The 138,722-nt window shown below is 47.8% G+C and overlaps 8 protein-coding genes, 1 long non-coding RNA gene and 2 other non-coding genes across 26 annotated transcripts in view; 4 read left to right on the top strand and 7 right to left on the bottom strand.

The window, feature by feature from the left end:
- Positions 1-20,544, top strand: part of map7d3 (MAP7 domain containing 3) — a 39,206-nt gene extending 18,662 nt beyond the window's left edge. For 3 of the 12 annotated variants that reach the window (XM_088925836.1, XM_088925833.1, XM_088925838.1), the window contains 15 exons: positions 444-548; positions 1,351-1,446; positions 2,347-2,442; positions 4,167-4,292; positions 6,177-6,316; positions 8,104-8,249; positions 8,594-8,829; positions 11,148-11,283; positions 11,742-11,922; positions 12,289-12,393; positions 13,879-13,932; positions 14,385-14,451; positions 14,955-15,183; positions 15,479-15,768; positions 16,376-20,544. In XM_088925836.1, coding sequence (XP_088781962.1) covers positions 444-548; positions 1,351-1,446; positions 2,347-2,442; positions 4,167-4,292; positions 6,177-6,316; positions 8,104-8,249; positions 8,594-8,829; positions 11,148-11,283; positions 11,742-11,922; positions 12,289-12,393; positions 13,879-13,932; positions 14,385-14,451; positions 14,955-15,183; positions 15,479-15,768; positions 16,376-16,383 — 2,015 coding nt within the window. In that variant the 3' untranslated portion in view covers positions 16,384-20,544. The remainder of the gene's footprint in view (positions 1-443; positions 549-1,350; positions 1,447-2,346; positions 2,443-4,166; positions 4,293-6,176; positions 6,317-8,103; positions 8,250-8,593; positions 8,830-11,147; positions 11,284-11,741; positions 11,923-12,288; positions 12,394-13,878; positions 13,933-14,384; positions 14,452-14,954; positions 15,184-15,478; positions 15,769-16,375) is intronic. The other 9 variants (XM_088925837.1, XM_088925835.1, XM_088925842.1 and 6 more) reach the window with 7 other exon arrangements.
- A 169-nt stretch (positions 20,545-20,713) lies between these two features.
- Positions 20,714-41,221, bottom strand: LOC148828792 (four and a half LIM domains protein 1-like). Of its 3 annotated transcripts, XM_088925846.1 has the most exons (7): positions 41,109-41,221; positions 34,526-34,612; positions 24,216-24,397; positions 23,570-23,744; positions 22,747-22,916; positions 22,374-22,560; positions 20,714-22,038 (listed from the first exon to the last, which is right to left on the bottom strand). In XM_088925846.1, the coding sequence occupies exons 3-7, from the start codon at positions 24,369-24,371 to the stop codon at positions 21,884-21,886; spliced, it is 843 nt and encodes a 280-aa protein (XP_088781972.1). In that variant the 5' UTR covers positions 24,372-24,397; positions 34,526-34,612; positions 41,109-41,221; the 3' UTR covers positions 20,714-21,883. The 3 variants fall into 3 exon arrangements, with proteins under 3 accessions (XP_088781972.1, XP_088781973.1, XP_088781971.1); XM_088925847.1 differs by lacking the exon at positions 34,526-34,612 and having other exon boundaries at positions 41,109-41,188; XM_088925845.1 differs by lacking the exons at positions 34,526-34,612; positions 41,109-41,221 and adding an exon at positions 29,485-29,689.
- Positions 41,222-44,990: 3,769 nt separating this feature from the next.
- On the bottom strand, positions 44,991-65,269 carry LOC148828791 (sodium/hydrogen exchanger 6-like). The gene is made up of 16 exons (XM_088925832.1): positions 64,914-65,269; positions 63,201-63,400; positions 60,947-61,024; positions 60,443-60,519; positions 59,972-60,084; positions 59,327-59,432; positions 56,187-56,323; positions 54,387-54,515; positions 53,806-53,894; positions 53,329-53,442; positions 52,919-53,030; positions 52,404-52,557; positions 51,924-51,954; positions 51,602-51,687; positions 50,510-50,615; positions 44,991-49,031 (listed from the first exon to the last, which is right to left on the bottom strand). Exons 1-16 carry the CDS (start codon positions 65,191-65,193, stop codon positions 48,768-48,770), a joined length of 2,076 nt encoding a protein of 691 aa, XP_088781958.1. The 5' UTR covers positions 65,194-65,269; the 3' UTR covers positions 44,991-48,767.
- Positions 65,270-66,335: 1,066 nt separating this feature from the next.
- Positions 66,336-68,995, top strand: mmgt1 (membrane magnesium transporter 1). Its single transcript, XM_088925775.1, has 4 exons — positions 66,336-66,498; positions 67,339-67,391; positions 67,509-67,612; positions 68,126-68,995. Exons 1-4 carry the CDS (start codon positions 66,336-66,338, stop codon positions 68,283-68,285), a joined length of 480 nt encoding a protein of 159 aa, XP_088781901.1. The 3' UTR covers positions 68,286-68,995.
- Positions 68,996-71,296: 2,301 nt separating this feature from the next.
- Positions 71,297-98,192, bottom strand: ints6l (integrator complex subunit 6 like). 2 transcript variants are annotated; one of them, XM_088925856.1, is made up of 18 exons: positions 97,907-98,192; positions 97,699-97,776; positions 87,763-87,912; positions 87,326-87,415; positions 86,815-86,998; positions 85,292-85,420; positions 84,976-85,139; positions 83,198-83,350; positions 82,549-82,681; positions 82,085-82,179; positions 81,643-81,753; positions 81,036-81,251; positions 80,395-80,521; positions 79,858-80,000; positions 79,077-79,302; positions 77,922-78,287; positions 77,145-77,238; positions 71,297-76,555 (listed from the first exon to the last, which is right to left on the bottom strand). In XM_088925856.1, the coding sequence occupies exons 1-18, from the start codon at positions 98,015-98,017 to the stop codon at positions 76,456-76,458; spliced, it is 2,670 nt and encodes an 889-aa protein (XP_088781982.1). In that variant the 5' UTR covers positions 98,018-98,192; the 3' UTR covers positions 71,297-76,455. The 2 variants fall into 2 exon arrangements, with proteins under 2 accessions (XP_088781982.1, XP_088781983.1); XM_088925857.1 differs by having other exon boundaries at positions 81,036-81,206.
- Positions 98,193-98,447: 255 nt separating this feature from the next.
- Positions 98,448-101,528, top strand: LOC148828788 (uncharacterized). Of its 2 annotated transcripts, none has more exons than XR_016091712.1 (3): positions 98,448-98,497; positions 100,343-100,458; positions 101,011-101,528. It is a non-coding gene; the product is annotated as an uncharacterized LOC148828788 (long non-coding RNA). The 2 variants fall into 2 exon arrangements; XR_016091711.1 differs by lacking the exon at positions 98,448-98,497 and adding an exon at positions 99,257-99,385.
- Positions 101,529-105,180: 3,652 nt separating this feature from the next.
- Positions 105,181-112,382, top strand: mospd1 (motile sperm domain containing 1). Its single transcript, XM_088925450.1, has 6 exons — positions 105,181-105,309; positions 107,915-108,180; positions 108,601-108,676; positions 109,687-109,916; positions 110,638-110,799; positions 112,033-112,382. The coding sequence occupies exons 2-6, from the start codon at positions 108,027-108,029 to the stop codon at positions 112,062-112,064; spliced, it is 654 nt and encodes a 217-aa protein (XP_088781576.1). The 5' UTR covers positions 105,181-105,309; positions 107,915-108,026; the 3' UTR covers positions 112,065-112,382.
- An 868-nt stretch (positions 112,383-113,250) lies between these two features.
- Positions 113,251-117,696, bottom strand: LOC148828786 (protein FAM124B-like). Its single transcript, XM_088924634.1, has 4 exons — positions 117,671-117,696; positions 116,121-116,215; positions 114,205-114,929; positions 113,251-113,856 (listed from the first exon to the last, which is right to left on the bottom strand). Exons 1-4 carry the CDS (start codon positions 117,694-117,696, stop codon positions 113,251-113,253), a joined length of 1,452 nt encoding a protein of 483 aa, XP_088780760.1.
- An 830-nt stretch (positions 117,697-118,526) lies between these two features.
- pabir2 (PABIR family member 2) lies at positions 118,527-131,348 on the bottom strand. The gene is made up of 10 exons (XM_088925766.1): positions 130,451-131,348; positions 127,712-127,790; positions 127,021-127,077; positions 126,356-126,399; positions 125,805-125,859; positions 124,677-124,769; positions 124,057-124,145; positions 123,233-123,297; positions 122,570-122,663; positions 118,527-121,584 (listed from the first exon to the last, which is right to left on the bottom strand). Exons 1-10 carry the CDS (start codon positions 130,573-130,575, stop codon positions 121,449-121,451), a joined length of 837 nt encoding a protein of 278 aa, XP_088781892.1. The 5' UTR covers positions 130,576-131,348; the 3' UTR covers positions 118,527-121,448.
- On the bottom strand, positions 125,074-125,229 carry LOC148828785 (small nucleolar RNA U109). The gene has a single exon (XR_016091725.1). It is a non-coding gene; the product is annotated as a small nucleolar RNA U109 (small nucleolar RNA).
- Positions 128,430-128,588, bottom strand: LOC148828784 (small nucleolar RNA U109). The gene has a single exon (XR_016091726.1). It is a non-coding gene; the product is annotated as a small nucleolar RNA U109 (small nucleolar RNA).
- Positions 131,349-138,722: the final 7,374 nt, after the last annotated feature.

Below are 138,722 nucleotides of genomic sequence, written 5' to 3'. Positions count from 1 at the left end.
CTTGGAGCAAAAGAAAAACATAAGATAAAGAACAATTCACAATGCGATTGAACGGCTTCACTTTTTTTCTTTTTACCAACCACACAACAGAAACAAAACAAACACACACCCAGGCCAATTGGTAAGACCAGCCCACCACCCCACCTAATCGTTGGTCACCCCACAGAACTCAGGTTGGCTAAAGTTATTGCACTGCTCTTCCCATATTCCTGTCTGCATTACAGACGTCTGGCGAAGAGCAGTAGTGAAGTTCATGTGGGATTCTGGGTAATACTGCCCTACCCTACCTCAGGGTAATACTGGCGCATCGTGACGAGATGGCTGTTAACGAGCCGCAGGGCCTCAGGACATGCTCTCTGTGTGGAATAGCAGAGACCTCTTGCTCCTCTGCTCCCTGCCTTTTAACAGGCCCTTACAGCCCTTTCTCTCTCTCTCGCCTCCAGCTGACAAACGCTCTACATCCACAACGAACCTGAAACAGGCCGATTGTGTAATCAGCAAACGCCTTTCTTCATCCTCCGCCACCCTCATGAATTCACCCGAGAAAAGTAAGTAAACTCCGGGAATCGGGGCAGCTCTGCACTGTGTCAGCCCCCCTCCCAGACCATTTCATTCCACTGTCCTTTAACCCCTTACCCTTGTTAACGTCTAGGGGTGTGCAGAGCTTTAGGCTCCGGCGCCCTCTGGCGAGGGGGCAGCCTTCCGGCCGAGAGGCGCTCTGGACAGATGGGTGAACGCAGCCCCTGGGCTGATAGCCAGCCTGCGTGCCACGCGAGCCACATGCAAGCGCTGAATCCTTCCCCCCTGCGCGTCGTTATCAGCAACAATCACAAGCCCATTCATTAAAATGAGCGTTACTAATGAATAATAACTTTCTGCTCTTTTTGTTTTGGGGAAAACCCAGCTCTAAAATATTTAATCAGCACAGAAATGGCTCTTATTTAAAGGTGGATTTCCCTTCTGAAGTACAATACTCTCTTGGTTTTGGGATTTGTTTTGTGTTGTGTAATAGTTATTTTGAACAGGTGAACTGATGATCACGCCTTTTAATTTTTCTCCTTCCCTCTTTTTTGCCTTTGGACTTTCTGCACCTTTTTTCCTTTGCCAGGGATAAAAGCCTATCGTCAAACTTTTTTCTCCTGTTGTGAATCAGGTTTCTTCATTGAGGACAACCTAGTTTACATTTTAAAATAACAATTCTATGGTCTCTTTCTTTGTTTTGAAATCGAGAGTAATAAAGGATGCAAATTTGCAAGTATTTTTCTAAATATTATTGCTCTTTTTAAGATCCATTTTGTTCCTTGGCCGTCCCTTCGCTGTTTCAGGATGTAATTATGTTCTGTTCCCCAGGTGCTAAAAGGAGGAGCTCCTCTCTTAATCGATTGCCTAATAAGGCCCCCCAACCTGCTAAGGAACCCCAAAAGCAGTCCGTGGAGCAGCAGACAGGTGCAGGAAACCCTTCGTGCAGAGTGTGTTGTCTCAGTGGTACAGGGCTGGCATGAAGATGCTCAGAGTCTCCCCTCTGCTTTCCCCAGCAGATTGCATCCTGAGCTCTTCAGCTCTCCGATTTCTAGAACAGTGCACATCTTAACCTCGCTTCCCCAAACCAGTGCTTGTGACAGTCGTGTGGTTGTCTTGGTGTGCCTACATTTGTGTATTCTTATTTTTTGTGAACCTGGCACCCAAGCAATTTCGTGTCAGCCCTGTATATTCTGAGGCCAATATATAACACCCCTATGTACCCCTATTACAAGTGCTCTTTTTGTGCCTCTTTAATTAGTAGTTTCCAGGTACTCAGTTTCCCTTTCTGTTTCTTGTCGTGTCTAGGTTAGTTATATAGTTGAAACTCATCTGTCAGTAGCCGGAGTCATCACAATTTTTCTTCTGCTTGTGTACTGGGCTGTATTTTAGTGGAATGAGGTACAGTACAGAAGTATTATGATTAGTCAGCCAAATTACTAAATTTCTGTCCGATTCGGACTCTACACAGAATCTCTCTCTTCCTTCAGAATTTGTGAACTGGGAGTTGAAAAAAGCCGAGAATGGATGACTAGAATATCATTATATTAGTTGTCCCAGCTTGTGTACACACACACTCCCAGTTCTAGGACTGTCACGCTTCATGTTTGTTTGCAAAATATTTTGGACAACAAAAAACAGCCTCCAAGACAAATTGAGAACTTTGATTGAAAAGTTTGTGCTGTCTGTCGGATCTCTCGGGCTTAGGGAGGTAGGTCACCTCATGTTGAAACGAGCAGCCCGTGATTCTGTCGGGTGATTGCAGTGGTGCAGTATCCTACCCCTAATGAGACATGTCTGTAATGCGTTGCCGTTGATTGTTTGTAGGCTCTGCTGCGAAGAAGAGGAGCTCCTCTCTCACTAGAGTGGGGAATAGATCGCAGGCGTCCCCCAGGCTAGAGAAAGGGACAAAGGAGGAGCAAGGTGGCTAGATATTCTTCAATCACGCTTGCTAGGCTGAGCCACACTAGTGGCAAATAACACCTGCACTGGTTGCTTACCTGTTGCCCCCGAGACTGAATCCAGGAATAACTGGCTTATGTGCTAAAAGCATTAAGGCTCTGCAGAAGTGCTGAGGCTAACAGCACGTGCGGCATTTAACCCACAGTGATATTAACTGGCTTGAGACTCCTGTGTGCGTCTGGCTTTGCTTGTCTTGAACGAAACCTGACTGATCTTTCCCATTCTCCCATCTGTGGGCCATCTTCATTACTCACAACATCTGTTTTTTTTTATTTTCTGGATTCACCCTGTTTCTTCGCAGTTTTTTTCTGCCCTTCTAACACAAGCATATTCGAAGAAGAGTGCGCAAATGTTGTTTTTTTTGTCACTTTTTAACAGCTTCTACTATAGAAGGTCCTTGCTTCCTGCTCAGACCAAAGTCTTGTCGCCTGACTTATTTTTCTTTCTCAGCTGTTTGGCTCTTGTGGAATGCCTTTGGAAAATGAGATTTGATACTTCCTTGGTAACTGGATTGCGCAGCCTAAGAGTCACAAAACAATGTAAAAGACTGCTTAATGCGTGTCTCCTGTATTTTGATTTTCTCTTTTAAAGGGGGATGCTTTTCCTTCAATGGGTGTGACACGTTTTCAAGTTATTCTTGTATAAATCCTCCGGTGTTTGAATATGCTGAAAATTGAATTGAGGCTTGTAGTATCTTCTAAAGGAAAGCATCTGGTCTCGCATTGTTACTTTATTTCTTATACTCATTTCATTCAGCTCTGCAATCCTATTCCAACCCATTACAGTGTTTAACTAACTGTATCTAACTGAATCTTTTTAGAAATGGGTAAGGTTACAGATGTGAGCTGTTTCTACTTTTGTGGTCTGAAACATAAAAACACATTTGCCTCATCAGGTGTGCGTAACATTGTTATTCCAGTGTTTCTGCTAAGGGAGCATCTATATACTGTATCCCTTCGGTTCAGCACAGAGAAAAAGGATAGCAGTTGAGAGCAGGGTTTGTTTTATTTGTATTTTCCTTTTCACTTCCCCCGTTGTAACCGAAGTTACAATATTTTTTTGTGAGTCTGGAGTCCCGCAAAGTCCAACGAGCTTTTGGTTTTCATTGCAGGTTTTACTCACAAGCTGGGGGCAGGCTGCCCAAAAGTAGGCTTTTCTGATGTAAAAATGAAACATGCTGATTACAGCAAAAGCAAAATCCTCGATCAAGATTTGCGATGCAATGATCAGCTCAAATATCAGATGTGGGCGTTGGTTTGGCCTTAATAGATTAACAAAGTCTGTGTGAGATCTCCTACAGTCACCTAAGATGACTTGTATCTTAGTTGTGAAACTCACTGACTCAAAACCTGCAATAAAAATGAGCGAGACTTTGCTGTCCCTCTGTTGGGAGCGTTTACCCTGCTTTTGTTTTCTCATTTCGTCTCGCACCTCATTTCTTTTGCGTTTTTTGTGCTTTTGAGTTACTCCCCATTTGTTTATTGGAATGGCTCACTAATGCACCGTCGCCTAACAAGCTCTCGACGATGAAACCGCCCAGATTTGACTTTTTACGTTGATGCCCTTCTTGTTTGGTTTTTTCCATTTCTCCTGCTTGTTGAATTCACCTGGACTCCTCTGTTTTTCACCCCCCTTGTTTGTTTGTCTGTGTGTCTGTCTGTGTGTCTCGGGCTGCTTCGGTGTAGCACGCCGTACCCTGGCCGGCCCCCTGGACAGCGGGGTCATCAGCCGCCTGCTCACGCCCACGCAAGCCTCCTTAGCTAGGAGCAAGAGCACCGCTGCCTTGTCAGCTGACGGAGCAGACCCGCCAGGTAACGGGGCCACGCGCAGAGAGCACAGCCGGCGGGGACCCCCGGCAGCGCTTGTGTCGTTGTGTGTGGTGACGGCGTGGCGTTGCGTCTGCTGTGGCAGCAGCACACACACATACATACACACACACACACACACACACACGCAGCCGCCCTGCCTCGGCCTCTTGGTTTTGCATTGTCAGGGTATCTTCATTTGCTGGGTGGCAGCTCGTGCTTTGCAAAGGGAAGCTGGTCAGGATTTTTCTTCCTGATGGTACTCGGGGGTTCCTGATGCTGAGGGGTTTCGTCTCGCGAAGTGTCGCCACTTTCGTTTGCTGGAAAAGGATGGCTGTTAAGATCAAATATAGAGAATTCAGTTTTTAGCAAGGACGCTACGAAAATCCCAGGTGAATGTGAACTGCAGACACGGTCTCTAAATCTTCGATTTTCAGAGGAGTAATGGAAAATGAAGGACGCGGTGTAAGTCTGTATACAGAGTTTTAGACGAACAGTGGTTTCAGGGTCACGTTAATTTGCTTACACCCCCACACGCAGGAGCTGTGAATTAAGATGAGAAATCGTCCCTCGTTCATTGAGAAGGGGGGGAGTTGCTATTCATTTCCTTGTACTTCTAAAGCAAAGGGTAACTGGGTGAAAATTCATCTGAACTCACTTATTTGGGAAAAAAAGCAACTCTGCCTCCCCTATTCTACACTGGCCCTGTATAAAGTGTATGTAAATTTGTTTACATTTAATGTCTGATTTTTGCCATAATACACTGAATAGCTATTTGTCCTTGGCTATTGTATTCGACTACCGATTCCAGTATTTGTCAAGGATAGGAGTGAAGTACGGACAGAGACGAGCTATTTAAAAAAGTGATAGCTGCTCGAGTGGTATTCTGGCCATGGCCATTTAAGATGCATTCTCTTGTACCGTATTATTTGTCCTGCCTGTTTTTCTGTAGGTGCAGTACAGTACTCTGTGCCCAGCCCTCACAAGGCATTTTGAATTTTTCCTTGATTTTGTATACATATTCTATGCCTTGTTTCTTGAGCATGTTAATCTAGCGACTGGGCAAAGACTTAGGAAAGGACTGTTTTTTGTGTTTTGCTCCTGTATCCGAGTAACCTGTCCAAATTAATTAGCGTTTCATATTCCTGGTGAGGAGCAGATGAGGCCAGGACTCCAGGCCCTAGTGGATTAATGACTAAATCCCTAAATCATGTGTAGCAACTCCTCCACACACACACACAAAGGTAAAGACGATCCCTTTGTCGTGATAGGTCTTGATTAAACAATACATAATCATTGTAGCATGTGTTTGTTTGTGATCTTATTAACCTTACGGTTACATGTGCAGCAAGAGGTTAAGCCCACCAAGACAATTATCCCGGAAGAGTTTTCCGATTCACAGTGTTACATTTAACTATCCGGAGATATATTTCTGGGATGAAGCCTGGAAGGCTCGTTGGGGTTCTGACACACAGTGATGTTTTTTCATTGCTGTACTGGAGGCTCTGACGGTGCTGTATTCAGCAGCGTTTCGCAGTGCAGTTCAGGCGAAGCCCCTGGTGTGCACCCTGTCGCTGTCTGTGCCTGCTGCTGCTTGCACACTCCTCGTGTTTGTACTGTACGCTGGCAGTGCTGTGTCGTGTGGCTCTGGGACGCTGTGTGAGCTTCGGGGACACCCCGCCTGCTGCTGCTGTCCCCCAGCAGCTGTCTCGGCCATCGTTGGACAGGTGTCTGTGCAGCATATAAGGGATCCAGTATGCATATAATCTTGTTTTCTGTTTTTGCCCATCCCTTCCCTTTCTCTCTCTCTCTCCCTCTCTCTGCTTTGCTGTCCCACTTGGTGCTTCCCTGTTTCCGCTGGCCGTGCTCCAATGCCCCTAACTTTATCAGAGTCTCACCTCTGTCCTCGTTCAGCCTCGGCCAGCCCCCTGCACCCTCCCCGAGGGCCCCTGCGGAGCCGCAGCATCGACCGGCAAAAGGGTGGCCCCCCCTCCTCCGCCTCTTCGGAAGGCGGCGCGGACAGCGCCCAGGTGAGTCCGGAGAGGCACGCGAGGGCCTGGAGACTGGTGCCGCACAGGCCAGCTTGTGTCATCGTTCTCAGGTCTGAGGAGAGGAGAAAGGAGATTGATGCATTGTGATACGCTAGGAACACCTTTGCTAATGAAATTATTGATGCTGTGTTAATACTCGTTGTTGTTATTGAAGTAACAGTTTATACTTGGTACAAACCCCCTAAGCTTTTTTTGCAAGAGGGTCTGGGGCTGTCCGTGCTGACTTGCTGTCTCAGAGACATTCTTTAGAGCTAGCTTGAACGGTGGATTTTAAGGGGGTGATGAAATTTAATGTTGCACCCAGTGCGCCACACTAAAGGCTGTGCAACTTCAGTGTCTCCCATCACACGTCCTGTGGTTCAGGCTTCGGGATCCCTTTCAGGCACGCTGTCGACTGGTGTGATTTGCTGGGGTGTCTGGTGGTAATGTGCACATATCCTACAGGAAACTTCACAAAACAGAGACAAGGGGACGTGAAACCATTGAGAATATAGTAGGCATAAAAAATTATATATGTGACATACTGTAAAAGTACAAAAAGTAATAACAGAAGTCTTACTGTTTGCCTGTCTTGATGTTCCTTTAGTATTGTGTTGAACATATCTGCCATTTCTTTCATTTTTATATTGTCACATCTTAGATTGATGCGCAAATCAGTTAACCAGGACGGCATTAAAACTAAGTATTTCAGGAAAAATGCTTTTGTTTTATTCACTGCTCATGGGGTGGGGGGGGGAGTATTGAAGTGGCACCATCATTGTTGTGACTAATTTGACTCTCAAAACAGCCTTGTCCTTTATCCTTGATGATAATCTCGACACTGCACACAGCGCAGCCAGTCAGCATGGCCTTGCACGCTGGGATAGATACCCTGGCATCGGAAACGAGGAAGCCAGGCGCTCCAGTGGGGCTATCAAAGTGCCCTGTGTTTCCAGGCGGGTTTCATGAGGAAACATGCACCAGCAGAACTCTGGTGTCCTTCCTCTGCAGAGATAATGGAGTCCTTTGTTGGCATTTGACACAGAAGTTCACAATAGGTGACACTGCAGACAGATTGCACTATGCAAAACTGGCTGCACCCAGATTTCGTGAGAAGCCATGGTTTTGCTTGAGTGGACCTGATTCCAGGAGCCTGTTGCGGTGTCAGGCAGAGGGAGCCTTTCACTCTCGAGCAATCTGGGACGAGATCAAGTCCTATTTTAAAAGGCTAGCTTGCCACATGGCTTAAGAATCATTTCTGTCTGAAGTTGCCGCACGGCTGAGGCTGAGGCGCAGGTCTTCTCACACCCTGTAATTTTCCTTTGAAGTTTCAACAGAGTTCTGCCTCTTGTTACAAGTCATTGCTACCCTGACTGTGTGATGAGATGCTTCTCAAGTCACAAAGGCACATAAGAAGCTTCAAGAAATAAAATGAAGTTTAGCATATGTACCTTATCCTGAGGAAATTCTTGCACTGCTTTGTTCACAGGATCTCTCCAGCCTATGTGTAACTTTTTTTTTTTAATTCCCTCCATGGCACTTCAGGACTTTAGAGTCTTAAGTAATGCTTTTATTTGTCAGCAACCAGCTCGGTAAACTACAAAGTCATGAAGGGACTTTTGTTCACACAGGCAGGCTGTTCTAATGTCCGCTGATGATGGTGATGATAATGCAATCTCTTTGTTTTTCTGTTAATTGGATTGGGTTCCCTGAGCAACTTTATTTTTGCTGGGTGCTTTAGATGCTAAATTATTTCAATCTCTCTTTGTCTCTCGTGTGACACTCAGAAATCGGAGAAGGAGAAGCGACCTCCTTCTCCTGCGGGGAAGCGGCCAGCCTCCCCCTCCAGTGTCCCAGGACGCCGCCGCTCCCCCTCTCCTGCCCCGGCACCCAACAGCACGGCCAAGAGACCCACTTCGCCAGCCACCGCCAAGTAAGGCCCAGGGGTAGACTGGAAAACTCCGCAGCGTCTTTTCTGCGGCCTGCCGTGTCTTTGTGTGTGTGAAGGAACAGGCATGAAGGTGCAAGTCTGTGCCCTGTGGTCAGTGAGCCTTTCTGAGCAGGCCCCAGGGCAGGTCAAATGAAAGTCCCAGAGATGACCTCTGACCCCCGGGACACGACAATCGCCAGTAGTGTACCTGTCTGTGATGAGGCATCGATTTGAGAAAACGGAGAGTAATCCAGTCTGTGACTGGAGGACGGGACTTTTTTGTTGAAGACGGGAAAGAAAAGCAATGTCCCATCTTTGCTTTCGTCTTTCTCCTGTCGCTCTTGCAGGCAGAGTCCACGAAACCGCCCCTCTTCTCCCGGCGGAGGTAAACAGCGCCCCCCGTCTCCTCAGCCCTCCGCCACCAAACCGCCCCCCATCCAGCGCCCGGCTCTCACCCCAACCGGGCCTCCCACCCTCCGCAAGAGGGACTCCAAACCCAAAGAGGGCCCCACAGTGCAGCCGGTCACCCCGCAGTCGCCCGAGGCCCCGGCCAGTGTGGCCTCCAGCACCAAGACCAAAGAGGGTGAGTGTGGTGCAGCGGCCTCCAGGGGGCAGTGTAGGTCAAGAAGCACGACAAGAAGCATGGAGATTTCGTATTTAATAAAGCACCTTTCCAGAAGACACCCTGAAACACCCCACATAACTGGAAACCACAAAGCAGTGGTAAAAAAGGATGTGTAGACAAAAGGGTTTTGAGGCGAGATTGAAAAACATCCAGTTAGTGAGTTGACCTAGTCCTGTCTGGGCTTGGTTCCTACAGTTAGTCAGTGTCCATAGACACTGGGGGACCTCAGCCAGGGTCCGGAGACTGGTCTTGGGGCCAGACAGGACAGCTGTATGAAAGCACCAGAGACTGAGCCTGTTAAGATGTTCGGACAAAAGATCACCAAAGAAAAGGGCAGACAAATCGTCTGGGTCCTTGGAAGCCGTGAGAAGATTTCGAAGCCGGTGCAGATGTTTCAGGAACGTGAACAGAACATGGGTCTCGGGTTCGGACTTGGGGACAGTTCTCGGTGTAGCAGTCCAGGCTGGTGTTGAGAAGTGGCAGAATGGTCCTCTGTCCGTGGCCTAACAAGCTCAGGTTTTCCATTTTAATTTGCCTTTGTATTCTGCAGTTTAGCATGACAGGAAGTAGAGAAACAGTCCCACCTGCTGCCCTTATGCATGTATTGCAGAAACCAACTCGGCTACTGATAGTGTCGAAAGGGAGATATTTCTGAAAAGTTATCAGCTGTGCATTTAAACTGCATTCCGCTATTAGATTCTGTACAGACGATTGGATTTAAAAAAAAAAACAGGTCTGGCTGTGGAGAGGCGTGTGTCCTGAATAGGAATTAGAGCCAGATAGGAGACGCTGATCTTTTTCATCTTTCTACTCACGTACCTCCCTGACTCCCAGCTGACTGCAGATGCTATCTGATGAGACAAAGAACCCTTTATGAATGATAGAGCTGATATTATGAAGGCAGCACCAGTAGCTTTCACATAAAGACAGACTTGAAACAATCCAGCACAATAGATACAATAGCAGTCTAGCTGAAGTGCCTAGGTTTTTAATTTTTCCCTTTTTCATCGGCTCTTGACATTTCAGCAGAGCTGAGCGTATTCACACCCATTTTTGTAATTCACAGCCATGCTCATTTATAGATGGAGATTAAAATGAAATAGAATTCAGTTAAGAGCCTGGTACATTTTGCAATCTATTCAAATTGTTTTACTGCAAGCCCACACTTTTATTTTCTCTCTTTTTCATGCAACATGTGATTCGTAGGAGAAAATGAGTGGAAGTTGATTGCTTTTTCTGTAATACAGCCTTAGTTTAATGCAGCAGGGTACCACCTTGTAGCCTGATCGCATAGAACTTGGAAGCTGGGCCTGGGCAGTTCTGGGATGCAAAACAACCCAGGATGCTTCTGCAAGAGATGTCTGTGGACCTGTAGGCGACGATCTTCCCTCTTGCTTTATTCAAGAAAGTGTTGTCCTTCAGCTGAGATCTTAAACTGTGGTGGGCTTGCTTAGAGCAGCCGCATTAAAGCTTCCCTTAAAATTCAGTTGGTGAAGTAATTTCTCGCTGTTTCACCTGATGTGCTGTCAGATCAGATCTGCTTCCACCCGAATCTTCACTTAGTCCTGGTCTAATGGAGCTTCCTGAGCAAACGAGACCCGCAGTTCAGTGATGGGCAGAGTGGTCCCCCTCCTGTCTGTACCTAGAGATCCCCCGTGATGAATATACAGACGCACGCAAATATTCATGTCTGTTGCAGAGCTTTTGGTTTTGTCACGATTCACACCGTACATGAAGTAGTCATCATCATCTACGGTTGTACAACATTGCAATGCCTAGTTCTTTACAAATATTTTTTGCTCTGCTGTTTCATTTACTGTGTTGTTGTTTTTTTAAGAGTGATGAACTTCTGACCTGAAAGGGAAAGAAACAATTAACTGTTTGCCAAATGTTTTGTATCTGATCAGTGCGAGGGAGGGAGGTGCCCTCTGGTATTTCTGTCCTCACTCACTTTTATCTGATTGAGATTTCAAGAGGGCTTTTAATCCAGAGGTTGTTTTGGCCCAGGAAAAGACACTGAGCTGTGAATGACCTGAGGGTGTGCGTGTCCACAGCACTTACTTGCTCTCTCACATGCATTCTTTTAGTTCCATACATAGAGTAAAAACACTCTTCCTGTTGTGCCTCTTAAAGATAGCACTTTTTAACATTTGTGTGCATAATTGCGGAGAATTTACAGAAATGTACAGAAATCGCCAATTAATAAATGCAGGTCCTTATATTAGTAAGCAAGTAAGATTTAAGATTAATGGCTTTTTTTTTTGGTCTCGGCACAGACTCCAGCACCAAAGCTATAGCAGGGACCACGTCAGCCGAGGAGGCGGCTAAGATCCTGGCGGAAAACCGGCGCCTGGCCCGGGAGCAGAAGGAACGAGAGGAGCAGCAGAGGCTGCAGAGAGAGGAGGAAGAGAGGTCTGGATGCAAAGAGCCTTTTTTTCCCATTTATTTGATCAGTGAATTTGGACGGGTGAAAGCTGACAGATACCATCTATTAATGTCAAGCACTGGACTCGTCATCCTGTGTTTATATGACAGCCCTCCGGAGTGTGCTGTGGGCTGGGCGCACATGTCCTATGGCAGCTGCATGGGTGCAGGCAAAGCCTCCTTGGGTTTTCAGTCCAGGTCTCCAATGATGACATCAGCATATGCTAGTGCCACCCATCTGACTAGTGTTGTAGCTTAGTTGGTATGTGAGTCTAAAATTTAACCTAACTGGTTCTTAAAGAAGCCCAAAGTTTAAACCTCAGCCGTTTGGCTAAGGGAACCTGTTGCAGACCGCTACAACTCTGTAAAGCGAGGACTCTGGAGAGCTAATTGTGAACAGCACACAGGCACCCTGACCGAGCTGCTGCTGCTGCTGTGGTCCACAGGCTCAGGAGAGAGGAGGAGAGGCAGCTGGCGGAGCAGGAGCGGGCGCGGCGCGAGGAAGAGGAGAAGCAGCTGGCGGAGGAGAAGAAGAGGGAGGAGGAGGAGAACGCGCGCTTGGCTGAGGAGGAGAGAGTCAGGCTGGAGCTGGAGGAGCAGGAGAGACAGGCTGAGCTGCAGCAGCAGGTGTGTGGCTGGGCCTCGCCCCTTGTCTTCCTTTCAGTTTCACCTGCCAACACTGTGAACTTGTGCCCGACTGTGAGCTGGTAATGTTCTTTTCTCACACCAGCAGTAAACAGCACAGTTCAAATGGCAAATAGTGCTGGGTCAGTTGTAATTAATCATTCGTTTTATGCTTTTTTGCTATCTTATACCTTAAAGCTGAATTGTTGCTTTTCATTTTCAGTTTTTGAAAGCTGTGTCGTAAAGCAGAGTTAGGTACTGTAGTTCCGGGTCACAGAAAGACTGACCGTGCCGGTGCATGGCCCGGTCAGAGCCGGCTCCAGGCTCGGTGCGTGTCTGATGCTGTGTCCTGTCCGTGTCCGTGTGCAGCGAGAGGAGGCCGAGGCCCGGGCGCAGGAGGAGGCGGAGAAGGCCAGGCAGGAGAGGGAGAGGAAGCTGCAGCAGGACCAGCAGGAGCGCATGGAGCGGAAGAAGGTGGGAGGGGGGCCGCCGCTGCAGACGGGGGGGCAGTCCTGGTCACAGAGGGTCTTTCTTCCAACTCGGTTCTCCACATCAGAAATTCGCTCATTGTGGGCTGAATGGGACCAATTTAACAGGTTCTCCCAGCTCTTCAGGTGCTGCTGCTTTGGCGAAACCTGGAAAATCTGCAGACAGGGCGTCCCTCCAAGTCCAGGATTGCCCAGCTCTGCACTACAGACTTGGCTTAGTCTCTTGAATAGTGTCAGTGAAGTAACGGTCCTCATTGACAGCATAGGTATCCATCTCCTGCTGTGTCGTTTGCTTATTTATTAAGTGTAATAGTATACACAATATTTGAAAGCAATATCTCTCCTAGGGTCTGTTCATATTAAGTCAGTTCAGATTTCTGTACCAGTCTCTGGAGTTCCAGCATCACAAGGCGCTTGTACAGGCGGCTGTTTTAGTCAAACAACTGCAGTATACACACTATGCCCTTTGGAGCACACTCCCATGGGCAGCAGCACTCCCCCAGATCCTGTGATCCCCATTTCTGTCCGTGATGGCTTGTGTGCATCCTCCTGTGGTGTTAGTGCACGTTTTTGCATGAATAAGCTAAACTGAAATTACAAGTCCTCTGTAAGTACTCACATCCTGTAACATCAGTTGATTCACTTGATTAGCTGAATGTGAATGCTAAAGTGCTGAAAGGATAGAGAAATACACGTGCCTGCAGCCGTAAAAGATTTAATGCTTTTCAGCTGAGTTTCTTTTCCTGCGGTCACAGCAGAAGGACGACATTGAATCAAGTGGGTTTCTGCAATTCGGGCAGTGTATTATTAATGAAGGAAAAATGTGGGTAATACTTGAATTGATGCTAAAAAATGCTAAAACTAAGTCCTTCTGAAACATTACACCACATATAATATGCGTACTCCTTTACAGTCATTTGTGCAAGTGACGTTACAAGCATGTGGTTATTCATAACCGTTTGTAACGAGACATTGTCTCAATCGAAAAACTAAGAGCAGAACTCCAGGTAGGGAGGAGTCAGATAATTTTTCTTTATAAAAATTAATAGAAGATGTCATTTAGTGCTTGAGAGCTGACAAGAATGTCTTGCAGATGCAACTAAGTCACATAGGTCCTGGTGTGTTTGTGAATTTTTTTTTGCTGCATGGTTTTTGTTCATGTTGTCTTGAGTTTATGAAAGAGTTATGATGGTGTTTTTTAGCCCCATTCAAGTGAAGCATTACCGAAAAAATCTTCACTCAGTCCCCAAGATATTACATTGTTTTAAAGCCACAGTAGGCATATACAGTATTTCTCTAGCAGTATCCCTGAAAATCAGAAGCAGCAGACTTTTCCCTGCTCCAGTGTGGAGTGGGCCCTCTTCAGGACAGGAGGAACTGCACCTGGTTTGTGTCCCGGAATCAGGAGGTGTCTGTTTCAGCATAGCTTTTCCCTGCAACTTCAGGTAATCTTGTCCTTTACCTTCCTTAGAGGATTGAAGAAATAATGAAGAGGACAAGAAAAACGGACCAAAACGATTCAAAGGTACGTTTCACCGACTCGGCCAGGGCTGGCCTGGTCTCGGCCTTGCCGGTGTGGGAGCTGTCTGTGAAAAGGAAAAACGCTTGGCAGGAGCATTCGTTTCCCAGTTCGTTTTTGGATGTTTGTCATTAATTGGTATACAATTGATTTTTCAGTTTTTGGCCGATGAAAGTGGAATCCCGCGCAAATCAGTCCCAAACGCCAGAGTAGGAAAGGAATAAGTAACTGGGGAGAGGAGTAAATCCGCAGCAGGCTTCCCGTTCCCTTGTGTCAGATCAGCAATTGTGCAGGAAAGTGGCATACTTTAAGAGGGACTCTGGGAGGAGTCTGTGCCTCGCGTCAGTCCTCTTCGCAGATGTGTTCTGCCTCGTTGCTGGTGGGCAGGGGTTTTTGTGCGCGGGTCTGCTGTCTCTGCTGTTGCTCGGCGTGTCTGAAGTGTTGTGTATTTTGTGCAGAGAGATGAGAAGGATGTGCAGGATGAGAACGGACTGGAGATGCTGAGCGCAGAAGATGAAACCAAAGGTAAGGTTTATCTTCCTCTTGTCCTCTTTAGTTTCTCTAAACTGTTGTTCTTCGTCAGATTATAGTTTTCTGGAACAGACACAGGATGAGGGCTGTCAGACTCCATTCCTGGAGGTGCTATCATCTTCTGTTTTTGCTACAACCTGGGTAGCCAATTAAACAATTAACCTAATTAATGTCTTAAGGATTAAGAAAATAGGATTCTCAAGGACACAGTTGATTGACTTAGGTGCTTTACAGTTGATTACCCTAAACAGTCAAATCATTAAAGGTACATTTCCCTATAAAGCACCTGGGAGCCAAGTCAGAAGTATTCAAATTATCCAGTTAATTAAATAAAAGACACTGGATCCTCCTTGAGCTTGAAACCCCTGCTATAGAAACAGTTACAACCCATAGCTTTGTTTAGTGCCCTTTGTTTAAAGCCCTGCCTGCCCCCATGACAACTCAGCGCTCAGCTGTAGAAGAGGCGTGGTGGTTACTGGAGTGCTAACTGGGTGCAGTCTTCCTGCCTGTCTCTGCAGAGGGAGAGAGGAGCGTGTCGGAGGACTGTGCCGAAGGGGACCCAGATCAGTGCCACCAGGCACGTGGACACAGCGAGCTTGCAGAGAGCGTGGCGGGGGATCAGGCAGCCATTACCCCTGGGGAGGAGGAGAAGCTGGAGGGCATGAATGGGAGGGCAGAGGAGGATGACCGGGAGAACAACAATGGGACATGTCCTGAGGGAGTCAGGTGTGCATTGCTCAGCTCCTGCTGTTTATGTAGCTCTGTCAGCTTAGGAATGTGACCTGCCTGGCTGTTCACCTTCAAGAGAAACATCTAGCAGTTCAGCATGCAGGAATGATAAAATGCCTGTGCCCACAAGAAGTAGATTGAGCAGTTAACTGTCACGCCATTCCTTCATCAGCAGTACTGCTGGAGGAGCCCCACAGGATTCGAGCTCAGAACTGAGTGCGCCACCTTGTGGGCATCGTGTGACATTGCAAGGCACCCAAGTTCCTTAATTGAGTGTCTGTGTCTGTTTCAGTTTGGTGCCCGAAGCCCAGCCAGTGGATTCCTCGTTTGTGCACGTCAATGAAGACTCCAAAGTGGGGCTGCTACCCAGTCTCAATGGGAAGTCCAGCTCCTGGAGCTTTGAGGAGCTCATAGATCTGGGAGTCCACTCCAAAACCACACTAATTACTGTAGACGCCATTAATGCTGATGACTGTAACCAAAACCTAATAGATGCTGCAGGCATTCCTGACGGACCTAGAGTGGCATTTGAAGACAAGGCTGCAGTGACCTCATTGAGTAAGCCCATTGAAGCCATTTCAGGTAATCCTAACGTAAAATTTCTAATTCATCATTTAATTTGCGGAAAGATTTTCATGTTTATTTTGTTGAGAACTGGGCGTCCTGTTGGCATGCTCTTAGCAGCAGTGCAGTGGGACGCCTGCAAGTGGGACACCTGCAAGATGCCTTAATGATCCCAGTGGTGTCGGTCATGAAAGCTGTCAGGTTAGAAGACTCAGGCAGTGAAGCTGCTTTGTTGCAAAGCCAAAGATGCTCATTTTAATCTACAGATCACTGTTTTACCAAGATTAACAATTTTCCTTTGCATGTGTCTCTGACACACTTATGGCAGAGGATTATACTGGTGAAATTGATGTAGCATGGATGAAAGTCTTTATTACAATATTGCAGCCTCAATTAGTTCATTATGTTTTTGGTAGATTAAAGGTTTCATTATTAATATATAGGGACAGAGGTTTAAAGCCAAATTAATCTATCCTTTTAGATGTGAAAAGTGTGAAGAAATGGACCTCTCGGTGAATAATTCGTGAATTAATTTTTGCACGAGATGAGCGAGGAAGGCATGATTGTGATGGGTTCCTTGCTGTTGTACTGGAACTAACTGTCCCTTTCCCTCCTGCGCCTGCAGACATGTGAGAGGGGGAGAGGGGGCGCCTGCAGGTCTGTGATTATTGCACTCCCGGAATCCTGTCTTGTACTGCTCCCTGAAGGCCTTCTGGTCCGAGACGAGCTGCTTTGACCGAGAGAGAGAACTGCGACCGCGGCAGGCGAGCCAGAGGGCACACGTGGAAACACTCGAAAGGAATGTGGATTGCTAACTTTGCACCTCAAAGAAAAAAAAAGTTAAAAAAAGCTTCAGGGAAAAAATATTCCTCCATTTTGCTCTGCTTTTTGTCTTAGACAATTAAGTCTCATCTTAACATGAACTGAGTCTTTTTTTTAATTGTGGGGTTGCATGATCATATTTATTTTATCTGGCTTCTGCACATTGACTGTTCTGTTCCCAGGTTTCTCCGTCCAGATTTCTAGAAGGGGGGGGTTGTCTTCTGTGTGGTGTGAGACATCGTAGCCGAGCCCTGAGAAGCTTTAAAAAGCCAGTAGCTCTCAGGCAGGTTAGTCCTGTGCCAGGGGGAGCTCGCTTAGGAGCTTGAGGGTTTCGCCCTTGAGCAATGACGATCTGAGAAGGGGGTTCCCAGCCCTAACCCCCAAATCCCACCTTTTTCTTTTCTTTCTAGCCAAGCTCTTAACTGGACCCTTAACGTTGGCTCTGAAATGTGAAAGATAAACGTGGTCGACCTGCAGCACATTTCGAGAAGGAAACCTGCAGAGGAGTCGACGTTATTCCGATTATTGGACCAGTGTTAAGGGTTCAGTTGTGCAACTGAGAGCTCGGCTGAAATGAAAACCAGCAGGACTGGGGGTGCCCAGGACCAGTGGTGGGAAGCCCTTGTGCCAGGGGACGAAAGCATGTTGCTCACGCGTTGGGAAGATGGGTGTCTTCTGTCTCCCAGTCTCTTTCTGCCTGTCCACGCCCAGACTTTCCCTGGATTATCTTCTCTGGCTGGCTTGAGCAGGTGTAGGGGCAGGCCTTGTCCCTCCCTCTTGCCCCCTCAGGGCGGTAGAGCATATGTAGAGGATTGACATCTATTTCAGACGGTGTCTGCATTGTAACTACGGCTCTGGTAAGCATGTTTGCTAGATCAGTTGTTAATTACAACTGCAAACTCTGATACGGGCTCTGAGTTAATTGTAAGTGATCCAGAAGCTATGGCTGATGGAGGTGTGCTGCTTTGTCCTTCTTGATCTGAACAGACCTGTAGTCCAGCCTGGCATTAGCTCAATGAAACATCTCCTATACTGTGTAAAGGTAGTGGACCTTGGCCATGGCGCTTCACAGCTGTGGGATATAAGGTTTGCTAAGAGGAAACTGCTAAAACTAGAATTCACACGAGAAAATGTTTTATTATAATAAGAACAGTTGCCAATACTTTCCGAAGTCTGAAGGATTCAACCGTTATCAAAACTAGTGCTTGCGTTTGACGAGGTTTTCCAAATAAGATTCTCTTCCCTGGAATATGGTCTGGCTGTTTTGTACCTGTAGGTTTCCTTGTACTGTTTATTGATTGTATATGACTAGTCAAATTTTTGTTTTTAATTTTAATTTAATTGCATTTTGACCAGAATAAACATAGCAGCTGGTAATATCTGCATGAACACCAACCTAAGACAATTAAACAGAACGCGAGGACGATTCAATGTTATTGTTGAGTGTCTTTGCACAGTCGGGTGATTTGTTTGTTTTTTTCTTCCCGAACCTTCAGTGTGGCTGGAGTCCAGGTGGTAGAATAGGGTTGCGATTGTTTTTCTGGGGCTGCGGCTCACACTGATGAGGCTTCATCCTGCTCTCAGGGGGCTTCAGAGTGCGGCTGTTTCAATATTGATGTTGTTACATGAATTTTTTAGTATTATTATTGTAATATTTCTGCACTAATGGGTAGAAGACACTCAGTCCTTACAAGATTACAATTTCAAATTTTACTCAATTTTAAGGAAATATAATTTGGCTTTTCATATTTATATATTACAGTATATTTCTTCATATTGTACGTTTAAATATTTTATGATGTAATCAGTATTAGGCCATAAAGCCATTTTCTTCTTGTGGGAGTGTTAGTTTAAAACATTGTTACTGTACATTTATGTTGCATCTTCAGACGCATACCTTTCTGGGTAGATGTTAAAGCCAGCCTGTTGTTTCTTTTTGTGAAGATTTTGTTCTACGATGTAAACTTCTTTTAGGAATTTCAAGAGAATCATTTTGATTTAAAACAATTGAATCTCTGAATCCGTGTGCGCATAATGATAACAGATCTTTGTAAATGAATTTTATTTGGCATCAGGGATTTTGGCCTCCTTGCTGAGGCCAGACTGCAATTTCTGATCTCATTTTAGGAGAAAATAAAAGTACTTTTTACTCATAACTCCTGTCAGGACGGTGAGAGATTATGCACTTTGGGAGGGTCTGTGAGATGGGTGATTTTGACGTTTGTCATAAATTGTCTGCCTGATGTGGAAAAGGGTGCGAGAGATGTTGGGGGTGTGTCTGCGTTGCTGGTCTCCATCAGTCTTCAGTGCTTCCCTCTTCCTAGAAGTGTTTGAAGATGTGTGGGGTCCTGTCAGGTTGGTAATTCGGTTATTGCATGTACAAGAAACTGCCTGTAGACATACTTTGGCTGCTGGTTACTGTTTGGCAGCCCTGTTTTGAAGAGGCTCATTAAATTCCTCATCACATATACAGTATGTATACACAGTGAGGGAGCGAATTTGGAGTTTATAATTAACACAAGTGTCTTTCTTCTCCGGTGGTTGTGGTTGGGAGTTTTGGCGTTATTTTTAAGGAAAGAAAACCTCGCGCGATTCCTTTATTCACCTTGCGGCCGAGCCACAGTCCTTCTGGGAGCTGCAGCTGATCCATTTAAGCTCCAGGATTCGCTGGTAGCTTTTTTTTTTCCTACTTGAGAACATAGGAAGGGTTTGCTGGCTTATCAGCCTGGCTTGCAAGCTGTGAGGAACGGCAGGACGCTACATGGATAGTCTGTTGGAAGCATGCATTCACAGAAGGGTAAGCGTCTTGAGGATGAGTTCTTCATGTTGCACAGAACACTTTAATTGAAGGGTTACAGACACAAATTACTACCTTGCCTCCGAACTAGTGGCAGTGTTGTGACATCAAGCTGTCTAGTTTCTCATTCCCCTAGTGGGCTACGGTAGAATAAATACTCTCATATCTGTGTGATGCCTTAGCAAGCCAGCTTCTGCTGTTATTTTGATTTTTCTGGTTATACGCCTGTAATACCTTCAAGCTGTCGTTGAAGTGCTTGTACTTAAAACAGATCTGCAGCTGGCAGAGTAACTTTTTTATATTTTTTAGGTAAATTTGTGGATCCTTTTATTCCAGGTCATTGTTGGGAAGTAATTAAAGTGCATTTGAGTAGGTTTTGTGTCCTTTGTGTTTATTGTACATCAGATTGCCTCAGACATTTGTATTTTATATATATATATAAAGAAGCCCTTGGCTCTGTACAGATTTTAGCGTTGTGTGATTGCGTGGCTTCAGTTACTGTAAGGAAGGGAAAGGCAGTGGGGTTTAGACAGCACTAGATGTCACTACAGTACAGGAACTCTGCAGTTAGGAGCATCCACCTTTCTTTGGAGTCCTTGTTCTTGGGAAACAGGATTTAAGATAAGCCAGTTCAAGGAGGCTAATGGTTTGTTTTTTTTCCTTTCCCCCCCCCCCCCACATCTTTTACAACAGCCTTTGTCAACAGATTGCTTTAACACAGATTGTAAAGCTTGGCCTAATCTGCTGTGAATAGTTCTTTTTGTACTTCAGAGTAAGGGTGACAAGACCGTTCTTGTTTTTCCGGTTTCCTCGGTTCTTGAGTGTGTTGCCTATTTGTCAGACTCTGCCTGTGCGGCATGCTGCTTAACTAAGCACACATTTGTCTTACTGGAAAACAGTTTGTTTCACATATGGAGTAACTGTTAATAATCCCAAAATGTTGCAATGTTTTAGAATAGAGCAGTGCCTTAGGTTGAAAATAGGCTGCGTATTTTTGTAAAAACAAAAGCTTATCCTGGCCATGACAATCATTTACTAGTGAATTGGGCTCTGAAGATAACGTTAGTCTGGAGCTGTGCATTTGTGCTTCAATGCCTGTCCACAGCATATTGTAAATACATCTCAAGTGTACTGATATAATATGAACTGTTTAAATAAAGTTTTGCAAAATAAAATTCGGAAATGTGTCCATTGTGCGTCTTCGCTGTTCCAGATAATTTCCCTTTAGGGTTTGACGTCGCTGGTGTTATACGTATGTCAGGACACCCTGGGAGCCGAGATGGAAGACTTGTAACCGTGATCGCAAGAGACATGTCAAAAAAGTCTGCTTTCCAAAAATAGAAGTATTGATCATCCCTGTTATTTATTGTTGGATTACAGAGATGCATTTTCCAACCCACACCTGACATTTCACTGCTGCAGAGCTCTTGTATTTCCATTTTTGTCACTTGATCAGAAATATTGTTAAACATTAACAGGAAATGCATAAAGCCTGTGATAATAATCTTCAGAAAAGCAGTTATAAAAGTATATAGTTCTCACAACTTGGATACTATTATCAAACTCATCTGCAGAGGAAGGATGCTTTTTGCATTCAGAAACGATTGGATATTTTAGCGTACAGTTGGATGCAACATAGCCCTTGCATACATTTGCTTCCAATTAGCATTTGATTTATAATCTACCACACAGGCAATTGCACGGTCATAAATACTGATGAGGAAGACCAGCTGCTTACGTGACACTTGAAGAACGGCTCTCATTTCTGTCCAGATCTCCAAATGTCTATTACATCTGCCCACATCAAGCAAAATGATTTAGTGTCTTTTTGTTACACTAAACACTTTCCTAGATGTTACAAGGTATCTGACGAAGGCAGAGGACAGCCTTGCCAAGCTAGACAAATCCAGTGCTAAACAAAACCAGCAATTTGTTTTGACAATTACCATTAGAGCTTGTGAATACAGTTTTAGTACATACCACGTCTATACAAGTGTTAAGCAAAAGCAGTTTTCTAGTTAGTTAGTCTCAGCAATCATGAAAATGCTTCTTGCAAGGCACGCGTGTGTGACGGCTCGCATATTTTTATAGAAGGACAAGCAAAGACTAAAAAGTTACACACCTCAACTCTTAGAGAAGATTAATAAAGAGTAAAATGAGTATTTTGCATGCTTACAAAAGCAAATCGTAAGATTAGTAGTACATTCTATAGATTAATGTTGATTTGGAGAAAAGGTGATGACTTTAACAGCAGCACAGTGGTTCACCGGCTCAGCCTGTAGCTGGAGTAAAGACTATGTCACAACAGCCTGTAACATTTATAAACTATTGGCTTTTAAAATCTGATGTAACTGATCGTCCAGTAGAAACCTGCTTATATCTGTTGTGTTTTCACAGCGCTCTGTGCTCTCGCCTCTCCAGCTACAGCTCAGCAGTCGGGACCCACTGTGGTACTTGTGTAGAGAAGGTGGCCCTCAGCCCGCGTTCGCCAGCCTCCGGGGAGTGGAGGTGCCCTCACAGTTTCTTGGCGCAGTCGGGGCAGTAGATGTTGTCGCTGTGAATGACGAAGCGCTTGTTGGCCAGCGAGAGGGAGCACTTCTTGCAGTTGAAGCAGTAGTCGTGCCAGGAGTTGCCCTCGTAGGTGACCACGTTGGTCCCTCGGCCGAACCCTGTGGGTGTAATGACTTACAGATTAATTACAACGGAGCATCACTGAGTTACCCTGGCCTTTCCCTTTCCCCTGCTCCTTGGCCTCCCCCTCCCTCCTCTCTCCACTTTTCTCCCCTCTCTCCTCTCCCCTGCTCTTTGGCCTTCCCCTCTCTCCTCTCTCTTCTTTCCACCTTTCTCCCCTCTCTCTTCTTTCCACCTTTCTCACCTCTCCTCTGCTTTACACCTTTCTCCCCTCTCTCCTCTCCCCCCGCTCCCTGGCCTCCTCCTCTCCCCTCTCCCCTGTGTCTCGGCCGGTCCCCTCCCCTCCCCTCCTCCCCCCGTGAACACGGCTCACCAGTGATGGGGTTCTGGCAGCCGGAGCACTTCTTGGCCACGGAGGTCTTGTAGCAGTCCACGCAGTACACCTGGTCCTCGTGGGAGGTGAAGCGCTGGCCGGCCAGGGGCTTCTTGCAGGTCAGACACACGAAGCACTCGGCGTGCCAGGGCTGGTCCTGGTAGCTGATGCCCCCGGTGGTGATGGCCTTCACGCCCACACAGGGACACAGAACACCATAAAACCACAGTGAGGCGCTGTTCTGTTCCAGGAGAGCCGCGGGTCTTTCTGTCGACTCAATTGGTCTAAACTCAATTGGTCTAAATAACAGCTGCGCCCTGGTCTTCAGGCAGTGAGAGCTTCAGGGGAAAATCGTGCAGCCACAGGGCCTTACCTGCTTGCAGTGGACACAGTGCTTGGCGAACTTCTTCTCATGGCAGGGGGAGCAGTAAATGTCGTCTCCCTTGGTCAGGAAGCTCTGCGAGCGGATGGGCTGCTTGCACTGGAAGCAGGTGAAGCAGTCCTCGTGCCAGACGTTGTGCTTGTACTCCACGTTCTGAGAGCCTGCAGAGAGGGTGCAGACCAGCAGGGGTCAGTACAGAGCGCCGCCCAGCGCAGCACCAAGAGGACCTCCCTTCTGTTGTTCCTTTGGCTTCTTCCACAGACAACTAACTGCCTTCAAGAGTCACCCAGGCATTGCTATAAGGATGTTTTTTTTTTAGTTCCAATTAAAATATATACGGCGGTAGACAATTTTGGCCAAAAAGCAGTGCCAGATAAAAGGACAAAGTGATCATCAAATTAATGACAACTGCTGATATACAGTGCAGTCTTAACAGCCTTTCTAACATCAGCAGGCTGCTTTCGTATGCTTAAAAAATAGCTACGCTTTCTGGCTTCCTCGTTTGTTGCATGTAATTATAGGCATCAAGTTGCAAAGGAGCAGGTGAAGGATCATTCCTTGCTGGAAGGTACAGAGAAGAAACTCGACGATTTGGCTGCGGAGCGTCGATCGGGTGTCTTCTTTACCGTTCAGCACGATCCTGTTCCCTTGCAGCCTACGCATGCCGAGGCAGCCAACCCAGCCGAACTTCTGTATGTGAAGTGACCGACTGGCCGGTGCACGACCCGGGGCGGTTCCCAGCATGCAGTAAGCAGAGCATCGCCCATGGGCGCTGTGGCCCGCGGAAGCTCACGCCAGCCCGGCCGGGGGCTACCTGGCAGGACGGGCTTGTAGCAGCCGTGGCAGCGGGGGGAGTCCTCCCGGGAGCTGCACTTGCCGCACAGGATCTTGTCATCCTTGGTGCTGAAGGGCTCGCTGGCCAGCGGCTTGTAGCACTTGGCGCAGCGGAAGCAGTCCTCGTGCCAGTAGCGGTTCTTGTGGTGCAGCTCCTGCACAGCGAGAGAGAGAGAGACCTGGTCGCTCAGAGCTTCACGCAGGGCTGGCCCACGAGGCGGTCCGGGGTGAGAGTGAGAGAGAGAGAGCTGTGCATCACTCGTTCCCTTACGCAGCCGAGCCAAGGCTGGGGCAGCAGGGCAGGGCTTTGCCCCCTGGACCAACAGCAAGGGGCTGCGGGTTCGACTCCCGCGTGAGGAACCGCTGTCGTACCCTTGAGCAAGCAGTTCCACTCGGACTGCGGCCGGTGATCTCCCAGCTGTGGCATCAGCAAGGAGCGTAAATCACTTCGGATTAAAAACCCTGAAACAACAAACAGCACCAGCACAGACACAGGGGAAGCACGCTGTGCAGAATGCAGACGAGCGGAGGCCAGACGGGAGCAGGGCATGCTGGGACGGGCAGCGCAGAGCCAAGGGCAGAGACGCCGGAGGCAGACGGACACGGCGGCGGCGGCGGCGGCCCACCTTGGAGTCGGCGCCAATGGGGCGGCGGCACTCGGCGCAGGTGTTGGCGCACAGCTTGTCGAAGCAGCGCACGCAGCAGTGCTTGTCTTCCTTCTTCACGTACTTCTTCCCGTGCAGCGAGTCGCGGCAGTAGAAGCAGTCGAAGCGGTCCGTCATGGTGCCGGTGGTGTAGCTCCGCGGGCCTGCGGGCACAACGGCAGCGTGAGCGCCCCCTCTCTCCCGGGCCCTCTCCCTGCGCCGCCCAGCATGCACAGATCAGGGGCCTGGGTACGGAACGAGCACGGCGCTCATCCTCCCAGCAGAGCCCTGGACTTCCCAGAATGCAGAGACCGCCCGGGGGGAAACTACAGGGAAGTGCATTTAAAACTGAGAGCCAGAGGCACGTCTTCACCCAAAGGGTGGTGGGGGTGTGGAACAAGCTGACCAGCCTTGTCGTTGAAGCCAACAACCTGGCTCCTTTCAAAAAGCAGCTGGATGAGACACTTGGGTCGATTAAGTACTAACTGGGCAGGGCAGGCTGAACGGCCTCCTCTTGTTTAACCTGTCTCATGTTCTTAAGAGGCAGAAGAAACCGGTGCCGCAGGCCTGCCGCGAACAGGTCAGCACCATGCGAACACAGCCCAGCAGCACAGCTGTGTACTCATGCACCCTCACCAGCAGCTGCAGCTGAGAGCCTAACGGGGGGGCACGACATCCAAAACATTCAGCAAGAGGGCTCCTCCCACACAGCCTGGTGAGAGCTCCTTTCATCTCATCCCTGTGTCTCAGCAATTTCTTTTAAAGAAAGCTGCGTTGGGAGAGAGGCGCAAAAAAATATACTGAACTAGGAAGACAAAAAATTATCCTGTGTCATTTTGTTGTTTGACCACTAGGGGGGACTATTGTTCAGAAAATCCTGCCTTCCAGCGTCAGCAATAAGAGAATACCTCACACCTGCAGAAGGCTTCACAGCCGAAAAGTTGTGTTTTCTCTCCTCTCTTTTCAGCAGGGAATAAACCTATTACCTCCTCCCAATAAGAGAATACTACCTTTCCTGATGTGCGAAAGTCATGACAGATCAATGCTAAGTATCTGTTTAAGAGATAATTTAACAGCATCACACTTATGTCATTAAGCACTCTGCTGAAACATACAATCAAGGCAGCATGCCGAAGCCTGTCTTCTGCAGATATGTCATCAGCAGTTATTACACAATCTGTACGGAGTTTTGTTTAAGCATCATACACACCCCAGGATGGGACATTGACTTTACAAACAGAATCGTTTGTTCTGCGGTAGTAATGCAGATGAATGCAAAGTTTAGGCATTTATTTTTGTCTCGCATGACCCAGTAATACTGCAGATGTATATGTAGTTACGTGATGGACTGCTGAAATATCACTGGTGCTGTGTGCCAGTGGGTGAGAAGAAGAGACCATGAAGAAATAACGTGCTCACCCCTGTGCCCACAGGAGCAAACAGAAAGACGAGCTGTTGAGCTCACACCTTCAGCACAATCAACTCACAATACCTGTTTTGACTATGTCAGAGCAGGCTTCTAGTATGACATTCCTTGGTTACAAACCATCTTAGACAGCAACCGGTCTTTGCAAAAATCAATTATCCAGCCCTTCCTGATTCAGAACTCAGCTTTTCAGATCACTACAAACGTGTAGAGACAAATCACCAACAGTGTCAACAGTGCAGCCCTGTAAGACTGCATCTCACCCTTACACATCTGCAGTTTCAAATACGTCTTGAGGCCATCTACACTGGGGTACATCACCCCAGTAATTTTCAAATAATACTTAAATTCTCAGATGCAGGTCACCTGATATATGTACACAAGTTCCCCAGAGCGACCCAGGCTAAACACCTGGACAGAACTAATTAACTAATTAATCCAATTAAGTAATTAGGAGCTCTGCTGGAATGCAAACCAGACAATGCGTGCCACTGTAAGAGCAGACTGTCCTCAGTGTTTCCAGCTCAGCACACCTCAGTCAACCTTTGTTGGATCACTGTAATATTTTGCAGAGCTGTACTCTGGGGATCCACAGCTCCTCTCAACATGGATCTGCAGCTCAGCAGCTGTTCTGTGTCTCATTAAATCAGCAACAGCTCAAGACCTGAGCAGCTCCATGTAAGAGTCTCCTGGGAGCTATCACAAAAGAGCCCAGATGCAATCCTAGTGGATTCCTTTTGTACAACAGAAGGCCCAAGTGGAGAAGATTTACGGTCCATTTAATTTTAGTCCTCTAGGACAGTGGTCGGGCAGGTTGTGTAAGACTCTCAAGTCATCCCAAGATCTCAGGAAGAGGGTAATATTCGCTCAATTTATTGGACCAATGTAAACCTCCTGCAGATGATTTAAGAAGACCTAAGACCCGCTGGGCTGTAGTGCTCAAGACAGAGCCCTGATTTAATCGGCCTTATTTAAAAACAAATGTCAACGTTAAATACATTAATCTTTCAGTGTGACTCTTTTTTTTTTTTGCAGGCTTTAAAGAGTTGATTATTTTATAGACACCTGTGTAATGAGCCCACAAGTTACTGCAGGACAACAGTGCATGTGTCTGGTCTGGGCAGCCCTATTCCAGAGAGACTGAGCTGGACTGCAGACACAAGTCCATTCCAGTTCCCTCTCCTTCATGTGTTCCCCGCTGCCTAGCAACTCTGCAGCAAACATGTTTATGCTCACTTCAGAAAGCAACCCACAAAAACCAGGAACAGATGTCTTTCAAACACAGGACTTCAACATGAAGTCATACAGTGTTGGATTTCAATGGGGCATTGCCCCTGTTATCTGGAATTGTATTTTTAGACAACATATTTCATCCCTTTGTCTTTTCCAGGCAACAACATATTATTACCAGAGCTGTAAACACAAATCTTCCTAAGACCTGGCAAGACTTCTACCCCTTAACATTCCACAACTCCAGTGCGGCCGGCTGAGGATGGCTAAGCTGTAGGAAATAATTCAAAGTTAATTCAATCCATTTAAAGATGTTCGTGCAAGCAGGGACTCGCCTTTATTATCGGGTATAAGGTCCTACAATGCTCTTGTAAGGCTCTGAGAAAACAGTCGTCAATGCCCACAAATGATTTTTACTCAGACCTGATCAGATACCTAATTAGTTAACTAAGCTAATTAACAGGCTTAGTCCGGCCTTTAGAAATGTACAAAGATATTTTCTGTCTCCCCGGGGGTAAAAGTGTGTCACTTGAATGGAGGACAGGGATTAATCCAATGTCACTGATGCAGAGACTGTCTGCAACTTGTAGTCACTCAGTTCAAATTCTTAAAACCGCTAGAGACCTTTCTAAACCTTAACTTTCAACTCGAATAAACTGGTGCTTGAACACCATCTCTTCCTCACTCACTCTGCATGAAAACCAACGTTAAAACTCTCCCGTCTGCTTATACCGCTGATAATATTTAAAAGTTATTTCAAAATATATGAATATAACAATTCATTGCCTTTAAAACCTTTAAAAGTGAGATTACTACTTTTTTCTGTACAGAACACCCCAGCCTTGAAGAAGAGGTGCAGCTGTACAGAAGGGGATTACTCTGTCAGCCCCGAACGGGGAGGACAGGGGTCAGGGGGTCTGCTCTGCCAAGACCTCTCAGTGTAGAGCACAGCTGCCTTTCTGCCCTTTCTGGACAGAGGCAAGTGCCACAGGCAGCGACTCTAAAGAGAAAGTTCACCTAAAGCTGGCTGAACCCCTCAGCCTAGGAAATGCAATATAGAGCATACACACTCGCGGGCTGTGACTCACCACCCGCTACCCTTTGAGATGGGCACTATCTTGGCAGCCCACTTCATCTTGCAGAGCCGCACCCGATATGACACGAGAGAGCCCCCTCGCTCAGCCCTCCAGCCGCAGGAGCGCAGACGCCAGCAGAGCCTCGGGGCACGGCGGTGTGCATTCCGACACAGTTTCGGGCGCGCCGCGCCAGGAGGGCTTCGACGCGGCCGCCCACGTGTCCTGGGGAGAGGGTTATCCGAGCACAGCGCTGTCTCTCCGGGGAGAGAGGATGGAGAGAGTATGGAATGTGGAACTGGAGGTGGGATGCGGACGGAGCACGCTGACAGACACAGAACTCTGTGCATGTCTCTGGCGCCCCCATGGGGATTAGCCAGGGCTTCTGAACACAAGCCACATAGCAGCAGTGTTCCAAAGCAGCGCTAATCCAACATTCCAGAATCCACACAGGCAGCGCAGGAATATTGGGAATCTGACAGCTGGCTGGGCACTGGAAATCAGAAGGAATTTAACCGCAGAGGGGTGTCAGTCAACGGCTTACCATTTCACTCCAGGGATAAAACTAAGGTTGTCCACAAAGGTCACAGTTCACTTTACAGAGGACATGCAACACTACATTTGAGAGGCTAGATAAAACTATATAAAGCATAAAGGCATCCTGTAAGTTTATCCTAAAGCCCTCTTGTCCAATGCAGCACAGAGAATCCTGCAGCATAGCTCGGTCTGGAGAAAACAGAGATCTGAGTTTCTGGAAGCCAATAGTTCAGTAGAGAAAGCAGAAAACAACATGCAATAAAATTAAGAAAATACCGTATTTTATACAGTAACTCAAAACTGATATGCCAGCATCACTGATGCAGCATTGTGAAATCAGAAAACCTAAGTAAAGATATTCAGGTTAAATTATTTCAGATCAGCAAACTGGATTCTCTGTCATAAAACCTTGAATATAAATCACTCTCCTAATCTGAGTTCAGGTACACAAGAGGGTCAACAACAATGCTGGCGATCACAATGCAATTTAAGAGTGCTTTTCAAGAAGCTCAAAGCATTTAAGATGTCGCCAATTTCTTCACTAATTTGTCTTTGCTGCGACCCAGTAAAAACTCATACAAGGGAACTTTAAATCTGTGACGGGTCATCCCACTCAAATTCCTATTCCAAAACAAAGTCTAGAGGACTGGGTTCCATCTGTGCTGACTTTTCCCACGTAATTAAATCTGAAACAGTACAGTAAATCTGCTGCGGATGTATCTATCTAATCTATCACAAGGCTGAGTGTCTGGGTTCTGAGCCATTCAACACACCAAAGCCCACAAGCAAGAACTGTGACATGTCAGCCACTCGATCCGAAGAGCCCAGACACCGAGTAATTTAGCTGCAGGGAAGTTTTAGCAACAATAACAACTCTTTTGTTTCCTGTCCCGATGAGGACGTTCTGTAGGACAGGAGCGAGGCATCGTCAACCCACAGTTCGCAAAAGCCCCAGCCAGTTAAATGAGTGAAAGAGCATCTTTACCTGAGTGCCTATAGAAAGCCATGTCTGCGGAGAGTGGGCGCGAGAGTGGACGAGGGAGGTAGAGTCGGTGACCCTCTGAGCTGACAGCTGTGGTGACACGCACCTCCAGGGGAGGAGGTATTAATACCCCTCTGCTCTCCTCCTCCGCACTCCAGACTCTCAAATCCACCCGTGAACAATTCACACCATTTTAGGATATCCAGTAAAAGAATAGGGGGGTAGGAGAGAGAGACAGAGGCAGAGGGGGAGACTGGGCAAATACCTTTGGAATTACTTCAGAGAGAAAAAAAGACTGGGAAAGGCAGGCAGATTCCAGGGATTTGGAAGCAACAAGGACAAACACAAGTCCCAAATCTCCTGACGTTTGATTGGGATTGCTGAGGGGTTGAGAGTGGGTGTAGGATTAGTGTAGCCTAATCATCAACAAAGGACAGTTCATTTTTCTTCTCGCTACTATAGGAGGGGCAGAACTGAAATGAGACGCGTTGGTTATTACCTCCATCAGGAGAACTGTAGGTTATGTGTGTGCGGGACTTGGGGTGCAGGGTGAGTAGGGTAACCTGTTAACTCTCGAGGGGCTTCTGAGGCACAACATTGTAGCTGTGATTAGAAGTGAAAAGCTGCTTGGGGCTTATCTTGTAATTAGCAGAGTTATATTAGCGTTAACTGGGAACACTTGATTAAAGCCAAATACTCAAGGTGAAGATCATTGACCCTATTGCATCTGGAGGTCAGTGACACTAGTCAACTATGACAAACTTTCCCAGAGTCCTGTGGGTGTGGGACCTCTGCTCAGATCTTTAGGAGGTTATCCCTCCACACCACATGTTCAGGCTGACCATTAAGATTCCTACAATAAGAAACTATTCTAAAATGTCCTGTAGTGGGTTGTGGGTACCCCTGAGCGACGAACAGTAAGTGCTCTACTACAGGGGTGTCTGGCGCCTGGCCAGGTTTATAGGTCTCCTGAAATCTCCAGCTTCCCACGAACAAGAGGAGGCTTCAACTTGTCAAATTAAGCAATAATAAGTTCAATTAGGCAATTAAGGGCTCAGATAGAAAGACAACCAGAAATCCTCTGGCTCTGTGGGAGTTGTGCAGCTCTCCCTGCCTTACCACACAAACAGACATGAACCCCAGGCCAGAAACAGACCCAGATTGTGGGGCTGTGAGGCAGCAGTGATCATCACCCCTCCAGGGTACAGCCCACAGCACACTGTTGTGCGTGTGTGTGTGTGTTAAACTGGGGAGGCAGAATTATGACTCCTACAGCAAGCTATGTTTTTGTGAGGTGAGCCAAGATTCTTGAGCCAAAAGTCCAATTTAAAATAACACAGCCGAACACTTCATTTTTCAATCTGACATCTCTCCTGTACAAAACGATTTTCCCTTGTAGGAATTACACAGGCACGAAGATTTAGCATGGAAAGCCAACACAGCATCTATAGAAGAGGCAGCACAGGCCAGGGGATCCATCACAAGAAATGAGCAACACAGTGGAAGAGAGAGAGCTGTGCGAAAAAGAAAAAGGCCAACCCAACTAAGCAGAACGAATGAGACCAGCCAACTCATTTTTCACGTGAGGATTACTGAACCAGGTAAAGGAATGTGCAATTTACCCTTCGTTCCTTCTCATTAAATAAACAAATAAATGAGTCAAGCTGCAAAGCAATAGAAAAAGAACTGGGCGCCTGGTCCTCCTTCCACTTGGTTTCAATCACTGATCTGATTCGTTGTTCTTTGCTAATGGCCAAACATGTTGCCTTCCTGTCTGGTAAGTCAATAGCCTGGCTCATCGCCGGAGAATTGTCTTCTGTGATTCATTCAGCACAACGCTCTATTAGCCCTGGTCATTCTAGGTACAGGATCTGTCTTACTCTCTCCCTGGTCTCCTGCTGTCTCTCCTGATCTCTCTGGTAGCCAGACCGTCTTCGGTCTCTTCCTGCAGTTGCCAGCTGAGCTGTTCAGTGAATCCGAGTAAATCTGACCCTTGGGAGCCCCTGAACGAAAGTGGGGAACCCAGCAGACAAAGGAGAACAGGGCCACCCCTCTGCCCTGCTGCTTCCAGAAGAGCGTCTCACGCTCAGCCACAGCACACCTGGGGGGCTTGAGGACAGGCATGGGGGGAGATAAAATCAATCAATCAATCAATCAATCAAATTACTGATTGATTGATTGATAATACCTGAGTCTGCAGACCAGGAGACAATGACCTCCATTTTTCCACACCATGGCCCCACAGAACTTCAGTAAACACAGCACCTAAACCCCTAAACTGATTAAATGACTCTACATCTTAAAGTCAATTAAGTAATTAAGGATTAGCTTAATCCAAAGTGATCATGGAAAGGAACAGGAACAGGCTGCACGAGCCGGCTCCTGCTGTACACACTGCATCTGCTTCACTCGGTTGGTGTTCATAACGAGCACCTCAAAAGACACGTTTTTTTTTATATCCTTAAGGTTTTTTTTTTTTAAATTCCGGAAGGCATTTTAGGAACGAAAGACTAGACACCAAAGAATCAGCAACCGGTTGAGGCAAAAGCATATGACCTAGGAATTAACCTCCGGAAGTGAAGTTAATTTTTGTTGAAAGTCATTTATGTCCTCCATCCAAAACTCTCCTCTCTTGTGTGTGAGAAAGACAGATGTAAGAGGCCTTGTCTTGTGCACACAGACAGGGAATCCAGAAGGCAGCTCCTTGCACAGTGTGGCTGTATTTGAACAAAGCTACTGTTTGCTCTTGTAGTAGAGAGCAGCGGGTGTCCTGAAGACAACACCTTCGTGTACACAGATCTTGTTTCAATAAAACCTTGGGAATCAAATGTCCCAGATGGACCCAATATCATCCCCATTATGATATATACTAAATGATGCCTTGAAGTGCTTAAGCAGAGAGTTGGAAAATTGCACTGGCACTGTCACATCAACAGGCGCACACGCCTCTCCAAATGGATGCTGGAAAGAAGTTGTATTTTTAGCCCTAGGTTCCTGACAACAGGCCAGCCTCAATCAGTGTTTACAGGGGAAACTCAAGGCCTGGACACCCCGCGGGGAGACAGACTCCATTCCAGAAACAGAATGGGTGCGGGACGGAGGAAGAGGGAGCAAAGGATGAAGAGGAGAAGGACGAGGAGAGAGGGAGGAAGCCGGGCCAGAGGAGGCATGGAGGCAGAGAAGGGAAAGGTGTGAGTTCCTGCTGGAGAGTCAGGAACAGGAGAGGAAGGTGTTGGGGGGGGGGAGGCGGATGTGGGGGTGCATTCTCAAGGAAAGAGCTGTGGAATGTTTGGCCCTTGGAGAGTGCTCGCTGTGCGGGGAACTGGGGTCTCGCTTGTGTTCTTGAAAGGAGGAAAGAGCCGCGCGGCCGGTGTGAGCTTGACCGGCAGCCCACACCTCCCCGTGAGAAGAGGAAGAGCAAAGCGCTGGACCTGCGGGCTGTGCAATTACTCTCGACTGCAGCTTTCAAATAGCAAATAAAAACCATCTTCAAAACTCCAAACCCTGCTTCACATTCTCAGACTTGATCTCTGTTCTCCAATCTGCTGATCCCATTTTACACTCCATATTCTCCTTACTGCTCACTCCGGTCTCTAAAATGCTCTCCCTGTTTCCAATAAAAGACATAGGCATGGGGAAAACGGACATCCTCAAGCAGTCCATTGACAACAGTGTCAAAGTCCATTCGTCAGCTTCACAAGCGCCAACTTTATCAACTGCAAACACAGCATGGAGGACACAGGAAGTGCTGCCTTAGGAAACCAAGCTTCAAAATCAAATTGGAACAGGCTTATATGCGATCGCACCAATTCCTTCCAACACCGGCAGAGCAAGACGAAGCATTTCAGCACTTTTTATTTTACTCTCCGGAATAATTCCCTGCCCCCTGCTGCATGACAGGACTTACTCTGTGAACAGAAACAGGACAAGGGTGCAGGAACGCCAAGGCTTAAGAAAGAACTGTCCTGCCACCACAGGAAAAGCAGAGAAAAAGGTGAAAAGAGTGCATGAGTTAGCCTGCATCTGTGTGCACGATGGAAGGCAACTGTGCATAAGAGTGTGTGTGCATGTGGGTCTCTGTGCATGCATGTGTGTCATATCAGAACGCTCCCATCGGCCTCACAGGAGATTACAGAGCCAGCTGACCCCACACCCATGTGCTGAACAATGACTGAAGAATGTGCCCCCCTCACCAGACTGGCACCCTTACAATCTACTCTCACCACGGACAGAAATAGCCAGGCTCCTGTACTGGCACCACACCACCAAACACATTGTCATGAACAGACACATTGAGACAAAATACAGTGCATACAACAGTGGGATACAGAGAAGTGGACATACTTTACGCATTGTATCAGACCGAATCATGGGATAATTGAACTTTTCTGTCTAACTCTCCTTAGAAAATTCCTTGGTGCAATTAATCTTTCATGCACCATAAATCAGCATAGAATGTCAGTTTCCTCATGTTTAATTTGGGATATAATTTGTTTCCGTTTGCTGTCCCCTGGTCATTCAGTGAGTTTCAGGAGACTGCAAGAACGGTGGAGCATGGCGCGTCTCTCTCTGCCTCGTGTGCCCTGCTGCCAGCCAGAGGACAAGCAGGAACGCTGTGAGAGATGAGAAACTGGCACAGGGATCAGCAGACACTCTCTGCGCGGTATCTGGAAAACATCACAGACGTCCCTTTCTGATTTACAGAAGAGACTGTTTATGGATCTGTGATACTCCATACTCCCGGTTCTTAGAACAAGTTCCTATTCATAAGCTTCACCTAACTTCTCACAATGATCAAAAGGCCAGCTGCTTTCTTTAAAAGGTTTGTTGTAAGCAAGACAAGTATCACTGGGAATTCATTAGACCTTTAAGGCCAGTATTTTAAATAATTCCCCCCAAAAAATGTCTGGCACAATAACAGCCAATAAAAATGATAGGTTCTAGGGTCCTTCAGTGTCAACATCTGGATTCCAGGTTGCCAACAGAGACAGAGGAAGTGTAAATGGATGTGTTCTGACACTATCTGTCTAAACCTCGGGTTCACCTTCGTAGCAGGACAGTTCAATCGGCGCCTCTCGTCACAGCGGATCTGACAGCAGTCCAGCGTGTGTAATACCCCTAAATCTTCACCCTGTTAACCCCGAGACAGGCACAGAAGGTTAAAGCATAATGAAACACATTCAGAGCATCATAAAGTACAATACAATCTCAGCAGTACAGCACAGACACAAGTGTGGTACGAGTCCTTTTGAGGCCTAGACTTATCAAGGTATTTCTTTCTCAAAGGGATCATATTCAAAGCAGAGTATTTCATTGTAGTGTCTTTCTCTGTGTCTCCAACACTTTATGCACTACATCAGTGTGAAGCGTTTTTCCTCCATTAAATGAGTTTCACTTAAAGCAACACTCCCCATTCTCCATGATTGCAAAAGATTAAAGAGGGCTAATTAGTCTGAAGCCATGCATGACGAATGACATCATGCAAGAGGCGGCAGCAGCACAGCCTGGTAGAGGACACACAAGACCAGGCCTGTGGCTCCCAGTGTCTTTCCTCAACACTGCTGTTTTAAAAGGAATAACAAAGCACTGACTCTTTGATCCCATCTGGGGTGGAAGAAGGGCAACACAAACATTAGCTCTGTGCCCAAGAATGTGCCGGACAGAGGAATGCTGAGTGACGGGAGCCCTCTGTGGCCCTTTCAGGCAGCTGGCTTAATGAGAACAGGCAGGAGCAGCAGACAAGTCAGCTCCTCTGACAGGCCAGTCAACGTTTCCTCTTAGTCTTCTCTGATGCATTAGCAATCGGTGACAACTGGGTAGCCAGGAGTAGAATGCAAGTTAGAGGAAACAACTCGCTCCTTGATAGCTGTTTAAGGCCACAGATGTTTGTTTTTTTTTTCCAGGACTCTTCTTTAGAATTGGAAACCTTATTTTGACACTAGTTGTATTTTTAGGCACTTTGCTCAAGATCCGTTGCTATTCATGTCTCTTGGGTGACTTTTATCTCTGTCTGCATCATTCCCCATGTGTCAGGAGGCTAAAAAAACAAATCTGACTCATGGCAACACAGAACAACAGGCTGTGGTCACCGTGGTAACACTGCAGCACAACAGAGTGTCCAGGGGGGTCCTTGGGAATAGCTGCCCTCTACCTGCCTGTGCCTGTGGTTCAGGTTAGCACAATAATCTGCCACAGCGACAGCTGCTGTCAGGATGAAGCGCTGGCAATGGCACAACAGTGTCCACACATCCGCTGAATGTCAGTGCACTCTTCTCCAAAGGTCTTTTTTTATCCCTTGGGTTTTGCTGCAGCTTACATGATTGGTTTCCCTTCGTGCTGCCGTTCCAAAGGAACAGCTCGACCACGCAGAAAGGGAGTCGGCCCAGCCGCTAATCTATGATGGGGAGGAAATTAAATCAACATGCAATTATTTTGATGCTTAGCATTGCTTCTCTACTGACACGGTCTTCCTGTATGGTTCGTCCATCTGTTCCCGGTTTGCTCTCCGAATTAAAAAAAAAAGGGTTGGATAATTAGACCCATTTCCCCTGGGGTTTGCTCATTTGTTTGTTCGCAACAAAGCTGAAACCATGTCAGACTGAGCCAGTGCAGCGGTCGAGGTTTCATACAAGCACCCAGCCAGCGGATCCACACTGGGGCCCGAGTCGGCTCGTATCTTCATTGCCTGCTGTTCTGTTTACGGCTCGGTGCAGCCCAGAGGGGCCCGAATCCAGACCGGAACTCTGAAAATACCAAGGAAAGGACGGTGCCGGTTTTCCAAGACCGGGGGCCTTCCCACCCCCCCCCCCTCACGCCCACCTCTCTCTGGCCACTGCTCATGACATGAACACCAAGCAAGAGGGCGACAGACTGCCCAGAGACGTTCGGCTGGCAAACTCCTGTCCGTTCCTGCGGCTGCATGCAGACGCCCAGGACTTCCAACAGCGAGGAATTACTCAAATGTACCAGGAGTCCTGCCAATTATAAAACAGCCAAGTGGGGTAACATGACCACAACCCCCATTCTGGACTCCCACAGCTGCGCCCAAGTACCTAAAGCACCCCATTCCCTACACCATCCTATGTGGCCAAACAAGGGAGGAACAATTATAACCGAGCGCTGGGTCTAATTGCCCGTCAATTAAGCGTGAAGCAGATGCCCCACTGGCCAGCAGCTCGGGCTGCGGAGACGCCGATCAGACGAGTCCGGAGACCCGCAGGGCTCCGCTGCCAAGGGCTCCCTGTTTCCTCAGCGCCTTGCCAACGCCCAACTCGCCCACGCGGCCTCTGCGCCCGCCCTCCCCGATGACCTCGGCTTCGCCCCGAAGCGCCGAGTGCACCCCACTCCCCCCGATTGCGCCAAGAACGCTGATCAAGAACGCTCACGTCAATTTCACACGCTAGAGCTCTGTGCACGCTCCCCTCTCTAACCTGCAAACCACTGCCAGTTTCTATCAAGCACAGGGTTGTGCGCCTCTTCCGGTTTATTTTTATTTACTGTTATAGTCTGATTATTCCCAGTAAACCATCCCTCTTCAACGTGCTTTTCCAGCGGTGCTCCCGTATTAAACATCTGACAGAAAACTCTGCTGTTCAGTGCTTCAACAGCAAACTTCCGAAACGGTGAACTGAGGCATCTTTGGCCTCTGAGCAGTAACTGAGCTGGACAGTTGATTTAAGCCAAAAGTCTGTATCCGGTTAGAAACGTTTTAACAGGTGTTTTTGTATACATTTCTGGGCCTTCCTGCTGTCCTTAACATGCATGAAATATCACTGCCCCCCTGGAGAGCTCTGCTGAGCCCTCCTAGAATAACTGGACAGCCCTTTCCCTTTTGCTTGGGAGTGTCAAGTCGAGAGCGGTCGTCAATCACAAGGAGAGGTTTGACGATTTCCTATCTCTCTCTCCCTTTGTCAGGTCAAAGGGCCCAAGCAAAGGTAACACAGTTAAGCGGGCCTTGCTAATCTGTATTTTTCCACAGAGCATGAGTCACTTTTGGAAAGGAACTACCAAGATAAGATCCGTAGCAGCAAGTAAGTAAAATGTTCTTATGGCAACACAGATAGCGCTCCCCTTTGCTTGGTGATCTCCTTTCTTAACGGACGCCAAAAGCTAAACAAATAAAACAATCCAAGTTCCCACATTTCTGAGATTAGCGGCCTCGGTACTATTTTATTAAAGAATTACACTAGGACTCGGAGGAGTGCTAGAGAAGATAACGTGACCTTTGGTGTTTTTCTTTTTTGCTTTTTAACTGGCAAAGACACCGAGCAAACCCTGCGGTTTTTCTGAGTTTGCAAGGGGGTCAGACAACGTCTTGTCCTGTAAGGTGATTAATAATCGTCTGTGTGTGCAGGACCGTCCCCCTGACCGCGGGGATCTGCGCAGTTCTGTGCGTCGAGTAAGCACCAGTGTCGTTCCGCCTGCCTGCTTCACCACGCTACCTAATTTGGCTTTATTGAGCTATGAGCTCATGAGGAAAAAACACTGGGTTTTATTTGCTCTGCCTTTAACCCCTAGCGTGACGGAGATCAGGCTTTGGGATCCAGCCCAGCCTCGGCTCCAGCAACGCCGGCCTGGACTCAGCCAACCGCTGGCTCTGGAAATCAGGGACCATTTAGAACATGATGTGCCATTTCAGTCACCGGGTTGTAGAAAAGATATTGCTGCTCAGCAACCAGTGCCGAAAAGAGCAACAAGATGCATTCTGGGGCTTCAGGGAATGTCCCACGCTGGCAGGCTGGAGCACCTGAACTTTTTACTCTTGACCCGAGAAGACAACGAGGAGTGAGACCTGATTCGTGTGTTCAAAGTCCTTAAAGGCATCAGCAAGTCAGCCCCGCGCGTCTCTCCAGAATGAAAGGTTAAGCACAGCCAGAGCACACAAGGGGAAGGGCAATTAAAACTGAGATCGGGAGGCATTCTTTCACTCGAAGGGTTAAGGGAGTAGAGAGCAAGTTACCCAGCCATGCTGTTTTCTTCCAAGGAATACCTGGGAGATATCCTCATACCAATTAGCTACTTCTATCTCCCAAACGGGCTTGATGGGCCTACCCAGTCAAAAACTCTTCACAAAAGCCTTCCAGATCAAGAGAACCCAGGTGAGAAAACATGCGCCAGGCATCAAGAGATCCAGTCGACTTCCTCCCTCTTTCTGGGCATAAAGGCCTGGCACTGGGAGAGGGCTTGACTCCCGGCTGATCAGGGGCCACAAGCAGTGCTGAGCTGGAAGGAGACCGACTACTCAAAGCATGGAGGCCCGAAACACAAGCCGATGTCCTGTGCACTGCAGGAGATCCCCGCTCCACTGCAGCACGAGCTCGGTGGGCCTCCTCAGGTGCTGTTGTGGGGTTGCTAAGGAAGAATGACATCATGCATTTGGCAACCCACACAATGGAAGTGTGAGGCTGTAAAACTGTCCTGCGAGTTTGGGTGGGAATGCGGTACATTCTGTCTAGCACTGCCTGCCTGCAACTCTTAGGACCTGGAGAGCAGGAAATATTTACCAAGCGGGGCTCGTTAGAAATTCCATTACCAACACCAGTGTTTTTGCACTAAAAAGCACAAAAGAATTTTTATTTTGCTGCTCAGTTGTTTTACAGCTCTGTGCTCTGGAAGGAATTGTGCAAGCTGTTTTTCCAAACACTCGTGAAGGTGCTCCATCTCCTCTCCCACAGCGGGGCTCAGAGCTTGGGTGGCTATGAGGTGTGGTCCCAGTGTCCTAGCGGGCTGTGCTGGGCTCTTACCAGCCCTCTGTGGGAATGCAGGCCAGTCATCAGCACCTCTCCCAGTTCTGCTTCTTCTCCGTGGTGGGATGGACAAGTTTAAAAGAAAACGACACAGTTTCTGATTTTTTAAAACGTCTAGAAGCATACTGTATAATATATACATATATGCATATACTGCGTAACAGCATCAAGCTAAGAATAATAGAAACAAGATTGCAATTCGACCTGTTGCTAACACGTGCAAACAGCTATCTTTGCCCCATTAAAAATCCCCGCATCTATGTCCAGCTGAAAAGCTGTCGCCCGCGTTCTTCGTGCGACACGGCGCGACACGCCCGTCTCTCTGCGGGACCAGTGCCCCGCCCCCTGGCGGTGGAGCGCCGGTACTGCAGACACCCGGGCCATCGCTGCCCCACCTAGAGCCGCTGGATACCCGCTTTGGGAAGTCGCAGTTCGCGATGTATGACGAGGAGAGAGAGAGACAAGGAGAAAAGGGTTACAGTTTCGCATCTTCCGCATGAACTGGGAGGATGAAATGTATACTGTCTACATTCAGACAACGGTAACGAAAGTTACCGAAAATGGGGAACTGATAGTGAAATACAGAGCATGTTAACGTTAGTGCGTGTTTAACCTGTCATGCCAAGCCCAGTTATTAGTTCTGGTTGTTTTCGACGGCCCGTATTTTAATGGGGAGAGTGGGGTGGGCTTGTTATGCATTACATGAAGTGTATGTGACCCGAAGTATATAATACTTCAAAATATATATATATTTTGACCCGAAGAATGCTCCACAGCCGAAACGTTGAGTTTTTCTTTTTTTTTTAGCAGGGAATAAGCCTTTACTTGTTCATTTGCAACCCATGCATGCTGACGGAGCTACCTACTTTAATTATATATATATACACACACACACTAGATTAAAGAAACACAACTGGGCATAAACACTCTCTATACAGTCATTAAAATACCTGCGATCAAGCGAAGGGAGGGTGAAAATAACGAAACAACAAATGACTATGTGCAAGTGTTTTTCTTACATAAAAGAAGTGAAAACTGAGAAATTTAATTACAGGGCTCCCCGTTTCCAGTTTTTTCTCTTAAGAAAAAAAAACGGGAGCATCTCGGCTTTCCCGTGTATGAACTAAACGTGTTTAACCAGCGACTGTGTCATTTCTTTCAGCCTTGTAGGCAGAAATCTCAATCACTGCAGTTCTTAATTTGTTGATCTGAATCCAGTGATGATTTATTCTGCTGGATTATTCTCCTTTTTTTATGAAGGAGTCAGTGCTTGCCATTTTTTCGGGCGCATCTTCGTGGACACGGAACCATGGGCACAACAACGTCCTTTCTGCGTGATATTCAAACTCGTGAAGAGTTTAGGATAAATCGCAACATGCACCACATCGGTGGATGTTCTGTACTATGTGTACGTTCCGGCAATGTATATGCTCTACACAGTGTTTTCTTTAAATCATTTAAAAAAAATCAATATTCGTTTTCTGTGTTTACCAACGTTCATCCGCTTCTTATATTACGACGAATGGTTGTAAAACATTGTCTCAAACTGTATATGACTATTAAAATAGATGTCTGACAGTACTTCAAGTTGCCTAAAACATACTTTGAACATTACCAGACCGTGGTATTTCAAGAAAGCGCACAGCTTTCTAACTTGACGTGTTGCTGTTTCATGGGATTTAAAAGGCTATATAATAATGCGAGCCATGTTTTTTTTTTAATGAAGTGCACAAACCACGGGCTGGTCCTGAACAGCCAGAAAGGTGAGCAATCGCGCCTTGCGATACCGAATACAAATATAAGAAAATGAGTACACAAAGCAGCAAATGCATCTCTGGCGATTTCAAATAATATTTTTAAAAATGCAAATTCCGAGCTTACCCTGTGTCGGGGAAAAAGGTGTGTGTCCTTCTCCTCTGGTCTCGGGCGTAAACTCGGTCCAGCCGCTCTCTCTGGAAGCCAGAGGGAGATTGCGAGCGCTTACAGTTTAAAAAGAAAAAAAAAACTTGCTGCCCGAGACAGGATATGATCCAAAAACCACTACGTTCGTATCAACAATGATCTCAACCAGGAATTTACGAGCTGTTGCGGTGGTTGGCTGTCTACCTAAACAAATACCAGAAACAACGACTTTCCCAATGAAGTGCAGAAACAGCCGAAAAAAAGACGTTTTTTCCCCCAAAAAATCAATTCTTTAAAGGGTAAAGTTCGTTGCCAGGAAAGGGAATTCGGAAATTGAGAAGATAAACTTTTCACTACAGTGAAAACAATATATATATCGCACTACAATACATGACAAAAGGGGCATTAACGCTGGCCTTGTTATATAAATTGAATGTGGCAATTTTTTTTGTGTGCAGAAGAATTAAACAATAACACTGTACACTTTAATCAGCTCTGGACGTCACTGCGAGTATTTTATAAAAGAATGGATAGTACCCAGCAATAAAAAGGATAAATTATTTAAATTAACGATCAGTCATCGTGATGTTTATAACTTCCAAACCCATGAATCATTCAAGTGCCCTTCGAATCTGTTTAAATGAGGAAGTTCACTTGGAGAGCATTTACATTTCAGAGAGATGAAGTTAAAACAAACCGTACTGTACAACATCGCAGATGTCTGTTGGTGCCAGGAACATCATGTTTAACAAGGAGGTCCACCAGCTGTACCACCAGCTGGGCTGACCTTATCTGGACCCAGAACCACTCGGGCCAGAGCGGAACAGCACGGGCCTGCTCTGTACCGACATGAGGACCGCTGGAGGTGATGCTGATGGGCTAGTTGAGCAGACAAGTCCTATTTCCCTCCAGATCACAAATTCCCAAGTAGTAGCTAATCTATTTCATACAGCACCTTTCATAAACTACAGTATCTCGAGACGCTTTACAATAAAGCAGAGCGAGGAATACCTCAATGCAGTTAGCCCAGTTCAAAGCTCGAGTACAGAAGTAAAGGTTATATCAGGATTTGAAAGACCTCACATGGGCTGGGAGGTCATTCTCCAGCCTTCCCAGTGTCCTAGGGACTGGAGCCCAATTTCGGGAACTGAGATATAACAAGAGTACAGGTTCTGTCTACAGGGATGCTTAGGCCAATTTCAGCACAGGCAACAGCATTCTAGCAGTACGCTGACAGGGGGAGCCGTCCTGCTGGTGGTGTTGTCGAGTTCAATACTTTACTATCTGCATGGAATTTGTCTTCAAGATGGGAAGCTATGCTTTAAGGTCCACCAACGTACTGTCGTGAAAATCCCACTGCACCTCTAAAAAAATGCTAGAATACTTCCTCTGGAGGCCTGGCTGAATATCCCGAACTCCCTTCTTGGGCCTTAACTGGCGAAAGTTCTCCATAAGCATGCGTCTTTCTTGCAGCCTAGTGCTCTGCTGTGCCATACCATACAGCTGCTCCACTGACAGGTCTCTTTCGGGATGGAGCATCGTCATGGAGTACAGTCTGCAACTTTTGCCCCCCTGTGACAACACGACCGCTACTCTCCCACGACGACAGTAACGAACAAGCAAGATCACTGCGGTGGCAAGGAAGAGCTCTCAGTTATTCTGAAGCCCCACAAGGGGTTTTTAAACATACCAGCCTTGGAAAGAGCACCCCAAGGTCACAGAGCGCACATGGCAACAGGATCTGCTTCAAACCCAGAAGAGGAAGTGAGGTGTGAACAGGAGTTTCCTTCCTGCTGCTCAGCGTTTCCAGGGTGAGGTTTTGTTGGCGTCTGGTCAAGGCAGAGCAGAGTGGTGCCGTACTGGAACCCAGAGAGACCCCGTTGCTTGGGATGGTCTTCCTCCCCCACCCCGCCCAGGTGCACACTTCTCCAAGCGCAGCTCTCCAGCATGGTTCTTGTGTGAGAGAGTGTGAGAAAAATGACTTTTCTTTGCATTGGGACAATCAGATCACCTTGCAGCAAATATTTTGGTTTCACGGTGCAGAGAGGGTGTCAATGCATCTGCAGGGCTGTGCACCTCCACAGGCAAGTTTCCTGTGTGTGTGGGTGCATCTTCATCGCCATCAGTCATCTCGCCACTGCGGAGCAGCAACGACAGGAAGATTCTTGCTCTACTGTCCCTTCTAAAACAACAGGTGCCCATTTTTTACCCCCGTTGTGTGCTAAGCGGATGAGCCATTGCAGGGACTCAGGTTGCGGGCTGTGCTTCAAGCCACCAAGGGCTGTGAGGGACTATTTCACACAAATCAAAATCACTTGCTCGGCCCTGTAAACAATACAAACAGAAATGTGGAAAAGCTCCAATACTAGTGAGACTTTCAGCACTCAGAAACATTCAGCATTTCAGACGGTAAATTAATTCTACCGTAGATCCATTCATGTCAAGTACAATTTTCAGAATTCTTCAAGCACTTCCTCCGCAGCATGTGCAAACAATACTTCTGCACAGAAGGATTCTTCATTCCCCCTGTGAATTCCCACTGAAGAATTCATAACCTGGGCTGAACTCCCATGAGCGTATTAGAATCTGTCTTTCCAACTCATAACACATGCCATTGCTTTCAGTGCAAACAAGAGTTCAAAGGTTAAGTAGCTCATATCAAAAGCAGTCAGAGGTCAAGTGCATCTCAGCTCTTCAAAATCATGCCTCCTAAAAGAAAATTCCTGGGAGATACCCAATTTGGCCCATCATATTGTTACAAACCCACAGTGGAGACAGAGGCAATCTTTCTGTCTTCAACACTTAACGTCGTACATTTCTGACTTTTCCCCCCGTCACACGCCTTCAGTAGACCAAAAAGGCCAGCATGCAGACAGAAAGCCTCCCCTGTATTCAGCTTGTGTGTCCAATCAGTTAAACCAAAGAGGGACGTTATGCAGTGCGATAGACATGACCGCAGAGGAAGGCATTCCTGCCATTTCAGAAGGTGATGATATGCTGGCCTGGGCTTTTAAAGGAATATAAACCAGAGCTCTTGGAATCTCACATCTGCTGTCAGGAATTCTGCAAAGACCATGACAGAAGGGTTTTTAGCTAGCAATAAAAAAAGGAACTGGAGCTTTCCTTAAATGTTAATATTCCCCCCCTGCCGTTTCATTGAACAAACATGAACAGATCAGGAGAATTCTTGCCATATTAGGAGCAGCAGCCTGACACCTGATCTCTCTCCAAACCGGGGAAGGGCTTTGGTAACTGGCAACGCATGTGCAGAGTCACACTGGCTTCAGCTGCGAAGAAACCTGCTTTTCATCTCCCACTCCTGCCTCTCGAGACGGAGATGAATTAGTGGTTTGCAGAGGAAAAGAAGAAAAAAAAAAGTGCGGGTTATAATGTCAGGCGGGGTAATATTTCAGGATTTACACACACGTCCTGCATTCCAGGATTTTGCATCTTTTGATTTTTTTTTAAAATCTCTAACTGGACTGTCAGTCATGATCATGCGTCTTGCTTCTCAGGAACTGTATCACGCAGTCATGCAGGAGGGGGCTGGTGCTGGCCTTTAAAGTGAACACACTGCACATTCCAAAGCACGAGATCTTTTTTAATTTCCTGAGATACTGCGCGTGACACCAAAGTGTCATTTGTCTTATGCGGAGGTCATGGTTATCTGCATTTTAACCTTTAGATTGCTTGCCTATTTAACCCCACTTTAATGCTCCTGGAAAATAAGAGTGTGGAAAAAAGATACCAGAAGCACCAATCTTCAGTATGAGAGCCCTGTGTGCTAATGGAGCAGAGCAAGAAAAAAAAAATGTACACAGGTTCTGAGGAAAAGGAAGCAGTCATTTTTAAACAAACGCATTATGGTTTCTTTTTATTTACAGTACCAATCCACGTGCCATCAACAGTGACAGGGAATTTACAATAAAGTGGGTGAAACAAGTCAGTAACTGCAACTCGTTTGAAACAAAAGCACAGGCTTTTGGGATCCAAACACCCACAAAGCCCGGCGCCGCCAGATCCACCTTTCAGAACCCAACATCTTGGACATTAACAATAGCGTGCAAGCCAAGTGCTCATGACCTATCGGAAAGGAGAAGAAAATAAAATTACAAATGTGGTACAAACACTACCTTTATTGCCTGTGAAACTTCTGTCGGGACTCCCTCTCCCCTTAGCACCTGTTCCAGTGTTGGGGACCAGACTGACTCTGTGGCCCAGACTCGGGGCTCCCGGCGACTCCAGGGCGTGATCTGAGCAGGAGGAGACCTCAGCCGCCCCTGAGCTCTCCTGGGGAAAGGTAGGAAGGCTCAGGCAGTTACACCTCAGCAGAGCTAAGGGGGCTGTCAGTCAGCTGCCCTTTCCAATAAGAAATCAAGCTTCTCTCTGAAGAAGATGCTTGGATATCCCTCTGAGGATATACAGTACGTCAGTCTCTTTTATGTTCAAACCAGTTCATAAAAACAAGGGAGCTTGTTAACACCATTACTCCTAATACTATACAATATATAATGACCTTAAAAAATAGATATTTCTCACTATTTTTTGTTCAGCTCCAGGTGACAGCCGATCTCCCTAAAATGGACCCTCCACAATAGGGGAACTGTGCTAATCTGACTTGTAGTTTCATTTACGGGACAGACACCCCTGTGGGAGGAGGCAGGAGCCCAAGTCACACCCCTGCCCAGGACCTGCCGGGCGAAATAATTCACAAAGACGTTTGAAGAAAAGATCAAACCATCCGGCAGCCTGCAAGAGACTTCTCCAAACACAACAACGCAATCCCTTCCGAGCTCAATCTACTGCAGCAGCTTCACAACTTGTTGCATACCAATTTGCACAAAGCAACAAAAAAAAAAAGACATTACAAAAACAACAACAACAACAACAACAACAACAACAAAAGTGCCAAGTGTTTTAATATTTGAGCCCACCCTTCTCCCTCCCCAGTCCAAACAAGTTGTAAGAGCTTCCTTAGCCATTGTGGTTAAGATGCATGCTTGAGTTTTAAAAAAAAGTAATAAAATAAAAAGCATAAGCCTTCATGACTTTCCTGCACAGCAGGCGATAAAAGGATGCCAATGGCTGAGGCCACTGGCATGTAGGGCTATCAGTGTGCACACGCTCTTGAGTCAGGCTGTGCTCGCTGCTCGGCAGGGGCCAGGCCTTGTCCTCCCTGCACCACTCACAACACGGGCTGCGACACCAGCTGCTTATCAGCACTTCCTCTCTCAGCCCGCAGCTCCAGTCCCAAGCCCGCGGCTGCTACTGCAATTACTGGCTTGTTTCTCTGGGCTTCGTCGGCTAAATGCATCGCAAATCCCCCCCTTGAACAGGTCGGCGCACGGCCATCCAGGGGACGATTTGTTTTTCCTTCACTCTTAAGCTTCCTGCTGCGATATGCAAATCAGCGGGAACAGGGGATTTTAGGAACGTCAGTCAGGGCTGGGGCCTGGAAAACATAATTCCCCATGAAGCGGGTTTGCTTTTGGTGACCCATCATAAACTTCAAATTGGTAAATGAGTAGCAGCACAGCCCCCAGGTGACACTAGAAAAGGTATTTATATTAACTACGGGCTTAACTACTGGGGGCGGGTGATGAAAACAAGTGGCAATTTGAAATTGGGAAGAAATACACTAACACTTCCTGACCCAGTGAATGCTAACTGGCCCTACAGTTGTTAAAATCTTTGATGACATAAGCAAAACACAGACCAACACAACAGATCATACAATAGTGTTATTATTCACTGTTTTTTACTCTGAGCCTCTGATGCCTCCCCCACCCCCCCCCCATTCAACACTGACACTGCCCCCACCCTAAAAAAAACAACAACCTTTCCATCTCGCTAAAGCAACTTCTGTACACACAGATCCCTAAAAACACCCCTGTGCCTCTTCCCTCCTATGTCCCGTTTAAAACCTCAGTCATCCACTGGGATATTCTCACATTCCTCCACATGGGATGCACTGGGGTTCACCGGCATATTCCTTTTGGAAAAAGGAGTCTTTTTTTTTTCCTCCTAAGAATGTCCCTTTTCCACACATCTCCAGCCTGACTCCTCCTTTTGTCCTCGCACTCCATCCAGCAATCTCTCCGGGTCTCACAGAGCAGACGCCAACAAACTCGCGCTCGGCTTTTTAGATCTGCCGAAGCACGACATGGCCAACAAAGACACATCTCACTGTCAGGGCAGGCCGAAACAACAGCTGCAGGTAGCTACTGCACAACACAGGTCTTCTGCAGTCCTGGAGGTCGCGCGCCAGAATGAGGACTCTGCCTCTCTGCCCTGTACGACACCATCAACAAACTATCTGGAAGATCACTGGAGCTTTGTATGTTAGATGCCTGAAGAAAAAAAGTGTCAAGTTAATGACAACATTTCTGAATGACAGCAGGCGCTGTGCCACCACAGGACCCAGGACAGATCATTCCTTGCCAACTTAGTTCTGCTTTTTTCTTTTCGAGATGGTCTGGTTAGAAATCCCAAGTGCCAATTTCAACGTTTTTAAAATCTGTTTTGTCTGCCAATATTTCGTGCAACACAAAGCAAGTGCCCAAGACACGATCTACAGGGACTTTTGAAAGAGCTTTCGAAACAGAATTGCAAACGAGTTCCTGGTATTTTTTTTGGGGGGGGGGGGATGTCAAAGCAGAGGGGATTTCAGAAGCTTTTCATGTTCCAACAAAAACAAATCCAAAACATATCAGAAGAAACCAGACTGGTCTGTTTCTTGATTAGTCCACAGGATGACGGCACCTTTTGACAGCTGGAAACACCACAAATGTCATATAACAAGGTGTGGGGAAAAAAAAACGAATGTCACAGTCAGAGGTCAGGATGCTAGGACTGACGAGTCTCAGACGTGTAACATGTAAGTCAGAGGCAAAAATGTCACAACACAACTACAGGCTTAGTGCACTGAGTGCACATGAGTACCGCATGGTAAGAACTCCTGCATTTGGTAGGATCGATGTACTCTCATATTCAACAGGCACTTGAATGCAATCACACAGCAACGCAGCTCCACTGAAACAACACGGCTCTCAGCCAGATACTGTCGATACCACTCACAGGGAAGGCAGTGTAGGCGACGTACTGAGTATTTGACACAAAACTGCCAAGTATGCACGGACATAAGCAAATAAAACATCCTACTGCCTGAACAGACACCTTACAACCCAACTTCATCAAAGCACACCAGAAGACCCTAATGACCATGCATTCCACATCCAGAAAAAACTGCAGCTGTTATAGCACACCTTGTTATATATGCAAATACGAATAATAATATTAAGCAGCCTTTAGCCTCGGCTGCTGTGTTGACTTTCCCGTTTTGAAAAATCGGGAGACACACATGCATGTTTTTCAAGACGGCAAACACTTCTCGAGCTACTCGGACGTTTTCTGCAGAAAGAGGCTGCCGCGCGGACCAGGCGACAGCCGTGCAGACGAACACTGACGACTTTTTAAGAATAGAAAAAATATAAATATCGCAAAGGTACGAGAGGGGTTTAAAAACAGGCAGACGGGACGGGGGACGGAGGACGGAGAATTCGTCTAGGGATTAAAGAATAAAAAAGAGGGACCATCCGTTAGAAACGCAGAGATGGGGGGGTGGGGGGAGCGGTCCGTTCACTCCCGCTGGCGGCTGGGCGCGGCGAGCGACGGCTCCGAGTCGTCCATGGGCAGGACCAGCCGCGTGCCGCGGATCACCAGCTCGTGGTCCCCGAAGGCCAGCTCGCTGTCCAGCGCCTCGTCGGAGCCCGCGGGGCCGGGGCGGCGCGCGGCGGCCGAGCCCGAGGAGTCGGTGGTGACGGTGGCGTCGCCGTACGTCAGGCTGATGTCGCTGTCGTTCAGGATCAGGTCCGAATCGTCGTCCTTCAGCTGCTCCCGGTTCTGCAGCGGAGGGAGGGACAAAAAAAAAAAAACACAACACTGAGCGCACCAGATCGGCGAAGACAGCGGTGTCACGGGGGAAAAGCAACGGATCTTCCACAGGTGCCCTGCAGCTAGAAGCGCCGCACCGCCAAGATGAGCCCTTTCACCTGTGACCTGTGACCTGTGACCTCAGGACCTGAGGAGGTTTGGGAGAAGGAGCAGTGTTATATGAAACATTTATTTCAGCTGAAGGGCAACACTCATAAAACAATCAAAACAATTAAAGTTTCAGTTTCAAGGGACCATCTTAGGACTCGAGCCCAAGAACTTTGTTCAAGGATGCACTTACATATCACACATTTCCCCTCTGTTCGACCGCTTGCCCCCTCCTAACCGGTATCCACACCTCGGAGTCAGGCTTCACACTTCAGAGTCAAGACGTCAGGACCGTGGGTGGAGTGATTAGTTACAAACCCGCAGGCCAGGAGAACATCAGCAAACACTCGAGAAGGTCCTACAGACCTCGACAAAAGCGCCCGATTTATCATCCGAGACGCGCAGATTTAAAATATCCAAACAAAAAGAGTGCTGATTATTGAAATAATTATAATTATTGAAACAGAGTTTGCACAACACAGCAGGCATCAAGGACAGGTGGCCTGAACTGAAACCTCTTCTTAAAAAAAATTATTAACTAGCTTTTGCAGACAACAGCCCTCTTGATAAACAAACAGCTAAATCCGTACACATGCTGCCCTTTAATCTGAGCTCCGAGACAGGAGTATTCATTGATGCTCGCTAGATACCCCAGGAGCATAACCAGGGAAAGCCTAAATGCTGTGTTTCCCTGTGTAGACGTTGCCAGGTCCTTTGTACAACGCACTGAAACTGCTATTTAAATCAAAACCAGATTTCCTTTTTACACGGCCCAAAACGGTAAAACCTCTAAACATGGGCATGTGTGAAGAATTCCTCCCCTCTCCCGCCAGACGGAATCGGATTATTTCGCTCCAGTCCACGGCGCGCTGACGGATGCCCGCAGCTGCTCCTCGTTTCCAGCCTCCTCCCGACTCAGGGAGCCTGACTCTAGCGCCCCTCCCAGAGGCCTGCACCACCACTGCGGGCCTGGCGAAGCCCTGCTCCACACGCAGGGGCACCGGACTCGTGACAAACGAGAGGAGCCATTCCGACCTTCTAGCTCGTTAGACAGTTAGTCACTAATTAATCCGAGGATCTCATCCCACTGTTTCTTGAAAGACGCCAGGGCAGCAGCTTCAACAGCATGGCGGGGGCAGCTTGCTCCACCCTCCCACAACCCTCTGTGTAAAGTAGTGCCCCCCCGTCTTCAGTTGTAAATGCACTTCCAGGTCGCACCCTCGGTGTTGTTTCTGGGTTCACCACTTCGGGGGCCCTTGGGGAGTTTGTGTACTTGTGTCGGGTCCCCCTCGTTGGTCCACCCCATCCGAGGCGCAACAGGAACTCGGGGCACCTCTCACCTCATAGGCCTGGGGGCTGGTGAGACACCTGGCCAGGGGTCCGCAGCAGCTGGGCAGCGTGGCGGTGAGCGGGGGGCCGCTGTGCGTCAGGATGGGCTTCAGGTAGCTGGAGAGCAGCGGAGTCAAGGAGCCAAGCAGCACCACCTGCGTCCAGACCAGTCGCCTCTAGGCTTAACACACCCAACACTTCCTGAACTGTACGAAACGAACTTAACAATAAACCAGGTGTTTTTACAGCACACCGGGTTCAGGAAAGGAATATTTAGTTTACTTCCATGCCTGTGCAAGGTTTTTCTGCAGTTGGACATATAAAACTTAATTGCTTTCAGAAACTAAGCAATTACATACAGTACACAGCAGCAAGTCTACATATATAGCATTAGAAAGGTACTGATTTCATTTCTTTAACTAATCTACAATCGGCGTGGGATGGATTCTGGAAAAGAAAGAGCTCAAACACCTATTTTGTAAAGGCTGGTGCAATGGATCATCGCAGGGCTGTGACTTGTCCTCTGGTGTTTATCAGAGCAATCACACAGATAGACCTCTTGTTAGGTTTGCTGATGACACAGCCCTGGTCAGCTTAGCAGAGAACCCAGAATGTCATCCTGGGCCCATTCTAAGTCATATTCTTGAATGGAGCAATGAAACTCCTCATTGTTTGCAGGGAAAATGCTGCCACTCTCCAACCTGTAATAAACAGGCAGACTGTAGAGGTTGTAGAAACCAGCGTCATGGAAATAATCGTTTCTCTCCTTTGCAATCGCACTCTTTAAATAATGTCAAATAGTTCTTTTATGTCCTGAAGTACTGCGTGTCCTGAACTCTTTGTTAGTGATGGATGTTTCTGTTGTATAACCGTGTCCAACACTTCTGCAAAACAAATTTTCCCTTGGGGAGAATACATCTCGAACTGCAATCAGCTTTGTATGTACTACAGCATGTCCGTGATATAGACAAGTAGCACCAGCAGAGGGCAGTATTGCAAAGTTCTTACTCTTCCCAGAACGTTCAGCTTAGACTGGAGCTAAAGCACTACTCTTGATGTGCAGGTGCTCCCCCTACTGAGAAACCTGCTTTTTCAAAGGATACTTGTGGTCAAAATTGTACCAGTGCCTGAAGAGCCAGGCACTCTCGTGTTTGGTACTTCTCCGTTCTCCTCCATCTGCAACAGTCTGCTTTGGAAACACATGCACAACCCACAGGCATCAGTAATGCGGGACCAGTCAAACGATCAAATTTAGAAAGCACAGGTGTATCGGGAAAACTTAAAATGGCCTTTTCACGAGATTCACACAGAATGATTTGTTTACTACGGGGATGATTTCAAGATAAAATAGTCTTATGCATTATCAACCCATCAGCTTTTTACAGTTGCTGCCTCAAAACTCCAAGCCAAATGTTCTGTACTTACCAAGTTGTCTTGGTCTGAATCCACTCCAACTCTGTTGAGATACAACAAACAGGAATCAGAGGTCCATTCAAGCACAGAAGCTAAAATCAGACAGTAGCTAGACAGGCTACTGCACGAGTTAAGTGCATAGCGCTTGACCATGAGAAAACATGCTCTTACTGAGAATGTTTTGTCATAAAATGTGTGAAAAAACACTTCTACGCACTAGTAACAAACTACAAACTTGCATTATTGCTGTTGCACTGGCAGAGATTACCCGATTAATATGTCACTTATTCTTTTAAAATCGGGGATGTCCAGTCCTGGTTCTGGGGGGTCAGTGTATTTTACCGCTCAGGTCTTAATGACCTAAACCAATTAAAACAGCTCCTCCCAGCTGATCAGACTTCGGAAAATCCGCAGACACACGGGGCCTCCAGAACCGGGATGGGCCGCCCCTCTGTTTCCCCACACCGGCACTGGGGTGCGCTCCCTGCTCACCGGATTCGCAGCCAGGACAGCATCTGCGTGGTGCCGCCCCCGCAGACCCAGACGGTGAAGAAGACGATGAGCAGCGTGGTGGAGAACATCATCCGACTGGCGTACGTGGCGGTGTCCCGGATCGAGAGGGCAAAGGTCATGGCTCCCCGCAGGCCTGGAGCGCCACAACACACAGCACTCTGACAAATGTCACACTGCTCGGCCCAGACTCTCCAGCACCTTCTTACCATCAGGGTGGGCATCGGTTCGGTGATACGATTGTACCTCAGAAATATGTGGAAATAACTGTAGCCCAAAAATATACCCCCCCCCCACCCCCCCACACTGTCCACTCGATCACACCCCTGGTGAAAGAGGAGGTGAGAGGGACTGTGAAGAAAGTCCCACAATACCACTGAAATGGCTGCTGATGAGTTCAGCACATAACAAAAATCCAGAGCTGGAGGAGACATTGACCGCAAGAACGCATACAAAATCTCACACCTAACTTCTTTCTGCCACACTGGGGGCTGTACCTGCAAACATCATCATGTGCTGGAAGTTGGAGCCAATCTTGTTCCTCCTGCCCAGGTTCAGCAGGAAGGAGAGGGGGTAGATGTTGGCAGCTCTCCCCAGGAAAACAGCCAGCTGGGGTGGGGTCGCTGCTAAGGAAAAGTCCCTGTGGAAGTCGGCAGCAGCCGTGCTACACTGACCACATAGACATGTGCCAAATTATCAATGACTTATATAATCAGTCATGTCATCAGAGCAATTATTAGAATACAGCTCTAAAACACCATAAATCTGGGAGAAAGGATATTAAATTTGCTATTTTTCTTCTTTCACCACAGAAGAAACAGTACTTGCATGGTTCCCTCACATTATGTGCAAGACAGAAGCAGGTCATGGCAAACATGCCTGCCTGTGGGTTTGTGGCTCAGGATACAAAGGCTCCCACGATGAAGGTGGGGTTGAAGACGTGGTTCTGGAACGTGAAGAGTGTCAGGCCCATGTAGGAGAAGATGAAATTCTCAGCGAGGAAATTCAGGAGCTCAAACAACTAGGAATCCAAACACAACACGAGCAAGTCAGTCCCCAACCCAGGGGAGAAACAGAAACGCAGGACTAGGCTCGACAGCTGCTTTTACACCGAATCACAAGTGCACTTGTGAATCCAAAGCCAATCCGGAGAGGCCTGGGGCATGGGGACTGGGATCAGGAGGCAGGGGCTGGACGTCAGACAAACAGGGAACAGACTGGGGTGAAAGAAAACCAGACTGAACAATTAAAAATCATTTTGATCACCCTGTGCAGTCCAATGCGCCCGTCTACAAACCTAAGAGAAATACCCCCATGCTTCCTCGCTTGGGAGTTTGTCCAAACCCCACCTGTGCCCGTCCCACTGAGGTGCACAGAACCATACCTGCTTGGTCCTGTCCTGCGACTCGGGGGACAGGTTGTTGTAGGTGTAATGCGCCTGGGTGATTCCACAGAACAGCACAGCCACCACTCCTGCAGGAGAAGAGCGGAATGAGAGTGGTGCATTAAGTACACACCAGCCTGGTACAACTGGGTAACATCCTGCCTGGGTGACCTGCCCCCACCTCTATCTTGGATGGAACTCACTTACCCCACCCTTGTGGCTGAGGCAATCACTGCCAGCACATTCCCTGGCAGAATTTCAGTCAAAATCATCTCTGTACGGGGCAGAAGGGACCTATATGCCCGCATGAACGTCACGCCAGTTTTAAAATATATATTTTTTAATTTTGCAGAAGTCTTTCTAGAAAAGGGGATGCCCACGTGCCCTTTTCTGATAAAATAACCTTCCCTCGGAAACATGTTTTGCTTCCAACACAGTCTCACTATCTCACATCCTCAGTTTAAGCTTGTTTTTGGGATTAGGAATTCTGTTGCAAGGACAGGGCGGAGCAGGGCAGGGCAGGACAGCAGGCTGGGCGGCTGCTGCGGGCAGGCAGGACCCCTGCGCCCCCTGCTGGTTACCTGTGAAGCCACACGCCTCAGCCAGCAGGAAGGTGCTCCAGGACATGAGGAAGAAGAGTGCCGTCTCCAGCAGCTGGAAGTCGCGCAGCTTGGTGAACTTGGTGACGTGGGGGCAAGGGGAGAGAGTCAAGGAAAAAAAAAAGGGAGTGCTGTAGAAGAGGGCGATGGACACGCAGTCATCGCTGGAACAGTGGTCACTGCTGCAGATCAGTCAGACCCCAGGCCTCCAACCCTCTGGAGCTGGACAGGCCTACAGGGGTCCCGATACCGAAGATCAGGACTCTGAAGTGTGTTTAGCTGGTTCCTCTGCCCTAGAAACACACCGAAGCCCAATGTCCAACAACGAATGAACTACCATGCTATTGTAAGACTGTACACAGCAACATTATCACCGTTTTGCCCGGTTGAGTGGCACACACTCGGCATGTGAGCAAGGCTGCGCCTGGTCACTCCTGGAACGCAACGACTCTCAACGACACGCCAGACTGCTGCTGGAATCGACGCCGGTGGAGCAGAATTTCCAGTGCAATTCCCTAGTCTGGCGATCTGGGACACTGCACTTCAGGAGATGCCATTTGTCAAGTGAGACGTGACACCAGGGCCCTAGCTGGTGGGTGATTAATCCCATGGCACAGTTCATGAGATCTGGGTCTAATCTGGCTTCCTTAAGTCCCTCTACTTAAAGTTGCCAAGCTTTTCTCACTTCTCTGCTTGACCCCTGCTCTCCTGGTAGAGCTCCTGGTTCATAATCTATGGCTCCATGGATTCAACAGATCCATGTGGATCCAATCTACGGGATGGTTCCGTTACTCGGTTCTCCTCCCCACTGATAGCTGGCGTGTGTGGCGAGTGGACTGGTGCAACTTGGCTGCCGTTGCATCATCCAGGTGGTGGAGGGGAGGCCCTATTGCCTGCACTTTGAGTGGAGTGTCCAGGAAAGTGCTTTAGAAGTGTAAGGAATTATTTATATTATTTACATAATGGCTGCAACTGTGTCACCCTGGTGGGAGCTGCGGTGGATGAGGTACTTCCCCTCCTACAGTATATGTAAAACATTTTGAGGTCCTTTAGGGTGCAAAGTTCTATACAAATGCAAGCGATTATTATCAATTATATAGTAAAACAAAGCTTTGGCACACCTACAGGAGCATTATAGATTAAGTGTGATCTGCAGGACTGGCTCCATTGCAGGGAACACAAGGAGCAGCACAATGCTGTATAACAGGAAGGAGCAGGAAACTACAATTCCCTCCCCTGACCACCAAGGCTGCAGCTGAGCCTATTTGCTTAATAAATGACAAAAATGGAGAAGAAAAAAATAAGCTAAAACGTCCATTTTTAGTTGCCAATATGCAAATGTCTTTTGCAATGCATTTCCATTGTAAATGCTTCAGCCTTAATAGATCTTCCTCAGAACTACACATCATGACAAAGCATGATTTCGAGACCAGAAGTAATAATGGCTGTGCATTCTCATGGCTGTGCATTCTCTCAAGGCCTGCTCTTTAATGTAAATACATAATTCTGAAAGCAGTTAAACATTTGGGACTGCTTGCATGTGTATTTCTGAAGTATGCTGAAGACCCGTGTCTGCGTGTCTGCGTGTCTGCGTGTCTGCGTGTCTGCTTCAGTGTGGTCTTACTGTTGTCTCCGAAGAATAAAAAGGAACTGATTTAGTTGAATTTCCCTTACGTTCTCCTGACAGTAGTACAAATCACATGTCTGTTGCACCATGCACATGAAGAACAGTTAAAAAAAGGACACACAACATGCATCAGAAATCAGTGAAGGATATCAAGGCAGTCACCACTCCTGTTGCTGCTCCCAAGGCAAAAGACCCGCTGAAGACTCCCAGGAAAATCCCAAAGGACTTCAACATGGCTGTGACCTCGAAGGTGTGACTGTTATCTCCAGCAGGCTGGTAAGCCACGATGGACCTGAAACCCCAGGGAGACGGCTGTAAGTCTTCTCCGTCAACCACGAGGATTGCAAGCAAGAGCAAGATACTGTACTCGCCGCTGTGTCACAAAAGACTCTGGTATAATCATCTGAAAAAACGCTAGAGTACTGTAGTGCACACACTCTGGGCCCAGTCTGTGTGCCATTGTTTTCAAGCAAAATTTAAAGATGTGAAAACATCAATGATTGCAGGAATGGTTGCACAAAGGTGATACTTTTTATACTTTTCATCTTTTTTTGCAGGTGATTACAGCCATATATATTAACATGCACTTCGATCCATCACCATTCAGACGATTAAAACAGAGGCGGTCTGAAGTTAACAACGTCAAGGAACACGTCACTCCAGGCAGAAACCGCAGAGAAAATATGAACCAGAAGGAAATGTGAAAAGGGAGAATGCAAGACAGCAGTACCCTAGCACACTCTGTACCAGGCACTGCGATATTTAATTAAGATAATGGTGCATTCCTTCAAACGGCATTGGAAAGAGAGCAAAATATAGAAAGATAAAACGTCTCTCTTAGAAATGCATCTGTTCCCCAGTGAATTTAAACAGAAAAAATGTCTGTTTTCATACACGCCGGTTCAAACTGTCCCCCCCCCCCACCCCCCAGTGTTTTTGAGGGCCTCCTGGGGCGGTCGCCTGAGTGCAGGCTGAGCCGTGTGATTACGGGTTCGAGCCTGGGTCCTCTCACTGTGACTCAGCAACACAGCTTGCGGTCTCCCGCAGGAACACACCTCCTCTCCAATCAGCCCTGAGCCCCGTGTACAAGGTTGGGCTGCCTGTGATGCGTTAGAAGACAACAGGCTTGAATGTCACTCTCCCGTGTGCGGCTGCAGGGTCCATTCATGCCCATACATACATGAGAGCCATGCCGCGAATCTCCTGTGAATCTGGCAATTCCAAATTGGATGGTATTAAAGATATGTAGGATTCTAAACTAAATTTTTAAAAATGTTTCCCTTATGTGCCCACTTATCTTTGCTACATTAGCTGGATGACATAATGAGATCCAATTTGAAACGGATTGGCCTGAAAATCCTGGGATGTCGGTTTTCACTGTGCACAGTTCACACAGGAGCCAATATCTTACCACTCACCTGTCCAACATAAAGATACGGACTACAACAGAAGAAAGCTGAAGACAAGAACAAGCCATTCATCCCATCAGAGCTTATCATTTTCACTAAGTGATATAGCTATAAGCTACAGAGGTGCAGCTATACAGGGGCTGGGCTACTAGTGCCTGCTTATCTAGGGGTAAAGCCGCTATCTGGGACTCACAATGCATGGGATGTCAAGCTCTTTAGTGACAATGCATTTAAGAACCATTGATCTCAGTCCTGCAAGCCTCCAAGCCTTTTGGGAAGAGACAGTGGAATAATAAAAAGCCTGATGTTCACAAAAAGGGCAGCAAACCAAGCCCAGGAAAACGGAGTAATAATTCCTGTTGAGTGTGCAGCCACTGTCAGAAAGAGTGCAATTCCAGTAAGAGACACCAGCCTGCACTCAGACACAGCTGGTTGGGAGAAAGGAGTACATGTCACAACAGAAACAGACAGGCCTTGAAAAAGCAAAGTGTGGAGTAAATGCTTGCAGGCCTGCACAAGCAAATCAGAAAACTAATCAGTGGAAAATTTAACAGAGCACACAGGGGGTCTATTCCAATCACACTAAATGCACAAGGAGCAAATTACCAGAAAAAAAATGGGGATTTGTCTTCTTCCCCAAACTGCATAACTAGCAGAGACTGTATCCTGCACTGGGCACAAAGCTACCTAGCAGACTCCTCTTTCAAAACAGCTTCCCTGCCTGTGCTCCTCCTTCCTGCCCACATCACCCACAGGGACGCTTGTTTATCGTTGCAAAGCTACACATCTTCCTCCTGCAAGGACAGCTAGACTTTCATGCAGCCTCGCATGCAATCAGCCCATTTTATGCAAAAAAAAAAACCATAAAGGTTAGAGAGACCTAGAACCTCAAACACTAACATGAGCAAAATCTGTTGCAGATCAGTACCTGATGTTAATTTAGGCAAGCACGTTCAGGAGTACTGCTAATCAGGATCAACTGATCTAGACCTTCGTCTTCAGGCTTCCCACAGTCCCTCACTGGATAAAGTCCCAGGAGTCTTCCGTTTCAGCAGCTTTTCATAACAGTGTCGTCAACAAGCTGTACACCCCACTGATCCCTGCCTCATTCCCCACTTGTTCACATTACCATTCTGCAGGACTGTAGATTTAGCTCATCAGTGTAAATATGAGCAGCTTTCACCACCCGTCTCGGTACACAGAAACCTAGGGTGTACTGTATCTCAGTTATTCAGGCGATATCCCCCCCCCCCCCCCACCCCCTTTTCTAGGACTGTTCTGGGACATTTTTTCCTTCCAAGGTCTAGGAAGAATGATGAGAAATTTTTATAGCGCTTCCTATTTTTTTTCCCCCCGGATCTGGCGAGAACCTGGGGGTGTCGCGACTGACTTCATCAGAGCTGTGGCCACACAAAGCACGGCTCACTGGTAATTTGCTCCCCGTGTTGTCCTGGCACTCCAGGGTTACGTGGCCTCTGCTCTGCTCTGAAGCAGCACCCATTGGGAGACATCCCCCGTGCGTTCGACACGCCTTGACCCCACTCCAGCGCCGAGGCTGCGGCCTGCTTCCCCAGCCCCTCGCGGGCCCTGCGTTTCCCGTAATAAATAAGAATTCTGCAAGCAAACAACGGTCAGGTCAGGGGTTAGTTATTCTTTAGACCCACAGCACAAGCACACTCTTCATCAGCAGCCTTCAGCCGACTCTGTTATCAACACCAGGCGGGCAGGCCGCTTCTGTTGCCAACTCTTCAGGGCAGTGCCCCGGAGCAGCTCCCAACCTTAAGGTTGGCACAGAAGATGCGATTTGCAACCCCCACCCCTCCCGCCTCAGGCACCCAGCCGCACAGACAAGACAGCCGCCCACGCCGCCCGGGCGCCGGACTCACGAGGAGAGGACGATGGCCACGGCGTCGTTGAGGACGCTCTCGCCGAAGAGCAGCGCGTACAGATCCACGTCCACCTGCAGCTCATGGAAGATGGCCAGCACGGTCACTGTGGAGGGGGTGGGGGGGGGGGCAGCCGGAAGGAGAGGGGAGAGAAACACTTGGTCAAGCCCTGCCGCCAGCGCCAGACCTCACCACGTCAGAGACCTGCGATTGGCCGTCGCGAATCAAGCCGACGCTCTTCCCAATACCGGAGATCTGCACGCCCCCACCTCCTGCGTGCGGTTTGTCGGGCAGAGCAGTAATACATACACAATAACGCATTCTCCAAGAGCTTCTCTGAAAGCATTAGCAACAGTCGGAGCCTGACTGCACGCGGCACGCCAGCCCAGCGACACACCTCCTGGCACAGACCTGACGGAGCGCAGGAGCACGAGGACTCGGGTACGAGCCTGCACTGGGTGGTGTGAGAACTAACCGCGTGCTGAGCTGCTTGTACTCGCGAACAAACCAGAGCAATGATTCCAATGGCTTCTTCTCAGTTGCAACCCTTCGGATACTGTAAGGTTTCACTGCCCTGATGATCACAAACCCAGGAAAGACATTAAACAACACGACAGCGGAGACCCATCCGGGCGAAGTGGGTACCTGGGTCAGTGGCAGAGACGATGGCCCCAAAAAAGAGACAGTCTGTGAAGAAGAAGTCTCCTCCCAGCTGTCCAACCTTCTTCATGAGCATCACACATCCATACATTATCATCCTGTTAAAGAATGCGGGCAACAGGAAAGGACCGAAGAGAGAAGGAATTAAAACTCACTGACCTGCCAAACTCTCCTAGCAGAAGAAAACATGTCACAGTTGAGATAAGGACAGACAGACAGACAGACAGACAGACAGACAGACAGACAGACAGACAGACAGACAGACAGACAGACAGACAGACAGACAGACAGACAGACAGACAGACAGACAGACAGACAGACAGACAGACAGACAGACAGACAGACAGACAGACAGACAGACAAGGTCTTGAGCAATGCATTAAAAAAACTCTGAAAGCAAGCAGGCATCACCTTAACATTTCAGAGGCCATAACGACCTACTCAATCTCTGCTCACCCTATGACAAAACAGGATATGACAGTCCCAATAAAGGCATAAGCCAGGATGGACCCCAGGTTTCTGAAGAAGTGTCTCTGAAACAGAAAACAGAAGATAAAATGGTTGAATGAATTTTACTTTTCTGACAGCAACGAGCAGAAACTACTGCTTAAGCCTCATATGATCTGCAGTACATTCCAGTTATACAGTCACAAACTTCTGGGGGTCAAATCTCATCACTCTCATCTCACATAGCTCCTAGTCATGTTCTGGCAATTGCTTTTTCGTTCGTTCCCGTTTCATTTTGGTTTGACGACAGCGGAGTCGCTGGGTTCCATCCCTGAAGCCCCCCGCTCTCCTCTGCTCTGTGATGCAGGACTGTCCTTCACTTCCCCTCTGAAAGAAGCCCTGTAAGTCCTACTGGAACTGCAAAAGCAAATCTTGTGACCGAAACGACTTTCCCCATTCTTTTCCCAGAAGATACAACTCGCCCTTTTCTGCGCGGACTCAAAACCTACTCACCCGTTTCAGGCTGTACCCTGCGTGAAAGATTATAGGTGGCAGCAGAATGTTGAAGAACACCTCAGGGTCAAAGGTCACCTGGAGAGAAGTTAAAAAAAAAAAAGAGTCACAAGGACACAGGAATCCACTCTCCCGGGTATCATATACAATGTAGGGAAGAAAAAAAACCCACACAGAAAAATCAAACTGATGCGACAAACAGGCCTTTTGCTTTTACAAGGGCGTGAGATTTTTCAATTATTTTGCACCTTTTACATTGGCAGGCAAAACCTAGGCTTTTTCAGTAGAAACAAGAACTAGATTTGAATATAACCCAGCCAGGAATACAGGATGTTTTGCAGGTATGGCACAATCCAATACAGCTCATAAAAGTGATTTCTAATGCCAATGCAAATTGCAAGCCTAAACGGAAGCCGGTGGGCCGACAGCAAGCGGATATGTAAATTATCTTCCACAAGAAAGTGTGTTTGTTGTTCCTTACAACGAGGTAACTAGAACGTCATGCAAAGTGCCACTTGGCAGGAATGCATGTTGCACGATCTCGATGCCCATCAAGGCAGGAGGACAACCTTCCCCAGCTGGAAACCAATTTGGGGGGAAAAACCGGGCGCCCCAAAGTCCACATGCTGTGCCCCAGCAAAACCCAGCTCTGCTTGAGCAGCAGCAAGAAGGACAGTAAGCCTGCGTTTCCACGAATCAAACCACAACGCCACCCTCTCGCCAGCGGCAAACTCCAAACGCATCACCCGATGGTGGTCTTTCATTCGCCAGGGGCTTCTCTCGAGTCCACCCAGAGGAAAACCTCCACAGACCCCAGTGGGTGGAATTCACGAGTTGGATCAAACTGGTGTTTAATCTGGGCCTTGGTCTTGCGGTTCTCACCAGCAGTGCAGCTGCAGGGAAACCTGATACACCCAGCTCGTTCCAGGATGTGTAAGTGTACATAGTGTGTTGATTCACACTACACGGCATTCACTAGTGCATAATGGAGTTACAACATTTGAATTTCATAACTCACTTAACCTGTGCCCTCGAGGTATTGTTACAGTCAGAGTGAGTTAGGAAGAAGCACTGAGGGGAACTGTGTAAATTTCCATGGCAGGACTAGCAAATGTCATTTAGATTAGAAGAAAAAGTCATATTAAATAAACAAAAGAAATCTGAATACAACGTAAGTATTTCATGCACTAGACTTTAACAATTAGTGCAACGTTCTGAAATGTACTAAGCACACTTGTGTGCAAAAACCTCCTACGATTGCAAAAGCCCAAATAAATGCCAACACATAAAAAGAGAATTTAATTGCACTTGTCCATATGGCAATAAACTGAACTGAATGAGCCCCATGCAAGTGTCCACACAAACACCCCTTGCTCTAAAACCTGAAACACCTGCTGCGAAATGCTCTGTGCAGAGGTCTGGAGTTCCTCTGTCGGGTGTATGTCACACACGTAAAGTTGGCAGGAACGTATTTAATTCTTCAAGGACTTTGCACCTTGTCAGTGCTAACTGAAGCCTTACAACCGTACACAGCTTCCTAACTGTACAACAGGCAGACGGGACAGAGATTTCTTCGAAGGGCACGAATGAGTCTTGCGACAACAGGGTGCATTTTTATCCACATACGTTTATCTGCGTCAACAAAAAACGGCAAATGATTGAGTTTCCTTAAAAATCCTAATCCACACGCCTTAACACGATGTCAAAGGCAATTCCACAGAGTGCTTACAGAGTTTCCAGAAGGAAGGTCCGCCCGGGTGAATTCACGATGGAAACGCAGGGACGTATACTAAGTCTCACCAGGTGTCCCGAGGGGCCTGCACTTTCTGAATACCTCTGAAGACGTGCTTTCTAACTAGCGCCAGTACAACAGGGGATGCAGCTGGGAGTGTCTTGTAATAACTGTCTAAAAAAAATAAATCAAGGGGAACACAAAAGAAGTCATGCAGGGTATGTACCCGGGCTAAATTTGGTCCTGAAACATCTTTTAATGTTCCTTTTGTAACTTTACTTTGACTCTGTGTGTCCGTGTCCGCAGGTCTGCTGGTGGGCATGGTGCTGAGGTGACTTGGGTGACTTGGGACCAAGCTCTGGGTGACCTCAGGCAGGACAGATGAAGCCACAAGAGGCCCAGGGAAGCGAGCGCAGGTGAGGGTGCCCGAAGTGTGGCCGGTTAGAGCAGGCTTGTCTTCCCCCAGCCGTGGGTCAAGGGTTAGGGGTCAGGGGTCACAGGGCGGGGTGCAGTCCACCTTACCTTTCGGAGCATCTCATTGTCCTGCACGTTGCTGACCTCGTTGGCGCTGATCTCGCCCTTCAGCGTGTACTCGTAGAACTTCCCGCTGGCGTTGACCAGCAGGGTGGCTGGGCTGGTGTTGACCTGGCAGCTCAGAGTCATGTTGTTGATGTCTCTGGGCACGTGAATCCCATACCTCAGCACCACGCCCACCAGCAGACCTGCGGACACGGACACACAGAGTCAGGGTGCCGCCCATCTCCCTGCCCTCGTCCTGGGGTCCCTCAAACACCCCAGGTTTCTCCAAGGTCTGGAACCTGACATACCTGGCAGTATGGCTGAAGAAGCTAAGGCCAGGATAAGTCATAAAGCAACGACCAAAGGCTTTTAAACTTGATTATGAAGCAATTTAAGGGTGACTAAAAATAAAACTTTAGTCCTGGCCTTATATGAGGGGTTACAAAGTCAAATCATTGTAGTGCTATCATCTCAGCCTAGGGTGTCACAGGGACCACAAGTTGTTCAGGCAAAAAGACATTTCACAAACTCATGGTTGCTTAGGCAAAACCCCTGTACTCTGATAGCACTCCAGAGCTAAATCATGCAAATACCCGCTAATCACCGGAGTTCATGCCATTTCGCCACACCTTCTTAACATTTTGTAAGGGCAATATGATTACCAGTTATTAATGTGTTAATTCAACTACTGATACCGTCTCAGCAAATAAACCGAATACCACTAAATAAAAATAGGACCGACACATTCTGCCACCTTCCTCTGCCCGCTGCCGGAAACAAAACCTCCCCGGTGTTTGAGCTGCTCAGCACAGAGGACGAGACAGTAGCTCTCCTTCACGGAAGAGGTTTGTGAAGACTGCTGCCCGGAATGAGGCTAAACCAGACTCTCGAAACTGAACACGGCAAGGCGATCTTCAGTAATTGCTGTTTTGTGTCTCCACGGAGATGGTGCAAAGACAATACTTCTCTAGAACAGTTTTGCAACACGTATTCAGCTCAGTGAATACACAAAAAAAAGCGTTTCGCTTGGTTTCTGCTTGGGAAGGAAATTGATTAACCTGGGCAGTCATGGGAAACACAACTTGAAAACTGAGAAGGTAGCTGGGTATGAGCGCTGAGCAGCACATCCTAATGCGTAAAAACTAACATATCTCACGTTTTCCTCGCACAGTGACGCTATTTTCAAGCGTCACGTGTTACAGGGAAATTCTAAAACATTTAGCAGCCTTGCTTAATCCCCCCAACATCGCTTCTTGACTCGAGAAGAAAACCTTCCAGTGCGGTTCTTTGCGTAATAAATAGAAAATAAAATACCAAGTTTTCCAGTCCCCTTCCATCCAACCGTCTGGAAAATTCCCTTTTTCTACGCAATGGGGTTTATTATTAACTATTCTGGCTTCGTATTGTGCTCAATCACAGCGCTGATGTTGTTAGCGTCTGAAAAGATAACGAGTGCATTTTTGCAGGAGTAGGTGGTAGCTGTAGCAACAACGTTATCAGGCTCAACATTCGTACAGGGACCAGAGACATTAAACTCACACAAGAAGGCCCTGACTTGCCGGTAAACACACTACAAACGGCACAGCATAACAACGGGCACAGCTGTACCGCACATGACTGCTACTACCAGCAATACAGAGACGCAGGTTCTCGCTAGTTCCTCATAAATCCGACACCGCGGCGCCGCAGTTTCGGTCGCTCGGGTAGGATCCTCACCGTAAATCATAGCCAGCCCAGTTTCGTGCAAGAACCTGAACCGGCGGTGTTTGAAAAGCCAGATGGTCAGGATGGTGAGGGTGAGCAACATGATGAAAATCAGCAGGTTGGCACTGTCCTGTCTGTGGCTCTCCTCTGCCTGTTTCTCCGTGACGATGTCCTCCATGCCGGCGTCTTCGGCCCGGCTCAAGCAGAGGGAAACCAGCAGGCTGGCCAGCACGGACAGGGCCAGGCGTCCGGAGACCCCCGCGGCCGCCGGCTGCTGAGTTTTGAAGCCCATGGCTGTGCTGACGGCGCCCCCTGATGCGTGCTGTCGTCTGCCGGGGTCGGGGCTGGTCCTGCTCGGCTCCCTCACTCCTCCCAGCTGGCCCGGGGAAGCTCGTCATGTGACCCAGCGCTGCAAAGCGGAGCTCAGACTCGCAACTTCATGTGTGTGTGAGAGAGAGAGAGAATTACTTGTGCTCATCATACTAACTGGATAAGAGAATTTCCACTCCCCCCCCCAGACTGGACGACCATTTATTCTGTAAGCCCCTCTCAATAAGAACCAATTGAATATTTTTTCCATTGTAATTATAATTATAAAACAATTATAAAATTATAAAACAACTGTTGATCGTAAGCCTCTGCCATACAGTATGTAAGGATGTGTTGGCCGCCAGGCGCACCAGAAAGGACTTGGGCAGATTGTGCTAGTTAGTAGTAGATCTTTCACATTGTAAAGGAACAATGTTTTGTTGCAGGTGTCTCCCGAACCCGATGCTAAAAACCCTCGTGTAAAGCAACAAGATTTAGAATAATTAAGACCTTAGCGCAGATAGCACGACCGTGCTATTATTTGTCTACGCTTTTGGTTTTCGAAGGAAAATGACCCTCCAAAAGTAAAAAAAGAAGACCCGAAACGTTTATTAACTGTTCAGCAAATCAGCACACAAAAACATTAAAGCAATTTGTCACTGTACAGCATTTTGAATTCTTTTTACATGGGACTGATTGTAGAATATGCAAAAACACGTTGTGTAAACTTTGGGGCATTCATGGATTTGTGAATATTTTAGATCCTATTGGTAGTCAGGTTCGATTTAAAAATATAGTAATTTGGATAATATAACCGGATTGTCGCATAATCTGATGAATTGGAATTATTAAGTGAAAATCAGGTTTCGCAGTTGGGTTTGCAAATCAAATATTGTTAAAATAGGGCTAAAATAGATAAAAGATTCGCACGAATGAGCTGCTGTCATTATCCCGACGCTTCTAATTTATTTTTGTGAGATTCCTGTTTCTAAACTATATTTTATCAAATGTTTCCATTTTACACGAGAAGCGGTATTGTATATTACGTTTTGAAATCAGTTACATTGAATTTTAGCCTCATTCGTCCGGACCCAAGCGCCTAGCGAGACGTCATCATTACGCGCCATGTACTTCCGCCCAGCCATCTGTGCCTACGACATTTTATCGCGCTACATTGACAGCTCTCTCCCTGTTACTCCCTGGATGAAGATGGCTTCGTCTGTTTGGAAAGGTCTTGTCGGAATCGGACTTTTCGCTTTAGCGCATGCAGCTTTCTCGGCGGCTCAGCGTAAGTTACATCATATTAGAAAAGCACACTGACGTGTTTATGTAGAAGGTCTCTTGCGCTAGTGCTTTGTTATTTTTAGTTTTGGACATCATTTAACAGCAAAGAGAGACAGGCCCCATCTGCGTCGAATAGCGCTCTCCCGTCTCCTTTTAAATTAGATGACGCCAAATATTACAGGGTATCTCAACATATTTTATGGAAAACATCTGAACTTGTAGGTTTAACATCTTCACTTTGGTGTGCCGGGACCCGTGATGATTTTTTTTATTTACTGCTAGAATATGAAATCATGTAAATGTGGTATTAACCGGTAATTATATTCACCGCAGGCGTTGCGCTGCTTCTATTGGTGTTGACATTAATGTAAGGAAATGTGAGTTTGAAACTGTTGTACTTTGTTTCTTCAAATCGCTGTTGGCAGTAGAGAATATCGGTAATAGTAACAGCCCGACACTGGTTGGGTGGCGTGGTGCCGTGAGTCATTTTCCAAAATAGTCATTTCTTTTTGTTGTAAAAAAAAACGATCAAGTCAAGCCAGAGTAGCCCATCCAAAGCATAGAAGCACCAAAGTGTGTATACGCAGATGTAAGGCACAAAACCGGTTTGTTGAAACTGCTTAGTTTCATGGAAATCAGATGTGTCCAGTGGGATAGTGAAATATCCTATTAGTGTTAATAGTTGGCTAGATACTGCTGTAAATTTGCTTAATGAAAGTAATCAATACCTCTGATCCTCAAGTGATGCAAAACGTATCCTGAGGCGCGTACCAGCACCCTCTTTCACTGTGCAGAGAGTTCGCGCACTGGGGGCTGTGATTGTTCAACGTGCGTTGTTTTCCAGATCGATCTTACATGCGACTGACGGAGAAGGAGAATGAAACTCTCCCTGGTGACGTAAGTGTGTGATGTGCTCACACGCCGTGCCGGCATTGCGGATTGTGTACACAATTACATTGTCTGATGTAAACCATTCTCAGGGTTGTTCTTTTTTTTTTCCCTCTGCATTTACAGATAGTTCTTCAAACGTTGCTGGCCTTCGTAGTGACCTGTTATGGCATTGTGCACATTGCTGGGGAGTTTAAAGACATGGACGCCACATCAGAGCTCAAGAACAAGTAGGTTTTGTTCGCCATCAGGAAGGGCCTAGATGATAGAATTTGCATGCACTGCACTGCTAAGCCAGCCCCTCTAGCCCAACTCCACCTATTTTACATCACAAACCCTGAAACCGTATTGATTACATATATGTTTCATGTAAATGACAAGTCCTAAATCTAAAAGGGTTATTGGGGCCTGTGAGTCGCTTATGTCAGTAAAATGTAAAATGGAAAAAAAGCACATTGCTGTTGTTCAGTGCCATATTCATAGCAGAAGCCTGACATCCAGGGATAGTCACGGATAAATTTAGTGTTTAACACTCTGCTCTGCACAGAATGATTGCTGATGTTGGAGCAATGCTCCCTTCTATGCTACAAGCTAGGTATACAGCCTGGTTTGAATGCACACTGTTCACTTTTAATCTTAATTATCAATACAAACACTGAAATACAGTATTGTGCTGTATTTCAGTGTATCCACTGTGTCCTAGGAGCCAGTATTAATCTCCCTGTTCTTGCCCGCTTTCCCAGGACATTCGACACGTTGCGAAACCATCCCTCCTTCTATCTCTTCAACCATCGTGGCAGAGTGCTCTTCCGCTCCCCGGAGCAGAACACCTCGGTTCCCGGCCAGCAGGCCCTGCCCTCCAACCCCCTGCGGCTTCGGAAGCTGGAGCCGTCGCACCACTGAGCCTTTCGGCGCTCTCCTGGCCATGTGAAAATGGAAACTGCTCATGGATGTGAAGGGGGGGGGGAATGAAACGTAAGAAAGAGAGAAACATCTCGATACATGTGCTGTGCCGATTTTACACCCCGGTCCGACAAGCGGTTAAAACGTTGTGTTGGACTGTGTCAGCTCCCCTCCTACAGGGGTGTCGTGATTGTAAATAAAGGTCTGGTGGCTTAAGGTTGTAAAAGGACCTCAATCCCTTCCTTCCTTTCCAGCTGTAAAGTGAATGGGTTATTCAGGATATGACATGAATCCCTTTATTATTCCCACCAACCAATAACACTGCCTTCTCAATATGTCATTTCCAAAGCTTCAGCTTTGAAATGTTTTATCTGTGCAACCGTGTTTCTTTTTCTTTCCACACTCGGCAGAACAAATGCAATGTGAAGTTTCTGGATGGAGACTGTAAGCCCGATTGTTTTTCCACAGATGGTATTTACTTGTTAATCTTCTGGGTTTTAGAATGCAGAAGTTAGTCTTATGATGTAAAACTGTTATTGGAAATCCTTAACGAAAGTAGGCAAGTAAGGCAATTGTAATTAGATTGCGGCATTGTGTTTTTTTTCTGATTTCAGTTGTAAAAAGTAAGAAAAACAGTGTGTTGGGGATACGTTTTTTCATTTTATGTAAATATGCATAATTTTTAAATAAAGTAGTTGGTTTTCATTTTTTATTGACTCAAAACTAAAGGAATGTTACCTAACCCAGCTTTTATTCATGACTTCCAGTCATTATACTTGTGGTCAACCATATTCTCAGCAGAACCATTGAAACTTCAGATTCATCTGAGCCTGCTATACATTTTTATTAAACAAATAAAGTCAATATGTGAAATTTCTGATTGTCCTTTTTAGACTATAGAGGTCAAAATTCAGTAATCTTTGCACAGGTTAACATTGCTTTATTTGTTGTAATTTGTGTCTTGTACTGTATGCATCATGTGACACGCTATCTTCGTAAGGCCACATATTTAAGCAGTACATGTAGTAATAATAATAATTCCTCACACTTATGTAGAGCTTTACAGGTAATGGGGACTCTCCTCCTCCACCACCAGCTGGATGATACAGTAGCAGCCAGAGTGCACTAGTACACTCACCACACACAAGCTCTCAGTGAGGAGATGAAGAGAGTGATGAAGATGGGGATTATTAGGAGGCCAAGATTGGTAAAGGCCATTGGGAAATTTGGCCAGGACAACGGGGTACTCTTTTCAAGAAACACCTTGGGATTTTTAATGGCCAGAGAGGGTCAGGATCTTTTGTCTCATGCGAAAGATGGCACCTTTTCACAGTACAGTGTCACTGCAAGTGAGTGGCCCCTCTTCCAGCAGCAACCTTATTTTTTCCCACAAGTCTCCCATCCAGGTGGTAACCAGGCTCACACCTGCTGAGCTTCAGTGGGCTGCCAGTTGTGAGCTGGGTGATATGGCTGTTCCCAGTTTTGACTGTATGAGGCGGTGCATGTCCCTAGTGTTGTGGAGTCATTTAAATGCTGCATGACCTCTAGTACCAAGTACCATTCAGTAGGTGCCTCCTTTTGTAGAAGCTGAATATGTTAAGGCAATCTTTTTAAAGCTTTCTTTTCTTGTATTAGGACCATCAAAGCAAAGTCTTGGGTCAAGTTAATACCAGGGATCCCCAGTCCTGGCCCTGGGAACTCACACACCTGCTGCTTTTCATTGCAGCTGAGCTCTGTACTTAATTCTTAATTGAACAAAGTCGCTTTTAAGTCGCTTAAGAAATGCGTTGGTTAAAAGGTAACCTCCTGCATGTTTAGGGACTGATAAGAGTCCAAATTAAAGATCTTTTAAGATTATTTAATTGGGTGTTGACATGCAACAAAAACCAGCAGGTGTGTAGGTACCAGGATCGGGATTGGGATTGGGAATGCCTGGAATGGATTTACTCTGCAGCCATCAAGACATGTTTGTTGATTTCAAAGTCTTCTCAATGGTAATGTCTGGGATTTGAGTTCAAATCTTTGAATTAGAGGACAAGTCTCTTGTTCCAAGTTAGGATGGGGGGGGGATGGGGATCTGAATGATTGTCACTTGCCATCTTGCGGTGCGGTGGCTCTGTGGCTCAGGATCTGCGCCTGTGGCTGGAAAGTTGCCGGTTCGAATCTTGCGTCCGGCAGAGGAATCCTACTCTGTTGGGCCCCTGAGCAAGGTCCTTAACCCCAGCTGCTCCAAGGGTGCTGTATAAATGTCTGACCCTGTGCTCTGACCCCCAGCTTCTCTCCCTGTCTGTGTGTCTCATGGAGAAGCAAGCTGGGGTCTGCGAAATTCCTAATACAAGAACTTGTATATGGCCAATACAGTGATCTCATCTTATCTTTATATGTGGCTTTGAGATGCTAGTGTTTAAAGAGGAGAAGGTGTATGTTGGCTGTAAAGATTACAAGCCACCACCATAAACCTTTAATCCCAGCTGTATTCAACATGGATCACAACTGAAAAGCTTCTTCCGAAAGCAGAACCTAATTTGCATTGTACTTTCTAAATATTTGTTATACATTTAGCTCTGGACTTCAAACCTGAGATAGATGCCCTTATATTGCCAAGACCTTTGCACACACCCTAGATTTCCTGAATATAAAATGTGAAGATGGATTTAAATATGTTTTCTCAACATCTTTCATTACATATTTATGGAGTACTATTAGTCTTTCATTAGCAATATCACTCTCCCTATCATTTCAATATTGTGTTCGGACGACTGACAACTTACATAGTAGCACGTTGACTTGGAGCACATCTAAACTAACCGCAAATAATTAGTCTAATAGTTTAAAATGATTAATTTTTCTCAACCCTAATGCAAAAATAATTAAATGTAATCTGTGGAATATAACAGCAGAAAGGAAGGATTTTGTACACCGGGAAAACTAGCTCTTTCCCAAAACATCAAGAATACAAACACATTTTATAAACACACCACATAAAAACATAAAATTACACTCAAACAATCTTACCTCTCTGATATTTATTTTCTTTTAAAAAAATCAAAATAACTTTTCCATTTCATATATAATAACAGTTACAAAATCTTTATACAACTTTTTTTTTCTTTAAAATATTTTGCTTCTCTAAGCTCTGGTAAGAATACTGTCCAAAAATAATCTCTTTATTTTTTTTCATGTATGAACATTAAAAAGTAATACACATCTTTCATTCAAAAACAAACTTTTTTTTATTTATTCCGGTGCTGCTGAAGCACAAAACATGTGTTTGCAGGTGCTCCTCTGAAGAGCTCAAGTCACAGACCAAGGAGGGAGAGTGCACATGCTCTGGTCACAATCCCAGTAACGTGGGGATAGCACAGGCCATGCAGGCAAACTGCACCCTAAGGTATTGCTACATGGACCCAAACAGCTGTGTATTTTGTGCTGAGATCTGGGTGGAATTCTCTTTACAAAAAAAAACCCTCCCTAACTAACCACACATCGCTTCCACTTGTTCAACAATTTAAAGACCCATCATCTGGGGTTTTTGTGCTTTAAAAAAAAAACGCAACCCACCAGATTCCAAACAGAAAAGGAAAGAGTACTAAGCATCTCAAAACTGATGACCTGAACGACTGGCCTTGGAGGAATACACAGATTTCGGCTTTCACGCTCACCCGGCCGGGTTTTCACACGTGCACCAAACACGTGCACGGCAGCTTGTGTTTGCTCAGGATGCCTGACTTGACGCCGCACAGTGTGGTCTTAATTGGTTCTGCCGAACGTGGGGCCGATGTGACAAAGCGGGCCTTTTCCGACAGCGGCTAGAAAACGTGGGAGCAATCAGGGCTTCACGTTCCTTCACATTTTCCTATGAAAAAGAGCTGCCACTCTGAAGGTCTGTAACGTCGACCCTTTGGTTCAGTAAATATCAGTCAACCACAGGGCTTTAACTATGCCTTCCCCCCAAGCACGTCAGGAACACAAACTTGCGACCCTAGCTCCCTTCACTTAGTTTTGCAAAAGGCAGGATGACAATGTGTGTTCCAGGTTATGAACCCAGTAGGCTGTGGTGCTGCGACTACATCCCAACGCCAACAGTGAGTCTGCTGTTATTCTTGGAAGAAACAGTAGTAGCCAATGTTAACAGTGATGCAGCCTGGTTAGCCTCCTCACAAGATATTGATTTAGTTAACATGTGTTCATCATTTTCAAAGCCACGTTCACCAGTTTTAAGGCAGGCGAAGATGACAGGGGTGAATGTGGGGAAACTACAGAACAAACTATAGCAGGGAAGCGAAAGAAAATGGGGCCGATCTGAGCTCTGATCTCAAGCCTCAGCCCAGGACTGTGAAGTTTAGAGAGAAAGGATTATACTGGCCAGAAGGAGGCACACCCGTGAAATTCAGGACACCTTTTTACTGTCCCACTGTCCTGTTCTGTGCACCACTGACAAACTCAATCATAAATATTAAAATCTTTAAGCCTTAGGTTCAGGGATTCTGCACTAAACCACGTGGACCTGTTAAAAACGTGCCAATGCAACAGCCATCCCTTTAAGCTTGGTAAGATCTGATAATAGTATTGTACACATACGTGCTAAAGGAAGTTTTCAATGACTACAGAGTTAGTACATTCAGTTAAAACCCCAGCAAGAACGTTATTCTTGTGAGAAAAGGAGAATGCTTTCAGATGAATAAGTACACACATAACCATGTAAACTCCACTGCTTAGTAGCCAAAACAAAAAGTGTTTCAGTTTAAATTAACGCTTTATTATCAATCTGGAACTGTGGCTGGAGTATGGCATTACATCTGGACAGAGTAATCGGAATAAAAAAGTCCAGTCTGGATCATATCCCTGTTCTCGGTGCATCCTAGAGAGGATTTGCACAGGAAAAAGGATTCATTTTCAGAGGTAAGAGCCAGCAATGTATGAAATGCCAAAGTCTGGAGCTCGTAATTTGATCAAGTTTCTGATGTCACTTTTTCACTTTGCAGAGTCAGCCCACACTAAATGCTGCTTCATACAAAATTTTTATGTCTTTGTTCTCAACTCTGGATTAGACTTTTGTTTCATTATTGCATATAATTTTAACGGTTATTAAAACAAGTGCAGATTTATTCTTCTGAAAAATTACATAAAGAATGCCGGACGAATCAGGAAATTTTCCTTGAGAGGAAAGATAATTTATTTTGTTTGTAAAAATATTGACATCAGTTCAAAGTAAAATAAAACTGTTTAAAAATGTCTCACAAAGCTGTATTTTCACATTAAAAGCGAGCAAAAGCAAGGATGTTTTTTTTTTAATTGTATGAGAATAGAAAGACTAGAACTGACCCCAACTCTAAGCTGTTGGGTCCAAGGTATTAAAAGTAACAGTACTGAGCAACACTTTCTGCTTGACCAATATTTTTCAGAATAACTAGCTAAAACAGTTTAGATTAAATACACTTGGGCCAAGCCTTAACTACGTTACTGTTTATTGGAAACTACAGCATAGCATTTTCTATTACAGAAATAATTTAAACTTTAAAAAGAGTAAAAAATCAGTAATACAAAAAGGAATATAGTAACTGCCAAAGCCTACTTAGCTTTCTATGTGTGCTCCTGATCACCATGTGACACACATATGACACGTTTGCCAAAACCTCTGTGACTGCATGCCGACATACTGCTCTCACTCTCTTCCTTGTGTGACTTCCTAAAAATCCGTTCATTCAAATGATTTCTGGTCACTAAAAAGACGCAAAAATTGGAAAATAAAACACACCTAAGGGATGAATCACTATGGGTCAGACAGAAAGACCACTGACCATGAAATTCACAGACCCTGATTACCCTAATCCTGGGCTACCTAATGTTAATTATAGAGAAGCAAGTCTTGAATTAGTGCTTCAGGGTCTGGAAAACTACCTATTGGAATTGTATTTCTCTCATCCCCCTTCCCCTGTTTTTAGGTACATAAGGGTTGTGGGTGAACTACAATTCGCACAGTTCACTGCAATTTCTGTTTCTTGTTTCACTGAAAGGTGCTTTCACTGAAAGGTGCACACTTTTCAGCGAGAGAGTAACGGATTAGTATTTTGCGCTGTTGATGAAATTAAAAAAACAACCAAATAACAGATGAAAGAGATTAGGATTAACATATCCAGATCTTACAGTCAAGTGTTGAAGATGATGGGTTTATAAAAATACACTGTGTAACTATAGTAGTAGACACTTTTGTACTGCATTTTCACCTATTGTTCCTTCTGACCAGTAAACCAATATAATTCTATTCATTTGTAAACAATTGATTGTCTTCATAGACTTGAAAACAAAATGACTACTGTAAGAAACGGATAAAAGGGCATTTTATCTCAAAGGAACAAGTAAAGGTTTATTCCATGCTAAAAAGAAAAGAGACACGTTTCGGCTGTGGAGCCTTCTTAAGACACACCTGAAGAAGGCTCCACAGTCGTAACGTCTCTTTTCTTCTCAGCATGGAATAAACCTTTACCTGTTCCTTTGCAGCCTACACCTGCTGACACAGCTACCTACTTGAAATTTAATATAAAAGTTTGTAAAAAATGTTGCTTATGACTTCAAAGTCAAATCTCATGTACCTCAGCATTAAAGAGAATATTCAATCAACCAGACCGCTTACTCCTCCTTAAAGTTAACGGTATAACGTGCTCAGTAGAATATACTGACAACGGTCTTAGGGCTGTAATTAGATAAGACAGAACTACGAGGGAATCAAAAAAGTAAACAGCCACATAACTCAGGTTCATATTGATTGAGGAATAACTGCGAGTTAATTAATTGAATTAAAATTAATTAAAAACGGAACATTTAAAACTATTCAGCCTTTCGGAAATCCACTGATGGTCATAAATAAGGTGTGGGAGTGTTTAAGAACCATTAAAACAGCACTGTTTGGGTCCATGCCTACTGAAATCCACTGTATGGTTGCAGGTACGTAGCTTGTTTTATTATTATTATTATTATTATCACTATTAGCTCCCTTTTTCTTTGAAAATAACAAAATCCAATTTTTACCCAAAGACATATGGAAACAGACTAAAAAGAAAAAGTCCTAGTGAAAGAGTCTGAGGTAGATTCGTTTCCTCAATTGATCCACAGGGTCGTCGTCATCAGCGTTACGCGAACGGGCAAACGGAGCCAGGCCAGAGGCAGCAGGGATTCCCGACAGCAGTCCTCGACTGCTGTCAGCGAGGGTGCACCCTCCCTCCCGGTGAGCCACTTGCGTCCTCTCGACCACAGCTGATACGGGCACTGCTCTGCTGCGGCGCTGGACACGCCGAAGGCAGAGCCCAAGCTGTCACCTGCAGGTCCGACCTGCCCTGTCTGGAGGGTCTCCCCCGCTCGCTCGCTGTGGCACCAGACCTTGCGAATGGAGGATGAGGAGGTGGAGGTGGGGGGGTGGGGGTGCGACTGGAGCCTCAGGTTGTCACACATATTTTATGGCATTAAGAATCCCCCCCCCCCCATCTCCTCCTAAACACCCCCCCTCCAACACCACCACCCCCCCTCCCCCTCTAGTCCTTTGTTTATTACTCTCAAAGATAACATTTTTTTAAAAAAGATGTGCAACTAAGAATTTCACAAAAAACGTTGGTCCTGTGACGTCCCGTAAAGATGCCAGCCCCTCACTCACATCCACATCGCCACATCTCATGCTAAACACTCGATCGATCGATCAAGCCCCCCCCCTCCTCCTCCGTCGTCGCCGCCGCCTGCCCAACATCGGAGAAGTAGTCTGGGGTGGGGGGGGGGAGGCCGTCAGTCCACGGTTTCCACAGACGTGGCACACGGGAGCGTGCAGGCGTGTGTGCTCGGACACACTTCCTGGAGCAGGGATATCGTGAGTCTGGACAGTCCTGAGAGGAAAGAGTAGATCTCCCCCCCCCCCTCCCTGCCCCCGGCCTCTGCACGCCCCCTGCATCTCTCCTCCTCTCGCTCTCAGCGCACGGGAGCGCCAGTCACGGCGCAGGACTATCCTGAGCACCTGGTCTGTGCCGGCAGGATCTTGGCATCCGTGGGCTGGCGAGGCCCCCCGTCCTCTCGCTCTCCCCTCTCCTCGGACCCACGCCGGCCGCCGGCCGCCGCCCAGCCCTGGCTGCGCGCGTGCAGCGCTGAAGGCCGTGCTCTCTCCCTCGCAGGTGCGTTCACCCCGGGGTTACCTGCTGTGGACGTTGTTGACCCTGCTGGGCAGGTACCTGTCCTCTATCTCCTCCAGAGCCGTCTCCAGCTGCTGGATCAACACCCTCTTCTTGAACCTGGAGGGCCACAGACACGGGAGAGTTCAGCTTGCGGCTTCTCTTACGGAAACAGCTTAAAACAGCACATAACAGCCTATGCATGCTGACGCAGCTACCCACCTGAACTACTACATAACAAAGACTACCTTACCTAGGGTCCCATGTCCCATCACAGCTACCTCTCCCCTTTTCCTCCTAATTGTTTAATACAGTTACTGAATTATAGACGAAAAAAGTCTTCCTGATGTCACCTAAAATGTGCATCCTCGCATTCTCATGTTAACGGCCTCACCAATCCACGCCTTAAATGCATATAAGCCTCCTACACCAGAGACCAAGCTATTAATCACTGTTTTCAGCAACAAGATTACCAAACTCCTCCTAGAATTTATGTACCAACAACGACCAATGCCACCTGAATACACAAAAATAAGCAGAACCCTTCTTAATCAGATCCCCCTGACAGAGAACTGGAGGCATTTTTTTCTATCCCTGCCAATAGCTGTTCCTGAACAAGTGACCTTCCGAGTTCTCTTCCAAACAGGCACTTCATTCTCAGCTAGAACAAGGAGGCTGTTTTCTTTAAGATGCAGAACAGCATTCACACCTGGCTGCTTCCTTGATGGCGTGATGGATGAAGTACTTCTGTATCTCCGGAGGCCCCTTCACTTCTTCTAGTAACCGGAATATTGTCTCGTAATCTGAAATCAAGCCATTGGAAGATGATTCTTTTAATAATTAACAGTGCTTTCAAGTGAACTGGCGCATTCTTGCAGGAGCCAGCTACACGAATTCCTGAAAGTCTCCATAAATTTAAACGCATGGCTAGAATGCTGGGAAATCTGAATACCATTTGAAAGCAATAAAATGTACGATGGTTTAATAATAAGCACTGGCGTACATCATGTTCAGAGTGCAACACCATGGAATAATAAACGTTTGAGGGCTGCTGTAATCAATAGAGTCAAGTGACTTGCTGGAATTAAAGAAATTAAGCAGAAGCCAACCACTAGCCTGGCAGCCACAAATCCTACAGGCAGCTGTGTCTGTAAATAATTATAAAATAAGTAGAATTCCACTTTAGGGGAAAGACACTTAAGATTTAAGTCACTTAAGAAACAGCATGAAGGAAAGCTATTAAATGCATACCACAGTCCAGAGTCAAGAAACATTTACCACCTTCCATGTTTACTATTACGTAAACAACACAATTAAGATAACTACACAGTTCGGGGGGAATGATTTACATGTGGTTCCAATGTCTTTTTATTGCGGAATGGTAGACATTTGTGTTAAAGGCTTTGTGAACTCGTGAGCTGAACGCTTAACGAACGTGGTCAAGAAGAGGGGGGTCCGTGCGGACACAGGGCTCCCCGACACTCACTCCGGCCTGGCTTGCGGACTTCCTTGATGACTCTCGTGCGCAGCTCCGCGTTGCTGCCTTCCAGGGGGAGGACGCTGACGCTCCTGAGGCTCCCCCTCTGCCCCGCCTCCCCGCCGGCCTCCGCCACACCCTCCCGGTCCGGGGACGCCCCTTCGTCACAGTTCTCCGGCCTGTCGGGGGCCCGGGCCGCCGGCCTGTCGTCCAGGCCATCCTCGGTCAGCCGCCCCCCATCCTCCACGACCGCCTCCGCCTCGCCCCCCGGGCCGCCCATCCGCTCCTCGGGCCCCAGGACCAGAGGCAGCACCCCGTCCAGCACCGGCCTCTCGCCGTTGCTCTCCACCCCGAGCACGCTGTTCCCGTCCACACCTGGGGGCACACCACACGCCCGGATCAGCACTGCGCTTACAGGGAACAGTCAGATCCAACCGACTGGCCCGAAGAGCTGCCCTGCACCAGATGACACCAGGTCCCTCGCCCCTCAACTTCATTCCATGTAACGTCGGAAACACAGAAGAGACAACCTTTTCAAATGTCACCCTAAATAAAATAGTTATGATTTGAGTGCCTCATAACTGCCGACTCCAGCTCTGCTTTTAACTCGGTACAGCACTCTGGGACGAAGGGCACTTTGGAGGAAGAAATCTCTACAGGGCTGGTTTTGTACTGCAACTCTGTTCTAACGAAATATTACACTTACTGTTTTCGCTCTCTTCACTTCCCAGGATTTAGCAACTCAATTATCTTTCTGCACTTATGTCAAACGCGTAGGCAACAGGATTTGTCTGATCTTAATTTCCTGGAAATTTTCTGCTTTGCACGGAACACCCTGACGTAGTAAAGTCTTAGAAAGACAATGCTGCAACAAGCTGCAACAAGCTGCAACAAGCTCTCGCACGTGTACGATGAACAGCTTTCCAAAAACACCGCGCGGCGGTGTTTCAGAAGGGGTGCGAACTGAGACTCGAACTTCAACACGGGGGATAAGGCAAGCCTCGCCACGTTTCTCCGAACGCGAGAGTAACGATTCCTCGCTTTTCTCCCTTTAACGCCGGTGATGATGGCCAAGCCTTGAAACCGCAAGGGGCCCGTCACCTTCCCCCCTGCCGGCTGTGTGTCTGAAGATGGGCCCCCTGCGACTGCTCCCCTTCCCCTTACCTTTATGCAGCGGGATGGGCTTGATGAGGTTCTGGTGGCCCGGGCTCCCGGGGGGGGGCTTGCCCAGCACGTGGTTGGTGATGATGGGCGGCGTCGGGGGCCGCCGCAGCAGGGGGGACATGCTCCTCCGTCTCTTCAGGGCCGCCCCCGAGTTTGGGTCTCCCGCCACACGCTTCTTATTCTGGGGCCCGGCCACGAACTCATCGGCCTCGTCGATCATCATCCCCTGTGAGGAACAGCGGGGCCAAGGGCCCAGGCCGGTTAAATGCGGGCGGAGTAGTGAAAACGAAGGACGCGGCACGGCCATGTTACTTCTCCGTAAGGCTAATGCCCTTTAAAGACAATCTGAAGTTACCGAACCAAGGGCCACACAGATCAACATGTTTTCCTGTACAGTGGCATCATTTCAGCATCATAGAGATGAAAAAGTGCTTTGAACAATGGGTACGATCTTTAAACAGCCCAGCTACTGTCTACCTGTCATTCTTTGCTGATCAAGTCTTAATGACGCCAACGCGTTCAGCGCTGGAGAAGCTCGAAATCTTCCAAGCGCTTGCAAGCACTTTCACTTCCCAGTGAAGAAAGTCGTCAACCCTGGCTCTTTCAGTTCCCTAACAGCAGCACAACTCCCTGTCATCCAATGCACTCCAATTACTTGTGTGGCACTTAAAACGAAACAGCCAAGGCTGTCTACCCCTAAAACTGCAGGAATCGCAGCCCCCCCCCCGGCAGCCTTACGTTTCGATCACTGACCCAGGAATGGAAAAAGGAAAGCGGGTACCTTCTTGTCCTGTTTGAAGGGGTTCCCGAACGTGTGCAGCCTCTTGGGCTGGTCGGGGTCGATCTCCCGGAGGGGCGAGGGCATCATCTTCAGGTACTCCTGGTAGTTTCCCATCTGAGCTACAGGGATACTGTGCAAATAGTCTGCAGGCAAAGCAACAGATTACCAGGTTACCAAATCACTCATGTTGCTCCTAAGCTACCGTGTTGTACTTCACTTTTGAATTCCTTTTGGGTTTTCTCATTTTTGTGCAGTGACAACTATCTGGCTATCACTCATATTTTCAATATGTAATTGTAAAAGTAATTTATTTTACTTCTTACTAACACTTTTTTAGATCTTTCAAGACAGCTCAGTGCATTGAAAATAAATCCACGGAGAAAAAAGATCAGGAAATCAGGGAACAGAAGGCACAGAAAATAATAAAAAAGGAAAGAGAAAAATATGGGAAAGGGGCATTCAAAATAACTACAAACCAAGTAAAACAAAACAAAACCGAAACTGAACATGGAGATTTTTCTGATGAAGAAGCCCCACCTTCGTCTTGCCCACGGATCAGCTTCTGCGTGGTTCTGAGCAGGTTGGACCTCATGCGGGTCAGCTGGTCCAGCAGGTTCCTGCGGGGAATGTCGTATGCGTTCCTGTAGGCCTGGGGCTTCAGGTCCTGGGGAGGGGGGAGCAGGAAGGCGAGAAAGGCTCACACACCGGGTTCTGAATCTGTTACAGCAGCCACGCTGTTTTTGGAAACAGCTGCAACAAGCACAGATGCTGCGGTTGAAATGCATTAATGGGTTAACAAGTTGGAATACGGTGTCAGAGACAGAAACATCATGAAGGCCAAGTCTAGGTTCTCTTTAAGAAATATGCTTCGGAGTCACAACCGAAGCTTTACCATTTACATTTCATTATTAATTAAATTACGAAGCCCCTTACGGTAGACGGCCTGCTATATTTTTTCAGGCTGTGGCAGGCGAGGTCTTATTATTAGAGCTAGCAATGCTCTCCCCATAGCGGACCTCTGTTCCAGGACGCTAACTGAAAGTGAAGGTCAACCCTGTTCACGGTTTGTATAAATGTACCGTCGTCAGGAACAGCACTTGGGTTAATTTTCGCCCGCTTCACTTTTTTTGGGGTTGTTTTTTTTAAGACGGAAACAATTCCTGCAGCGCACGGAGCACCTTGTTCAGCAGTGCGATCTGGAAGCCGGCGAACTCCTTGAGGTTGATGTCTGTGAGTCGCAGGGGTGCCTCGCCGGTGATCCCCAGCAGCAGCTGCTTGAAGTCCTTGCGGTGCGCCAGGGAAAGGGCGTTGGAGTGGTTCTTCACTTTAATGCCCGTCTCCTGAGGGGGCTTTTTCCCGACGGACACAATAAGCCGGTCAGATTCTATTTTTGCCTGTCGACAGAGGAGCGCAGGCGTTAGCTGTTGTTGTTGTTGTTGTTAATTGGGCATTTAATTTCTGTCAAATCCCTTCAGAACAATTCCTGTCCTGGCAGCAAGTTGCTACATTTCCCGTCTTCTACCGAATCAAATATCTTTCTGGCTGAAATTATGTCAGGACAGCAGCTCTGCCTGTCATTATTTCCACAAAGTACTTTATAAATTCCTAAATTTTATTTCACCTCTAGAAATACAATTAAAAAAAAAAACCTGCAGAATGGGATGGCCTGTTTGTTTGTGGAGTGTTAAGCATGACTTCTCTCTTACAGAAGCGATAGCCATTCGAGCGCAAAAATCTCAAGCTTGTCAGACGCACAGGAGACGGTGGCACTCGTGGGGGCCGTACCTGTTGGCTGAGCTTCTTCAGATAGGAGATGACACTGTAGTTGAGGCCACAGTCCATGTTGTCCGAGATGAGATTGGGAGCCCCCATCATTCTCAAGGCCTTTTTCAATGGCTGCCCAAAGTCGGAGAGAGAATCAGAAAGAGAGTTTAAGACACAGAGACAAACTCTGAATTGAGCTCTCTCATACTAGGGGAACACTGTCACAGATATAATGGATTGAGTCAACTGAAATATATTATGGACGAGGTAAAGGTTTATCCTATGCTGATAAGAAAAGTAACATTTCTGCTGTGAAGCTTTCCTCAGGCGTCTTGACATAAGTTCCTTTCCTCTTGGAATACCTGTTCCTTTGCAGCCTACGCATGCTGACACAGCTACCTACTCAAACGTCTTCAAGAAATATAATACATACTATTCATGGATCACTGCAACACTGGCTTACCAAGAGGAAGTAAGGAGGCATAGACTTCAGGTAGATCTCAAAAGCCTGGCGCCACTTCAAGTTTGGTTTCAGTTTGTGCACTTTAAAGAGGTCATCTAGAAAAGGACAATGGCACGTTACACAAGAAGAAGCACCGGAAAGCTACGAGCTCCCCATTGCTGGGCAAGCTCTGGGCTACGGTTTCAACTCAGTGAAAATATTTACTTCCAGGTGTGTTTCCTCCAACAGCTTGTAAAAACAGCTTCAGTTTCACGTTAACATAATGCAGCAGACAGAAGAAAGCAGACAAAATCAAATGACGTGGCAAAATAAAAATTCAAACAACATCTTATAAAAAAAAATGGATTTAACAGAAGGGAGGCTGTTGAAAAGAACATGCGAAACATGAACATTTAAGGGTAAATTAACAGGCGGGGTTCAATAAGCCACTCTTTCAGACACGGGTGCCACCCCTGCGCACGTACCTAGCAATGGCAACAAGACCGGGTAGTTGTAAGGCATCACGAAGAGATTCACGCAGGTCAGAGTCGTGCTGGCTTTCAGGTAGCCGAAAGGCTGCCCCAGGTCACTATGCTTCCCGCTGCTGTTCACAAACACCTGGGAACGCAACGCAAGGACAGTTAACACCTCCGAGCGCTCTGCAGCGGAAACAACAGGCCACTCTCGTGCCAGCAACGCCTGAACTCAACACCTGAGGCCCGTCGCGGATCAGACAGAGAGCGCAAGTCTTGCGCATCCTCTCACAACCCCTGTTTCTGCTGTTTTCACGGATCATACACTGCAGCACAGCATGCGACTTATTAAGCGATGTTACGGCCAATGCTGACGTACGTATTCCTCAATTAATATCCTACAGGGCCAGAGCCCAGCACATTTCACAGGCCTCTTTAAATCACCGCGCACTACAGTCCTGGGATCAGAGGAAAAGGGGTCCAATTAAGTGAAAAATAAACAGAGCGTTGGGGACTGGAGCAGAAGTAAGGAACAGAGTCCTGTGCACTAATTAATATATTAAAAATAATATTATATCAAGAAGTAATAAGATCTTAATATATTAGAATATTAATATTATTTATTAATATTGGAAATACTTAATGAAGGGCTCCTCCCTACCTGCCAGCACATGTGAGGCGACTTGCGCTCCAGGATGTACTGCGTGAGGGGTGAGGGCTCCAGCTCGTACTTGTCGAAGGGCAGCTTGTCGATCACCATGGGCTCGCAGTCCACGCAGGAGAACCTAACCACGGGGTGGGCCGTCCGGGGAGGCTGGGGACAGAGGCAAGCGGTCAGTGCTCCGCTCCCACGCGTGCACGGGGCGAGGGCGGAGACGCGGCTCTGCGGGGTGGGGGGGGGTGGAACCTCTCTGGACGCTCGTGACCTAATCAAGGCAGGCAAGAGTAGCGCACTTCATGGCGCTCTCCGCTCCACATCCCACTCCAGCTGGTCCCGTTTCCCACAGAGCTGTTCTTCAGGTGTTACGGGAACAAAGCTCTGCGAAACACCCGTTTTGCCATCATCTTTCAAATCACCACATCTGGGCGGCCAATTCTTTGCTTCCCGTTTCACAAGGTAAAAGTGCAGGAAAGACTAAAGCTCAGTGTAGCCGTTACAGAAACAGGCTGCTGTGAATACGATGTGTTCATTAGTACGGAACACCTTGCCTTGCAAACCTTTTTTTTTTTTTTAAAGGCTGGAAAAAGGGAATCCACAGCAATAGTCTGGAGATTAAGACACAGGGCACTTACAAAATGGGTCTCTCATGTTATGTCAGCACGAAAGCAACAGAGACATACGTGAGCTCACAGAGCGCGCTTTGTTTTCAATTTCACTTCTCTCTTTTCACGTAAAACCCATGAAAACGGGTGATTGCTTACACAAAAGTACCAATCTGCCCGTGTTCAAGTTTAAAATAAGGCCTCTGGGCACAGATTACAAAAAGATGCAAGAAAAGCACAATGGTCACTCTATAAAAATGTCTCTTGAGTACAGTCGGTCCCACACACCAGCTGTAGAGCGCATTACATTCAGAGTTCAGACTTTCAAAATTTAAAATAATAATCTTTATCTAGAAAAGACTCTCGAACTTTTACTATAGTATTACTATGCTATTGTTACAAACTAAATTGTTATTTAATCAGATTCTACTGTGTTTTGCCAAAGTCTTGCTCCGATCAATACCTGACGCTCCAAGCTGAGTCTCATCCCAGACACATTGGTGATCTGTGAGCTTACCTCCAAGCCATGACATGTGAATGCGTCTCAAGTCTACACGGCAGTCTGACTGACAAAATCTGATCACGCACAGTACTGCATGATTTACAAAAGACCATGATAGATTTCACTGGCAAACGTTCTGCAGGTGCGCTAAACACAGTTACACTCAGAGGCACACAAATAAATACGTAGCCTTTCAATGCCTCAGATCTATAGCATCAACAGTGAAAATTCATATCAGCTCTTTTTCTTGCCGGAACCCAAGGACATATGAATAGAAGCAACAGAGGACTGCTGTCACAGGGTGCTTGGCTAAATCATTCTTTCTCTCAGCCTTCCAGCACAGCAGCCAGATCCAGTGTTTTGCTGGAGAGCGTAGCTGCCTGAGCAGAATCTGTCCGCTTCAGGCCCGGTGAAAGCAGCCTGTGACGGGAGCAGGAAGGAAAACTAATCTGCCTCTATCGAAAGGGCACAGGCTACAAGCTACGCAGCTGGGAAACATCTTATTTAACCTTTCACAGCTGGCATTCCTGGCACTGACTGCTGATGCAAGAGTTGTCACGTTACCAAAAAAAAAAAAAAATAAATCACCCCACCCACACGCAAAGAATTAAAAATTTAAAAAGGTGTGGGTGTGACTTTTCCAGCTCCTTCGCCTTCTGAGTCATAGCACTTACCAAGGTTGGCAAGTTCTGGTCAGGCCAAAAGGACTCTGGGATGGGCCAGTGACCCACGGGCACACCAGTTTTTGGGTTTGGACGCACATAGATGAGCTTGTGGCAGCTGTGCCAGGGCTGTGGTGTAAAGGAGGAGACGGGCCGGGCCGGGTCGACGAGTCCATCTGTGGAATTAAAAGAGTCCCGTCAGGAGAGGATGGCTTGGCGACTGCACGGCTGCAAACCCCAGACACGCTGCTGAGTGCTGTGGTACGGGAGTATTTTTTTAAAAATGCACGTAAATGTCTTTTTTTTGGGGGGGGGGGGGGGTTCGTACCTTCCCCTACGGGGGGCGGGTCTGGTCCCGTTTTCTCGAAGTTTATCACGACGCCGCTCTGCACCTTCTGCACCAGCGACTCCAGACACTGGTTCAGCATCCTCTGGGTGCGCACGCAGTAGGACCGGCCTGGGGGCAGAAGAGAGAAAGAGGATTATGGGAAGGCACAGCAATGGCAGCAGAGTTAGAACGTCAGGACATGAGGAGGCCACCCAGTTCCTCTGGCACGTTGGTTAACAGCGTTCGGCAGTTTGATTCCTTTCAGTTAATCTCAGGTCAGTTTAGCAAATTAAATCAAAAAGATTTGCTCACTGGATTAATCTTTAACTGAACAGTCTCCTGAATGACTGAACTGAGTCTGATTCATTTGAAGGGCACAGCAGTGCCGTACCGGTGAATCGACGAGACGAGGAAGTCGTGACGGAAACGACGGGCTACAGCCTGGAGTCGGTTGTCTTGGCTGTTGTGCTTCTTAAACATGGAACAAAATGCGGTTCGATAAAGAAAAACCCAGCAAGCGGAGACCACTCGGTCCATCTTAAATGATCAGAAGATCTGATTCAGTCTTTTCTTAGATGAAGCTAGGGAGGACTTCTTGGTCCAAATGCACAAAACCATATGCATAAAAAAATACCTAATGTTCTCAGCATTACATGCACTTTTCCCAGTGCACTTTTCTGGCGGTGTGTCCTGGCTCATGCTCCACTGTTGACTATCAAGATTTCTTTTACCAAAAGCCCCTAAAGAAACATCATGGTATACAGCCAAGCAATAATTAATAAGCAAAGTACAGTCTATTTGCCTTGTGTACCAACACGGTCCTCACCACAAGAAAGTAAAACTTTAAAGAGAATATATTGGACAAGCACAAAATTGATTTCTTACCCCAACTTCTAAACTCTCCCTAGATTCTGGGTAATATGTCCAGTCAGCAGCTGCTTTTTACAGCATATCAATTCAGTTTAGTGAAGAGTGTTTTAGGTTTTCCTAATGTGGTGAGTACTGGGCTACCCAAAGCTAGCAGAGTGTCCAACATGTTATTTTCTTTACATGCCCAGATCAGATTTTAGCCTAATCAAAGGACAGTAATTGATGTTTCCATTCCCAGCTGCGCCTTCTCTGTCGGCCTCTCCCAACACTGGGTTAATTTCCATAAACTGTAGGCGTGACTCCCCGCTGTGCTCAGGCAGAACCCTGTGCTTCTCAAGCCTGGCCACTGGTAATGGCTGACAAAGCGCATCAAGACATGAAAATGCCAAGCTGCGTGCTGCCCAAGCCCGACATCTTTAAACCAAGGTTTGCAAGGGGCGAAAGCAAAGTACTCTTAATTCATTAGCACCCTTTTCCCCTAAATTTTGCAATGCTATGCCTTTAAGTGCACCAGTGCTGCAACTTGTACACCGAATGCTGACTGCTGGGTGAGAGCCGCAAGTACAGCGCTACGTCACACAACCGGAGGAAACCTGTCCCGACGAGCACGGGACGCGGATTGAAAGCAGCGTGGCTTCCTAGCGGGGGCCTACCTCCAGTGACCTCGCACATCTGGGTGACGGCCGACTCGTCGGTGGGGACGCTGCCCAGCTGCTCGGTCTCGGGGGACGCAGTGCCAGGCAGCCGCAGCACCAAGGCGAACAGCCTCTGGTCCCAGCGGAAGGGCTCCTTCGTCAGCTCGCTGCCCGGCAGCGGGGAGTTCAGGGGCAGATGGAGCTGCGTGGAGGAGACAGGGTTTCAACAAAAAGGCGCGTCTGGGGTCGGGACCCCATCTCAGGTTCCGCTTTCTCGGGGGGGCGGGGGTATTTTTCAGCTCTTTCTGTGCTGGGGGGGGGGTCACGCTTAAATCTTCAAAATGGCGTGCAAGTGAGACCCTTGCTGAGAAGCATACATCCACTTTTGTGCTTCCTCAGTGCAAGTGTTAAACGATGGGCCAGCCTGTCGTTCCCCTGGGCCAACAGTGCATTCATCTCGCCGTATCATGTCAGATGAGCAGACCTCTGTTACTCACTGCATATTATATAGAACACACGGTGCACCTACCTCCTCCTGCACGCCCGAGTTGTGCGTCAGCTTGCTCCCGTCCGTAATGGTGATGATCACGGACGGCTCCAGGAAGAACGGGTTTCGGCCCTAAAAAAAGGAGCAGATGGAGAGACCGGAAGAAATCTCTGTTATCCGGTACTTGCCCTCCGGTGAAAGAACACTGCAGACCAAAAAGCCAACAGCAGTTCCGAGGTTCCTGCAAGCATCACTTTAATTCGATCAATTCAATCAATACATTTTTTTAAACGCTGGGATTCAAGAAAGTCATTGCTGGCTTGTAATTAATTAAATCAACGTTTTCGACACCAAACGGGCCTACGTTCTCTTTATAAGTAAAGGCTCCCCCCCCCACACCGAACAGCAGCTGCTTGGCCCTCTGCAGGCGCTCGCCAACGCCGGCTCAATGCGCAGAGAAGCCGAGAAGCTCCGGCTACCTGTCCGTAGTTGTCGATGCCGGACACCAGGCGGTTCAGGTTGAGCAGGTCGAAGGAGGAGCGCAGCGCCTGGCCCAGCGTGGTCAGCCCAGAGGCGTGCAGGTTCTTCAGCTCGTTCATGAACGTGGCGTGATTCTCCTTCCAGCCGGCCTGCCGACACACAAAAAGAGCACGACCGTGACACGACTGTGGCGAAGGATTCGACTCGCCCAACCGGGACTGTTCACCCTGCGGCTCTCTCGCCACACGCGCGACTCTTCGATGTGCAAACCTGCGGCTCTCCTACATCACTGATTTCTGTATTACATACTACAAGGCACTGCAAAGCGATCTGATTACTGGACCACTTTCAGTTCGGCTTCACCAACCAGAAAACATCCCTGGTATCTAACTGCAAAAAAAAAGCTACCTACTGAGCTGCAGTGCTAAAACAAAGTATATTTTCACATAGGCACCCGTTTGTTATACAACAGGAGCAGATAAGATCGGGAAGAAACGTGCGCTCCCAGTTATGAGAGTGTAGCAATCCAACAGGCTAGAGAGGCAGAACAGCCCCCTCCCCTGGTTTGCATCCTTTCTTCATGCTCTTATGTAGCTAAAAAAGCCAGAATGTTTGTTTTTTTTCCGGATTCTGAAGCAAGAACGCACACAACGAAGCCGTGATTGATGCACACAGACCGCCGTGCCGTGAGAGGTTTCCCCACCCCCAAAGCTCCGCGTGTGGCGAAAGGAAACGAGCGCCCTTGGGAATCAGGCATGCGCCAGCCGCGGTACCGGCCACGGGGGGGGGCAGACGAGTGCTCGTTCAGTCTGCAGGGGGCGCTCCGCAGCTCGCCGAGCCCCGTGCTCGGCCCCCCTCCTGCCCTCCACCCCCCTCAGACCCCCGGAGCCAGGTGTGCCAGACCACACACGCTCAGCCGCTGCGCCAGGCCGCCAGCGGTGTCGTGCCACCTCTGCCGGGCTTATTGATTATTGATTGCTTCAAGGAAGACTCCAAAAATGTAATCGGGCACAGAGTGCTGCAACCCTGTGCCTCCTGCCTGTTCAGTGATGCTTTGTACTTGAAGAACGCTGCTGTCATTTCGTTTAGCTTGCGCTTAAATCGATTAGAAGAACTTGCAGTACAGCTGCAAAGTCGGACTTAAAAGAACGGTACCTTTGTTAAATGCACTGCACATAACACTTCTGTATAATCTACCGGGTGACAATGCAGTTAACAAGACAGAAAGCCTAATGATTTAAAAGGTTAAAAACGGTTAGCTTCAGCTGCTCTGGTCCTGTTCAGTGTTTACAAGACACCATATTCATGATCTCACAACTCACAAAACAAAAGTTTTCATTCTAGTCACAAACAATCTTCTCTGAAGGTCTTAACCTGCTACAGCAACAAGCATTATTTTATTTGTAAAGCTGCAATGCACCTTTTTTCAGTTATCAAAAAGGAAGCGGAGACAACTTCTGAAAACGCAGAGGCCTCTTGCCAGACTCGCATGTCTCAAACCACAGCGAAGCATGCACAGCTCACTTAAAAGCTCCTGACTCACAAAGATGGAAACAAAACCTTCATTAATCTAAACAAATCTGCTGAGGCAAAGCCAGAGATATTCAACAAAGCAACCTCTGCCTCCATCACTCTTCCGCGGTGCAGTCTTCAAGGCTAGGATCTCAAAGCTGTTGCTAGATTCCTTTAGTGAGGTCAAGTACCTTACTGTTTAAAGGCCTTAGGCTTAATCTAAGAATGACCTGCAGGCCTGTGAGCCTATTGGTTTGCAGTGCATTGCTCTAGCGAACGACATCCTCATTAACGCCACAGGACTTAACAGAGGAAATGCACTCCCGACAAGAAGACTCAGGATGGAGAGAGATTATAAAGACCTGAATACAGAAGCTGAGGCGGTGATGGCTGCACAACGGCAGAGCCCACGGGTGTTTTCTAGCCCTTTCGAAAAGCACAGTAATAACACCGCCTTGCGTCTGTGCAGTGATTTCCATTCCAAATAATGCTTTGCATACAGGACAACCAGCCTGGGTGACGGACAGCAGCCATTCTGCACCCACAGGCCACCTTCACGGCAGATCAGTAGTCAACGAAATTATTTCATCAGTTAATCCATTAAGGGGTAAACTTAAGGAGGCCAGATGATAGAAGCCAAAGTGGAATTCAGCCAGAAAACCGGGGTAAGCACCCCCTACTCTTGCAAACAACAGCGTGGCATCCTTAATGACCAAGTAGTCAGGATTCAAGTCAATGTCTCCTTTGAAAAGTAGCACCTCCAACGGCAAAGAGAGAAGAGCTCCACCTACTGGTCCATTAACACCACTTATATTGGTTTTCCTTAGAGGTCTTCTGTCTCGGTAATAACCAGGTATCTGAGATCTGACAAAATTATATTACAGGGTGGTGATAATGCTATAATAACCTACATTTAGGAAACGACAGAAACATAATATGCAGCTAAACTACAAGTACTAAGTACCAGATTATCCTCTGACTTCCAGTTTGAAAAGTTTTTCCAGTAGATAAGACTCACTGACCAAATGTGCAAATGTACCCAAGACTATGTTTGAGAACCTGTTAACACAACTGGAAAACTACAATAAGTGCCACCTGCATTAGCAAAACCCTATACTAATCTGTAACACAGTTTTGACTAATGGTTATTAACCAGTCAGAGTCTAGTCACAGGTTAGGATACATTCACACTTGTTTTGCCTGGGACTATTTTTCCAGCACATTTTGACACAAAACAATAGGTTTTTTTTTGTGCCGTGTGAATCTTTGAGTGGCTCTTCAGATGAACTGCAGCAGACAGTGGGGCTGAACAGTACATGTGCTTTTCCACCCACATGGAAAACACCACTAAGTTGGGGGACAGAGGCAGTGTATGGAACCACACCTCCACCAACAATAACAAAAACTCCTCATATATTTTTCCTGTACGGAAGCAATGTGTGTTCATATGTACCCACTTGCGAACGCATCTAAAATAGAATGCACTCCGTACCGATGTCTTTGCCTATCCATATGCTCTTTTCTGAGCTTTTCACTTGTGGAGTAAAACCCTGCAGTGGAATAAAATTCTCTAGCACCATGTAGTGTCTCTTCCTAAAGAAGCACTGAAATTTTATAGTCTATGTCATTTCTCAGCTTAAGATAAATAAACTCTGCTGTTCATTTCCTAGCTTTCCCATAAAAAACCCGCTGCTTTCAAATGCAAGGCACTTCTGCTATCCGTCGTGCAACTACCACTGAGGTGAGACTCTGCTTGTACACAGGGCTCGCAAAGCCTGAGCTCGTTCTACATCCTGCTCCTGGTGGCATATCAGCACTACACCGCGGTCTGTAGCAAGTGCACGCAGGTCCTCCTCACACACTAGCCCTGCCAGGCAACAACTGAGGGAAGAGTTATATGCATGATTTCCCTCCGTTTAGGTCGTTAACAATGCGTGCTTCTGTACCGCCGACTGCCGCTGGTGTCTCCCCCCACTGGTCGGACCGAGTGTGTGGGGACTGGGAGAGAAAGCGCTGAGGACGCAGCCAGATGTACATCCCTGGACCGAATACAGCTCAGGGATCACAGCAACAATTCTCTGGCTCCACTGTCCAGGAAACAGGCCACTTCTCTGGCGCAGAAGAGGCCAAGCAGACAGCCAGTGTTACATATCTGCGTTCACTGTATCTGCATAACAGAGCAGTTTCAGCTGCAACACTGCAAAAAGACACCCTACCAGCAACACTACAACTGGAGTCAAAGGAACCTTGCTGTGATTTGTTTTTCCCCCTTTTTACTGCTGCTCTGGACGGCAACAGCAACAGAGACACGTGCAATAAAGCACCAGCACCGGGGGGCTTGGAGCAGCAGTATCAACCTGTCAGGACAGGCGAAAGGGATCACTGTGTTATCAATGCAAAAGGTCCGATCTCCGCGCACAGGCATCTCAGAAAACTGGCCTGAGAACCGTGCCTGGCCGCTGGGGGAAGTACAAGCAAGGAGAATTCAGTCCGCTGCACGGTGAACATCTGGAGTGGATGCGGCCTGCACACGTCACCCCAGGGCCGAGGTCATGCTGCCTGAGCGAACTGCTGCAGAGCCCATGCCAAAGGATTACACACTGAAGAGAGCAAATCATTCTGGAACTGAAAGCATGACACACACTTCCACAGAAACAAAAAACCATCCCACAAACATCATCTGTGCCTCAGGAAAGTTCATTACACTTTTGGCGAAACGGCAGCAGCAAAATAGCAACGTTGGGAGCATTTCACAATGCTACCCACTTACTGTACGTCTTATTGTGCTGTTAGGTGAGCAGGGAGAAGTTGCATCAGAAATACCTGAAATTGTTTTAAGCAACTTAAGAGTACAAAACCAGACAGAGGATTATGTGCCCCAGCTATGCTTATAAAGTGCCGATGGGCCTACAAAGCCTTGAACGCTGTCTTTGCTGGACATGCCCATTGAAAACACACAGAATAAGAGGGTGGAGACACCAAACATGCCACAGGTACGATTTCTTTGTCAACAGTTTTTCCCCTTAACGACGTCATCCTACTCAAAGACAAGATTAACAAGAGCACCTACTCGTTTCTCCGAGCAGGTGCCGAAGCCAGGAGGGACGTTTTTTTTTTACCTAGGTCTTATCGAATGGTACAACACCACACTCCTGACCACAAAAAAAGTCTTGCAAAGCCGATCATTTATCTACATTGGAAGTACCTTTCACATTCTGAAAAAAACACACGGAAGCTCTACAAAACTTTAAAGGTCACCTATGGATTTTTATCCGTCAACTGTTTAAAACTAGTTTAGCATCAGCTTCAGATTCCTGCATCGGATGCAGGTTTCCAAACACAAACCACATGTCTGTTGTTAAAAGGGTGCATAAAATCAGAAATCACACTTTTCACACTTGGACAAGATACTGAAAGGAAAGAAATGCCCATTTCTTCTCCCTAATGACAAGCATGGCGCTGATGAGCTAATACAGGTGGAGCTTTCAGGAGACGCAAGCTTGGTGAAGCAGCTTTTCGCGGGAAAAGATTCATGCCGCCTACATTTTCCTCGGCAGCAGTTTTCCAGCTTCATCCTGGTAATATTGAAATGGACCAGCTCTCGGCCAGCTGGATGCTCCCGTCCCGGACAAATCAACAGTAGGAAAAGGGAATGAAAATCGAGAGTAGGCGTTGTCAGAGATTCGTGACGGCTTGTTGAACATTCCAGGGGAAATACCACCGATACTACAGCCTGTCAGGAACACAATAATGACTACTTCCAGAAGCCGACGAGGATGGGGAGGCTGATCAGTTCCAAGTGACTAAAATCAGGACAGGGCAAGTAGCCCCTGCCCCTGTGACTAACACTCCCTGCGAGGAATGTGAACAAGCTGCCAGGCAACCAGACCTTCCGAGAGACTCCCAGAAAGGCACTCAGCAGGAAACTCATCCACATACGGGAGGTTCCTCAAAACTCGACTTGTAAACCTGGGCAGGAGAGAGTGGGACTCTTCTGCCAGTGTATGTGACTTCACATGCAGGGGTAGGGGAACCCCTAAAACTGGCCATCACCCTAAATCTGCACAGGCCGCGAGTCACATCAGGCTGGAATTTTATCAGCCAGACATTACACCTCTCCCCAGTGTGGTCAGGGTAACAATTCAGTTTGTCTCCTTACAGGCAACATTCTGCGCATTTTTCGGAGGGGTGGGTTAAAATAGAAATCCATTATTCCTATTTTGCTAAGAGGAAACATTTAATCTTGATTTCATTTTCACAAGTAAAACACATTAACATGCAGGAATTCGGTAAAAAAAAACACACTTGAAGCAGTAGAAATATACTGTATGTATCAGCTCCACTGACAGGGACTGCAAAAATATTATCTGCCTCCCACATATAGCGAAAATACTGCCAATCTTAACTCTCCGCTGGATGGAAATTTTTCTCAAGCGGGACAGCTTTTATTTTCATCTTTTTAATCCACCTAGGTGCACACATTAAAGGCGCAGAGGAGCTACTCCTGCACTCCCGCACGTCGTTCACAAAACGTTCTCTGCTCGTCAGTTTGAGAGACTAAGTAGGATAAGTCAATTGGGCGACTTCGTTTTCTAGAAGGTTTTATAAATCCGGAACTAGAAGATGAATTTCGGGAAAAGGCTGCCGCTAGTCGCCTGTGGGCAAAATCCGCACACAAAACTCTTCGCTGCTTTGCACGGGCTGAGACCCACGTGTTCAGGATATCAGACAACCTTCTGCACAGTCAAACAAAGTCATCTCGGTCTAGGCTTCTCCTGGGAACCTACACAACTTGCTCACAAGCCAGAGTGGATTTACCTGTAAAGCATGCACCTCACATACAGGGAGCCATATGCTGCCTTCTTAAAAAAAACAGGAAGAAAACGTAAAGCGCTCTTTGCTCATTCGGGACTCATGTGTCAGGGAGGCAAGGCCCTGTGACTGAGGGAGGAGATGCCGTGTTTCCAAGGCCCATGGTTAGACATCCGTCTCCGAGGAATCCTCACTGATTAGCCGCTGAATATCTTGTGAATTATTGATTATAATCTACCCTTATTAGAATCCGCAGAGCAGAATTTGCCCAATTCAGTCTTTCCAGCATCCTGCGGGGCTGCAGACCGCTGCCTCAGTGAAATCCGGAAAGTGGTGGCGACCGGAGCCGCGTGCTGAGCGTACCGGATAGCAGAGCCGTTCCAGAGCCACCGTGCGCGGGCTAATTAAGCTCCCTCAGCTTGCTTGCATGCACACATGCGGATACGATCTCTTTACCCTCCCTCTCGGCCCAACCAGAATGCCAAACAAGAGCATTTCTGACCCGGCAGTTCACACCACAACGACCCGCCCCCCAACCCCACCCGGAAAGGTTCAACGCAAAGACGGGTGCAGAAGCAAGAGGAAGCGAAGGCCTGATCTTTACATCTTTTTACAGGCGTGCTGCTTTGACTCTGGAACATCAGCGGCAGTGAAGGCAATCGAGCGGGTGGCTATGTCACCGGAAGGAAGGAGTCGAGCCATATTCCACACTGAGCCCTGTAAAGACAACTAGGTGCGCGTCTCTCACATGGCCCCAGAGGCTCAATGGCCTCATCCTGTTGCTCCTTCGTCCCGACCACTTTTCAGCAGTGACCTAGGCTCTGTGCGCTGCCTCTTCAGCACCGCGAATGCCAGCCCCACCAGGCCACTTCACTGTCCCACACTCCCCTGGGAGTTGAGACATTTCTGATGCGGCTCATGGGCAGCTTCAGCAGGTGTGGCCACAGACTGGCCCGGCTCTGCAGCAGTAGCTCCGGATCTTATTACACGGGGGGGCTCTTCCGAGCTCCACGCCCAAAAGACTCGGACCGAACCGAACCGGCACTCCGCACCGTGCAATGGGAACTTCCCTGACAGCCCACGACTAAAACTCGCGAGACTGAAGCCCGTCAGGCACAGACTTTTGCAGTTTCTCTCTTGCCCCGGGCAGGCGATGACGCCGGAGGAGGGAGGGCCAGCCCGCTCCCCGTGAGAACAAGCGCAGCCCTTGACGGCTTCAGAGCACAGAGGAGCTTGCGGCGCGACACAAAGGCCAGGCTGGGGTGGGCGAGAGCGGCCCGGAGGACTGCCTGGCCCCTGGCCAGCAGGAGGGAGCTAATGAGCTGGTGGAAACCCACCCACCGGCGCTGCCAATGTCAGGTCACACACGCAGCGCCGTGCTGCTTCTGCACTCCGTGAGGCGAAATACGTCTCTTTCCGCTGCCGATATTGCGAGCGGGCTCACCCCTTGGACATCGCCTTTTGCACACGGGGTCACACACGGCCGGAGCACGGACTTCAGCACAACCCGAGCGAGAGAGCCACGGCAAGGAACACTGTCTCCATCAGCCGGATCCGAGAATTACATTAAAAAAAAAAACAGGAGCAATGTCGGATTAAGGACAGAAGGCGCCATGAAAGAAAGAAATCGAAACGTGCATTCATTTGCAGATATTATTACGGGGATTCCTTTTTTTTTTCCTCTACACTCCTACGGTTTGCTTTTTTTCCCCATCTTGCGAAACCGCAGATGATGCTCACATCACACCTGCGCAGGTGTGAAAAGGTGGGCGTGGCACTCCAAAAAAAAAAGGCAAAAGCTCCCCCTGAGCCGCCGCACAAAAGACTGGATCCTAAAAGCATTTTATTTTATTTTTTTTTGGGGGGGGGGGCTCTGTCATCTTCAACGGCTAAAATGTGATTGGTTATATATCGGTTAACCCTTAAGTGTCTTACTGGCTCCGAGCGCAGGGGTGAGCGGAGCCTATCTCGGCTGACTCGGGGTGCAAGGCAGCAGGACGACCTGTGGGCTCGGGGGAGAACGTGCAAACTCCACACGGAAGGAACCCCTAACCCAGACCCGAATCGAACACAAGACCCCAGAGCGGTGAGGCAGCAGCGCTCGCCGTCAGGCTGCCCACAGTGGGGAGATCACCACCGCTGGACTGTTCGGGGCCTAGCCCTTCTGGCACCCAACCCCGGGTGAGACCCGAGAGACTAAAACGGTGAACTGAGAATCTACCATCATAAAAGCTGCACTCTGGAACCCTGAAGCAATTGTTTGCCTATATGTTCCTCATACAGAGGGTGGAGGGAGAAACATCCTCACACAACAATGCCATCAGTCTCTGAAGGCGTGTGTTTGCACACGTTAACGCCCACACTGTATGTGCACACACCTTGTCCCAGCGACTAGACAGGCTGGCTTAACAGGGAAGGGGCCCTCCTCTCCTTCTCCTTGCGTAAAGGGCAACTTCACACAGCCCGTCGGGCCTATACCGGCCTGCCTGAGGGATCACACACACACTTCCCTACAGCTAGAGTTCAAAGGTCACATGGCTTCATTGTTTTTAACACCCCGGTTCTGTGACGTGGCACAGATGGGCGACAGCAGCGACCGAGAAGCGAGGGTGAAGGGGGCTGTTCTGCACACAGGGTCAGCTTGGGCACAGCACCGCAGGGTGGTCTTTCAACATCTGAATGCCAGCTGGTGTCAGACCTTGTGAGAGTGAATTCATGCTTCGCCCACAGTTCTTACAGAAACCTGCAGGCACAGCTCTGCCCAAGCTTGTGTGGGGGGAAAAAAACAACAAACTTGCCCTGTCATCTCAGGCTGATGTAGGCCTGAAGCACACAGACTGTGGACTCGTTTTCTGCCTTATCGGTTACTAGGTGTCACATCAGTTCCTAAATATACACAAGTGTGATTTACATAATGCTAGTGTTACAGCCTATATTGCTCAACTTCTAGCAAGGCTTGTCCATCAAGGTCAGGGCTCTAGATCTGACTCTCCTCTAGGTAGGTTTGCTACTGCACAGTGTGTGTGTGTGTAGGGCACAGGGCAGGGAAACTGATTTTCACTTGGGCACATATGTGGGGAGAAAAATGTTAACAGGAGCGACGAGAACAACAACAGCCAAAAAAAAAAAAATACTGATGTAAAGTGCTTGAAAATAAAAATTAAAGGCTGGAGAGAGGGGGTAAAAAAAAAAGGCCCAGCAAATCAAAATAAGTTTGCTTTGCCCTGCCTGCGTTTTCCAATCGGCTCGCAGAGAGAGATGCCAATGAGCGGGCGCGGGAGGCGGGGCAAAGGACGAGTTGCAGGCAGCGCGTCCAATCCGATGCCAGTGTGGGCCCCGTTGCGTCATGCGTGGCGTCACGGCGGATCATAAATCTCCCCGCCTCCATCTCAGCGCTCGAGCTCCCCCAATACAAAAGCAAAATGTCCGCCATCTTCATAGGCTGCACTGCTCCGGCTCTGCGGGTATTTTCACAAAAATTAGCCGTTTTTCGCCGCCGGGGGGGCGCCCCAACCCCGCATCTACGAACCAGAGGGGCCATAGAGTCTCCCTGTCGGAAAATATTTCCGTCTTTACCACAACAAAATACAATTTAACAGGATTTTATTTACCTTAACTCCGTATGGTGGCTCATCAAATGTAACTAGCATGTACCTGTCGCCTCTACTAGCCGGGTCTCGGGCACGCAGCTGTTAAAGAAAACGAAACAATAACACGTTAATTTCGACTGCTTATTTTAAAGGGACCCTGAACTTCCGACAAAGGCGAAAAGATATTCTCCCCCAAAAAAAAAAAGTCTGGCTAAAAATGGTTCTTTACCTTCATAAAGATCTCAACCGCGCCTTTAGCAATGTCCAGATACGTCGTACCCAAATAAGTCCGCTGGTTCATAGAAGCGGACGTGTCTATGAGGAAGAGTAAAATAGGCATTTTTTTTAAAAAATAGAGAGATATTATGTTGACCAAAAAAAAAGATCTAAAATTAACATAGGACCTATCTTGCGGCCTGGGCGTGTATATATATGTGTGTATATTTTTGTTATAATCTGACCCCCCCAAAGAGGGTCGCAGTGCCTCTCCTGCCGCCGCCTGTCTCTCTCTGTCTTTAACTGAGCGCTGCTGGGGCTCGCGCTGATAGAGAACTTCTCTTCCGAACCGACCGACACGCCCTCGGTCCCCAGCCGCCGCGCCATTGGCCGAGGCGGGGCGCGCTGGCCACACCCCCCGCGCTGGCTCATTTGCATATGCAATGAGGCTCGGGGGGGGGCGGCGGCAGCCCCCCTCCCCCTCCTCCTCCTCGGTTGCTCGCTCGCTCCCCTCTTTTCCTTCTTGTAATTTTTTTTTGTCGCCTTGTTGCATATTCAACGAGGCGAGAGGAAGCGCTGTTCGTGTGGGAAAGGAATGGGCCCGGTGTGTGTGTGTTTTTTCACCCCTTTTTTCCCTGTAGTTATTCTGCGCTGCAAGAGGGGACAAATAGATTTTGATAGCGGTGCGATTAAAAGGCTTATTAGCAGGGCCGTGTATCTTGACCCTCCATATTGTTTGCTAAGAGGTTTGTTTTATTTGTGGGAGGGTAGGTAATTGCTTGGACGCCTCGTGGATTGGATTAATATGTAAATCGTGGCTGCCTTGCTCCCCTCTCCCCTGTTGACACTGCTGACTAACCCCTCTCTCTCCCCTCCCGCCGCTCAGCGCGCTGAGACAGGCCAGGAAGCGCCATGATCATGCGGCTTGAACTCCTTATAAACGCGGGCGTGCACGTCGCCGAGACGGGAAATGCACTTCGCTACAGCGAGGGCCTCCGGGTCTCAGTTTCTGTTCGGCGGCGGCCTGTTATCCAAGAGTCGGAGAGCACAAAATCTCATGGAGTATAAAAGCCATCTTAAAGTTTAAAGAGTCACGGAGCTCGGTCTGTGGAGGTGCACACCGAGGCGGCCCGGAGTCGCAGGAGCAGACCTGAGCACAGCCTAAAAAACACTCCAGACTGCGTGCAGTCACGTTTCCTGGCCGTGTCGGCGAGGTGCTTGTGCGCACGCAGATCTCCCCCAGTCCCCCCACCCCCGCCTCACCTCCGCTCCGCTCCAGAGCGCTCTTCCGCCGGAGTAACCCTGACACGTCCGTGAGCAATTATTAACCCCGCCGCCCCTGCCTGATGAGCTCTTGAGGTCAGCACCACGGTTCTCGCGAAGTGCTCAGGATCAGCTTTTCTCAAGCGTACACCTCGGGTCTAGCAGGGGAGACGCGGACAGGAGACAGACATAGAAGATTCCGGTCAGTCCTTCTGGCTCACGTTCCTTAGTAAGTTTCCTGTTAATGTGGATATACAATTATACCCGAATCCCTCTTGCTCAGATATCTTGCATAACTGTGGAATGAGACACTGTGAGCCAGGTGTAAATGGAAGTTACTTCGGAAAAACAGGTCTTCAGTTTTTACTTCCATTTTGTCCATCCCTTCAATCTCGGTGACTTCCTTATCTTCAGAGCGTCTCGGTGAGGCGGGAGGCCGAGACTCTGAAAGGAAGCCCGTCCAGCCCAGGCCACCATAAGCAACAAGGGGACACTCTGAACAGACGCCCCCGTCTTGAGATGGGGAGGTGATGGCTCTCTCTCGCCTTCGGCCTGCAGGAGAAAGCCACATGGGCTGGAGCGCACGCAGACTCCCCACACAAGGATTGTGGCTCGAATCCAGGAGCTGCGACCCATCTGTGCTGCCAAACCTCCCACTGCACCTTCGAAAGTGTGATCCCAAAAACTACGTTCAGCTCTTAAAAAGCAAGACGGGGTCAGTCGTTAGCATGAACATGGGCCGGATGCTGTATTTCACAATTATCTTCTTACTGCTTAAATGAGCAGGTGGGGTTTAACCAATGAGTCCATCCTTCATTTTTTTTTCACAAAATAAACTATTTCCACAAAGTGTACAATTCTTTCACTGAGTACAACTCTAACATAAAATCTCTATCAACATAATGCTCTTATCAATCTCCACAACATATTTATTGCTCCTGCTGTCTACGTTGTGTGACGTTGTCTGTTGTGCTGTGTACCTCCCGCGAGATCAGTGCGATTAAGAATTCCAATGTACGTGTACATCTCGCAATAAATTACTCTATCAAATAAAACATCTTTTCATTCTGCAAGTGGTCTGGGGGGTTAGATTTGCACACTTAAAGAGTCCCTCCGAGCCCTACCACTTGCTGAATTCCATGTCTGTTTTCCCTGCCCTGAAACTGTGTTGTCCACTCCTCCACAGGAGCCCAAAGGAACAGGTTGTTCTTCCTCGGACCCGGTACAGGGGCCACAGTCCTTTCCAGTGCCCCTTCGCCGTAGAGAAACCCCACTTTGGCGACGTCAAGCTTCATCCTCACTGTGAGGCTCCCTCCCTCCCTGCTCATCAGTACAAGGCTTGTTATGAGACTGTTTAACAGGGTCATTCCAGCTGGCTTCTGTACATCAATAATCGATCAAGAATTAGGAACCGTTTAGAAAACTATAGGAGATCAACATTTTGGGTCCAGCTGAAACCAGACATAAAAAAGTTTTTTTTTACAAAACTTGGACCCAGGTGCAGAAATATGGGTGAAATTAAAAGTTCTATAATAAAATAGTAACAATTAGTTATCTAGTATTAGCCTGGGCTGGAAGGCTGATGGCACGGTGGTACTAGGACCTGGAATGAGAAACGAGGTGTTGGGGGGACATGTGGATAGTATATCATTTAAAAGGAAGTTATATTGAAGTTGTGCAATGCAATGCTTAGATGTCACTCAGAAGACTCTGCACAGGTCTGGTCACCACACCAGCCAAGGAATATTTCTGCGCTAGGAAGAGTCCAGACGAGGCTACATCAGAATAAATCCACATCTAAAAGATAGTGTGATACCACATCCTTCCATTTTCTAACTGCTTCTTCTAATTCAGGGTGACGTAGGAGCTGGAGGCTATCCCAACAGGCAACAGGCGCAAAGGCTGATCCGATACGCCCTGGACGGGACGCCAGCCCATCACAAGGCACTCACCGACATGCCCACACTCACACCGCGGCCGACTTTCCCAGAACCCTAACCCTAACACAGGGAGAAGACCGTCTCCACGCAGGTGCTAACCCAGGCCCGGATTAGGACCCAGGGCCCCTGCACTACGAAGTGCTCTCCGCTGTGCCACTGTGACAAGGGAGCGTCGCACTCGGGATAGATGAAAGGAACGTTTCAGGGCTGAGTAGAGCAGCATATGATGTAACAATACGAATATACAGTACAAAATCCTGAAGAGCACCGAGAAGGTGAAACTAGTGCACCAGTTTATGCTCAGCAGTGAAACACCGACACAAGGACAACTGGAAATTACGAGATTAAACTATGGCTGACAGCAGGAGACATTTTTACACCAAGGCTGGTGGGAGCCTGCAACCAGCCGCTGAATAAGGTTGTTCAAATAGATTCCCTGGAAAATGTCTAGAAAAATTGGATGATAATTCTGGATCAATAAACTACAACCATTTGAATGAGCACAGTGTCTCCTTTGAAGCATTTTTCTTATGACACATTCAAGGCAGAGTTGCAGGCATAACACAAGTATTGGCACACTGAGTTTCAAATGTGTTGGAGCAATACAACATCTTTACTTGCTGTTGCCAAGATGAGTGAGTAATCTCCAAGCATAAAAGATGTGTCACCAATAAGTGCAGCCCTGAAAGGACACAAACCTTTGTTTCTGCAACTGATCCTCTTCCATAGCTTGTCACTTCTGGACGTGAAATTTTACATCCTAGCTCACAGAAGGGTCAAAGGTTAAACTCTTGCCCAGAGCTTGGGCGATGGTATCCCTTCAGACACACTAGCTGTTTGAGGGCTTTCCTTCGCTGCTGGGAGACATCTGAAGTTGTACCACCACCCTCCACCCAAACCAGAACGGGGCTGCCATTGTAGGATCTCTCAAAACAAGGCCTGCAAAAACCAGGCAAACGATTAAGCGCTCGTGCATCTGTCATTCTAACCTCACCTTGTGATGACTGGCTTGCTTTGAGCCAAGTGTCAAAGAAGAGAGCCCCACATAACAAAGGGGATCCCTCTCAGAACCATTAGTAAAAAGCAAACCACAGAGGGGGGAACCATGTATAAAAGCATTTAAATGAGAGAAAAGCATTTCTTTACCCAAAGGGGTGTGGGAGTAGGGACCACATTACCCAGCCAACCTGTTGCTATGGCTTCTTTTTAAGAAACAGATGGACGGGATGAGTGATCCATTAGCTACTAACTCCACAACACACTAGATGAGTCACATGGCCTTTATTAACCTTTCTTAAAATTCAGCTCTGGTGAGCTTTACGTAGTCCATTTTTTTCAAATTTATATAATAGCATTCTATAGTGCTCTGATCACAGATCACCCTATACACAAGTATAAGGCTGCTTCTTATCTGTTTATGTTACATTGGAGACCATACAATCCAAAAGCAGAATCAGCAGAAACAATTAATGTCCACTTTTATTATTCATGGACAAGTACAGTACACCATACCCAAGCCACAGGAGAACACACAGATCTCATTCATTTAAGACGATGAGCAAGGGGGAGCTGAGCCCCAAAAGCAGAGGTGTCTGAAGTCACGTCTTTGGAATTTATTGGCAAATCAATTTTTAACTTTGCAGGAAACTCCAGAAGGCATTTTACAGACCCTTTGCATCTTTACTTTTTTAACAATCGCACCCTTTTATCATCTTATTGTTTACATTATTGTCGTCATCATCATCATCATCATTGGGGACAGCCTTTTGATGTCTCCATTACACGTTTGTCATTTACCCTCAGTATAAGAGCACCACAGGGTTGTGTGCTCTCTCCTCTGCCTTTTTCCCTCCACACCAATGACTGCACCTCAAATGCCTCCTCTGTGAAGCTCCTCCAGTTTGCAGATGATAAGACACTGATCAGTCTTATTCGTGAAGGTGATGAGTCTGCATACAGACAGGAGATTGATCGGCTGGTAGACTGGTGCACTCAATACAAGCTGGAGCTTAATACCCAAAAGACTGTGGAGATGATAGTAGACTTGAGGAGACACCCTGCAATATTCGTTCAAGGCTCAGAAATCACCATGGTTCTGTCTTTTAGGTTCCTGGGTACCACAATATCTCATGATCTCAAATGGGAAGTCAACATTAGCAGCATCACCAAGAAATCTCAGCAAAGAATTTACTTCCTGAGACAATTTTAAAAATCCAATCTGTTGCAGGGAAAGGAGGATCCAGTTCTATACAGCTCTCATTGAGTCCATTCTTACCTTTCCCATAACTGTCTGGTTCGGATCTGCCACCACACAGGACAAGAACAGACTCCAGCATGTTATTAGGACAGCTGAGAGGATCACAGGCTGTGACCTGCCTACCCTTCAGGACCTTTACATCTCCAGGACTCAGATGTGTGCTGGCAGGATCATTGCTGACTCCTCTCACCCTGGTCATCATATTTTTCAATGCTTCCCAGCAGGGAAAAGATTTAGGTCAATTAGCACCTGGAGCACGAGACACAAAACCAGCTTTTTTCCTCAGGCAGTGACTCCTATTAATCACTCACTGAACATTACTTAAATTTGTGTTAATAAAATTTAATATTGATTACTTAGTTTACAGCTCCGGCATTAATAATGTTATTATCTGTATATGGATATTTATTATGGACAGTTTATCATTCATAAATATGTATATATGCATCACATGCAGGTAGAGTTCTGACACATTCTTGTTGTACAATATATATTTTTCCTCTAATTTCTGAAATGTATATTGTGTTTTATGTGTCTATGTATATATGTTACTTGTGTATGAGCAACTCACCAACTCAAATTCCTTGTAAGTGAAAACTTACTTGGCCAATAAAGTGATCTATCTACAACAGCAAAGTGTAACCACTATTTAGGGAATGATTGACACAGGCTTAGGAAAGTCTCCAAATAAGGAAGGCTTCATGTTTTAAGAAGTTTGTGAGAATCCTTTACATTCTGAAACACAGCCAGGGATAACCAATTATGAGACATCTATATAGCCGTGTACAAGACATATCTGGAAAAACATACATAGAAGTAATAATAATAATTGCTTACACTTGTATAGTGCTTTTCTGGACACTCCACTCAAAGCGCTTTACAGGTAATGGGGATCCCCTCCACCACCAGCAGTGTGCAGCCCCACCTGGATGATGCGACGGCAGCCATAGTGCGCCAGAACGCTCCCCACACACCAGCTCTCAGTGGGGAGGAGAGCCGAGTAATGAAGCCAATTCAAGATGGGGATTATTAGGAGGCCATGATTGGTAAGGATCAATGGGAAATTTGGCCAGGACACCGGGGTTACACCCCTATTGTTTTCGAGAAATGCCCTGGGATTTTTAATGACCACAGAGAGTCAGGACCTCGGTTTTACATCTCATCTGAAGGACGGCGCCTGTTTACAGTATAATGTCCCCATCACTATACTGGGGCATCAGGACCCACATAGACCACAGGGTGAGCACCCCCTGCTGATCCCACTAACACCTCTTCCAGCAGCAACCTTAGTTTTTCCCAGGAGGTCTCCCATCCAGGTACTGGCCAGGCTCACACCTGCTTAGCTTCATTGAGTTGTCAGTTTTGAGTTGCAGGGTGATATGGCTGCTGGCAGATGAATTAAAGTTATGAAGGAACAAGTAATAGGTTTATTCCATGCTGAAAAGAGAAGAAAGAAAACACAACGTTTCGGCTGTGGAGCCTTCTTCTTTACACCCGAAGAAGGCTCCACAGCCAAAACGTTGTTTCCTTTCTTCTCTTTTCAGCATGGAATAAACCTATTACTTGTTCCTTTGCAGCCTACGCATGCTGACGCAGCTACCCACCTGAAAAAGTTATTATCCGAGTCCCGCTTTCCTTGGTTACCAATTGTGAAAGGCAACCACAACGGAAGCCTCTTCAAATCTAATATATTTTCACCTGATCTAGTTTTTATTGCCGCTATACCAGAGAAATCCTGATCCGTCGCCTATAGCTGTAGTTGGGCTTCCCAGCGGCAAGACACGCCCCTCGGCGACGTCACCACCAACGACACTGGCGGAATTCCCTGGGTCCTCCACTGTCCCAGAATCCTCCGCCTTGAACTGCAGCAGATTGACAAAGAACAGAGAAAAAAAAAGAAACAAGAGGAAACAACAGGGTGGGATTTGCACAACAATAAAAATATTTATCAAGAGGGTAAGATCGGTCGTTATAAAAACCGTTTTAGATGCGAGGGAAGGCCTTGGAGGGAGTGCCTGTCGGGTTCATGAGTTAGTCGGTCCTGATCTTAATTGGGTCTTGAAAAAATAAATAGGGTTATGGTTGTACGTTATCAGCTGAGTAATTAATTTGCAGCTGCCCTTAATAAAGGGAGGTTTTAATTGCCAATTTGAATTGTAATACTGTAATGTGATCGGTACTGCCTTGGGTTGTTTGAGCACACTGAGCAGAGTTATAGTATCTATATTAGGTTGTGGAAAGATTTGATGATGTTTATGTCTAATATTCTAAGCCAATTGCTTTCTTCCCTACAATACATCGTTTCTGTAACTGATAATATCGCAATGCCTAGTTATAGCTCTTAATTATAAAATATTCTTACCGCTGGAAGAACACCTCGTTTCGAGTTTCATTTTTTTCCTCCGTGGTCCGCATCTGCCGCTATTGTCTTGGCTCAGCCAGGACATATTTGGCGATGATCGCAGGACACAGTGACTGGACGCACGTACTGGTTGGTGTTACTGTAAAGGAGAATTATTACTGTGAAAGACGAAACAGCGGACGGTGCTGAAAATATTTCCAGATTGTCGGTTGTACTACGATAAAGGCAGTTTATATTAGCGGTGACGTCGAAATATAATAACTATTAGCCTGAGCGAGCTCTATTTAAATTACCGCAACGAAACTGATACGATGACATAAATAAAGGTTTATTTTCGGAATGGTTTGCTTAAGGGTGCCAAATGAATATACATTTAAACGCGGGTGTTGTTACACCCTTTCGTGATCTGTCATTGATGTCAACGAGGGTCTGCCTCCGGCAGCATTAAAACCAACTCAAAGAGCCTTTTCCTGGGTGAGCGAGGTACGAGTGTGTGCGCCGTTATTTTATGTGTGAAAAGAGCAGACGAAGGGGCTGTGCGTTAGTTTGTGCGTGGGGAGAGGGATCGACACGTCTCGCAGGTGAACGCTTCAACCGGGCATGACGTCACCGAGCGCGTTTCCGAGGCTGCCTGTAAACACTCCCACGTGACTAGCCACGTGGAGTCAGGAGCCAGAGGGCTGGACTGCCTCACCCGTCAGTGCCGGCCACGCGTGGCTGCTGTCCTAATTCTCTGTCACGATTAGGACTGTTTCTCGGCTGCGGAAAGCATGTGCCTGTCTGATTCCTCCGTCTTTAAATTAAACTGCCTGCCCTCGCAGTGCTTAGCAAAGGTTTTTTTAAAAAAAGATCATGCGTTCGAGGCGATGTTTGTTATATTTTTGAATAATTACACGTTAAAGTAGAAAAAAAAAACAACCAGTATGGTTCCTATCTGAAATTGTGGTTTCAGGATGCCTGTGCAACACATTTCGTAAGGTGTATACTGTTGGTATGTCTTTCCTGTAAAACAGAACCTCATCTTAGATGTCTCTCAGTTGCGTCCAGTCTATTCCTGGGGTCATGTAGCAGATTCTATTTTATAGGATGTTGTTTGAACGGAACCAGGCCCACTAATCATCTCAGGCCATCACTGACCCACACGGCCTGCTTGTCCACAGTCCCATTATCTCACACCGCCATCCACCTGACCCACACAGCCTGCTTGGCCACAGTCCCCTAAACCAGTCAGTCAGCCATGTTAGATACCTGTTGTTGCAACAGAAGCTGTTGTATTGCCTGCTAAAAGATAGATAAACATCAACTTGTACACATTGCCCACTGGCCAGTTCATAGTCACCTGAAGAGAATCATGCCTGTCCAGCAGTCTCCTTCGTTGTCTGATGGAAGTGTCCAGCCATTGACACGGACAGAATGGAAGCCTGGGGGACAGAAATAGTACTGACGACTGTTCAGCTGCTTGGGCTGTGAATTGATCTGAAACAAAGATCTGAAATGAAGGTTTTCTTTTTGTAAACTAGCCTCTGCGCAACGATCCACAAGCAATACTCCTGTTCAAACCAGCAAGTCGAAGAGATTATTAGATTACTAAAATATTACGCAGATGTGAAGTATGTTTTATATAATAATATTTCTCCCCTTCACTCTAGCTGTAGGTAGTACTGCACTTTTAATAATCCAGCTCAGAAAGTAGTCATTCCATTATTACACATTCAGGAACGATATTTCTGAGCATGGAATGTTTATATAATAAAAAAGCACTGGAAGTGAATAAGAGAGTGAATTAATGATTTTATTATAGCTTTACAATTTTCTATACACATCCTGGCCCTGGGGAGCCTGTTTATCTGCAGTTGTTCCAGGGCTGGGAGATGATGTTCAGTTGGTGGGCCAGTAGGTGGCGCCCTAACCTTTGACCAGAATTTCCAAGCAGACGTGCCAGTGACAGGGGGCTCTGGGCTGTGGGCGGTGCCACCCTTCAGAGCAGGGTGTTCACACCAGGGTCTCGGCTACGTGGTCATTGAAACGCTGCGGTGGGGCTTTTTTTAAACGGAGAGTTTCGGCCGGGTTCATTGCCAGTTTGAGCCAGCGTGAGCCATGCCAGTAAGCCGCGCCTCTCTCTCTCTCTCTCTCTCTCTCTCTCTCTCTCTCTCTCTCTCTCTCTCTCTCTCTCTCTCCCCCCCCCGGCTCTGCGCTCAGGGGTGTCCGTGATGGAGCTGGGGTGCTGAGGCCGAGCCCCGAGCGCAGCGAGCCCCGGAGTCCGGAGAGACGTCAGCGCGCGGCGGGAGGGCGAGAGGCAGAGCCGGTGCCAATGCAGCCACACAGGCGGCAGCCGGAGCTTGTGGAAGGAAGCCTTCCCGTGTTCGTGTTCCCCACCGAGCTGCTCTTCTACGCCGACGAGCAGGCCTCCCACAAACAGGTGCTCACCCTCTACAACCCCTACGAGTTTGCCTTAAAGTTCAAAGGTAGGTCCTGCTGGTGCAAGAGCACTGCGTTCGGCGTGTCAATCCGCGGGCTGTTCCCCGGCAGGGGAGCGATAGCCTGGGGAGGGTGGGGTGGGGTGCAGACTTGTTTTCTAATTTCCTTCTTCAGGGACTCTCTGGGATTTGACTCCATCGGACATCGGCTTGTTCGGTCTGATTTACTGCTGCTTCCTGTTGGGTGGGGGGAGTGGGGGGGGGTTATTAAAAGGGGGGTTCTCTTAAACACGCATGGAAGTCTCGGCAGGCTGAACCCCAAGAAAAGAGTAATGAATAAATGAGTTGTTTTTTCCTTCTGGGAGTATTCGTTTGATTTTTGGCAGGATGTCGTGCGTGTCTTGTCCTTGGCCGCATTTTAAACGTTTTTTCCGCCTCTGGCTCCTTGCCTTCTTGCCTTCTTCCCAGTGTTGTGTACGGCGCCCAGTAAGTATGCTGTGGTGGACGCCAGTGGAGCCGTGAAGCCGCAGTGCTGTGTGGACATGTGAGTCGCCTCCCGTCCGTCTGCAGGGCCTCAGTGCTTCAGACGCCACCTGCCTCTGCCCTGGCGATGGCGCCCTTCCCATGAGCGAGCTGCCTGTGTGTAGGAACGAGACGGCTCACTGTGACCTCACCCCACCGAAGACTTATGAGCTGCACGTAGACTTCGTGTTGTTTTCACTTTAAATAAGGGGCAGAAGGGTTTTGCTGATGGTTCGAGTAGCAGTGTTACTTGGAGTCACAGAATGCTGAGCTCAAGTCAAGTGATTTCTTCCAATCCACCATGTTGGCCAGCAGTTCTCCACTGGCAGCCCACTGGAGCTCAGCAGGTGGGAGCCTGGCCAGTGCCTGGATGGGAGACTCCTGGGAAAGCTGAGGCTACTGCTGGAAGAGGTGTTAGTGGGGCCAGCAGGGGGCGCTCACCCTGCAGGCTGTGTGGGTCCTAATGCCCCAGTATAGTGATGGGGACACTGAACTGTAAAAAGGTGCCGTCCTCCAAATGAGATGTAAAACCGAGGTCCTGACTCTCTGTGGTCATTAAAAATCCCAGGGCGTTTCTTGAAAAGAGTAGGGGTGTCACCCCGATGTCCTGGCCAATTTCGCCCTGGCCTTTACCAGTCATGGCCTCCTAATAACCCCCCTCTGTGAACTGGCTTCATCACTCTGCTCTCCTCCTCACTGATTTATTTTTCTATCAAAATAAACTTCATGTCCAAAACAACATTTCGCAATAGAAAACATTCTCACAGTTAGTACATCCTGATCCTGACCGCACCAGTGGGCTGCTCTAGATTGGCCAGTGAAGCCCAGCTCTGCTCAAACTGGTGTCTCCCAAGCTGGGACTGTGACTCCCAGCATGCACTGCCCAAGCATGGGTACCCCAGCCTTATTTTCGCCATCCCACTGAGCCACACGGTTTCCATCATCATCCTCGGTCAAAGTGAGACACGTGCTTTTTCAGAGCAGCGCCCTCTGCTGGGGGGGTGGTAATGGCACTCTGCTGTCTGTTTGCAGTGTTATCCGTCACCGGGACGTGCGCGCCTGCCACTATGGCGTGATCGACAAGTTCCGCCTTCAGGTATCGGAGCAGAGCCAGCGCAAGGCCCTGGGGCGCAAGGAGGTGATCGCCACGCTGCTGCCCTCGGCCCAGGAGCAGCAGCAGCAGCGGCAGCAGGAGGAGGAGCGCAGAGTAAAGGAGCAGCTAACTGACAGCGTCTTCTTCGAGCAGGCTGCCTTCCAGCAAGGTAGAGCTGCAGTTACCCGCCGCCGCCACCAGGTGGTGTCTTGGACTGCAGTGCTAATCTATCCAGTCCAGGTCCTCGAGACCTCGAGACCCCAGTGTCTGCTGGTATTTTGCTCCATCTGGGTTCCCGGTTATTTTTAATTGAACTCCAGAATTATACATTACAGTTGTTTGCAGCTCCGCAGTAGTAAGGAACTTCATTCACCTGTAAATATTTGCAAGTATGCTATTTATAGTATGTCCACAAGGTGGCACAGTTACCTTACGTTGTCCCAGTCCACACTTCAGGTGTCCAGGCCTGCTCCTGCATAGCCCCAGTTCTGTAGTTTTTTAGGTAACTATTAAATGATCGAATTCTCCATTTCATTGTGCCCACCTGCAGGCAATTAGTTAAATTATCCCGCAAATCACTGGAATCAGAAACAGTTGGCCCTCCTGGACTGGAGTTCCCTTAATTGGAACAAGTTAAATTACTGGATCAGTAAATTCAGAGCGCTCCCAATCTTTAGAAACAGGTAATTAAGGGTGAGCTATAACACTGGATTGAGCTTCTCCTGCACCACAGCCTGAGCCCCTTGATTTGCAGCTGACACTCAGAGAGGCAGTTATCCCCACTGGACAGGCACAGTCTGCATATTGCGACTCATATAAAGGCAGAGCCTGGTCAGCTGTCAGAAGAAAGAGGTGCTTGTTTGAACTGGCTGACCTGTCTGTCCCGGCAGAGAGCCGCAGCCCCTCGACCGGACCAAGCCTGCTGACCGTGCTGCTGGGCCTGGTGTGTGTGGCCGCCCTCATGCTGCCTACGCTGGGAGAAATCGAGTCAATAGTGCCTGTCTACCTCCATTTAAGTGTTAACAAGAAACTTGTAGCTGCTTACGTTTTAGGTAAGTGCCAGCGGGCAGAGGGATTGATAGATCATGTGCCCTCAACAGCGCCCTCTACATACAGTAACAGGAGACATGTTTTGGGGGGTACACTCATCCACAGGCGGGGTCCCTTCAGGTCTCCATGGGGCCCCTTGAGAACAGCAGGCACTTCCGTATTTAATTGGACCCCGGTTTCCTGTTTCCTGTCCCCCTGTTTCCATTTTCGGGACAGGACACGCAGATTCCAAGCGCAGAGAATTCCCAGGTGTGTCGGTCGTATTCTGGGAATCTGTCCAGATCACAAATACCTCCGGTTTTACCTTTGGCCCCCACATTCTGCTAGTAGTGGCTCGTTTACTCTGTGGCTCGTCACTGGATTGGTCTGAAAGAGCAGTGTGGGACGTAGTGCTTGACTGGTTCGTACAGAACCGGCCCCCTGCTCCGCCCCGCCCCCCAGGGCCATTCTCACAGTCCCCCGGCTCCCAGCGGCAGGGCACGACGAAGGGAAGTAGGGGCGTCACGTGGTGCAGCGGTATCAGGCAACATTCCCACCATTCTTGCAACCTGGGTTCTATTCCCAGCTGGCGCAGAGGAACAGACCACAGGCTCAAAGTTTGCACAACATATTTATTGCTCTGGCTGTTATTAGCTGTTATGTTTTTAATGTACTGTCTACACTGTGTGGTGTTGTCTGCTGTACCGCGTGTGTCCCGAGAGATCAATTCCAACGTACATGTACATATGGCAATTAACGCCTCTACTCTAAGACACCGGCCCAACCAGAGACACGTTCGGGCAGGGAGCTGAGTTAGCAGACGTAGGCTGCAGAGGAGCTGGAAAAGGCTCATCCCATACTGGAAGGAAAAGACAAGAAACTAATGTTTCTAGTCCTTCTTTAGGCTGAGGGGGAGAGTGGCGAAGTAGCTCATAAAAAAGCATAGGAGAACAAAAGGCTGAGTACTGTAGGTGAGAAGAGGTGGGAGCAGGGAGGACATGGGCATAAAGCAGGCATGGGAGGTAACATTGAAAAGGCAGGGTTGCGATTCACAAACTGGGAGAAACGCTCGTCGTGCTTTTTAAGCCATCGGTGGCAATTTCCACAAGAGGGCTGGAGCACCCTCTTCACACACGGCTCCGACCGAAGACAGCACCCCGATAAAGGGGCAACTCGCACAGCCAGAGCCCGACAAGTGACAGTGTTCCGTGGTTTCTCTGTGTGAAGGTTGTGATCCGCTCCTCTTTGCCACACAGGTCTTCTTACGATGGTCATTCTGCGGACATGAAGTACGACGGTTGTGAGGAACACTCTGGGGAGACACAGCGAGGTGACATCACTGTGCCTGAAGAGTGTGGAGGAGGAGGGCGGGGCAGGAAGACCCCCCCCCCCTCACATGAAATAATGTTTTTACCTATTTAAATGACCAGGAGGGCTGGGCGGAGCCGATGAAGGACAGAATGAAGTGCAGTGCCTGACTGGAGTCCGGGGGGCAGGGTTTGGGGGGGGGGGGGGCGGGTTAACTGGGTGGAGCCGTGGAGTTTTGTATAGAAATCTGGAAACATTTTATTAAAGTGTCAGTCAACTTTACCCTTCTCTCTCCATGGTGTTTGACTTTGTTTTCTACATCACACGTGCTGAGAACAACGTGTAGTGACCATGTAGCCCGTCACCGTTCCTGTGACTTCCAGCAAGTTTAACTGCTTCAGTGAGCTTAACAACATGAATGAGCACAATAATCAGTAACTGTGCGGAACTCACACCCTGGATTGTGTTGGATTGTTACTTTTTACCATGCATGTTCAGCAGAAGGTACTCAGGAAAGATTTCTAAGTGATCTAAAGAAACTGTGCTGTTTCTGATCAAAGGACAGTAAACCCTAAGTTTGACGGACTTGCACAACTTATAAAACGAGGTACAAATAAAACTGCAAAATTCAGGAATATCAGTGGTGCTCTATAGGGGCAGGTCAGTTGCTCAGGCTGGGTGTGGCTGGTGTTTTGTATGCTTTACTGAGTTTTATACAGTATGATTATAACATGCAATAAAGAGCTTTTTATTTATGATTAAAAAAAGAGGAAACATTTTGACTGTTGATTGTAATTATTCAAACAATATGTCAAATGATCCAGAATAGATCATGCATCATATAATATTGCGTTTTTGTGTTGATTTAATCCAATAATGGACACTCCTTCCCCCTATAAAGCTAATGCACAGACTGTGAGTAATGTATAAAGACTGAAAAGCTAAACTTTTTGAATAGTTGTTTTACTGCGTCAGTGTACATCCTTGCAGTGTGCCCTGACAAGAACTAAAAAAGAATCATTCACAGATCAGGTTGACATACTGTAAATGCCGCTTGGTTCTACTTCAAGAAAACAGCACATAAATACGTCTGATACAGCCGTTTTCCTTCTTTTCCCCGACCTACAGTTTCCTTCTGCGAACCCCTGTAAAACAGTCCGGCCTGTTTAAATGTAAAACTCATCTCCGCACGTGACGGGCAGCGCACAGGAAGCCCTCCTCTGCTCCGGGATTGGCTGGCAGCAGGTTGCCGGGGGCGACAGCCTCCCACGTGCCGTGGGGCCCGCCGGGCAGCAGTGAGGCCAGGGGCCGGACAGCGCAGGGCCAGCCGGGGAACTCGGGCCGCTGCGGAGGACAGCGAAGCCCAAGTCCACGCTGGCTGTCCTCGGAGGAGGAGCCAGGAGACGTGTGCTCCAGTTACTGTAAAGAGCAGGTGGGGAGCTGCTGTTCCTTAGCTGGAAGGATGGGGAAGAGTGTGGCTCCAGAGTACCAGAGGAGGAAGAGGAGGTGAAAGAGTCACCACTGCTGGCCAGAGGACAGACAGGACATTCACACAGAGGCTGTGTCCCCTCCAGACACCTGCAGGTCCAGAAGCACCCTCCGGGCCTCTCTCGGCTTGTCTCGGCCCGTGGGGCCGGTGCTGTGCGGTTTGGGCCTCCAGAGGAGGGCGGGCCCGCGGGCCGCCTCGGGATCCGTTCAGGACTGGTGGGGCGAGCACCCGGGACCGGTGACAGAAGCCCACTTCTCCACAGAACGGGGTTGTTGGGGCCAACCTGTAAAACACACACCAGCCTTGCTCAGACGGCTGTCTGAAAAATGAACTGTGACGCAGGTCTGCACCAGTGCCGTGCACTTCAGATAGGATCATTTCCAAGCCTCCACGCCTGTGCACGCAAGATTAAAGAGTTTTAGAAAAAGGGATGAATCTGTCCAAGATCTGGTACTCAGCAATCCATTTTTGCTTTCAGAGCATCTGAGCTCTCAGGTAATAAAGCCAATGATTTAGGAAGAACATGTCAGTAATAACTGCCTGACTCATACAGAAACTTTATCTGCCGAATATTATCTTGCACACTGCCCTGCACGCTCCACGCCTCTCGCGTGCTGGACGAGGCACCGACCTGCAGCAGGATCCTGTTGCCGTCGTAGTCCAGCGTCTGCCAGCGGTGCAGACTGATGGGGGTGCAGGGGTGGGGCAGCCGGCAGCGCAGGGCCTGGAGGTCGTGCACCCTGAACTCCAGGAGGGCGGAGGGCAGGGGGGTGGGGCGCCCCTCCGGGGGCAGCCGCTTCAGGGCCAGCTGGACCTCGCAGGCCGGGCGGGGGCAGAACAGGGAGAAGCAGCAGAACCCGTCGCGGGACAGAGAGGCGTCCCGGCCCAGGACGGCGGCGTAGAGCGCCCGGGCCTTGGAGAAAGTGGAGTCTCGGCAGTACAGGGTGAAGCGCACGGCCTCCCTCCCGTAATGCACCTGTCTTGCGGCCCACAGGGGCAGGTCCGGCGCCCCCGCCAGGCTGTACAGGTCCTGCGCGGCGGGGCAGTACGGCAGGATGTGGCGCCGGGGGCTGGTGGGCTCCGTGTGGTGGTAGCGCCAGGGCGGGCGGCTCAGGCGCCGCTGCAGCAGCCACAGGGCCCCACCCTCCCGCCGGGCCCCCGGCTCACGCAGGAACAGCACCACCGCCAGGGCGGGCTGCCCGCAGCGCGCGGGGGGGCCACCCCGCGGGGACTCGCGCTCCGACACCCAGACGAGCCGGGGGTCGTCGGGGGCCACGGCCTGCAGCAGGCCGGCCACCGTGCGCCGCAGAGAGGGGCCACAGCCCGGGTCCGCCAGGAGGTGGAGCGTCGCCGCACCTGCACGGGACAGCACACGACACGGGTGAGGCGCGGCCCGGCCCGTCCAGCCCGACCCGGGACCGGAGGCGCGAGCTCGCAGTGCGTGGAGCCGCTTCAGAGCGGGGGGAGACCTGTGGACCCCCATCTCTTTCAGCCTGTCCAGAGACCTCAGGTGGAAGGCGGATCCCAAAAGACCAAAAGCAGTTTCATTCTGAAATCAATAAGGGTTTATTCCCTGCTGAAAAGAGAAGAAAAGAGACAACGTTTCGGCTGTGGAGCCTTCTTCGGGTGTCACCAGGGTGGGACCCAGCTGTGCTAATATTCTTGTCGCTGGGTAGAAAAACACTTCTTACTTCCCACACTGGCTGTGTCCCTGACCTCTACAGGCGATACCACACCTGAAGAAGGCTCCACAGGCGAAACGTTGTGCCTCTTCTCTTTCCAGCCCGGAATAAGCCTTTGCCTGTTCCTTTGCAGCAGTGCTGTTTGTGTTTCAGCCGCTTTTCGTTTGCTAGACAAATCGACGTGTGCAGAAATCCACTGCACGACGAATTTAGAGGAGCGCTGTTAACCTGTCGTGATGTTTAGCTCGCACACGAGCGCCATCTAGGGGGTTAGTGGGGAATGAAGCTCTTGCGCGATTTCGAGGATGACAATCGATACACGCAAAGCGATCAGTTAATCGCTGACCGTAGGTAATGTTAGTGAGAATACAGGACAAACTGCCTCCCGTACGGGACGAATGGTTTTTGGCCGAAACAGGGACATCCCAGCTCATGAACGCACTGCTGGAGTTGGAGAACCCCGTCTTCCCTGTACTACGGTTACAATGTCCCAGCAGTGCCGTCGCGCGTACTTGCAGCGCCACCCCCCGCCAAGATCAGTGCTGCTCAGCTCGGCCTGCCCCCCACCCGGTCTCTGGCCCCCGCTGTGAGGGCTGGTTCCCTAAATCCTTCACCTCCAAGCGCCCCTACAGCCTCGCGCCCCGTTTTCTGACCGAAAGCCACAGTTCCAGAAGCACAGCAGCGGTCGGAACCGCGTCCCGGTGCCCATTTCTCCCCCCCCGGGCCTCCCCAGGTGCCACGCAAAAAAAAAACAGATGCATCTCGTGCTTAAAAAGAGCTCCGCACATGCCATCACCTGCGTGCGAGGCAAGACGCCCGCTCTGATGAATGAGCCCCCACTACCCGCTTGTAATTAAACACTTACTCGAGCTGTGAGACGAAATGCCGGCTGCGAGGGGAGATCTGCCGCCCAGATGCGCCCGGGAGCCCCTCACGGCTGTGCGGCCCACACACATCCGCCTGCAAAACGAGCATCTGTGTTTGTTCAGCGCGCCCGGCTGCAGCCTGACCCGACAAACCGTCACCGGCTCAAAAAGTTTGCACAAAGTCGGCATATCTACACTCCTCCAAAGAGGATATTTCGAAGGACAGTAGATCTGTAGGAGGCTCAATTCTGCTGCAGTACCCCTATATCTAGAGTTGTTTTCTTCTGTGTTTCCTGTCTGGAGCGGGACACTCGAGGTACTAGCTACTACTGACTCACACCCGAAGAAGGCTCCACGGCCGAAACGTTGCGTTTAATTTCTTCACTTTTTAGCAGGGAATTAACCTTTTACTTGTTCCCCTACCAGGTCAACGCGACAAACCAGCTGCGCTGACATCGGCCTGCTACTGCACCCGTGTGGGCGCTAATTGCGTGTAAAACTGGAAGCAGAACGAAGATCCTGTTAGACCTTTATCTCTAAACCGACGCGGGCTCCGTCCGTTGCACATCGGGTGCTGCAGCGTACAGCGGTGACAGCCGTAACGTGGACTAAAACGATTTTATTTAGCTGACGAGAGAACACGCGGGGCGAGGAAAGCGACGTGGGCGTGCCGGCGAGAGGTGCGGACCGCGCTTCGCAGCTCGGCCCGTCCTGCGAGAGTTAGAGGAAACGATTTTAAGGACGCGAAACCATGCGAGAGGAATCCGAGGTGAGGGGGTGGAAAACGCATCTGATACTCAGCTGTCAGGCGACAACAACAAAGTCTTGCCTTTGTGGCTCCCTTTCTGTGCGATCAAACTCGCTCGGTGTCCAGGGTGCCCGGGTCGCCTCCCCAGCTCGGCCTTCATGCCTATTAAGCCATTGAAGGGGACTAAAGACGAGGGCCGAGTGACCTCTAAAGACTGTGTTAAATTAGCTAGATCTCTGGGGGCATCTATCGTAGATTCTTGCGGGCGTCTTTGTTCAGTTGCATAAATATCTATTGTTCGGTCTTTTTGTTTTCACCTCACAAAAGACCGACGGCAGCAGCCCTTTCCACTGGTCCCGAGCGACGGGACCCTTTCAGGACGCGGACGCTGCTGCTGCAGAAGACCGAAGCACTGAAGAATGCGTGGCTTAGGCGCCACTGGCGTGTCAAAATACGTTTCGCTTTTAAAGAGCTTTTACATTCCCTTCAAAACACGGGGCTGAAAAGAATTCGTAATTTCTAACAATTTTCGTACGCTTGGGTAGGTGTAACACTCAGTGCTAGCACTAGCGCCGTTTTCACTCACGCCGGTAATTCAAAAAAAAAACTTATTTAGCAATTTTAACAGCAATTCTTGTGCGTGGTATAGTCTCTTAAAAAAAGACAATAGAAATATTTAAGCATCGCATGCATTCACAAAGGTGCGCATTAGTGTTAAAGTTATGAAAGCACTTTTAAGGCACGCAATTGTACGGTACTGATTTAAAACGCGTGGAGGTGGGTGGGGGGAGTAACACTTACTCGCCACTTTCAGAATCCGAGTCCATAGCTGAACCATCCTCTCCCTGCCGTGCCGGCGTGCTGTCGCCTGCGGGATCGGTGAGCCGAGCCGAGCCGGCGGACGGTACCAGCGAGCTGCCTTTCCCCCTGGATCTGCGGAGCCGCGAGAGAGAGAGCCCCCCTTCCACCCGCGGCCCGTGCTGGAGCCACGCCCCCCCCCCCACCCTGGGCCCAGAGGGTCCGACTTCCACAGCCCTCGCCCGTCTAATATCGAAACCCGGAGAAACTAACCACCGGCTTACAGATCGTCGTTTAAGAGATCCTGTGCAGTTTACTTTTAAGAAAAGGGTGTCACGAGTGTTCTGTTGTACAGCTCAGAGCCACACAAATCGGACAAGAATGAAGATGAATTTTTACACTTCTCCGAGCATTGTGGCACTAAATTACTCATTTGAGTTTTCATCCATCTTCGCCCCCGACACGTATAACTTTGTGTGGGTGCAATCACGCGTGTTGGGGGGGGGGGAGAGCTGGCTAATGCACCGCTTTGGAAAGCGGAGGAAAAGACTTAGTGGGGAAAACTCCCCACAACACGTTCAACAATCACTTCAGCTCTGCAACCCAACGCGTGTTGCAGCTAGCTGTTCGAGGCGTTTACTTAGACATGTGCTAGAAAACTCAACATAAAGGCACATAGGACCTGTTGCACAAGCGCCCGATGTGAAAGACAGTATTCCAGGGCTCACTTCAGCACCCGAGCACCATTCACTCGCAAACGGTGCCGCTTTGTCCTTGGGGTCTATTCCGGACTCACGAAGCAGCGCAAAACAGCGCCTGGATGTTAGCGGAAGATAAGCATGACAGTAAATAAAAAAGCTTTTACAGCTAATAATTTATTTTTCTTTTAAACCAGGAGTGAAGAAAATAGCTTTTCCATTTAGCAATTCATAAATACACAAAGCATATGAACACACTGTGGCTACCCCAGCAGGCAGCAGCACGCCAGCCTGCTACCTCGTACTTCAGCATCAGGGCACTTTCTTTCAAAAATAAAGAAACGATAAAGAAAACACTCCACAGGACAGGAGAATTCTGGGTAACAGCTCAGGTAGGGACTGTGTACAAGGTGCTTCTTGCGATCATGAAAGAGGAAAACAAAATATTAAAGTAAAAACTATGTACAAACTGCAGCTTCACAAACCTTAAAGCTCTGGTTTTTTTTCTTAAAAAAATCTGCATTTCAAATTAATGGTTTATCTCCACTACAAACCCAGGATTCGCCCTCTTGGTTATAGTCAGCTCTACAGTTCATTTGCACCGAAGCATAATGAAGTCAGATGGTCAATTTTACATTTTTCATGCCTTTTTTTTGTAAAACTAGCAACGTCTACTTAAAGGAAATATAGATTTATTTATAAAACAATAGAATTTTGAAAAATAAAATACTACAACCACCCGATTAACACTGACTTTTTACACAATTACAGTCATTTACATACAAATACATCAGAAGACTAAGGATTCAAATGGACATTTCCTCAAAACCCTCAAGGCCCTTATTCTAATGATGTTTATCTTAATGGCACAGAGCATTAATAAAATCAGTAGGTTACAGCATATGTTCAGATGAGAAATAAACAATCCAAATCAAAACTTGTATTTATTACTTTCCAAACAAAGATTCCCTTAGTATCTCTCATTTTTCACATCAGAACCCCAAGATTCTTTTTTCTGCTTGATGTGTTTCTTACAGGACCCCTCGGCGAGGGGCTGCGTGCTGGTTAATTCATTAACAATGAATTAAAAACTTAAACAACTTCGACACTGAGGGGTGTGAACAACGCGCTCTGCTGTGCTGCCCTTCAAGATGCACCAGAAGGGAGAGAGACCAGTGATGTGGTATAAAAGCTACTTCCCTCCCCCAGTAGAACAGAAGCCTCCAAAAGTGATGAAGATACTGCCTGCAGCTACAAACATATTAGACAGCCAGAACATTTTTAAGAACTTCAAATTTTCTGACCTAGCAGCTTTTACGTTTAGAGAGTTGCGGGACCGTTGTCAAAACCCACTTTGTAAAGATACCAACTTCACTAAATCATAAAATCCTAAACCACCTCACTACAGAAATGGATTTCACAAATGTAGGCAGTGGAGAAAGCTTTGGAGACTTCTGTCACCTTGGCGCTGCAAACAGATGAGCCCCAACTCGTTCTTGCAGCAGCTTCCTACACAGGCTAGGCAGCACGTTGGCATACTCCACCTCAGGACACGGTACGCAAACAGCGACGTGTTCTGGGACAGGCTCTCCCCTCTGACCTGGTGAAGAAAGGAAGGGGAGCCGTTCTACCGAATCTGCGCAACAGCCCACGTCCGAACGCCACAGGCACACCGGCAGCAATAGTTTCAATTCAGTGTTACACCAACGTGTACAATCAAATAAACGCTTTAAAAACAAAAGACCCAGATTAAACAGCGCTCTATAGTGTTTCCATATAACACAGGTACGCGGCATCCAAGGCTGTCTGGAGTAGGCTGTATTCTCCTTCTGCTCATTCTATTCCTGAGCACACAGAAATGCCGGACAGCGTTGGCAAGCCTTTGACCTGGATCCAAGGCGGATGATTACACTTGTTCATCTCAGTCCTTGTAATCCGTGTCCACGACCGAGCTTCCTGTCCGCTGCTTGGCTCCCCTGCAGCTGTTGAGGACACAACAATACCTGTGACCACAACTAGGTGGACAATCCATGCCGTCCCATGCCAGAGTCGAGGAAGACCGGCGTGCAGGAGCACTGACTTTCTCTTATCGGTATTCCAGCATTCCTGTACTGTCAATCTCAGGAGGTCTTCCATGCTTCCCAGAAGGAAGCACTTCCCCGGCGCCAGTCACGGCGAGATGTTCACTGCACCTCTGCACTGTAGGGCTCGGTCTTCAAACCAGCGGAGGCTTTTATCCCTTCAGGAGACCCAGGCAGAACACGAGCGCGGAACAGGAAAACGCTTGGGGGGGGGAGTCTATGGAAATCTTGGGATTTGCCCTGTGCAGGGAAGCCGGTCGGCTTGCAGCCGGTTAGTGCAGGTGCAGAAGACACCAGGACATCCTGGGTGGGGTGGGAAGACATGCGCAGCCACTACATGCGGTATCATTACCTCGCTGGAAATAAGTGTCAGTTCACGGGTCGGCCCTGAGCCTGCGAGCATTTCTGAGCTGGCAGCACAAGCGAGATGAAAGCCCAAAGACAAAGAAAGTCTTCTTACAGTCGCTTCTCATTCCAAGGAGACTGCTAGCATTCTCCTTGTGTGCATACCAGTGAGCTACAGAGCCCTGCTGGCTTGAATTTCAGAATCAGCCTGGAGTCCTGTGGGATTGAGAACAGTGGACTCCAAAGGGAAAACAAAAACATCACAGGACAAGGTGCACCTCATCAGCAACTCGCGTTTTCTTTCCAGGAGAATAATTCGGATGTGAAGCAGCAGAGGGGATGAGGAAACTGCTGCCAGGGTCAGCACCTTGTAGTAAAGTAGAAATAGCAGCTGGAGCCGACAAGGAGGAAACGGCAAGCAGTCTTCAAACCTGCCGCCCACGTCTGTCTGCAGAGGAAGTGCACTTTTGAGGAGCAGCACAACGCAAAAAAAAAAAGCACAGTTCAGGGCTCTGGAGTCGACTTTCTTCCATTTCATGAAGGACGACCTGGCAGGGCAGGGGGGGGGTTGGAAAGAGAGGTGGCAATGAAGTCCAGAGGGAGCCGCAGTCACCGCTGCCCAATCCTCCCCTGTGCGGGGCTGGGGAGGAGGGGGTGTCACTTGGGCGACAGGTCACGGAGCGTGGCGAAGGGGGATGTGTCGGGGGAGGCCGAGACCATGCTGATCTTGGCCGGGGAGTCGGAGGAGGAGCCCACGCTGCTGAGGCTGCTGTCCAGGAGGGCCGGGGAGAGACTGAGAGAGAGAGAAAGAACACAAATGTGTAAGAGAATACGCCGCAGCAAGAGGGGCCACACAACTGGCCGCAGAAAACGCTCATGTTCAAGAGAAGGTGAAGGACAGAGAGGGAGGGAGAGTGGCCCGGGCAAAGACAGACCGGGTCTGAAAAAAGACAGCAGGCTGGCAGGAAAGGAAACCATATAACAGGAGAGAGAGGTGGGAAGAGGAAGCAGGCCGAACAGTGCCAAAATATAAAATTACAAACTTAATGTCAAATGCACTTCAACAAGCACATACCAAGAGTAGCTGGGTTCTAGGTATTAATTACAAGCACAGCAAACCTACACAAGCACTATAATACAAACTGTTACATGTCAACATACAATCAGTTTAAATGCACACAGACTGGACAGCAGTGCTCTGCCTGAAGCTGTAATACCCATCTGGGTATTCAATACAGGGTCACGGGGGAGTTGGTTCCCATCCTGGTCAGCAATAGGCACCAGGCAGAATACACCCTGGACCCGGACACGGATGGGCAGAGGGACAGAGACGCTCACACCAGGGACAATTTCCCCAGAAGCCAATTAACCTACCAGCCTGCCTTAGGACCGTGGGAGGAAGCCAAAATCTAACCCAACATGGAGAACACACAGGCTCCACACAGACAGCACGCAGGAACTGAACCCTGGGCCCCAGTGCTGCAAAGCAGCAATGCTGACCCCCGCTCCTGCCCACGTTGTAGCGTGTAAGGGTGAAAGAGGCCCCTTCATAGATGGGGGCATGATCAGCGTTAAAACTCTGGCTGAGAGAGCAACAGAGCACTCTTGCCAAAGCAGACTCCAGAAAACAGGTGAAAGGCCTGTGTTCTGAACAACCTGCATGCACCAGGTTCATTTCCTTAATGAAACGCTACTGCAAATTGTCCTACGCCTCCTCAATCTGGAACGCAAACTAACTTGTCTGAGCAGAACCACATTCCCGAAAGCCGACTTTTTACCAGGAGCTCAGGCTGGGCAGGTGAGCCTCGGGGGAGAGCATGGTGGTTGTCCCTTGGAAAAGGCGCTTTGGCTGGCTTTCGGTTTCCATCTCGCCTGCAAAAAAAAAAAGTGTAACGAAATAAAACGGGACTCCTGTGGCGAAGAGCTACCACGGCCACAGGTATCCACAGCCCAGCAGGTTCTCCTCAGTTCTCTTTAATACCTCGACTCTTACACACCCAGGAAGACAAATGGGCAACCGATCAAACAGATATGGCATCAGCACGAGGAGAGCCGAGGACAGCTCCCGTTTACCCGAGGGACTTAAATCGGTGAGCTGCAAATGTGTATTCCCCCCCACCCCCAACAAGTCTGTAACTATTACAGGAGTTAAAGCAAAAGTCCATCTCTGTAACAGGTTCAGAAGCACTGCTAGAACCATTAAGGAAATGGAGGGACATTTAAAAGACCATAAAAAGCACCCCAAAAGTGACATGCCAACTTAACACCCAGAAAGTATTTTATACAATTATGAGCCAGACATCTTTTTAAGTACCGGTGCTGCAAAACGTGCAGATTTCTCAATGCTGATTTAACGAGAAGCACTCCTCCCTCGTCTCGGAGACGTGCCACACAGTTTCGGCCGTTTGCCCAAGTGAAGACCACAACTTGGTTTTCTTTACCTTTGCGTTTGATGGGCCCCAGGACACTGGGTCTGATACAGTTGATGGGGCTCTGACTCCTCCTGCTGGAAGGGGGAAAGACAGCAGACGTGAGACGCAGCGGCCGCAGCAAGGAGCCGAGGCCACCAGCAGGCCCGGCCCGGCCCGTGGAGTTACGTCTTTGCAAATTTCAGAAATCTACACAAACCCTCTGTTTTGTTTTGTTTTTTTTTTTGTTTCCTCCACATCTCAATCAGATGCTGAACAGGGATATTTCAAAAAGTATAGCATTCAGGAGGAAGGAAAAAGGCACAGTCCCTGGTGATGCGGCTGTGTCATGCGTGGCATAGTGCTGCTGGCCTCCTGTGAGGCTTCTGCAGCTCTTTTCCACTCCTGCATCCTGTGTAGCTTGGATGCAATGTGGTTCTGGCTACTGTGTGCTGAAGTTACCCCATGCAGGTTCAACCTGGGGAGATTATAATGAAGACTGCTTTGCCCAGCTCTGTCCTAACCACTAGGGACAATCCGTTACCGGCCTTTAATCGCCTTAACAGCCCCTGCTTCAGCACCACAGCTCGTTTTCCCGCAGGCACCTCGAACACAAGGTGCAAGTCAGCTCATGCCATTTCAAGATGGGACCACCTACAGCTTACTCATCTGCCCTCAGAGGTCAGAGGTCAATACGCCCGAGAAAGAATCCGGCTCGTTGACAAGGGTACCACCATCACGGATAACATGGATTCCCCCCCCGCCTTCGGAAAGCCCTCTTCCGAAGTAAGGATGGCAGATGTTTGTGGTTCAGCTCTGGGGCACAGCCAGCGAGAGGAAGCGCTCCGAGTACTCACGTGGTGAAGCGCCGGGTGGGACTTGGGATGGGGCTGGGCGGGAAACCGTTGGTGCCTACCAGGATCTGAAGAGAGGGCGAGAAGCATTGCTGCGAAAGAGACAAGGCCCATCAGTGGACATGCACCAAAGCAGCCTAGAACTCCAGAGGAGTGTAAACAGGGCTACGGCAACGTAATTAACTTTCACCAGCAATTATCAGTTAATTACACAATTAACAGGCCTGGCATGTTACAATCTAGCAATGCAGATACTAGAAATAATCCTAATACTGGCCTAAAAGAACAACACTAAGCGAAGCATCAGACTTGCCAAAAGAGGTTTCTTCTATATAATAAAGTGGGGGTTTCTTAAAAAAAGAGCCCATTGTCAATGAAGTTACGTTATCAGCTAAAAACAAGGTAACGTTGCTATCAAATGATTAAAAAAAACTCAGTGAAGTTTTAGTAAAAGAGCCAAGGATAATTCACTGGCTCCCTTTTCCATTAGTTACTTGAACAACAATTCAGCATCAATATTTTACTATAAACATCCTTCTCATCAATGTAGCTTAACTGTCAAAACATCCTGTCTGAGAGAGAAACCGCACGAGCGTCTCCGGTCCAGAGCCGACCCAGCTCACCTTCCCGATCCCTCTGGTGGGAGACGGAGCAGGGGACACGGGCACAAAGTCAATCCGCTTCGGAGAAGAGGACTTGTCCAGGTCGTTGTCACTCTGTCGGAGAGGGAAACCACACACGTTATTAAAAGCCTACATCCCAGACCGCTTCCCCTTCTCTGGGACGAAGAGGTGCAGTACACACTCTCAACCCCGGGCAAGGATACATTCACAAGGAGCATCCTTCCCGACTCAAAACCCACAACCGTGCCACAGCACGTCAGCAGTGCCAGGGAGGCACCAGTGTACATTAGAATAAATTCTTCCCGGTTTCAGGGAGACAAAGTGAATCGCAAAGCCATCCCATATTCCCAAGAGCCTCATCCTTCCCCCACTGTCCTGCCTCGGAGCGTCGGTGCGTCAGTGTTGGAGTATTATACTACCACGCAGCCTGTGCTGGGAGACTGGTGGCCCTGTTAACTCCACGTGCTTTACTATAGCATGTATCTCAAGCGCACGCGCTCCCCACAGAGAGGGAAACGGTGCAGCGCAGCCCTGGAGAAGCTGCCACATGCATGAAGAAGAAGAGAGACTCCATACTTTACACACAAAGCCACCATTCAACATCACGCGTCAGAGCAAAATACTACACAACCCCCCTCCGCCTACTGCTGCTGCCTCCTCATGAGCAGAGGCTCAGCGATGAAGCACGGGGGGGGGGCTGAAACGTGCACAACGCTCACTCGCAACCACCTGCTCCATTTCCCCACGCCCAACCTGGAGTAACTCACACTTGTAAAAGAAGAAAAACAGATGAATAGACAATTATCAAACCGCCGTGCTTTCTCCAAGCTGCAATGCTTCAGGCTCCCGATAATAAAAAAATTAAAACTCGATTAAGACAAACCAATCAATGATTTTCAAATACTCCACATGCAGCAAGTAATCAAGTAACCATCCGACATAAAAATGAATTGGGAGGAGATATTTAAGTCCCATCTACTCTCTACAGTAAAAGCACAGCAGACGCCCGTTCATTGATCCGTCGGGGGACACTGGCTGTTGAGGACAAACGGACCTCAACCCTTGCAGAGCTCAGACGAGGGAGTTTTTGTTCGGCAAGCCCGCGGGAGACCCTTCCTCTCAACTCACCAGGCTGAGGCTCTCCTCCCAGGACTGACTCATCTGCATGGCCGTCTGCACCTCGCTGAGGGAGACAGAGAAACGGCACAGGGGTGAGAGAGAGCAGGCCACACCAGGCCCTACTGTGGTACAAACACCGCCCACAAAGAAAAACGTCCCCATTGCGCTGCCCAGTGAACCCGCAGTTCTAAACCCAGCTGACTGACTTCAATCACTGCAGACTAGACTCTGTGAACAAATAACTGAAGCAGGCTCAGACAGAGTCCCAGGCCTCTGCTGGCACTGTCAGGGCACACCTGCACACCCTGAACTCACTCCCCCTCCCCCCCCACCGCACCTGGGCTGCTGTGTACACAGAGCTACACCCAGCTGTGGCTTGACACAAGCCCACTAAATAAATCCTCCTGCCCCGGTGTCAATCCCAAAAACGACTCCGAATCTGCACCTCCAGACTATCAGACCCTCTGACGGTTTTAGCAAATGTTTTCGGTGTGCTGCAATACTGCAGAACTGCAGGCCCTTAAAGCTGTAAAGAGAGAGGAGCAAGAGCTGCGACTCACCGCTCGTGGGCTGTCTCTCTGTTCATCAGATCCACACCTTCCTCCTGCAGGAAAGCAAAGTCATTCAACCTGAGTAACGTCAACTTTACATCCTCCGGCCTACCTCACTTGTGGGTTTCCAGAGCAGATAAAATGGGAAGAACTCCAATCATTAACAGGCAGTCCCAAAATAGCCTCCCTGTATAATGTAACTGTAAGAAAAAAAGGGGGATGGTTGACTCCCCAGTTGCTCAACCCGTAAAGGCTGAGGTTGAGCTTGCTGAGCTCTGGGATTTGAGCCTGGGTCATGCTGCTACCAGCAGTGTTCAGACAGGCTATCCGACTAATCCCAGGGTAGGATTCCTCAGCAGGTCTCTCAGGGACGCTGTGACTGTTGAGGCTTTCCAGGCACCTGCAGACCACAGGTGGGGGGGGGGGGCGTGGGGACATGCCTCTCCTCCAATCAGCCCCGAACCTCCAGCAGGGGGCTGTGCTGCCTGTAATCTTTTCCCACACCCCCCTCCACCACCATTTTCCCCGTGTGCAATCGCAGGATTCCTTGCGGAGAGCCGAGACGTGAAAGAACACAAATACACCACGGGCTATTCCAAATCAGATGGGTACGACACAAAATAATCAGGGACAGCAGCAGGAAAGCAAAGCCTCTGACCATGCATGAACGTTACCTGTTTAATCTGATGGAGTCTGCTGCTGGGGACTCTGATGGGGGAAGAGGGGACCATCTGCAAAGAAAGAAGGGAACATCATGCTAGAGTGAAGAGGGCTGTGCAAGCCTTTAACCATTTGATCTCAGGAACACACACACACAAGTGGACAGACCTTTTCCTAATTCCCAGGGAGCATTTCACTACTATTGTCCCCACCTAAAGTTTGCTCCCGAAAATGGTTTCTCTCCAGTAACATCACTCAGAACAGGACTTTCAGTAAAACACTGTGTCTGAGCACCAGTAAGCTACACAAAGGGCTTGAGGTCAACACACAACACCAGCCCATTTCCCATGTGCAAATGATCTCAACCCTCTTGGATACCTTTTCCCTTTCTCCGTTTTTGAAACAGGCCGCTAACATCTTGACTAAATCTCACCTAAAGTAACAACAACAAAGAAGCATGAACACCAGGGACAGGAGTGAGTCTGCCACTCCCTAGCCTTCTGGGACAAATGAACCCATTAAGCTGAGAAGCCGACATGTAATACCACCTCCACATCAGCCTAGGCAAAACACAGTGAACTATAACCAGCACCCGCAGATCCGAGTCCCCACTTTAATCCCTGTGCAAAACACTGATCAACATAACGCAAAAGACTCTACCTTCTCCCTCCTTTTCACAGGGCAACAGAAGTTCAGGCTTCTTACCAGGCTCTGGCGGTTCACAACAGTGGTGCTGTTCCTCCGGCTGCGCAGAACCTCCCGCTGGAACACCTGCGAGTGGTCGCTGGAATCGGACAGACAGAGGGGCTCGGATGACGGAGCGGCAGGAGCAGTCACAAACGCCAACGACATCCGCGCCCGGCAGGCAGGCAGGAGCAGCAGCTCATTAACCCAAGAATCTCCTCCACCCGTTTTGTGAAAGGAGCCGGGGTTAAGGCTCAAACAGCATGACTGGACAGAGCTTGTTCTACACTCCCATAACCCCTGGCCATCAGCACTCAGTTTTAAATGCACTTCCATTTAGCACCTACTTGCGCTCCCTGGTTTGTGTTTCGCTGTCAAGTCTGAATAACTCCACTGGGATGACATGGGAACAACACTGAACGAAGACCGTTGAGTCACAACGAGAGTTGGTGATGCCTTACAATATGAGGGCGGGGGGCGGTCACGACCAGCTACTCTTTCCTTCCCTTTTACTGGTATGGTTTTAAACTGGAACCGTTTCTACTGAAGGACAACAACACAACAGTTGTTCAATCAATCCATCACCTGCACTCTTTCTACACACAAAAGCATCAGCATCTCTGCATCTTTCACCGGAATCGTTTCTCGTTTTGAAACTCGTGAACGGATCACACATGGGAAAGCATTTTAAAACGCGCTTAGCGTGGCTGGGCATCCCTGGAAAATGAATGCAGCATTTCAGTGTTGGAGTATTATACTACCACTCAGACTCCTCTGGTAGACTGGTGGCCCTGTTAACTCCATGTGATTTTCTATAGCATGTCACTTAGTCGTCCGCACTTCCTATAGAGAGAGGGAGACGGACTGAGTGCAGCCCAGGAGAGGCTGCAACATGCATGGAGAGGGGTGGGTCACATCACTCAATCACTGGGAAACAAGGACCTGGGGTCTGCTGTTCATGAACAAGGAAACAAGCCAAGCTGTGGCAGTCTAATGCATTCCAGTGGTTAGATGCTACATGCTGTTCTGCAACAGCCAGGTGCTGGCTGGATATTTCAAACCTGATGCAGTAAATAAAATTGCTGTGAGCCACATATATCACTAACATAGTTCAAACAAGATCATTTTGGGTTCAGGGGTGAAGAGGAGGAGAGTAGAGTTGGGGCTTGTGACAAGATATCACTCCCAGTTCAGGAGGAAAAAAAGTCTTCTCTATCTCATCATCTTTAAAAAAGAAAGGAATGTGTTTAAAAAAAAGAAATCTCTTTCCAACTAGGGGAGCTTTCTCTTCATGGAAAAAAACAGAGAAATGTTTAGTTGAACTTTTTAACAAGCATGGATGGGTGTCAGGAAACGTACTTTAGGGGTTCAATTATTGCTTATGTGAGAAAAGTTTCTAAAAGTCTTTACGGGAGTATCTCTCATTTACTTACGACTTTTCTTAATTTGTCAGTGTGGCATCCACACACAATGTTATTGTAACGTGACTCAAGATAACATTATACCTTATTGTATAATTTATATCATAATAAAGTCAATTGGGACTATGAATGCAACAGAACTGTTTGCAACCAGACCGAAATACAGTTTTGCACCAGTGGGTCAAAGCCTGAACTAGACATTACTCTCGGTGTTCCTCTTGCATTTGCAAGCCAAGGTTAGACATATTAATAGTGTCATTTGTTACACTTGAAAAATACGCTCTCTTTTGGATGTTCATGCCTATGTACAACATGGAGAAGCCTGTATCTGCACTTCCGAAACAATTTCACCCCTGTAAAGCACTGCCTGGTGAAAAACATCCACCAGACAGCACTGCCTGAAAACGGGGCTGCTCCAGTCTCATATAAAGCTGCACATAAGAATAGTCACATACGAGAGGGATGTTCAGTCCATTTCAATCATTTGGTTTGCCAGTAGCTAACTTGATCCATGACTCTCATCCAAACACTTCCTTTTCCTGAAAGAATCCAAGGTTATCGACCAGATAACTAGTTCCAGACCCCCTTGACCCTTTGTGTAAACAAGCAACCCCAATTCTCATGTTCAGATCATACATCGTGTTGGCCTCTCTGCACTGGGTACCTATTACATTTAGGATCAACCATAAGATCTCACTGCTGATTAAATTTACTGCCTTGGCACCATCGTTAAAGACTCACCTTCCAGCCAAACCCTGCACTCTCCTTCAGTCAACTATCTGTACAAGATCTCTAAATCAAGTGCTTGCTCTGTGGGTATCAGTCGTTTAAACCTGAGTGCAGAGCTCCCAAAGTTTAAAGGCACTCCTGAAGGCACGTGTTTTGGTCATTTGCTAAAAAGTAAGTTTTACTCATCTTCCTCCCTTTTTTTTTTAACTACATTACGTTTTGCACGGCCTACCCGAACTTTCCATTCAACTGACAGGACCTGTGCTTCGTATCTTTTCCGGCACGCAAAAAAAAAAAATCAGTCGGAATTCAATCGACGGCTTTCGTTTTAAAATAAACAAACAAACACATTTTTTAAAATAAAAAAAAAATACAAGGCACACGATCCCGCGGCTGGGACCTGCGTCCACCCCACCCCCTTCCCCAGGTGCCTGCGACTCCCTGTGCTAGTGAAACGAAACCGGAGCGCTCACAGCTGCCCGTCCGCCCCGCAAGCGGTACCACAGGCTGCAGGGCCTTGGGAGACTGGAGCGTGGATTCGCGTCTCTGCCGCCCGCAAAAAAAAACAAAACAAAGGAAAACATTCGGCAGAACCGAAGCCCGACCGTACCTCAGCCCGTTGATCATGGGGGCACTGTTGGATCTTCTCAGGTTCCCGTCGTTCTGAGTCAGGGACACGGGGATGTCGAGGTCCAGATCCATCTTCTCCTGGGACATGGAGGCCGGGTGGCTCATGGCTTGCGTGGGCACCCGGGTGCCCTCGGCCCCGCGAACCGGGGCACCGCCGAGCTCTCCGCGTCGGGTCGGGTCGGGTCGGGTCTGGCCGGGCCGGGCCGGGCCTCTAGTGTGAGCTCAAAGTAGTCTGGAAACAAGGCTCCATGTTTTATCGTCGTTTGCGAGGAGCTGTTTCAACAAGTCCTTTGCTGCTTCTGCTTCTGCTTCTGCTGCTGTTGGGGGGTATATACGTGAACGCAGCTAGCCGTTTTCAACTGTCTCTTCGAAGGAATTACCCCATACATCAGCCCGAACGGGCTCTGCTGTAGGGTATTCTCAAACAATAATCAACATGTTTTCTCAGGGGGCACGGAAGGCGCACCCCCATCGACAGACGAAAACTCGGAAACTCCGTCCCAACCGTGCGTGGAGCCTGCTTAGGAAAAGACTTTGAAAAGGGGCACCGCGTCCCCCTAAAAGATCACGCTTCCCAACAGCGTTGAGTGATCGTGTTTGCAAAGTGAGGCCGAGAGCACATCACCCAACATCCACTTGATTCAACAGCAGACCACAAAAACACACACAAAAAAAAAAAACTGCAGGGATTAATTTAAAAAAAACAGCACGCTTTTCGCCATTTGTACTTAAAACGTTTACCTACATCAAACCGAGACTTTCACTTGCTTCCACCATGTTGTCTAACTGTCCGAATTTTTGCGACTGAAATAAAAATGAATTATTTTCTACTGATTTCCACTGTTTATCACTCCGCCTCCTGGAGCCGCAGCACTCCTATCTCAACCAAACTTCCCGCCCCGTCTACAGCCTGCGTCTATGATTGACAGCGTCAGAAACCAATAGGCGCTCCACATTTCGCCGGTGACCGGAGCTGAATGGCAGCTACGCGACCAATGAAATGCCGTCGTTAAGGGATTTCCTGGAGAAGTTAGGTTAACACGGAACTACGCCCCGCCCCGGCTTCTTCCTCCAGAGTTCAAAGTAGCGCATGCGTGTCACGTATTGAGCGCCGGTTAAAAGCGCATGTTTAAAGCAAAGTTTTCAAAAGGCAATGAAACCTTTTACCTAAAAATAATATGTTGCTCTGATGAAATGTAAATGAGCCAAGACCTCACATTCAGTTAAGCAGCGAAAGGCCTAGAATTTAAATCCTGTGGTGAGCACAGTGACCCCCTGGTAAGCAAATTACACGACACTGCCATACATTTGAAATTATTAGAAGTTAAAGTCTTGGCTTCGGTCAGATAGCAGAAGAAAGAAACCCTGCAACATGTTGGCCAGGGAAATTCAGGTCAGAGAAGCTGGGAACTGATCAGATATGGACCTGATCCCCTTACCCACCCGAGGAAATACAGCTTAAGCACAAATTGCGGTAGACAAAGTTATGTACATGAGCCACAGAAAGCTCACACGCAGCAGGTATTGTGCTTCGTTGGCTCCAATGTGTGTTTTCGGGACTCAGGCCTTTGCACAAAGGGCTGTGGGGGTGTAGTCTCTCCCGCTGGAGCTCAGGGGGTGAAAGCCGGTGACGATGCCTCTACAACAGCTGCAGTGAATAAAGGTGCGGGTTTTCTGTACTCCTATATCCCGAGGGTTATCTCCCCCACTACAACAATGGCCAACGGCTGAGTGCTTGAATCTATTCTGGAGAGCAGCATTTTTGTCAAGAGTGCAACTGCTGGACTATAGCCAGGGATTTGCACAAAAACAACGGTTTTAATTGCCAATACATGCAACCATTCCACCACACCATTTCCCCAGTAGTGTTTCTCATTGAGAAGGATTTGATCTTTTGACATGACAATGACTGTGTCTCTTTGGGCAGCCATTCAGCTTGACATAACAATGACTGTGCTTCACTGGACAGCAGTTTGGCTTTTGACATGGCAATGTTTTCTGTAGGCCAAGTAGGCAGCTGCGCCAGCATGCGTAGGCTGCAAAGGAACAGGTAAAGGTTTATTCCCTGCTGAAAGGAAAAGAAAAGAGACACAATGATTCGATGGGGAGCCTTCTTCATGTGTTTTATGTGTGTTGTTTTCATCTAATGTTTCTGTATTTGGGATCTTTTTTTAATAGAGATTTTCAAAACAAGTTTTCTGGACTAATTCGTGTAAGATTGCCAGTTCTTCTTGATTTGATCTTCTTGATCAGTTTTTTCCAGAAACAGTTCAGAGTTATTGATTTCTGCATTTCTGAGAGTTATCTGTTTATGTCTGCTTTTCTTTTATTTTTAAGTAATAATAATTGCTCCACTTATATGGCGCTTTTCTGGACACTCCAGAAAAACGCTATATAAGTGTAAGCAATTATTACTAGTAGTAGTATTAGTATTATTATTTAAATTCTGTAAAGCCTGATTAAAGTCTGTTTTGTTGGTTTGACACAGAATGTTTAGGAATTATTCATTAATGTCTGAACTCTTTAGTCCTCTTTCGTATTTGCCCTAGCTGACATATCCTACCTGTATGATAGTCGAAGGCCTGACCCCTCCCGCTGGCTCACACTGATGGTGTGAGCCAAACAAAGGTTTCGTATTTATTTGTACATTTATTGAGTTACTTAGGTAACGGAGGTTCACACCACTGACTAAAAAGGTGTGCATGGTTATTGAGGAACACAAGGAGGCGCTGTGGGGTTGTAAGAAATTATTTTCTACTTTTCTGAATCAGGGCGTTTTAAGCTTAAAAATAGACAGTTCCTATTACAATACACAATCTTGTTTCTTTCTTTTGTGTATATTAAAAGGTTGAAAAAAGCTGCTCAGAAAATATGAAAATGAAAAATCTGTTTGGAAAAAAAAAGTTCTGCCGCCAGCGACCCTACCTGCAATCCCATCTTCAGAAAGGCGAGAGGGAAACAACTGTCAAATTTAATTCACGAAAAGAGTCAACAGGTTAATTAAAACGTAGTTCTGGTAATGGGGAATTAAGTACTGCTGAATAATGCAGGCTTCAAGAGAAACGTCAGATGCGTCTTCTAGACACAAAGGACGGCCCCCGGGCTTTCAAAAATATTTTAATCTCTCTTTCTTTTCCCCTTATTAACAAAAGGCGGAAATATCCTGTCCGAATCTGCCGCCGATCGCTCTTTGAAGCCGCGCCGTGTCGCGCAGCGCCTGTGGGCTGGATTGCCGGGTGGGGGTCGGGGTCCGAGGGCCTAAACTCGCCGCCACAAGAAATGGCCTCTCCATCTTAGGGGGCTGCCCGCTGTCAGAGGAAACTACTCTTTTGTTTTGGCAGGAAAGTGACAGCCCCCCCCCCCCCCCAGACACACACACACCAATCCGACCTTCCCAAAAGCAATTACCGTCCACCAGCTATAGGTCTCCTTCACTGAAGTACCAGACAATTTCATGACGTCCCCTGAAGAAATTTGGCAATGAAGAATCGTGCCGTGGTTCACCCAACCTAGCGTTTGTTAGTTTGTAGCTCTGCCAGAAGAAGGCAAAAACTGTTTTTAGGCAAAGACCAGAAATCCACAGACACTCCCTCCGCGGATTTCTGTTCACAAACTCAAAACAGGACGTTTCTCATCGGCCACACGAGCCGCGGCGGAGCCTCCAGGCGAAGAGAAATCAGGTGCGATGTAAGACAGGGAAACACATGAAGTGGTCTTCTCCACAGCTGTCGCCCCTGACACTCGCAGGGCCTAAAGGAGAAGGGCACAATGAAAAGGGAACCAGACGCAGACACGTACCATGTAATTCAATGGTCCGAGGCGGCGATGTTGATGACAGATTGGAGTGAAAGGTTTTGTTATTTCCTGCTATTGTTTTTTCGGACTTTTTTTTTTATTGTTGTTGATGTTTTAACAGATTTCATCCGGCGTGACCCAGTCAGGGACCTCGGTAGACTGAGCTCAGGGCTTGTAGTCTGGAGGAATATGCTCACCCTGTGTCAACGTTCACCCCACTGTCTGCTGGTGGTGCATCCCATAACACCCGAAGGGCAAGACTCTTACTGATCTGTGTTCCATTCAAGTTTTAGGCCTGTGACCAAAATTTCTAAAAAAGAAAGGCCGAATCGTCTTTCCACTTTAAGGTTTAGATAGCCATTTATTAAATCGCTCAAAGCACAACCCCTGAATCTCCCGGCAAGGGCAAAGCTAAACCCCCTCATTCTTGTCTTGCTGTTTCTCACCGCTGGGGTCAGCACATCTCCACTCGCGCACACACACACCCCAAGACAGGAAATGGAGAATTATCAACCATACAAGACAACGCCGCTCGTCGAGGATGGAAAGAGTCGTTCAGAAACTCCTGCTGCATTATTCTGTACTGAAAAGTACTATAAAGCAGTCTGCCGCCACCACCACCCACTCGTATAAAATTCGGCTTATTTTGGGAGTGTATTCTGAAATGCAGCAAAATGCAATTCAAAAAGCACTGCAGAGCTCCGTTATTGAAAAGTACTGAACTGTCAGTATTTCACCTTGGCACCGGACGCAGTCTGTGCTGCTCTTAGTCCCAAGGTGGACAAAGTTTAGTTGAATATCTAAACTGGACTACATATGGTGGATTGTACAGTTCTGTTCCAATGGGAGTGTCCTGGCCAAGGAAACGGATATGAACAAAGTGTTCCTTAATTTAATTTACACAACAGGAACCTCTGTTGGGGTGCATCACGCTGCAGGTGGGATTCTAACCCATTCTCCCACAGAGCGCTCCCACTGGAGAGGGGTGTACCTGTCCAGAGCTCTCTGGGTATTAAATTCCACGCTTCGTACAAAAAACATTTCATCATTCTCCTGACAATAACTTCTTGAATCTGCTGTACTGTAGTTTTAAGAGATAACGTTTCATGTGGTGTTCAAGTATATTCTAACTTCAAAACATCAGGAAGAGTTTGTCTTCGTAAAAATATAGTCAGGTCCTTTCTCGTCTATCACATTACACGCTGTTTGAAATAAAGTTCATAAACACGCGTGGAATTATATATGGCATTGTTGAATAAGACCTCATCAGCAAAGAAAAATACAGCAAATTGAATTCACACCTGAATTCAAAGATTTAAGATAATCATACTTTCTTGCTTTTCCTTATTAATCGAGTGCAGATGAATGATCACTCACATGATCGATTCCTAAAAGCTGGAATTTGAAACTCTTTGGAAGCACATTATAGAAAAGTAGTGAATAACCAAAGAAGGCCATGTTATGCATATATGAGTGTATATACATAACATTTTCACAGAAGTGAAAAAATATATCAACTGGTATGTAAAATCATAGAATTTGCTTTTTCCAGCTCTGCTTCTTGAAACGTTCAACTGCACAGCCTTACCCACATGTAAAGAACATAGCTGTACACATGCATTAACATCACTTATTTTAAAGGGGTTTAAACTTAAACTTACAGGCTTAATGTAAACTAAACATAGAAAATGGAGTTTAATCTTCCAAGCTTAATTAAAGCTCTTTAATATTTCCTGGATATTGAATGACACCAAAAGTGCAGCAAAATACAAAAAAAGCACTGAGGACTATGTAGTCTGTAAATACTATCATCAGCTGCTGTAAAATCAAGGGAAGGGACTCATGCTCCTGCTGCAACTGTCTAATGTGCCTGACCAGTCACATGCTATTTTTCTCCAAACTACAAGCTCTTCTGTCTGGCTGAAGACACTGTCTCCTTTCTGCATTCTTAATCAGAGACACGAGTGGCACACTGTTGCGGAGAGGTCGTCGCACAGGTCAGGTGACTCTGGTGCTGTGCGGAAAGTGGAACTCTGGGAAGCCCTGACGTTCTTATTTGCGGTTGTAAATCCCGTGGGAAGGAGTACCGCACTGGGAGGACAGTGTCACTCCCTCACTGTCGAGCTCCCCGACTCTCCCAATCAGAGAGACTCTCCCATGGCCTTCCCTGCACAATTCCAACCCCAAAACACATCCTTTCCTCTGGCTGTACACTTTATTGTTCCCAGTACAGGTGCCTGTGCCTTAACTCTGCCCATCTCCCATTTTACTACCTACATCTTCACTGCTTTTAATCCCATGCAAATCAGAAAGGAAAAAAAGTATATAAACTTACAGTGAGCTGTAAATGGCTTTTCCATCAGTTTTGTACCACTGGTTTCTAAAGTTTCTATTTCTGAAAACTGGGGTGTCCAGGAAAATAGATACTTGTTTATTAACGGCTGACGAACCTCCAACCTCAGCAGGGGAAATGAGGTTCGACAGCCTAAAAGCAGCTCTTGGGGGGCTGGCATGAATAGCCCATCAAATATGAGGACTGAGCATTAGGGCTGACCTGGACAAACATCTTTCTCATCCTTTAGTTTTCTGACTGCTTGGGTCCTGGCTCTGGGAACAGACGCTGAGCATGCGTGCCCAAATGGCCCATGACATCAGAATCCGGACCGTGAATCCCAGGATGGCAGGGTCTGGAACTTCAGCTGCGTCACTCAGATGCCCTGATGTCAGGATCCACCCTGGTGGGCAGTGGGGGCACACTGGGGGAAGAGGAAACATGGGGCCTGGGACCCCCAGGAGCGTGTGTTCTCCCCCTGTGAGTTGTGGTTCTTCTGTCCTTCCTGACCACATGTTCAACTGCTGTTATACAAATCTGTGAAGTTTTGTGTGCCAAACAAATGAAAGGATTGATTGATTGATTGATTGTTGGTTGGTTGTTTGCATGGCTGGCTGGTTGGTTGGTTTACTGGCTGGTTGGTTGGTTTACTGGCTGGCTGGCTGGTTGGATGGTTGGTTGGTTGGTTCAGTAGTAGGCCTGAGCCCGCAGTGCTCGCTCAGCTGGGCAGGCACTAGCCACTACGTCTACCATCACACCTGCAGGCAGTGGAGCTGTGATGAGGTAAGACTCACTGGGCGCTGAAGGGGGTAGGCAGACCGTCAGACAAAAGGCACAGATACTAAGAGTATACAAGGCAGTAAGCAACAGGTGGGAAGCATCAATTATTCAGCACCACTTCAAAGGCAGAGCACGAGCTGTGCACTAAAGACAGGATGCAGCAGAGAGTCCTCAGTGAACAGTGAAACGACACTTCCCCACTTACAGCGGCAGATTTCAAAACTGCACAGCTAGTGCCACTGGGCTTCTGTCTAAATGCTGCCGACTGGGACTTATTCCTTTGAGTGTGACTATGATGAGCTATGGTTCACACTCAGGAACAGAATATGCAGAGGGGTTTGACATTGCAGCCTGGTATGTTGGGCTCATCAAACTTTTCACCAACCGCTGTAATGTTTGAAAAACTACTAGTATCCAAACCTGGGAAATACCAGCAGCACAGCATCGAAAGCTCTAAACAAATACGCCCTGAGTTTTAGCAAATTGCAAACTTATTCGGAATTTGCTCCCGGAATCTCCGATTGAAGACCCTGGTCTGGACAAGATTGTCAGAAACGTTGTGTGAAATCGTTTTTGAACCCCTCCCAAAAGAGCGTTGCGTTTGCCATGTGACATGTTACCCCTCTAAAACTAGAGAAGATTACACTATCTTCTGCTGCTCTCATTTGTCCGTTGTGTAAAAGACTCTTTTACTGGGTGATTAGTGGCATCACAGCTGGTTTAGCTCCAGGGTTCAGTTTAAACACGCCAACTGAGCTACAGTTCCAATTAAAAATTTCAGCTGCATTGCAGGAAATTGACTTCATTTTATAGTCAATGGTGGAAGACTCAGTCATTAGAGCCATCTGTAACCATTCCCTTGTTTACACCATGGTTAACCGTGTTAAAACTCTGTCACCGGGACAAAAAGACCACAGAAAAATGTAAAAGCTGCCTGGGCTCTGATTTGGCACTACAGATAACTAATTATACCTTGGGAAGTTTAAAAAAAAGTCCAGTGGCACTCCTTGCACTCTCCTATAAAAGGTCTGGAACCCTGCCGCAGGCCACATCTCAACAAGCCGTCTTGACAGATAGAAATGCACTGAGACAAAACACCAATCACAAGGCAGAGGAGGCTCAAACACACAAAGTTATACAGAACCTGACACTGGCACTCTCGGTCTTCATACCACCAGCATGCAGGATAAGAATTAGCCTGGGAGATAAGAGCTCTACTTGGAGATAGGAGATTGATTTGAGAATTTGGGAGTTTACTTAGTACCATCGGGCTCTTTTTCTCTGGCAAGCTGTGTAACAATACATAAAACTACACTCTAGTCACCTGTGATTGGAAAGTCTTAAA

This window comes from Atractosteus spatula, chromosome 9 (assembly GCF_055471065.1).
Source record: "Atractosteus spatula isolate fAtrSpa1 chromosome 9, fAtrSpa1.hap1, whole genome shotgun sequence".
NCBI lineage: Eukaryota > Metazoa > Chordata > Actinopteri > Semionotiformes > Lepisosteidae > Atractosteus > Atractosteus spatula.
Note: the sequence above shows the minus strand (reverse complement) of the source record. Positions and strands in the feature narration are given on the sequence as shown.

Excerpts from the sequence above, each read along its gene's own strand:
- LOC148828791 (XM_088925832.1), bottom strand. The coding sequence starts at position 65,193 with ATGGGCTTCAAAACTCAGCAGCCGGCGGCCGCGGGGGTCTCCGGACGC. Across the intron at positions 56,324-59,326 it reads GTGGCCATCGTCCTCTCCTC|GTCCATCGTGGCTTACCAGC; the intron begins GTGAGTCCGGCG and ends CTGGGGTTTCAG. Across the intron at positions 51,955-52,403 it reads CTGTCCTGGCTGCGAATCCG|AGTTGGAGTGGATTCAGACC; the intron begins GTGAGCAGGGAG and ends GTATCTCAACAG.
- ints6l (XM_088925856.1), bottom strand. The coding sequence starts at position 98,017 with ATGCCTATTTTACTCTTCCTCATAGACACGTCCGCTTCTATGAACCAG. Across the intron at positions 86,999-87,325 it reads ACTCGGGCGTGCAGGAGGAG|CTCCATCTGCCCCTGAACTC; the intron begins GTAGGTGCACCG and ends TCCTCCACGCAG. Across the intron at positions 76,556-77,144 it reads GCCATCAAGGAAGCAGCCAG|GTTCAAGAAGAGGGTGTTGA; the intron begins GTGTGAATGCTG and ends GTGGCCCTCCAG.
- pabir2 (XM_088925766.1), bottom strand. The coding sequence starts at position 130,575 with ATGAGCCACCCGGCCTCCATGTCCCAGGAGAAGATGGATCTGGACCTC. Across the intron at positions 127,078-127,711 it reads TTGTGAACCGCCAGAGCCTG|ATGGTCCCCTCTTCCCCCAT; the intron begins GTAAGAAGCCTG and ends CTTTCTTTGCAG. Across the intron at positions 124,770-125,804 it reads GGGAGGAGAGCCTCAGCCTG|AGTGACAACGACCTGGACAA; the intron begins GTGAGTTGAGAG and ends CCTCTCCGACAG.
- LOC148828792 (XM_088925845.1), bottom strand. The coding sequence starts at position 29,506 with ATGGCTTTCTATAGGCACTCAG. Across the intron at positions 23,745-24,215 it reads CCATTGGCGCCGACTCCAAG|GAGCTGCACCACAAGAACCG; the intron begins GTGGGCCGCCGC and ends CTCGCTGTGCAG. Across the intron at positions 22,561-22,746 it reads ACTGTGTCCACTGCAAGCAG|GCCATCACCACCGGGGGCAT; the intron begins GTAAGGCCCTGT and ends GTGGGCGTGAAG.
- mmgt1 (XM_088925775.1), top strand. The coding sequence starts at position 66,336 with ATGTACTTCCGCCCAGCCATCTGTGCCTACGACATTTTATCGCGCTAC. Across the intron at positions 66,499-67,338 it reads AGCTTTCTCGGCGGCTCAGC|ATCGATCTTACATGCGACTG; the intron begins GTAAGTTACATC and ends GTTGTTTTCCAG. Across the intron at positions 67,613-68,125 it reads ACATCAGAGCTCAAGAACAA|GACATTCGACACGTTGCGAA; the intron begins GTAGGTTTTGTT and ends CCGCTTTCCCAG.
- mospd1 (XM_088925450.1), top strand. The coding sequence starts at position 108,027 with ATGCAGCCACACAGGCGGCAGCCGGAGCTTGTGGAAGGAAGCCTTCCC. Across the intron at positions 109,917-110,637 it reads GCAGGCTGCCTTCCAGCAAG|AGAGCCGCAGCCCCTCGACC; the intron begins GTAGAGCTGCAG and ends CTGTCCCGGCAG. Across the intron at positions 110,800-112,032 it reads TGTAGCTGCTTACGTTTTAG|GTCTTCTTACGATGGTCATT; the intron begins GTAAGTGCCAGC and ends TTTGCCACACAG.
- LOC148828786 (XM_088924634.1), bottom strand. The coding sequence starts at position 117,696 with ATGGACTCGGATTCTGAAAGTGGCGA. Across the intron at positions 116,216-117,670 it reads TCGGATTCTGAAAGTGGCGA|GCGGATGTGTGTGGGCCGCA; the intron begins GTAAGTGTTACT and ends CTCGTTTTGCAG. Across the intron at positions 114,930-116,120 it reads CATTTCGTCTCACAGCTCGA|GTGCGGCGACGCTCCACCTC; the intron begins GTAAGTGTTTAA and ends TGTCCCGTGCAG.